The following is a 144,179-nucleotide window of genomic DNA, read 5'->3' on the forward strand; positions in this document are numbered from 1 at the left end:
GCCAGAGTCCCAGAGAGCACAACTGCTGTGTTTCTAAGGGTGGGTAGATGGCGCCCTCTCCCTTCAACACTTTATTTTATGTTTTACTATATTTATTTATTTTTTTATTTTATTTTATTAAGCCATGTTGGCCTGAAACGGTCGACTTTTGGGTGATGTGGTGGGGCAGGGGACGCGACGCTTTCCTCAGAGTGTATTGGCTGTCTAGTGATGCTCAAACTTTTAAAAGAGGAGGACCCATGTGTTAAGTCCTTACCCCCCTGGCGTGGGTTAATTTGCAGAAGTAAATTAGAAGAAAAAGGGAAAATTTGATCAATTAAAAAACAAAATTGCAATTTAGGCCGCCAGTTACCCAACCCATACATACTCTTCCCCCGATGGCTAGCAGCATGACCGGGATTCGAACCCCTGTTCCTCTGGTCATAGTGACCGCTATAGTTAGTGTCTGCTGGACCAAGCTTGCCATTTTTTTCCAGGTTTAAATAGAGGAGGAAAAAAACCCTGTATATTCAAAGTGGTTGCCGACTTCTCGACCCCTAAAGAACAATTCCCCTCAATTTCAAGAACACAGTTTTTTTCAGAATGTGTTCATACAAGGTGGGCCAGTGTAGTGTAGGGAGTCTTGTCCAAGCACTCTTATTGGTGTAGCCCAGCACAGTCACTCAGATTGGACGTCGACGTCTGATCTCACACATGGTGCAGCAGCTCACAGGCTAGTGGACAGTGGTCCGATCAGAAATCTGTTTGTGCCGCTCCAGCTAGTCAGTTGTGATGTAAGGGAATTAGCTATACAGTGAAACACGTGCTACTGTGAATAGCTAACAGAGTAAAAGACGGCTGAGTGTGTGTATATATGTATACGTGCACATATACAATATATGATTCATATAATATATATATTTACTTCTCTTATATATAATTTGTGTATATAATATATATTTATGTATATGTATGTATCATATATTGTGTGTGTGTGTGTGTGTATGTATATATATATATATATATATATATATATATATATATATATATATATATATATATATATATATATATATATATATATATATATATATATATAAGACGTGTGAGTGAGGTGGCCTGAGGTAGAGAAGCTTGTAGCACTGTCTGTTCATCACTAGGTGGTGCTGATGGCCAACGCATGATCAGCACAGTCTCAGCCGGCCTGTGGGCTCTGTCAGTGAACCAGACCACTGAAGCTGGTCATTAACAGCCCTCGCTTTTGGCTTAGGCTTAAAGAACTTCTACACCTTAACTCTCACTCGTGGGCAGTCTGAACTTTCTGCAAAGTTCTAGAGGCTAAAACAATAATGTCCATCAGTCAGACGAAATCTTTTCTTTCTGTTACTAAAGAAGAAATGAGACATTCTCAGGAAATACTTCTGAAAATAAAGTATTACAGAAAAAAGCAAAAAAGAGGACAAACACTGACCTACGAAGGACAGAAGGGCAGAGGGAATGAGATTGTTGGTGAGTATGAGATTCTTCATTAATAAATGATGCAGCACATTTCTGTTCCTGTTCGGGCTCGTGGTCTAGTGTAAACAGTTTAATTAGCTCATCTGTCAGGTTCCTAAAGCTGAGCTAAATCAGTTAAACTTAACCAGATAAACAAACCCAGATCTACAGTGAATTTCTTCTGAACTTCAGATCCTGTGCTGATGTCCGGTGCTGGATGCTCTAAGAAGTTCCACTGCAGTTCTGGACATTGCTGAGTACCTCAGTAGTTTTGGAGCTGAATATGATGTATTTTAAATAATCACTTCTTCCCCCAAACTGTGTCCCGGTGTAATGTCCTATTTTCTTCAAATCAGAATCTCAAAAGATTCATTTTAAAAAATTTTATTAATTAGTGTCTCAATCACTTGATTTTCATTTGCTATCAAAAACTGTTCATCATTAATTGAGATAGTATAACAATTACATTCTTCACAATTTGTGTCAAATATAAATATTATAATCAAATATTTTCTTGAATTTTTGAGTATCTTAAAAGACTGATTTTCTCAAACAATTTGTGACGTACTTTTCACTTGTATTTTCACGTACATTATTGTAATTAGTGTATCTTAAATGAGTGTATCTTTTCTTGTATAAGTGTATCTTTTTTCTATTTTGATTTAATATATCAAAACTTCATCATTAATTGTGATAATACAACAATAACATTCAAGTTTTACAGCGTCTTAAGTTTCACATTTTTTGACATTTTACTTAGTATCTAAAATAAATCAAAATATTGATTTATTAAAAATAATCAAATATTTATCTTAAAATATAAAAAATAAAATAAAAATCAAATCAAATAAAATTTTCTCAAAAAAAAGAATTACTTACTTTTGAAATTTGAGTATCTTAAATCTTCTCAATTTTGATTTGTTACCTGTTGAAACTTACTTCTCACTTATATTTTTACTTACAGTCTTGAAATTTGACTTAATATATCTAAAAATATTGTAGTTATTATTTTTGTGTATAAATTTTCTTAATTTGGATTTAGTATATTAAAGAAAAGGTCACTGAAGAGAATGTCAAAATCATTTCCATCATGGATTTTGTTTAGTTAATATCTCATTTTTAGAAATCATTGCTGTTTTGACACAGTAAGACATTATTTCTGACCCACAAAGTCGCCCCTTTGTCATACTGCTGCTAACCGAAGCAGAAGGTTTGTCCACCTCTACTCTGCTGCTGTTATTGGCGACCATAGCTTAGGCCACTCTGCACGGCTCTCCTGCTCTCGTACAGTGAAGGGTGTAATGCTAGCCGGGCTGTAAGGATGTGTGGCTGTGTGTTCACATGTGCAGATCTATTTATAAACCCTCGTCTTATTCCTGTGCTAAGCTACTCTTCACTATGAGGGCTTGGATTTGCTGGAGAGTCGCGCAGGAACGTATTGATGACCTCAATCCAGAGATGAGTTTGAGTTTGTGAAGAAGATCTGCAGTCCTTATTTCTCTACACTTAACACACAAACACACACACACACACACACACACACACACACACACACACACACACTCTCTCTCTTTCTATCTCCCTGCTTTGCTCTCCTCTCTGAAGCACAATTACTCCAGAGCTCCCCTGGTGAGCCCTGGGCCCAAATCCTTCCTCAAACTGTGGATTTAGGTGGCGAGAAGAGGAGAACTGAAGTATTTACTTCCTTGGCTCTGTTTGTTATGCATAGGAGGCTGTTAGCCACACAAGTAAAGTAAATGACCGCTGCATTTCTGAGAGCGAGGCTTTATGCCCACCAGCTGGAAGAATGCACGCAATTAACCTATTTAACCTGCTGTGCAGGAAGGTGAAGACACCTTCTCTGGACGTTCCCACCATCTAACTCTGCTCTCTCTGTTCTCTGTAATGGATGAGTATTGAGAGGGTCAGTTAACCATGTCCCCACCTGGTCCTAGCCCTGGTGTTGAGGTGGACAGATTGACATCAAGATGGGAGGACTGATGTTGACGTGACATGGCTGGTGCTGAGGTGCAGGAGAAGTGTTGAGGGAAGAGGAGGAGTGGTGTAAGGTATAAGGACTGGTATTGAGGTATTAGGACTGGTATTGATGTATAAGGACTGGTGTTTGATGTATAAGGACTGGTGTTTGAGGTATAAGGACTGGTGTTTGATGTATAAGGACTGGTGTTTGAGGTATAAGGACTGGTGTTTGAGGTATAAGGACTGGTGTTTGAGGTATAAGGACTGGTGTTGAGGTATAAGGACTGGTGTTTGAGGTATAAGGACTGGTGTTTGATGTATTAGGACTGGTGTTTGATGTATAAGGACTGGCGTTTGAGGTATAAGGACTGGTGTTGAGGTATAAGGACTGGCGGTTGAGGTATAAGGACTGGCGTTTGAGGTATAGGGACTGGGGTTGAGGTATAAGGACTGGTGTTTGAGGTATAAGGACTGGTGTTTGAGGTATAAGGACTAGTGTTGAGGTATAAGGACTGGCGTTTGAGGTATAGGGACTGGCGTTTGAGGTATAAGGACTGGTGTTGAGGTATAAGGACTGGCGGTTGAGGTATAAGGACTGGCGGTTGAGGTATAAGGACTGGCGTTTGAGGTATTAGGACTGGTGTTGAGGTATAAGGACTGGTGTTTGAGGTATTAGGACTGGTGTTATCAGTGCAAACACAACTGCCCAATCTAACAGCTTTCCAACACTGATATCTTCACCCTTCCTCCACAGGGCCCAGCAGGCCACCCAAACCAACCTCTGGGTCCAAGCAGGGCCGAGAAACAGTCTTCACTGGCCGACTTTAAGAGGGATTATCTGGATTAAAACAAGAGCCCGGGACAATTAAATATGAATGATCGCGAGCCGAAGGAGCTTGGGGGGCAAAGACTTTCTGTGAGAACCTGAGTGAGCGTGGCTGGACCAGACACCCAGACAGACAGAGAGGGGTGTTTCGGCCTCGCAACCATCTAACAGCAGTTCAGCGCTAATGTGAGGCCTACCCAGCTCCAGTGCGCCTGTGATCACAGCATCGGAGCAGCTTTGATTAACATATGGAGGCATTAATAATGTAGCAGCGCGTTTAACTTTATGCATGCCTTCCAAGAGTGGAATGGTGGGATCTGGGATCTTTAATAATTAGCGAAAGCTTTATTCGTCTGAAGGTTGCATGCCCTGCTGGGTCTGGAACCTATACGCGCTCACGGCATGTACGTAGTGGACATGCTGAAGGAAAAGGGGAAGAACAGAGGGGAAACACTGCCTCTCTCTCTGTAAGGCTGGAGCCTCATTCGTATTCATTATGGAAATTCTTTACTCTTTATTCTGAGCACTGCTTCCTATTTTACTTCTCATGTTTGCTTTCTGGCCATAAACCGCCTGCCATGAGCAGTCCGCACAGCAATGCTTTAGCTCTTCTCCGAGGTCTATCTTACAATGTATTAGGATGGCGTTTCCGCAATGCAGTTTACCCAGCAAATTGATCATTTTTTAAAAATCCACAACATGAAAGATATTTCTATCCTTCACAAAAACAGATTTTCCAACCTTAAGCCTAAAATCCTTTAATTAATAATGAATATTAGTCATTTTATTAAGACACAAGAGCCAGGGGCAGTGGTGGCTCAGCAGTTAGAGCGCCGGGCTATCGATAACAGGGTTGTGGGTTCGATTCCCGGGCTCAGCAAGCTGCCACTGTTGGGCCCTTGAGCAAGGCCCTTTACCCTCTCTGCTCCCTGGGCGCTGGAGTTGGCTGCCCACCACTCTGTGTGTGTGTGTGTGTGTGTGTGTGTGTGTGTGTGTGTGATGGGTTAAATGCGGAGGACACATTTCGCTGTGCAGTGACAAATACGTGCACCTTTACCATGCTCACAATAAAACGTGACGGGGTGGTAAATTCTAGCCTAAAATGACAGCAGTTCTTCTTAGCATACAAGTCAATTAATTTGAAAGATAATTGTCTCCAAAAAAAAAAAATAATAATAATAAAAAAAAAATATATATATATATATATATATATTATTTTTTGGAGACAATTATCATGTTCATCATAAAAAGGAAATGACCTCATCATGAGCCTTTGGAGCAGCCAGGGACAAAAAGAAATAAGGCTTTTATATTGCTTATTTGTTGCTTTTTCATGTTAGACAGTGTCCATCTCAAGCTCAAAAACGCCCCCCACCACCACCACCTCCATCATCATGCAAAAAAAAAAAAAATATATATATATATATATATAACAAATAAGCAATATAAAAGCCTTATTTTTAATTTATTATTATCCCTGGCTCCTCCAAAGGCTCATGACGATGTCACTTCCTTTTTAATGATTAATTTAATTTAAAGCAACAATACACTATTTATTGAACAAACATGGTGTGACGGGGTGGTAATCAAACACAAATTCATTTTGCTCTGCATGCCTCTCTTCTGAACATTGTGGACGGAAATGTCACCTGTTTCGTAGAATGACTCATGCACTGGAAATATAATATAATAAACCACCGCGGAAGGTTTCATGATGTTCATGGTGGTGAAATAGAGAGATTCTATTGGTGATCCAATAAGGGTTCGCGTCACAACGTCATTAGAATGTTTCTAACGTTACGGAAACATCTGAATGAACTTTCCTTAAACCTAAAAATACGGATAAATATTAATAAAATAATTGTGTCTTCAAATGTTTTACAGACTTAAGAATCGCAGCGTTTGTTTGAACATGATGGAATATTTTTTACACTGATGCTGAATGAAGAAAACTGTCACTTCAGTTTTTGAAATGTGCCAAAACTAAAAAACTTAAAGGGTGTGAAGATTCAGGCCTGATCTCCATCCAACCGAGGCTGAAGGTCTTCCCTGAAGCTTTTAGGCCTGACACATGCAGCACTGCCTTTAGGGTAGAGCATATCCACACTGTTTCCCTCTGTAGTGAATGTCCGGCCTCTGAGCTCCTCCACCATCTCAGCTTTATCTGCGGATCAGATTACGTGCACACCGTACACAGTGTGTATCTGACTGCCACTGACCCCAGAACGTGGGCAGATCCTGCAGGGCTGAGGAGCAGAAGACACAGTGCGCGCCACGTGCTGCGGCGCTAATCCTCTTGGCGTGTTTGCTGGTTTGGTTTTAAGGCCTTTGCTGAAATGGAAGTGTCCAGAGAAAATGTCACGTACACACACACACACACACACACACGCACACACACACGCCACAGATCTAGATCTCAGCTGAGTGTCCAAGCTTGAAGAGCTTCCCTCTTGTGTGTCTTTGTGTGCACTCAAATATATACACCTGCTAAACAGAGGATGCAGGAGCGATGCCATGGAGGAGCCTGTGAGTCTGTGAGCAGTCATGTGAGTTTATAAGTTTTAAGAGCCTCCATGTGCATTTATTTATTTATTTATTTATTTGCCCTCCTGAAGTGCTTGATTGAGCTTGTTGGGTCATTTTGCTGGAGCTAGTGACTGCCACAGTAAGACCCCAGCTAAAGGGTCAGTTTTCTGCATGAAATAAGAGCACCTGAGGATGCTGATTAGAAGCATTAGAGTCTGTTAAGCAGCTTTTCTTATGGCAGAAATCTGTAGGTGAACTTAAAATATCGCATAAAATATCGATTCTAACTCCCAAAGGCTTCATAACGGTCAGCACTTTGTTACCTTGTTATTAAGTACAGTCGTTAATTAATGACAGTTTCCCTAAAAAAACCAAAAATGTAAAAAAGTACTATGTGAACTTGCTTGCAAATTAATGAGGAACCTGACCTACCCATTATTCGTTAGTACTTCATTAGGCTGATGTTGCCTGCAGTTCAGCACCTAAAAGTCAGGGGGCGCCAATTCTCGGTTAAATGGATCCTTATAAACCGGAGGAATGATAATAATAAATAAAATTCGGTTTAAAAATTACGTTTTTTAGATTTAGATTTTTAATGTCTTTTAATTATGTAATTATGGTGTGTCCTGTGTTTTTTGTATGTTTTTTTTGTACATTTTTATGTTTATTTTTATTTTTAATTTTTCTTGTTATCTTTTATGTGGTTTTGCTCTTCAGGGCCACTACATTAGGTGTACTCAAACATAAAAAAAAATATTAATAGCAATGAATTTTTATTAATTGCCATTATTATTAGTAGTAGTCACATAATGTATAAAAATACTTGAAAAAAAAACAAAACTCAAATCTATAGATAAACAAATTGTCTTATTGCTTAAAATAAAAATGTCATTATTATTTTCATATATAATTCATATATATTATTGCTTATTATTTTAAGACATTTTGTTTATCTATAGATTTGAGATGATATCTCAATCAAAATATATCTTGGTGTCTGTTAAAATTTTGCCAACAGCTGACATCACTCAGCCAATGAGTTTTCAGAATCAGCATAATATTGTTTTTTTTTTCCAAGTATTTTTATGTGTTTCAGGTGTAATAATTAAGACATACTGTGTATTTCACTAAGCTGAATCAATGGTTAAGGTTCAACTGTCAACAAAGACAAAGGCGTTCCTTGAACTCGTGAATTCGTTGAGTTTGAGTTTACAAAGCTCTTCTGGAAACTCTTGCAGAACTGCTGTAGACCCAGTTGGCAATTCCTCCCTGTAAACATAATTAGGCCTAGAATCATTAAGCTGTTTAGCATGCGGAGCACCTCATGGCCCTGACTCTTACCTCACAAGCTCACATTTCTCAGGCTGAAGATTCTCCACAAGGGGGCACTCGAATGGCTTTTGGTGCTTCACATTAATGACACTGTGTATCTTTGTTTAAAAGCTGGTTTAATTAAGACTGAAAGCTGCTGCATTTAAGAAGTTGTCTACTAGATGTTGGGTTGCATCCAAAGAGGCCTTTTACACTCAAGAACCAGAATACTATTATAATTAGAATACTAGAACCATTCTAGATAAGGACAAACCGTGTCTCCAGGGTCTGTTTTTAGAGAGAATTGTGTGTTTATGTGTGGCTTCTCCAGAGCATCCAGTTGTAGTGGTGACCTGTGTCAGTAATGAGAACCTTTAAGTCGATAGATTAGATGTACAAGCAATTAGAAGGAGCATCTGGATTCTTTAGGACATACAGCTGGTTCACCAGCCCTGATCAGGGGTTGGTTACACACTGGTTGTTGCGACATTGGCTTGTACACTCCAGCTCTTTTCACTGGTCAGGAATGCTGGAGGACCAGATTCTTTCAGTGTTAGTTGTATGAATCCACTCAGGAGATACCAAGACGTGTCTCCTCCCTGTCCCACCCCCACAGGAAGCTTTAGACCTTTATTGATCTTCTCGAAGAGGAGTAAATGCTTAACTAAACAGTCTAGAGGTGACCAGAGGTGACCAGAAGATCCTACGCGACCTTGCAAGCCTGGAGCCGACCGACATGCAGCAGAGCATGTTCTCCAAGAAACGTCCGTCCTCTGTTTCCCTTTATGTTTTCCTGGAAATCTGCTCATTAATGGAAAAAGCAGATGGTGTTTAAGAAAAAAAAACATGCACTGAACGAAACACATCTCAGAAAACCACTTAGGACGGCCATTCATTTTCTCATAGGCCGCACCGGCCTACCAATCTACAGAACTACAGAACACCGCAGTGGTCTGTCCCAATGGAGTACCACATAGGCAAATGTACCAGTGTACTCAATCGTCAATAGGGAGCGCTTTGGGGTTCTAATAAGATAATATAATGTCCAATATGAAACCATTGGGATTTATTATTTAGCTTATATGTACATTAGCTATGACAGTAGTGGTCAGTTACTGACATTACTGGAGCCATTGCCATTCATCACTGGAAACGGTGGAGAGTGCAGTCCAGGGTGAGGGCAGTGAGTATCTGAGCTCTGACAGCTTTTACATCCTTACAGTAGAAATATATTAATATTAATTTAATTAATTGATTAATGAATTCGTCAACGTAATAAAAAAAATATCCTTAATGTAACAATCTGTGATCTAAATGTGTTAAAAATAAATACCCACAGTTTATATGAGCCACTTTAGGTAAACATTAGGCTACTTAAAAAATATTAGTATTGTATAAAAAATATATTAGTATTTATTTATTATATTAAATATATTAGTATTTATTTATTATATTAAATATATTAGTATTTATTTATTATATTAAATATATTAGTATTATTATTATTATTATTATTATTATATCGCCCTGCTCGATGCTGAGGGCTCCGTCTCCTCCAGCGCTAACGCGGGATAATGTATTCCGCCGAGGCCCCGCCCACACGCGGCGACACGTCACGACGCTCCGCGGTCTGTCTCATTTGCATACACGTCCCCGCCCTCCTCCGGCGAGCGTGATGATCCATCCAGGCTGGAGCGAGTCTCTCCACGGGCAGGAAACGAGGGAGGGAAGCGCGGCCAGCGAGTCAGCGAGTCAGCGAGTCAGCGAGTCAGCGAGTCCGCAAATAAATAAATAAATAATAAATAGAATAAAAAGTTTTCTCCCGACCGGACCGTCGAGTTAAACGCTTTCGAGACGTCGGAGGAGGAAGCCGGGGGTCTGTGGGCTCTGTCCCCCTCCTCATAACCGAACTATGGACGCTTTAAAATCGGCGGGCCGGGCGATAATTCGGAGTCCCAGCCTGGCGAAGCAGAGCTGGGCGTCCGGGAAACACAAAAGTGAGTATTTCTCCCTTCTAATGGCTTTATTTACTAACTGTGTATGAAAGCAAAGCGCGCACGCGAGAAAGAGAGAGAGAGAGCGCGCGAGGGAGAGAGAGAGAGAGAGCGCGAGAGGGAGACTAACGTTAGTAACCATGGTAACTGTGGAAGTTTGCTGTCAACGGCTTTTCTCCGTGTCGTCGGGGTGAGCTGAGCGTTTACGCTAGTTACGTCAGTGTCGCGTCAAGTTTACGGCTGTTACACCGCCGCGTGGACGAAACGCCTGTAAAGTGTAAAGTTCTGTATTTGTAACTTTACAGCTGAGGGACGGAGGGAGTATTAGCTAGCTGCAGCCACAGCAGCTCGTAAGTGTCTGTTGTAACTCTGTAAACACAGTGGGGCTCAGTGAGTCAGTCAGTCAGTCAGCTAGCTGTAGCTAGCATGCTTGCTAGCTGACCCGTTAAACTGTTGGCAGAAGCCGGTGTGGGGAGGTTTTATAAGACTTCTAAGTCTTTCCCCATGTTTTATTGCTTAAAACTGTAGATAAGTAAAATATGGCTGATAGTAGCTAGCGATATATAGCTAGTGCTAAAGACGAGCAGCTAAGGTTAAACATTTGCTGTTATGAATAGAAACCTTCACTGGTGATGATTTCATCACATTTCCCACTTTTTACAGTTTACTATACCTGTTTGTAGAGATACTGCTCAATTACATAAGGTGTCCTTATGTTTGTGGACACCCTTTCTAATCTAACGCTTCTTAAGTTGCGCCTATTGAGACTGACTCTGGCACACAGCTCGTCTGGACGGTGTATGTGGGTATTGCCAATATAACAGGGCTATCCATTGGTACCTAATGATAGGAATGGGGTGTAATAGAGGGGTATAGAGCCCCCCAGCAATGAGCTGTGGGGTGGTGGAGTGGTGGAGTGATGGGGTGGTGTTCCATCAGATACTTTTGGGATCAGTGGAGATGTGGTAGGGTGGTGATCATCCAACATCCTGTCCCCACTATGCAAATGAAGTCCTTGAAGCAATGCTCTGATTCTCCGATTCTAATTACAGGACATTGCGTGGTGTGTTGTCATGGGTTGTCATTTAAAAGCCTTTCAAAAAGACAGAAATCTGTTTGACTTTCAATGGAAAGTCGATGGAAAATATTGTACTCCAAGTCATTTGTATTGGTTCTCATGAAAGTCCTGTCTGGGTAGAGCCAGTCGTCTCCAGTGATCTCCAGCTAAGTTTTAGAGCCTCTCTGTTTTAGATCAGCTTGTAGCCTCTCTATTATTTTTGAGCTCGCCACGTCACCATCAAGGGCCTGAAGATCTCATACTCATGGGGCTTCCTGGAAAGATCACGCTAGGAGGTGCCTAGCATTCGGGACCCAAGCCTGTGCTTGACATTGCAGATCTTTGCAAGTCCATGACCGTTGCTCACAGCCTTTCTTGGCAACCCAGTGTTGCTAGGCAATGCTTTTTTGGCCTTCGTCGTAGGACACGATTACATGTCTAAGCCTGCTCCTGTTCACCTTCATCCAGACAAGCTTAGATGTTATTATGTACGCCTGGGATGTTTGAAGAACGGTCTCTGAGACCATAAGACATGCCTTGCAGTCAGAACGCAGCAGTAATGTGTTCACTACAGTTCAGCAGCGGTAGCCGGCTTCAAAAAACACTGCTTCTGCTGCCCCGCAGGATTCAGCTGAAGCTTTTGATCTCCAGCTCAGTGTGTGAGCCCTCCAGACAGCGATGCGTGGCCAGTCAGCTGGTCGGCTCGGTTTAGTCACACTCCAGCCGTGTGGTTTTCACAAAAAGAAGCTTAGCTGTTCGCTGACCCCTTTTGTTTGACTTGGTTAGTCCCACTTTTTTTTTTTCCTCACCCACCCTGCTCACAGATTGGACACTAGGGTTGCCTGGGCAGACGGCGGTGGCAGCACGTGCCACTTTTGGGTGCCATCAGCTGTTTTGTGTACTCTCGCTTGCTTTTGGCTCGGGGAGGACAGCAGTCTTTTCAGAGGACGGCTGCCTGGTCCAGAGCTCCTTTTACTTGAATAGGCGGAGGAATGTGTGGCGAGAGGCCAGTGCCTGAGGCTCGTGCCAGCCTCAGTATAAACTGTAGGACTAGATTGTGTAGATTGTGGGCGTAGTCTGAAAGGGGCACCACCAGATTTCAGCACGGTTTGGTACTTTTTCATTTTGCCTTTGTTGCTTCGTTGTGCAAAAATGGTGGTAACCCATATTGTGGTGGGAAGTCACACAGATGTCAGGCTTCACAACATCACTGAAGCTTGTACTCTACTGTCAAACTTGGGTTAGATGAACAATTATTGTTTGCAGAGTTATCACAATAAGTTATGATTATAGTGTGATAGTTATGGATTACCACATGTGAGTGTTAGAAAGCCTCACCCTACAGCCTGTATGTTCCTTGATGGTAATGTAATTACCATATAAGTACCAGCTGGGCTACTAGGTATGTTCTGCACCTAGAACTGTTAACATCTAATGGTTCTCTGCATTTGCTTGGCATGTTACTGGCATTTTGGCAAGCTCATCTAACTCTTTTAACTCTTTACCAGACACTTTTTTTGTTTTATATGAATGTATCCCGGCATTCTTTGTCAGACTCATTATCTACACTTAATGGACAAAAGTATTGGGACACCTACTCATTTGTTGTTTCTTCTAAAATCAAGGGTTAAAAAGCATTTATCCTGCTTTTCTTAGAGAAAAATCTCTGATTGCATATGATTGCATTAGTTGTCCTCCCCACTTTTAGAGAACTAATTACCCAACCCACTCATTAGTACTCTCCCTTCTGTCACATTTTATGCTCCCAGCACTGGGAGAGTGAGGACTGACACATGCCTCCTCCGACACATGCAGACAGTCACCGCCTTATTTTGAACTGCCGCCGGCGCAGTGCCGGGTACCCAGCTCTGATGCATCAACTAGAACTAGAAAGAGAGCAAGGCCAACTGTGCTCTCTCGGGCTCCGGCTGCTGATGGCCGGAATCTGAACCAGCGATCCTTGGGTCTTGTAAACCAGCTGTTCTCTTGTTAACCCTTGTTTGTAATAGAGATGTGAGATGTGTATGTGAGTGCTTATCAAAGTAAAGGTTCTACACATTCACACAACGCTATTACCAACAGTGGTCTTTATGGAGCGTTCAGTCCTGTCAGATAGCCTGTTCCAGCACGATGGCTTGACCAACCTAATTCTGAGAGGGTCGGCATTGCAGCGCTCGTGTTCTCTGACTGTAGTTTCAGCACACATCCAACAGTTCCTGTTTTCCTTGCTCTACACCACTCGTTTTAACTCATCCCAGCCTTCATTAGATGAGTCAGCCATATCAGAGCAGGCAGAACAGTGCAGTCTTGTCCAGTTGCAGACGGGAGTTGGTACAATGTGAAAACGCCCATCAGAGCATGTGTACCTTTTTTATTATGGTGGATGTGAAGGTTGTACATGATAATTTGGTTCAATTCACAATACCAAGTTCACAATTTAAACTTCTGAAGTTTTGAAGACAGTCTGAAATGTCGATGGGTTCAGAAAGCTGGCTGTAGGTCCAGTTGTGTTGTTGATTGCGGAGACAATGTTTGGCTTTTTGACCCGGCTCATTTTCAGCACTCTTTCCTCTTAACCCCTATTTGCTCTCATACTTATCTCATGAATTATTTCCGACGTGCCAGTGTTGCAAGAGCTTGCCTGTTTGTCGTGTGCCTTGTGTTGTTTCACTTGCCACTGTAAGCATGGAAACGGTGCAGCCGTCTGTAGCTTCTTTGCTTTTACATGTGTCAGCCTACCATAACAGGAAATGTCCCGCCACAGTAGTTTCACAGCTCGAAGAATGCTAGCTTTAAGCCTCTTCCTTGCAAAAAAGGTTGAAACAGGTCTGGCCACATGTCAGTGTTGTAGTCTATGGTTACAGACAGTTGTGTCTGAGAAGTCTGTGTTTGTGTCTAGGTAACTGTATTGATTGGATTGGGACTAAATGGCCACGATTCTTGAAGATATTCATATGAGAGCTTGCTCACTGAATGCACTGGTAAAGGTATCTTGAATCTTGGACTAGCACGCTGAACTACGGTGAAAAAACAAACGTGATTATGTCACCCCAGGGAGTTGGAGTGCCTAATCGTTTTAGCAAGCTCATTGTTGGGTTTTATAGTAGCAGGCCTAATCTGCAGGGTGTGAAAATAATGACAAAGCTAATTACATGCATCACCAGTCAAAGACAGACGACCTTTAGGCTTTCATGTGATTAAAGCAAGGTTATGTATGGACTTTAGGATACTTAAAGGATTATGTGACCGGTGCCGGATGATTCTGGCCTAAATCCTAATGTTAATAACATTTATAATAGCATATGCTAAAACAGCCATGGCATGTGCCGTAACCCAGAGATGTTCACAGGTTGCTTCATGCAAATCTGAGTCGAGCCTCAAGTCTCTTAGAGAGAGTGCAAGTTTCAAGTCTCTGTGTGAGAGTATTAGGCTAGACTTATGACAGCAGACCAATGACAGCAATTATTCTACTATTATTCTATTATTCTTGGCTTATGCAAATTGGGACGTGGACAACCAATCAGTAACCAATAGGTGAGATCTCTGCAGTACCAAACAGGAAGCAGCAAAGCACAACAAGTCTGTGGGCAGAGGGTTCGAACAAACTACCGCACACACAAGGGCAGCTGTATCCAAAAGCTGCTTCTGTTTCTGTCCCATTGTTCAGCAGTTTCTCTTTATGTAAATTTCCTCCAGGAGCATGAGCATGGTACAGCAGCAAGTGTGGAAGCTAACGTTTGCGGGTGTTTCTGCCTGGTGAAATGCCATGACTCTAGAAAGGGCTGCTCTTCACCACTTAAAACTTTGTATCTGAGGAAAATTAGGAAAAACCTAGGTCCTACCATTTCCACGGTTCGAATGACATTCTTCTGTGTGAAAGCAAACCACTGGTGTTGAGCACTTCCCCCAAACGAGCCCAGAATCGGTCCTGGGTACGGACTCGTGTATTCAGGACAAGTGTAAGATCGCCCCAAGGGTTGAGCCTAGTGTTGGACTATGCAACATTCTGAATGGAAATTCTCAACTAACAGTAGCACATTGTGTAGAACTAGGCCCTTGGTGCTGTGACGATGATGAGTGTTGTGATAAGCTATTTGAGCTACACATTAGATCATTACATTTACATTTACATTTATGGCATTTAGCAGACGCTCTTATCCAGAGCGACTTACAAAGTGCTTTGCTATTTACCCAAGAAAGAAACCTCAGCTAGTTAGAATAGACTAATAATTCAAAGATACCTCTAAGCTTAGACATTACTAAACACAATACAATAAGGCAACCATAGTAATCTATTCGCCCAAGTACTCTCTGAAGAGGTGGGTCTTCAGTCTGCGTTTGAAGACAGCGAGTGACTCGGCCGTTCGGACACCCAGGGGAAGCTCGTTCCACCACTTTGGTGCCAGGACAGAAAAAAGCCTGGACGCTTGTCTTCCGCGGATTTTGAGGGAGATCAGTTTTACTTTATGATTATCTTGGCAATACATGAATGTTTACAACCTCTAATTAAATATTTCAATAAACCTTGAGTGTTTATGGCTTGTTTGGTGCTAGCAGTTTGATCAAATGCTACTAAAATAAAATGCATTCATTCTAACTTGCAGGCCATTATAACATACCCAATCATCAGGTCTCTGTAAGAGAGTGGGCCTAGTCAGCTTGAAAGTTAACCAGCCAAAACAGTGGTGTGTCAATTGCAATGTCAAAACTGCAGGAAAATGTTAAAAACTATGTACAGAACGTCCCTTCAAATTGGAAACCTTCATTTTTTGGGGGTTGGTAAAGCTAAAAATTCAGTTGTCACCACGTTTCTCCTTTCACTGAATGTTCGGGTAAGTGACATGGACAGGATGGCTCCAGCTGCCAGGATTTTGGTTCCTGTGACTGTCAGATTGTGGGCTTCTCTGGAGTGATGGAGGAACAGGCCGTTAGCACTGATCTGAAACCCACTATGGCATCACGATTTTGACAGCTTGACACCTCCAGGCCTGAGAATGCTAGCCTAAATTGCCACGCTACGGTGCACTGTGCACTTCCTCTCATTCTAATTCTATGTTTCAACCACTGTTTCAGCTGCTCGAGTTGTTTAGGCCTTTCCTGAATGAATTTAAGGCTTAAAATGTTCTTTTTTTCTTTTCCGTGAGATACTACTGCATCTACCGTGTCTGATGTGTTTATCTATAATTGGTTTTAGCGCATTAATATGGTTGCCTATTTATACGGCAGTCGTACTACCCTTAAAAGTGGTTACTAGGCGCTTGACATGGTTGCCAGGACTACATCTCTGTTGAGCTGCCTGCATTAATTCTGTTTTCCTGAGGGCCTCCAATGCTTTACAGCTGCTATTAAAAATGTCTCAAGTCTTAATAGTAATTTGCCTAAACCGTTAGATACCCTGGATGTTAATGCAATTCATTAGCATTTGCTTTCCTACCCTTTTTTTTTCTTTCCTTCAGTCTGTGTTTAAATTCCAGCTTGGGCCAGCCTGCCTCTAACATTTACTGACCCTGCTGTTGACCGCTAGCGTGGTTTTAACAGATCCACTGCAGCAATGAAAAGCAATGTTTACATTTTGAGAGGGATATTTTAGACTTGCCCAGTTTCCATTACTGTAACCAGCAATTTACCACAGTGGGGTATCAGGAGTCACTCATTTGCTGACATCAGCATTTCCCCCTGCCAGCTGTGAAGCTATGCTATGCTAAGTTGTGATTTTCTATTTCTGCTTCAAGGCCTTTACACCAGAAGAGACAGAACAGTTTGCCTTGACCTTCTTACTGTCAGTGGTTTACTTGCATTTGTTGAATAGTAAGATATCAATACAGAAATATTGTTTATTTCACATTATTAAACAAGAAATATAAGAAAAAAGATTTCAGTGTTACCAAAGTCAGAATTAAGTCTTCTTGACTTCATAAGAACCTCTTTGGTGTCAGATACATACTAACGTAGAAAACCCTTGAACCAAGGAACAGCTGTGTTTGACATGGTTATTGTGCCATGTACATTTGCTTAATACCAGTATTGCAAAATATGCAGTCGAACAAAGCATCCCACTAATTTCTTACTATTTTCTAGTTTCAATAACCAACCAATCAATCAATCAATCGATTAATGGAGAAACTTATCAGCAGATTAATCCATAATGAAATGAATCATTAGCAGGAAATGAAATGGTTCAAAAGAGCCTCACCCCAGTACAGCTTTCTTATTTACTTTTCAAAAGGAAGATATTTTACATGCACTTCCATTAATAAATATAGTTAACTAGTAACCTTGCTGGGCAATATTTTTGAGCTGGGCAGTATTTAATCATATCATGATAAATTTTGCTATTGTAATACACCATATATTCCTTTCTGAGCATATCGTGGATTTAGTCAGTGCTTAAGAATGCTGAACCACTGCATATGTCAATACAGACGGTGTAATTGGTCCTGTTTAACTGGATTTCGTGCTGCAGACTATGAATATCACTGTACTCAGTACGGGAGAGTATTTGAATAGCTGTTTTTTTAGGAATTTATTGCTTCTGATGCATTTTGTCAGCATTAAAATTGTATAATACTATTGTGAATATTCTAAAAATGTCTTTAAATTTTATTTTAAATATTATTGTGATATAATATTTTTACCACATCACCCAGCCTTAATTAGTAAAGTAACTTTTGTTCACCTGAATGCATAATAATAATAATAATGATGATGATGATGATGATGACGTGATGTTGAGGATGATAATAATAACAAGATTACCCTTTTTTATTTTTAAAGCAGTGTTGCTTGTCACAGTATCAGTATTTCCACTCCGCTCTAGGTCTGAGTTCCCATACTGGTGCACCTCTAGTTATTTAGACCAGTAGAACATCTCATATAAAACAGTGGCTCTCAACAGCACTCCACTGTGAAGTCCTCTTGTGTTAGTCTCGTTGCGCTTTGGCTTGTACAGGATTTGGATTTGCTCCGTGGTGGAACCGTGAAACATGTACCCTGGCCAGCGTCAACCAGAGCATTCCACTGGAGCTGCCAGGACATAATGGAGGTGGTTTTCAGTAGAGCTCTCTTTTATAGGACAGAGACGAGAGTCTAAATTTACAATCTGCTGAAGATATCTCCAATATCTCCCAACTTGGACAGCCCAGCCGGAGAAGATAAGAGCGTACAATTGCACACTGTGTGCATCTCTGAGGGGTGGGGAAAGCGAGGGTGCAGATGAAGGTCACCGAGAGATTTAGACGCTTTTCAAGTAAAGAAAAAAAGCTGTCTGGCTGACTAGCCACTAGGGTTTCCTGAGTAAACTTCGCTCTCTGTTTTAGGGAAGGTTGTCCTGATACCAGGAGTTTGATGTTGACCCTCAGTGTAGAATCGTAATGCTCTATACCAGCCGATGAATATAAAAGAAACACCCCAAAAGTTAGTTTCCTGCACACTGATTAAGCCTGGTCTGGGATTAAAACCCTTGGTTAATGGTGAATCTGTTTCAAATATGTTTAGTTTAGGTTTATTTATCATCTGGGTCTGGAAAACTGTCTCCAAATACAGATACATTCCAAGTTCTATAGCTTCATTTATCATGTTTTTTTATTATTAATACTGCAAATTTCTGTCAGGCCTAGCATTTTTATTTTCACCTAGAAATAATTAAAATCTAGACTTATTTATTTTTAAATGTATGTAAATGTTTAAAAAAAACAAAAAAAGATTATAATAGTTTATTTTAAACATAAATACAAGCTGCAGTCTATCTCAATATTTCACAAATCCAAATGGCAGACTGACAATATATGTTGGCCATTAGTCAAGTAGTCAGCAATCTTTCATCATACGCAGCTAAATCCATTTCCTTTAATGATTTACTAAATAAAATATGATCCTGTGGGAACAAACTATATATAAACTCTTTCAGTATGTCATATCTCATATTCTGGAATGTAAACACCTATCTTATAATATGAATTTCTCTTATCTTGTAATACAAACATCTCCTATCCTGATATATTTTATTACAGGATAAAGAAAATTCATATTACAGCATAAGAGACATTTATATTGCATTAACAGATTTCTATTACAGGATATTTCAAAATATTCAAGATATAAATTATGAATGTACACAGGATATTGGTTTTAAAGTTTGAAATATAAAAAAACAGCACATTTATTTAATTGTTTACATCCCAAGTTCTTTCAAGTTCTTTTTTTTTTTATAAACATCTGCTCATAAACAGGAGGTTGGGAGTTCAAAACTCCTCATGCCACAGATATCCATTAAGTAAAAAATGTGACTAAACTAAGAACTCTTGTATTAAAGCTGCATAAAAAGTTGAGCTGACTGGAATCGTTGAAGATTATAGATCTGATTTTGGCTGAAATGTTCAAAATGCAGAGTCCGAGAGAAATGTTTTGTCCAACTAAATCTGCTGTAGGTACCAGCATGCGCTTTAAAAAGCGGGCCTTCAGTTGCATATTGTAAAAGGGTAATTCTGACCTTTAGCGTGTGTAAGGTTGGGTAGTCCTATCCAGTCAGTCCCCCCCCATTTATATGAGTGGTTCTGTTTCTTAGGCTCTGTGCATATGTGTGTATTTGTGTGTGTAAACTGTGTGTGCCCGAACATTGCCCACCTGGGGCTATTTACAGCAACTCCCCAGCCTTCAAATCCCATTAAAGCAGCAGGTTATTTATGGGAGCTCACGGCCACAGGTACTGTGAATTTATTGACTTTCTCCTCTCCATCATTCCTCATCTCAGTGGTCCCTTTCTGTCGACTGTCAGACTCCAGCGCTGTGGTCCCAAGACTGCAATTATATAAGGTCCACACCTGGAGTGCAGTCTGTAAAATCTAGCGTTGCTTGTCTGTTGTAAAGCTGGTCATTGATTTCTGATTATTGCAGATACGCAATTTTCTCCCCAATTTAGTCTTTTCCAATTCCCACCCACCAGCTAGGACTGCCGCTAACTGCTGCTAAATTGGAAAGCGGAGCATGCTTAGAGGAGGGCTGCTTATTCTGCTGCATCCGACTCTTGCATCCCGGCTAAGTGATTGGGTAGGATGGAGGACCATCTCAGCCAACGATGGCTGTGGCATCACTGTGAAGCGAACCTACAGTCTCCCGCTGATTGGGCCAGCACTTAGACAGCTGCACCACCACTTGAGAGCCACTTGAGAGGATGAGTTTTAATATCCAGGTAAATGGTTTTAGGTGCAGTGTAGGGATCTTGTTTTCTGTATGTTGGGGTAGTCTGTCTTAAAAGTATGAAGAACTTTTGATAACCATTATAGCTGATTTCAGCATTTTTTTTTTGTACTGGATTGGTTTGTGCATATTGTCTCACAGTTAATAAGCACACCTCTCAATACACGACAGGCAGCAGTACGGTCAGTGTTCCAGCATGAGGCTGGTCTTCTTCAGAATCTTTGGTCGGTCAGTACCATTGTACCATACCATACCATACCATAGCATAGAAGAACCACTTTTGTTGGAAATCACCCTAGATAAGAATGTGTGCTAAATACTGTTACATTTTTGCATAAAATATTGTCAATATTTTAATGTACTTACTGTAAGTAACTCTTAACTTTAGCTCTGCTTACCTAAGATTAACATAACAATGCCCTAAACGTGTCATGGCGAGGTCATGTGCGGTCATGAATGATTATATCCAGTAATATAATCTAAATGTAAAGTGTCATGTTACCATTTCCAGTAACCGTCCATTGACTTAGAATTAGCATGTCACATCACATCACATTACTGTCCTGAGTTACCAGTAATGCTAACTTGATACTGTTCTATTACTGGACATAATGTGTCCTGGCATGTTTGTGGCATGGTTATGTCAAAGTTCTGCAGAAGGAGTCAGTTTCTGACCAATCCTAGAATACAGTCACCACCCAAAGACCTACGAACCTCACTTATCATCAGCTGACCCAAGTTCTTTCTGGTTTACTTATGGGACTGTGCTGTTTTACACAGTAACACAGTAAGAGTTATGTCCACAGGATGAGGCTATCCTCAGGCCACTCTTTTAAGAGGTCGGTTAAATGCGTGAGCTATTCTCTCACTCCAGGAAGCTGTTTTTAGAAATGATCTCTGTAAACACTTACGACTAGCTACAACCTAAGAGCAGTGTGTGAGAGAGGGTGTAAGAATATATTGCAGTGATTTCTGTAGGCTGCATCATCCTCTGTGCTTATGTCTGGCCGCAGCCGACGACTGCCATGACTACTAGCGGTCAGTCATGATGTTGGAACGCTCCGGACCTTCATTTTGTATCTAAACGCATTCTTCCCTCATCCAGTGAAATGTTTCTCGTGCCACCAGCTGCAACACAAGCTTGATTGAGCTTCACAGTTGGAGAGGTGTTCTTTTCATGAGATTCTCTATCCTTTTTTTCCTCTAAATATTCCTTTGCTAGGTTATTTTGTTTAGATTTGAACTTCATCAGTCCACAAAACATGTTCCTAAAATCCATCAGGTTTGTTCAGATGTTCCTTTGAAAATGTCTGATGCTAAATTTTGGGGTGAGGACGCAGGAAAGCTTTTCTTTTGAAGACAGTCAGTTTTTTGACATTGAACTTTGTAGTGAGGTTGTAGGAAAGCTTTTCTTCTGATGACTCTTCTGTTTCCACACAAGTGACAAGTGATAAAGTCAAGCGATCGTGACCAAGCGCTTTTTGTATTGAAGCCATTTCCTGCAAAAGAGTTCAACCTCGGTATAAATGCTCTATTGCGTTCCAAACTATCCACTTCAACACTTTACGTACTATATTAACAAGTGCACTTTTAATAGAAGTGCACTATTTTTGTATACTGTGTGATGTGGGATTGGGACGTGATGCTAAAGGTATCATTTATTTATTTATTTTGGGGTCTCGACAAATCATTTATCCACTAAGGGACATTGTAAAATATTATATTTAATACATGACATATTAGACAATCTCCGTCTCCATTGTTTACATCCACAACGCTATGTGAAGCATCTAAAAAAAAAAAAAAATTCTTTGGATTGAAATTAAAACTGTAAAGGCTGAACGTGAGTTCCTTTTTTATAGCCTACTACAGCCATGCTGTGCCGGATGTGGTGCATTCAGTTCCACATTTACAGCGGAGCTGTGTTTTAATCCTGAAATGCCGAAGATTAGACGGGAGCAAATATGTTTTGGAGCACTGCACATTTGATCGGGATGTTTTTCAGAACACACAAAGTTTTCCCCAAGTGTTCAGCCCAGTACTTTTAACATTTGTACATTTTGTGAAGCAGTTACACATTTGGACATCAAAGACGGGTGGAATTATTCATCTAGGCTAATATATGCAAAACTGAGGCCTCCCTTAAGGCGCGCTGCAAAGCTGTGGTTTTTATTCAATTATTTATTTATTTATTTATTTATTTACTTGCTCCGTGTTAAAGCTGCGTCAGTTCATGTAAATAAGTAGATAAACATCCCTGCTTTAACAACCTAAGCAGCGCACTTCTTCATGTCAGCCCTGAAGGCGAGCGTCTGCTGAGGTTGGGGTGGCATGTGTGGAATCGAATGCAGAATCTTTTAATGGCATATTTGCAGTGGGCCACATGGCCGATTTGTAGTAGCATTTATTTTGTGAACTTTGTGAATTTCCACAACATTTTGTGAACTGCACAACTTAAGCTGCATTTAAATTATTTATTATTTTGGTGTTTTGGCTTGCTTACATACTGCGCCCTTGTGGATCTCCTTCACTCGTACAGTACTAGAACCTTCTTCTTTCTCTTACAGGGATACTTACAGGGTTTGTGGACCCAGACCTTATTCGAAAAGTTGTTTTACCCAGTCGTAATCATCACATCACGTCACTGATACACTATATAGATATAGAATTATTGAATATTTGTGGACACCTGCTCATTCAGCGTTTCCTCCAAAATCAAGGACTGATAGCGAGCAGAAATGTAAACAAAAGGATCCCCAAACCAATTATGGTATCCTTATGCTGACCAAGGACTTTTCCCAAAAAAGCCACTTTTGCTGTTCCAGTCCTGACTTGTGCGCCCCCCAGGTGGTTGAAATTTCATTTTTGCTGCCTCTGCAACTCGTAACTTGTTGGCGTTCCCATTGTTGGCAGTGGCAACATCATCTAATTGGCTTCTCTGATTGGCTCCTGTCTATTCTGCTCGCTCATCTGTAAGCCCCGTGTTTTTTTTGTTTTTTTTATGTTTTCAGAGGTGGGAGATCAGCTAATATTGAGGGTGAATCTTTAAGGTGCTAACCTACAGTCTGATCAGATGAGGTTGGCTACTGGGCTAATGGAAATCAGATATTGCTTTGATGAGCTTTTTACATTCCTCTGATTTGGGAGGCGTTGCAGACAAAGATAGATGAGTCAAATAGATGAGTCTTGTGTTGGCCTCTGGATTCCTTTGCTCACACTGTAGGCCTCACTGTACCTCACTGTGCTGGTGTGTGATAGTTGGGTAACACTTTGGACTGGAATCTGCTGGTAGAAAACAGAAAATACTGTAATTTAAATGGATAAACCAGTGTTTTTTCTTATTTTTTTAACCTAGTCTCAGCCTGATGTAAAGACATCTGGGCCTTTACTGTTTTTCTGTCCATTTCTCATCTGCTGGTCATTGTACCCCATATGTGTGTGTGTGTGTTTATGCTGTATCAAGTTGTCCAGTGCTCAAAGTCGCATTGTGTCTTGAACTGGTGGAGACGGGAGATATGCAGGTGGACTAATGGGTTTGCTGCCTTTAGACAATGCCCCATTCACTGTCCACTACTCTGGCCGAATACATTATAATTCCTGAATCGCAGCTTTTCTCACCCTCAAGCTCTCTGTCCCTTCTCTCACTGTCACCCTGTGTTCTTCTTCTACTTTGCCTTATTCTTTTCTGCAGCATCTGGGTGTAGAACAGTGGACTAGCTCAGCCTTTCTCTTTTCTCTTAGGTCACTAACCTCTGACTCTCCAGAAACTGGAATGGGTGGCGTCAGATTTCACTTCCCAAATCCGCTCTTTTGACAATCTATTTTCTGTACATTTTGTACATTTTTTTTTTTTCCGGTGAGGCTCTTAAGATATTATGCAACTGCGGATCCTTTATTCTGTCGTTGTTGGAGGTTCTTAAAGGAACCACGTCCTTAATAATCTGATGTAGAACATTAGGGCTCCAACGTTTCTGCTGATATCAAAGATCTACAATAGGGAGTCTGTCCACCTTTACTGCAGTAACACCCTCTACTCCTCTGGGAAGGCTTTCCACTAGATGTTGGAGCGTTGCTGGGAGCATTTGATTGCATTCAGGCATGAGGCCATTAGTATAGACAAATACTGATACACTACATCTCATCCCAAAGGTGTTGGATGGAGCTCCATCACTCCAAAGCTCCACAGCCCAGTGCTGGGGGGCTTTAGACCTCTCTATCTGTGGCTTGGCATTGGGCATGGTGAATTTTGTTTAGCGTGATGCACAAAATACGCTTTCATTAATCTGAATAAAATACATTTAAAAATGCTGTACTCAATATTGGAGATTATTTGGATGAGTTTATAGGAATCTGCAGCTAAAGTATGAATTTTGTATGCCTGAAAATATTATCAAATAACATTTTGACCAGGTCGCCCAGCCCTACTGTCGCACAAGGATGGCTATGGCATCACCAGGGATCAGGGTTACTTGCAGTCTCCAATTAAAAGGCTAATGCTAATGCAGTAGCAGCCACGTGATTCCATTATCGATTGTTTGTCAGTCCTTACCAGCTGCTCTAGATGTGCGTCGTACTCCGCTTTGTCCCAACAGACAGGTCTGCTGTTTATGCTGTCAAGTTGTAAACTTGACGTGCTGTAAAGCTGTTTAATTAGAAAGGCAAAAGAGAGAAAAAGAGCTGATCTTGCTGTCCTGATGTCTAAAGCAGGTACAAGACCGAGCTGAGTCAGAGGCAGAGTGGACCGAACACACAGTCGTTCGAAGCTCAGCAAACCTGCTGCGTCTTCATGGTATACTGGTATACTGCTACACTGGCATAACCCTCACATACTGGAAAACTGTGCTTTCTTTACAACATTTTCCAAATATCAACAGTTCTTGGTAAAGAGCTTTAATAAAGCTGAAATTTAATGTAATCTAATTTAATAAATTTAATGTAGGTTAGGCTGCAGTTTAACCCCTTAAACAGCATATATATTATATATTATAATTATAATATTGATTTCACTGATTTCTTTACATTCAAATTTTCATTTTGGGGGTTTTCTAAAACAACACTGGCTCCAAATTATACACAAGGTCGAAAATACACATAATTAATGTTTTCCTGGCACAGAATTTGGGATGACCACTCCAAAAGCTTAATATTAGCCTGTGTAATCCATTCCATACCCATCATTGTGTTTTTGGGGTCATTGTCCTGTTGGAACAGCTGATCATGTCCAAGTTTTTACCCTTTATTTGATGTTTTAAGGTCATCCCGGAGAATTTAGAGGTAGTCCTCCTTTTTCAGCACAGATCATGATGCTAGTTAGTGAGTATGTATGGTGCTGGGTTGGAGCTTCGTCGTATTCTTGTCCACAGTGGTTTGAACTTGATGCAGTCCGCCTGTTCAGTCTGCAGCAGTTTAGCCTCGTCTATTCACTCAGGCTGTTTTTCGAAGGGCAGCCAGTCATGACGGAGGTTATTAGCATATGTCCGTCTAACGAAACAACCTGTTTAACTCCAAGGGATAAGGAAACCGTTCAGGGAAAAATAAGTTATGATGGTTTTTAGCATGTAAAACCCAAACACACCCACATCATTACTGGACCTCAGGGACAGAATAAGGGCCCAGAATAGAAGTACAGTGGGGGGGTGAGGCGTTTTTGGGTGTAGGGACTTAAGAATGTTGACATTAAAGTTAACCTTCTAGGAATGAAACCTGCCTCCTCTCACAGACAGGGCGTATTTCGTATTTTTGCTCAGTCTAGAAAAACATGACCTCACAGTGAGAAACCCTCTAAGAGGCCGTCACTGTTTGGGCAGATCTCTGGCCTAGAAGCAGCTGTGACTTTATTCCACCAGCTGAAACCAGTGGCTGCTGTGTTGTGGGTCTGCACTGTTGGGTGGATTCCTCCCTGCGGCAGTACCCAGCCTGTAGCAATGTGTGGTCATGAGCCCAGCCCAGGCATGTTTTAATGAAAGGGTACCAGCCAAAATAAACCCCAGCCACTTCCTATCCTTTGTTTCTTTTTTTACGCTCTATTCACTCTTTATTTATGCCACCACGTTGACATGCTGCCAAGACCGCGGTGAAAATGCACTCCATGTTTTTGACTTGTCTCAACTGGTTTAGAAGGAAAGTGTCACTGAATCATGGTGCTTTAATGAGCTCATGATCCCACAAGCTGCAATCTTTAACACTGTAACTTTTAGCCTGGCACCTAGTGGACCTGTCCCCTGGCCCTTCTCACTTCCTGACTGACTAGCATTAATTTAAGCCTTTTAGCCTTATTTCCACATTCTTCTTTTCAAATAGGCATTGCATTAGCCTCAACAAGCTTTCACTCGTGGTAAGAGTTAAGAGGTAAGAGTTTTCCATTCCATGGCATCTTCGAAGTAACTGCTAGCCATACCATTAGGGTGCTCAAACTGGACCGTAATCGATATTATAGAGAACAAAAGTAGGCCGAAAACAAAACCTGAGAGCCTAAAATGTCGCATCATGCTCATAAACTGATTTCACAGTAGTATTGATTAGCAGACTATATTTTGCTTCTATGGCTGTATTATCTGTACATCAGCAAACACTGGATTGGATCAGTATTAATCAGCACTCTGCATCCCTAGTAGCCGCTTTGGGCCCACATGCAGCAAGTGTATAAATGTGCACACATGCAGAATGAATGGGGTCAGGTGTGAGATTGGTGATAATCTCAAATCCCTGCTTGACGTGCACACTCGGCCGTAAAACTGTAAGCATGCTTTAAACTGTAATGTGTACACTGGATCTTTGCCCTGACTGCTGAGAACTGGCACACACACACACACCAGCATACAGATGATGCGCATGCTTCGGCCTTTTGGGACCCAAATCAAGGGGTGGGTTTAGAGACAGATTAGACAGATTGTGGGCCCAGATGTAGGGGTGGGCAAAAATGCAGGAATTTGTGTTGGTGAAAGAAATAATTGTGTTGGTAGAATTGATGACTTTTTATTTTTTTATTTATTTGACGTTTATGGAAACTAAGGAAGCGGTGATTTGGGGAACCTTAAACACAGCCTCTGCAGTACACTATTAAAAAAAAAAAATCTGCTGACGTCTGCATGGTTTCTATGTGAAGTGTCAAGCAAATATTTGGGCACTCCCCAACATTTCTGTCACTGTAAGCAGTGTAAGCATTTACCCAACCCACTTGTTAGGACTCTCCCCTCTATCACATTTAATGCTCCTGAGACTGGGAGGGTGATTACTGACACATGCGTAACCAGGCTCCACCTCTTTTCCAGCTGTCATCGATGCAATGCCCCCAGGCCACCAACACGCCAAATCGCTGGGTACCCAGCATCTGATACATCAGCTAGCAGACACATGTGCAGGCCAACTGGAGTGAATGTGGGAAGGTAGTGAGCTGTCCAAGTGCAAGGCCAATTGTGCTCTCTGGGGCTCTAACTGCTGATGGCGTGCAGCATGACCCCTGTATGACCTACACCTACATACATCAGCCATGACATTAAAGCCACTGACATGTGAGTTGAATTACGTGTGTGGTTCCAGTGGCACCTGTCAAAAAGTGGCGTAATATTCAGCAGCGAGTGAACAGTCAGTTATCGTGATGTGGGCGAGCGTAAGAATCTGAGCCACTTTGACAAGAACCAAACTGTGATGTTCTAGACGACTGGGTCAGAACATCTCCAAAACATCAGGCAGGTCTTGCAGGGTGTTCCCGGTATTCAGTGGTTAGTAGCTACCAAATTTGATCTAAGAAGGACAACTGACTACAGGACGGGCACCCAAGGTGCGTTAATGTGATCCATGGAGGCCCCATGCCCTTTTACAACTTACAGGACTTAAAGGATCTGCTGCTAATGTCTTGGTGCCAGATACCACAGGACACTTTCATGCTTTGACTGGTCGGAATAGGACCCGCATGGTATTAGGCTGATGTGTGGATCACGAAGCCCTAGTGTTGATGGAAAGCATTCTTAGCTGTCAGGCCAGCTCTAAGAACTTGTATACTTAGGTGTGTGTGTGTGTGTGTGTGAGAGAGAGAGAGAAAGAGAGAGAGCACAGCTGAGGTGTGTATCTGCCCTGATAAGCACAGTAATTGAGTCTCACGGCCGATGACCCCTGCACATCCTGTTTACACCAAAACCAATTACACACATAACACACACCGCTCAGCACGCAGCAGTACGGTACACAGACGGCCCAGTAATGATTATTGCTTTATCATATTAGTGAACACTGTTAGTCTTACTGGATGTGTAGATGTGTGAGGCTGCTGCAGGTAGCGAGTTGTTTGTAAGTGTGTGTGTGTGTGTGTGTGTGTGTGTGTGTTGGTTATTGAATACATTTTCTATTTTCCTGCTTGGTGAACTCTTCCTGGGCTCTGTGCCTCACAGAGGTCATTTTCAGTGATGTGTTTCTCTAGGGGCTCAGGAAGAAACACCTTCTCCCCTCTACCTGGGATTTCACTTGCTTAACACTTCTGTTGGTTGATACTTGTCCCTTTAAAAATGAGTGTAATAAAAAATATTATGGACAGTGGTCAATATAGTCCGGGAAGTTCACCTAACCTAAAAACGTAAGAACCTGTTGCCTTAAGTTAAGTTAAGTTGAGCTTTGCTCAACAAATGAAAGTGTTTAAGCTTAAAGTACTTAAGATATTAACTATTTTTAATATCTTAAGTACTTTCAGCTTATTTAAATGAAATTTAATGTTGGAACAGCTCAGATACATCAGGTTAGAATAATTCCTTTTATTGGACCCAAGATCTCTAGCCAAAGTTGAATACCCATGCACTCATTAATTGACTTTCATTAATCTGCCAAAACAGGAACCAGCTTACAGTCACACCACACTCGGTACACTCTTATATATAAATACAGATGCTACAAATGGTTATTTGAGGGATGCCGTAGAAGAACCATAAAGAACCATGTTTGTCATAGAAAAGTCTAACTTTAAAAAAAACTCCCAAAACTTTCCCTTGATTTAAAGGTTTGTCACATCTTTATTAAAAGATCTTAGGGGGTAAAGACACACCCACTATGCAAATAGATGGTGTCAGGAGCCAATGGGAAAGGTGTAAGTTTGATTTCTGGTTAAGGTTGCACAGTTGCACTAAAACGACTGAATTAATTCACCTAAACTCAAAATCTGCCAAAAGTGGAACTAAAATTAAGCTTAGTGCGTATCTCTGCTCTTCATTTCTGAGCTAGTTTGGGTTAATCAGCTTAAGTGATCCCACATATCTGTAGTATTTAAGTTTTTACAGGGCAAGAGTATCTTGAGTATGGTTAGAACCACAGTACCAAAGAGCTGCATGGATCACAAAGCCACAGTCCTTTTTCAAGAACAGTCCTTTACTTATTACTGTGAAATTTCACCGATTTTCACATTCCTGTTAAATTAGATGGTGAAATGCTACATTCTAGAGAAACTTGCCGAGTCCGAGTGAATGAAACCAGACGCCTGAAAAGCTTAATATTCTGCCCAATGCCCAAAACATATTTTGCTTGGTTTCTGAAACACATACATGGCGTATGGGAGGTACATGCAGAGGATTGTGTACAGTGCTTTTTACAACTGATCTTGTCTCAAAAGCTTCATTACAGAAATCCTAGAATGCTCTCTAACCTCACCTTCTGGCTAAATGCAATCAAATCCTCATAGCAGTGCTTCAAAATCTAGCAGACTGCCTTAAAGACAGTCACTTCAGCAAAAATACTGTAATACTCTTGTTTAGGTGTCCCAATACTTTTGTCCATATAGTGTACATGCATACATGTGTTATACATTATATGATTTGTTTTTTTATATTTATTTTGGCCATATCTCACACCCCTATACTTTAATTTCCTTGCATCCCACATCTGGACTGAGGGGTAGATTTAGTCTTTTGATTTGCTGTGATTTCTCACCCTGGCTTGGAAGATCAGTGGCTCAGAAGAAGCTCACCTCCACCGACTGCAAAGCAGCCAAGCTCTCAATTGCACATGCCAACATCCCCCACCTCCTTCGGTCGCACATCCCCCACTGCCTTCATTAGCTCTGTCTGCTGTGGGGGAGTCTCTGCTCAGTCTGGGTGAGTCTCACATGAGAAGAAGACAAAGAGAGAGAAGTCGAGCGACGTGGCTGCGTTGGCCGTCTCGTTGCTATGAAGTTCATGCTTGACCAAAAATAAAAATCGGCCTGAAGAAGCTGGACAGCTAGAGTGCATACATAGTCGTATGCAGTACAACGAGCAGTAAAATGCATTGATATCTACATGCCTCTTTTGCAGTGAGTAATGTCCATGTCCACGGGTCCATCATCAGGTCAACACTATATGGCAGGATAGTAAGAAGGATGCCACTACTCTCCAAAAAGAACACTGCTACCCACCTCCATGTGTTTGAGCCAGAATCCTGTTAAAAGACAAGACATTATCTCAACCGTGACGCATAGAGGGTTGCAGTATTATGGTTTAAAGCTGCTTTGCTGTCTTGGGACCAGGATACAATAAGATTTGCCATTGTTAATGGGCCTGTGATTTCAGGATTGTACCAGCAAATTCTACAGCAGACTGTCAGGGTATGTCATTTAACTAACACGAAGTGGGCCATGCAGCAGGACGATGGGCCGCATCTAATATCTTCCTAAGAATTGTCTCAAGTTTGTTCTTGAGAAAAGCTCAAATAAGAAGGCTACGTCAGATTCGTGGTGTGTTTTTTAAATCGTAGAATTGCTTTCACAATGATGCTCTCATAAATTTAACAAATCCCAAATTAGAAAACCGCGATGACCACCAGGATCTTTGTGAAAAGTGAGGTTTGAGAAGAAATTCCTTCTTGAAGAGAATATCTGGTAAATAAGGCTCAGTGACCCTAAGCACATATAAGTAAACATAAGTATGCAAATTATATAAGTATTGCATAAGTATGCAAATTAGTGGTTAAAGCAAAAAAAAAAAACTGTTCAAGTTAGAGTCCAGACCTTTACTTAGTATAAATGTTGTTTATATAGAAAAAAAACTGTTCACGCAATGAAGACAACCAGCATCACTGAGTTGAAGCAGAACAGGGCCAAAATCCAGTCCAGTCCAGAGCAAAAGTTTACAGGATGTTTAATAATGAATAATTTTTAAGACTATGATGTTATGTGTTCTAATTGGGTGTGCCTTCTGTTAATTTATTTAAGGATTTAAATGAAGATCTGATCACATTTCAAATTAAATGTATGCCTACTTTATGTACAGGTCAGAAAATTGTGATTTCTGCACACAACAAAATCACACACAATGCACACATTGCTATATTTATATATTTATAAATGCTACCCCAAATGCACAGTCAGTCGGCCTGTCCTAAATCTTTTGGCTTTCCTATGTTCATATGGCGAGTGCTCACATTATGGATTTGGAACTGGAAATCAGATCAAATTGAGCTACAAAAGTCAAGTGTTGCTAAGCTCTTTATACCCCTCTGTATTAAGCTCCTATGAGCTAGGCTTAGGACATGTGAGTTGGTATGGGATTCAGCGTCCAGCACCAATAGCACAATGTAATGATTACAGAAACTGTTATACACCTTTTCCACTGTGGCATGCTTTTGTCAAAATACCGTAAGCATAACATGACCCTTGAACTCTTCTCCCATCCTGTCCTAACAGCCCTGTTCAACACGGCTGGTTTGTGTTACTGTTCCTTTGAAATAAAATGATTCACTACTCACCCTAACCCCCCCCCCCCCCCCCCCTTGTAGGCACTATCTATTGGCACTATCTAGCCAACATTTACTTCACCTTGAGTTCACATCTCTGACCTTGTTTACTCCTGGTCACTTCATGCATCTTGTATATCAGTATATCAGCACCCAAGATGCATTTAAACCACTGGACTTAACTCCGGTCACTCAAACCACTTCAGTAGGTGGTCTAAGATGGGATACAGTTCTGATAGGGGTAGTGGTGGCTCAGCAGTTGGAGCTCCAGGCTATTAATATCAGGACATCTAGGATCATTGGTTTCTGGTGACTTTGGCTGAAATCTGGTGAATTCTGGATTTACTTACTATTTTTATACTTCTGCAGAACCGGTTGTCATGTGATGAATCAGTAGCAATACAGCGAAAGCTTTGATGGCTGGGTATCATCACTAACACGGATGGTACTGTAACATGAGACCACTGCAGTTTCGGTTTTAGTCCACTGTGGTGGGAACTGGCCCATATCTGTTCCCTTAGAAAGAAAAGTGTGATCATTCTGGTGACACACGAACAGTTTCAGAATGTTACCAGTAATGAAACCAGTTCTCAGCAGTTCTCACACATCATCAGGACTGCTTTCGTTTTTCAGGGGTTTTTTCACAAACTTTGGTCGAGGGTGGTTCTTATGTCATTTTATCACAGGAAATGAGCAATATGTTTGTGATGCATTGAATTATTTTGCACCATCTGAAGATATTCTTCAATCTATGTGACCGAGCTGAAGAAAACATGGCCCGCATGAATATTAATTAAACCACATCGGCCTTATGCTCTTATGGCGAATGTTTATAGATACATTTGAGGAAGTGTTTGAAACCTTTATATTGCTGCGGGTTGACAGCTCATTGAATTTCTCATGCACTGATGCTTTCAAAAAAGGTTAAAGCAGCAGCTGATATTTCACCTTCAGATCTTATTTTCGTCGTCCTAAATCTGTCGCTGATTATACTAAAAGGGTTTTAAAAGACTTATTAGCTTACTTTCCGAGAAATAAAGCTTCTTCATCTCGGAAAAACATGCAGCAGGTCAAGAAAACAGACATTGAGTCGAGTTTCCCAGTTACTTTGTTGAATAGTTCCTTAAAAAGTTTTCAAAAACCTTCTAAAGCAAGATCCTTCGGACTGATGAAAATAGCATTAACTTGAGTACAGAGAAGAAAAGGAACAGTTCATGATCAGAAGCATACCTCATACATCATCTGTCAAACATGATGGAGGCACTGTTATTGCATAGGCATGTATGACTGTCAATGAAACTGTTGACACTGGTGTTTATGGATGATGCTTTGCTGATAGAAGTAGCAGGTTGGATTCTGAAGGGTATAGAGCTGTACGTACTTCTCAGATTCAATCAAATGATGGAAAACCAATAGGATGGTGCTTTACAGTACAGATGGACAATGACAGAAAACATAGAGTAAAAGCAACCCAGGAGCTTCTTAAGGCAAAAAAGTACAATTTTCTTTGACGGCAGAGAAAATGTAATATTCAACCCGATTAAGCAGCTGTTTTCTTACTGAAGACAGCAACTGAAGGCGACAGCAGGAAAGATCTGGCTAAGCATCTCAAGGGAGGAAACTCGACATTCTGTGACATTTCAACATATTGAAAATAATCTTAATATTTATTATTATAGTAATTTGTTCATTTATTATTTTTTAACTGTGAATAGTTACATAAGTAAAAGATGACCATATTTCCTAAATGCATGAAGTTAAATATGCCATATTTCTTTTATATTTTAAGCAACTATTACTATTTTTTCACTCTGGAGACCTCAACATCACCTCCACTGTTCTTTTAACTGTCATTTTAAAATGATGTTACTGAGGAAACTGCTGCTGAAAACGCTATTGTCCTTCATTAACTTGTTCGTCATTCCCTAGGGTTGAACAGTCATTAGACCTGACTTACTGAGGCATGTGCCCAGTAAAATGCTTCTGTGACCCAAATTGTGAAATTGTGGTGGTAAAAAGTCAATTTTATACTATTATTATTGCTGAGCAGAACTAAGGCACACTCCACGCAAATTCACTACAGGCACTACATTTCCCATAATTCCCCAGCTAACGCTTTCAGGGCCAGTATTGGACATTCATAAATATTTAGGAGAGAGTCAGCCACGTAACAGACAAGCTAATTATAGCTTATAGCTGTATGCTGTGGTTAAGGTCGCTTATAACAGTATAACCTACCAACAATACAAAGTACACCACTAAAGCAAAGCCGTTATTTACACTTGCAAAGGCATCAGTCACGGTAGCATAGGCTTTATTTATGCCAGCTGGTAAACAGAGGCATTGATAACACAACAGTAAACTACTCCACTATAAAGCCTGGGTTATCTCACTAACATGAACTGATGATACAAAGACAAAATCACAGTTTCACACAGTTTCACACGCAAATATTTGATGCATGTGTGACAGTAATATTTACAAATTATTACTATTATTACTATGTACTATAATAATAATTAGTTTGATTTTTACCAATGTATTTACATAGTTAACATATTAATGATATTAGCTTGTAATACTATTTGGCAAGCAAGGGGGTACAGGTGCACCCTTCTAAATTCTGTATGTGCCCTAAAACAAGCAGTAGTCTAGAAACGCCTGATCGATCATTTTCAACAAACTGCCTTCAGCCACTTGTGCATTCTGTAATTCATCAATGGATTCGGTGGGGTTCAGTGCAGAGTCCTTTTTGCACAACCCGTGTTAGGTGTACATCTTGCAACACCTCATGTTAACCTTTTCTTTCACAACGTTTGTTGTGAAATGTCCCGTACGCTCAATTCGGAGGTGACCTGGCTCTCTGAGAATAAACTGAGCTGTGTGTGAGCTTGTTGCTGTGCATTCAGTTGGCTTCGTGGCATCTGAAAATTCAGCGAATGAGTCTTTTATGAACCGACAGCTCCTGTATTTTTGGTTTGATGCTTTTGCAGTAAGGGTGACAGTTACTTCAGTCAGAGTCTGCGTAGTCCACAGAGGCTGTATGCAATCTGAACAGCTGCTGCTTCACTATTCATGACTTCCACTGCACAGTGGTGCGAACCGCATGTCTATTTATACTTCTCTGAATGTGCTGCCGGAGCTGTCTTGGACATCAGAAGTTAAACTTTTCCTATTTTAATACTGTGTACAGTGCCTTGCCAAGTATTCACCTGCCCCCCTTGAGTCATCAAATTTTGACACTGCCAGTCTGTAGTTTTTTTTTTTACTCAAAAAACATTGATGGTAATAGGGACGTCCCTATCAGGTTATTTTGTCCCGCAATCTGACCCGAGTCTCTCAATGCTGATCAGCCAGTATCCAATCCATTAAAATATGCCTGGATCTACCCTAATCCACTGGATCAGATTGGGATGTCGCCATTTAGTAGATTTATTTCATTATTTATCTATTTATTTTAAATAAAACTGAAAAAATTGTGCGTGCAGAAATATTTAACCTTTTGTATTGGGGTATGTTTCTACCTTTGCTCGCTGTTTGGCAGTCCTTCCTTTAGTTTATTTAAAAACTATTATCTTTATTATCCATAAGGCACCCCCACACCACCACACCCATCCACCTATACTCCAGTCTCAGCCACTGAACTCTGTGGCTCCTTTAAAGTGATTCTTGGCCTTTTTGAGCTTACCGTACATGTCTCCTTCTTGCTCTTGCACAGAATTTTGAGGGAATTTCCCCACAGTTGATGAAACGGTGATTGTGAGGATCCTCAAACATACTTAGTCTTCTCTTTTGTTGTGCATGTCCATAACTTTATCTCTAATTTCCTTAGTATGATCTTTTGGTCCATTTTCATCGCTCTTGTTCAGATTTTAAGGAGGCCAACTGTGGCCTAACTGTGTGGAGGAGCTAACTGTGTCTTCATTAGGATGATTTAATTTAGTAAGTATAAATGTATTATCTGTGCAAACCTGGAGCTCTCAAAACGCAGAGATTTTTAAACAAATTCAAAATACTTAAAGAAGCAGGATTTTCCAGCATTGTCTGAATGATCTACCTCCTGCTATATTGGCCAGGCCTTAATGTGGATTGGTTTACCCCTCATGGACCAGAGTGACCGCAGTGTCAGTGTAGCAGATCGTGCAGCCAGTGTTCAAGTGCTTTAAATCATTTTGGGTGGGTGCGAGAGAGAGAGAGAGAGAGAGAGAGAGAGAGAGAGAGAGAGAGAGAGAGAGAGAGAGAGAGAGAGAGAGAGAGAGCAGGCTGAAGGCATATCCTTGACCCTGAACCTGACCCTGTCATGGCTGAGCAGTGACTCTGCTCGTTAGAGCGAGCAGGAGACAGATCCTAGTCATTCTTAAAGAAAAGGGGAAAAAACATACACCTAGAGAATGGTGAATGTGGCTTAGTCCCTGTAGAAAGCAGAAGCAGTAGACTTTTTACAGCCACTTAGCAATACACCACACCTCGGTAGAAATGCACTGGCTAAAGTATCGGACACTCTAGAGCAGCCGCTTTTGAGCCTATTGCCCCCCATGCCCCATGCAATGGTGTAAAGCCCCCCAGCATCTATCATCTAACATCAGCACCTGACCTGACGAAAAAGTTCTCACAGCAATGTTTAAGGATCTAGTCTAAAGACTTCCCAGAAGAGCAACGGCTGTACGATCTCCGTATTATGCAGCAAACTCAATGTAATTACCCTTGATTTCTGAAGAAACGTTAGGTGAGCAGGTGCCAACTGTTAGGTCAATGGCCTTCTGTAATTGGCTGAACCTAGAGCTACCCTTCAACTATCCTTCTGATTGTCCCTTGCTGTCTCCTAACATTTTTTTGTTGAAGGGTGGGACTTTATCCGTCAAGAGACGCCATGTTGAGTGTTACATTTAACATGTAACATCTCTAATGATGCACTCTCTCACAACTCTCTTGACAGGACAGATCCATACATGGCCATATTTCCCCCAAATATTTTGGGCGGTGGTTTTGCCAGTCCAGTCAGAGATAGTGAGGGGAATTGCCCCATTATTATCTGAAAGGCATTCAGGGCTTTCAAGAAAACATCCAGGGCTCGAGTCCCATAAGCCAGACCACTCCCTCCTCCAGTCTGGTTTTGCCACTGAACTCAGTAGCTCCTTTAAAGTGATTATTGGCCTCTTTTGTGCTTATCTTATGTGTCTCCTCTTTGCTCTTGCACAGAGTTTTGAGAGAAGACCCTATGTCTTTGTTATAGAGCCTATGTCGATAACTTTTCTCTTTCTCTGTCCTTAGATTGATCTTTAGTCTTTCACAGCTTTCCTTCAGATCCACAGTCTGACCAATGGTACTTGAATTAAAGACCTTAAAAAGCCTTTTATCTAAAAAAAGGTGACCTTTTTTATAATTTGCAGGTAGAGACTTAATTGTAAGCTAGCTGGGTCTTCATTAGCACAATGTCTAATATATATTAACTGTGTGAACCTGGGCATATCAGAGTAGTCAGAATTGGTTGATTGTCTTTGTTATTGCTGATGATAACTGCAGCGTCTAAGCGTTAATGCTTATGCTTTTGCTTTTTCTATATTCTTTGCTTCTGAATGTCCCTTGCAGGCTCCTACCATTTTTTATAAGCAGCCTACATTTAGTTTTAACTCAGGAAGGAGTGTGCTTATCTTTTTTTTCCTCCTGCTGCTCGTTTGCTGGAGCTCCGGCGGCATGTGTAGTGTTGGAGCCCCTGCTGAGCCTACTGCATGTGGTATAGAGCGTTGCCACAGATGCAGTCTTCTTTTGTGTGCGACGAACGCAGGTGCAGTTGTTTAAAATCAAGGGGATTATGCCGGTACAGAGGTCCTGATTGAAGTGATGGGGTATTAGGTGTCTGAGTCGTTTCATATGTAGATGGTTAAGCTCGTCTTGCGTTGGGGTGCAGGTTGGGGGTTTAGTTGGCCTGCGATACATTGGAGGAATGGCTTCGGGGGCTTCGGTGTTCAGTTCTGTTTGATATAATGAGGCTTTAGAGGTGTTGAAAGTGCTAACCACAGCAGTGTCTGGAATTCTGCCACATCCCTACATTAAATGGATATTATACTGATACTGGTATATTATACAGCCATGATGTCAGTATACTGTATGTTTGTGTTATGTGTCATTGAATAATCCATCCCATCTCTATGTGTCTTTCCAGAGCTCCCAGAGAACTGGACGGACACGAGGGAGACCCTGCTGGAGGGGATGGCGTTCCAGCTGAAGTATCTGGGCGTGACGCTGGTGGAGCAGCCCAAAGGAGAGGAGCTGTCAGCTGCTGCAGTCAAGAGGATCGTTGCTACGGTGAGCTCACCATGGAAACGACCCTTGACAACACAAAACAACTAATGTGGCCCAACTCCTTTGTGAATTCGGAATTTTATCTCATTTATTATTTCTTTCCCCTTTGCCCCAGTGGCCCTTTGATAGGGTCGGGTCTGAATCTGGTTCAGGCGGAGTTTCAGTACAGGGACGTCTCTCACTTTTTGCCTTCAGTGATCAAGTGAAAAGCAAAAAGAGTGCAGGGCTGAATTTGAGTAGTTGAACTCAGTAGTTTTTTTCCTATTTGCTTGCTTTGACTTTGCCTGATCTGGTGGTTAACATGGATCCACATGGTAATCCGCTTTGCCAGTATTTAATGACAATGCCATGAGCTACAGATTAGGCAAAAACCAAGTGGAGCAGACCAAGTTTCGTGCACAGACAACAGAGGGTTTCTCCACCTCATCAGGATGTTATGAGTGTTTCCCACAGCTCGGATGTCCGTTAACCATCCATTTAAGATGTGTGTTTTTAGACCCCCACACACAAGGAAGACAAACTTCCTTTTGGCATTGAAAGGTTCTAGTTGCTAGGACACAGCCAACCAGTCGTTGTAGTTGTAGTTGTCCCACTGGCTGAGACAACCGTGATTGGTTATTTTTAGCGCCTGTTTTTGGAGTGTAAGATGGTCAGTCGTCAGTAATACGTGAATGTTCGTCTGAAGTCTGAATGCATTGTGCTCTGTGTGTGAAGGCCTAACTGTTAAAAATCGTTTTAGAGAAGTTAAGAAACTTGATCGGTTCAATTAGACTTGTTGGAGAATACAGATTGGGGTAAAGTGGTTGGAGCAGACTGGTTAAGGGGAGACTGGTGGAAACTGGTTGGTGGAAACTGGTTAAATAAGACTGGCTAAGGGAGACTGATTGGTTGGATTAGACTGGCTAATAGAGACTGATTGGTGGAAACTGGTTGAAGGAGACCTTTTTTTTTTTAAAGCTCACAGGTAATTCTAGTAGGCATAGTGTTTGTCACTGCAGGTATCTACATACCAAAAGAACTGCATCATCCATCCATAGGAAGCAGGGTGTTTGTTTTTGGTGGTTTTTGTGTGCATTCTTTTGTGAATCGCTTGTAACGTGGAAACTGGGTGATTAAAAAGAAGACTGATTAAAGAACACTGGTTGGAGGAGACTGGTTTGAGGAGACTGGTTGGATTAGACTGATTAAAGAACACTGGATGGAGGAGACTGGTTGGATTAGACTGATTAAAGAACACTGGATGGAGGAGACTGGTTGGATTAGACTGATTAAAGAACACTGGTTGGAGGAGACTGGTTGGATTAGACTGATTAAAGAACACTGGTTGGAGGAGACTGGTTGGATTAGACTGATTAAAGAACACTGGTTGGAGGAGACTGGTTGGATTAGACTGATTAAAGAACACTGGTTGGAGGAGACTGGTTGAATAAGACTGATTAAAGAACACTGGTTGGAGGAGACTGGTTGGATTAGACTGATTAAAGAACACTGGTTTGAGGAGACTGGTTGGATTAGACTGATTAAAGAACACTGGTTGGAGGAGACTGGTTGGATTAGACTGATTAAAGAACACTGGTTGGAGGAGACTGGTTGCATTAGACTGATTAAAGAACACTGGTTGGATGAGACTGGTTGGATTAGACTGATTAAAGAACACTGGTTGGAGGAGACTGGTTGCATTAGACTGATTAAAGAACACTGGTTGGAGGAGACTGGTTGGATTAGACTGATTAAAGAACACTGGTTGGAGGAGACTGGTTGGATTAGACTGATTAAAGAACACTGGTTGGAGGAGACTGGTTGCATTAGACTGATTAAAGAACACTGGTTGGAGGAGACTGGTTGGATTAGACTGATTAAAGAACACTGGTTGGAGGAGACTGGTTGGATTAGACTGATTAAAGAACACTGGTTGGAGGAGACTGGTTGGATTAGACTGATTAAAGAACACTGGTTGGAGGAGACTGGTTGGATTAGACTGATTAAAGAACACTGGTTGGAGGAGACTGGTTGCATTAGACTGATTAAAGAACACTGGTTGGAGGAGACTGGTTGGATTAGACTGATTAAAGAACACTGGTTGGAGGAGACTGGTTGGATTAGACTGATTAAAGAACACTGGTTGGAAGAGACTGGTTGGATTAGACTGATTAAAGAACACTGGTTGGAGGAGACTGGTTGGATTAGACTGATTAAAGAACACTGGTTGGAGGAGACTGGTTGCATTAGACTGATTAAAGAACACTGGTTGGAGGAGACTGGTTGGATTAGACTGATTAAAGAACACTGGTTGGAGGAGACTGGTTGGATTAGACTGATTAAAGAACACTGGTTGGAAGAGACTGGTTGCATTAGACTGATTATTGAACACTGGTTGGAAGAGACTGGTTGGATTAGACTGATTAAAGAACACTGGTTGGAGGAGACTGGTTGCATTAGACTGATTAAAGAACACTGGTTGGAGGAGACTGGTTGGATTAGACTGATTAAAGAACACTGGTTGGAGGAGACTGGTTGGATTAGACTGATTAAAGAACACTGGTTGGAGGAGACTGGTTGCATTAGACTGATTAAAGAACACTGGTTGGAGGAGACTGGTTGGATTAGACTGATTAAAGAACACTGGTTGGAGGAGACTGGTTGGATTAGACTGATTAAAGAACACTGGTTGGAGGAGACTGGTTGGATTAGACTGATTAAAGAACACTGGTTGGAGGAGACTGGTTGGATTAGACTGATTAAAGAACACTGGTTGGAGGAGACTGGTTGCATTAGACTGATTAAAGAACACTGGTTGGAGGAGACTGGTTGGATTAGACTGATTAAAGAACACTGGTTGGAGGAGACTGGTTGGATTAGACTGATTAAAGAACACTGGTTGGAAGAGACTGGTTGCATTAGACTGATTATTGAACACTGGTTGGAAGAGACTGGTTGCATTAGACTGATTAAATCATTGGATTAGATTTAGTACAGAAGACTGATTAGTGGTAACTGATTGCTGGAAACTGGTTGTATTTGAATGATTTAAGGAGACTGATTTAATGGAGACTGGTTGGAGGAGACTGGTTGGTTTAGACTGATTAAAGAACACTGGTTGGACATGACTGGTTTTATTAGACTGGTTGGTGGAAACTGGTTTGATTAGACTGGTTGGAGGAGACTTTGTTTTAAGCTCACAGGTAATAATAGTAAGCAGTCATAAGTAAGTAGTGTTTGTCACAGCTGTTAACTACATACCACAGGATTTGAGTCATTCTTCCACAGGGAGCAGAGTGTGTGTTTTTGGCGGTTTGAGTGTGTGTTTTTGTGCATATTCCTTTTAAAACATCTAGGGACACAGTGCTTCCATCTAATGGCATCAGGACCTTTTCTCTGACCTTTTCACTATAGTCATGCCAAAGTGCAGGCCGGAGTTTGAACAATATGAACATGAATTTGCAGTTACACTAAAACTGTCTCTCTCTCTCTCTCTCTCTCTCTCTCTCTCTCGCTCTCTCAGGCCAAAGCCAGTGGGAAGAAGCTGCAGAAAGTAACATTAAAGGTCTCTCCAAGAGGGATCATTTTATATGACAGTGCCTCAAATCAACTCATTGAGAACATCTCTATTTACAGGTCAGTCTCCTAACTCCTCTTCTCATATTGTGCAAGAGAAGCACTACATTCCCTTAGTTGCCTGCATTTATAGAGGCCATAGCAATGTCACCAACTGTAAGCGTAGACTCTGCTAATGTGTTCCCGGATCATTTTAACTTCTTCTCTAAAAGCTTCAAAGTCATGGATATTCTTGCCCCAAAAAGATTGAAGAGACCTGTAGGCAAACACAAAGTGCTGTGGAGAAACACCATGACAGTTAAAGCAATGAAAGCGTCAGATCCACCTCTCTGATCCACTTCCATTCTACGTTCTTCCATTCTTCATTTCTCAAAAACACAGTAATTAATATTTATACTCTGTCATGGGTGACCAGCTAACTAACCCTGCAGCCAAACAATGAAAGGCCAGGCCGTCTCTAGTACTGCCCTAGAACCACCTATAGCAGCAACCTGGTCACCATCTCTCAATTGACTACAATTAACCACGAAACTCTGGAGAAAACAGTTCAGCACTTTAAATCATTGACATGTTGTCTCGATAGACTGTCTTTGACTTTTAAAAAGTGTGCAGCAGCTGATCTCCTGCAAAAAGGTAAATAGACCAGGGATCTTCTCCCTCAAGCGCTAAAAATAGCTGCCAACTCCTTCAGCTACTCTTGGAAATCTATGTTTTGTTGCAAAGATCATAGAAAAATTGTCTTTCTTAAGTTTAAGGGGATAGGGGACTCACATAAGCACAAATAATGGAATGAGGCAAAAGTCCTTCAGTTAAATGAGCCATTGTCCCAATTCGACCCAGAGAAGCTCATCCATGCTTTCATCTCCAGCAGAATATTGCTGACTACTGCAGTGGCCTTCTACCTTTTACCCTCCCACAAAAAGAGCATTAAACAGCTTCAGCTCATTCAGAACACTGTTGTCAGAGTTTTAACCAAGATTATGACACACCGGTGGAACCAAAAGACTTGCACTTTACATTAACTATATATGCATTTAATTATTTTATCTTATTATTTGTGTAAAGCACTTTGAATGACCTTTGAAAAACTTTCCTTGCTTTGCCTCGTATTAAAAAATGCGGGGCTCGTTGAGCTATTCTAATCCCATTTTGTGACGATGGAGTCAGTGTTGTATAACACAATCCTTCTCTAAAAACGGCGAAACGTGTTTTTCCAGGGTTTGTTCATTTTTCACCAGGTACAGCGAGGCATCAAAATGACAATTGTCATCACAGAAAGCTTTGTTTTACTCCTGCTTGTGCTTGTGGAGGAGCTTGAAAACCTCCACTGCCTGGAATAGAAACGCTCTGTGTGGCATCAGCGTGGCCTTGTTTTCTCTCAGGCTGGGACAAAACAGGGGAGCGGAGATTGCTTCTTCTAAGCGTCGCCATCCATCACTTAAGGTGTCAAACCTGAAGAAACACAGTCCCATGGAATAATGGACCTGGTTCAGCTTATAAAGGGCTTGATGTATTACTCTGGTCCACCATGATGATGGGTGGGAAAAGCATCCTGGGGTGGGCAGTGTAGTGATTATTAGCGCTATCATGCTAGATTTAGATCAACTGTAAAGCAAAAGTGATCTGTTTGGAGTGGTGGCATAAATAAACTGGGGTAAGTAGCGGATTTGGCCAGGTGTTGGCGAAGAGAACATAACTAGCCTCAGTCTCTGTGGGCAGGTGGGATGGCTCCCCCACTCCCCCCCATTGTATGTAATTATATTAGCGGCAGTTTAAAAAAAAAGATGTGCTGGCACTTCACATGTCACATACTAGCAGTTAGTCATTCCCCCAGTGTTTTAGTAGCACTGTGATGGAGTGGGCCATGGTACCCTGTGGCCTCCTAGGACTGGAGCTTGCCAGCCTGGATTGAAGCGGTCACAGCCTGGAGGTTTTCAGAGAGTGCAGGGAGGCTGGCGAGTGTACAAGGACTTCCCATCAATCTCCTTCTGTGTGTTGTCTGTGTGAGACTCACCTGGGCCTAGAGCCATTAATAGCACCAGAGACAGACAAGCAAACCATAAACACACACACACACACACACACACACACACACACACACACACACACCTTACCAATGCACCTCTTAGGATGCTTAAAATGATCAGTCTTGCTGGGTATTTCTAAAACTCCTTGTTCGTGTGCATTACAAGTAGAGGTGAGTGACACTGCCAGCTTCTTCACATATTGGTGGATGCAAGGTAAATGTATAGCAGTAATTGGTGCTGCACAATTCTCTTGTAGCACTTATACACTCTTGGACTCCTAAGCAAGGATAGCTGTGGCTTCACCGGTGATCAGACATGCAGTCCTACCCAGCATATCTCCTCATCTCCTTAGCACAATGCTTGCCAGTAAAGTATGCTAGAAAGATCGGTTGCACTACAGCGCCTCCACTGAATACAAGCAGTGACTTGTTGAGATCAAGCCACGATACGCGAGTTGGCACACGAGTGTCAATGAGGGCCAAGATCGAATGTTCTGATCTCCTGGGCTCCAGCCAGTTCAGGTGAGGTAACAGATCTGGCAGTTGGTGTTCTCCTTAAAGAACATTGAGTTGCTTAATGATGTTACGTTAACAGCTGCTTGGGGAGATGCTTGTTGGCTGACTTCATGTGACTCAGAGAAAGAACACCCTGGCCTTCACTAGTTCACGAGTTGGAAGCGTTAGAGGGAGTCCTAGCTAGTGGGTGGGAATGGACACTAGGGGAATAGAGGTGGGTGCGTCCCAATTGCGAAGTATGTGGTATTTGTTTATAGTACTCAGTTGAGTCCAAATGAGGGGGAGATATGAATATATGACCAACAGTCAGTTGTGGTACATGGGCACCCTAAATTCCTTACCGTTCAGTACCTGCTCTGAATGAGTCTGACCGAGGCCTGCTTTGTGTAAGAGTCAGTGCTCTTGTGCGAGTTGGGCAATCCTTGGTAAATGGCTGCCATCCATCAATCAGCCCACCTTGCTGCTTTGTGCTCCTGCTATGATGGCTATCTGTCATTCATTTTGAAGGGCAAGCTGAGTACTGAAAACGCTTCTATTAATAAAGATGAAAAGAAGAATCAGGATAGAAGATGTGATGTGAAGACTAGATGTAACCAGTCAACCCGAGCCATGCAGATTTGCCATCAGCAGCCAGAGTCTCAGAGAGCACAACTGGCTGTGCTCTCTATTGGTGGGTGGTTGGATGGCGCTCTCCATTCCCCTTATGACTCCTAAGCGATGTTGGCTGGCACTGGCATATGCGGTGGAGCTGGGGACCTGGTGCTTTCCTCAGAGCGTGCCGGCCGCCAAGCAGTTCGAAAAGAGGCTGTGACTGGCAATGCATGTATGGACGGAGACACATGTCCAAGTGTCAGGAGCAATGCTAGTTCTTGGGAAGTTATGAATGGGGGGGAGCTCTTTTTTTTAGGGAAGCTCTTGCAAAACCGAGTAGAAATCAAACTGCTGAACTTGGGAGGGATGGAAACTGTCCTAGTCCACAGGATGGATTGGTTTAGGGTTAGGTAGTGTGAAGCAGCAGGAAGGTAATTTTAAGTACTGGTGGATGTACAATTATGTGTTTGGAGGTAAAGCACCTGGCAAGACATGTAGCAGCTCTAGCAGCTCTGGTGATGACGTATATATGTGCACAGAGGGGCCAAAACACAGCTGTGCACAATGAGGAGATGAGGTCATCACCGTCTGCTGTCAGCATCCCTTTATGTGCAGTTGTGTGTGCGTGTCCGTGTGGGCGTGCGAGTCATGTTCTCACTGGGTGTGGAATTGAGAGATTGAGGAGTTATAAAATGAGATTGGAGCTTTGGCTTAAAGGCTTAGTAGGCCTAGACTTCAGAAAGCTGTAGTGATCCCTTTTAGTGTTTGTATTCATTTCGCTCAGCATGTCCCTGTCTTTGGTGCTGTCCGATTGGCGTAGTGCTAGGGCTAGGATAGGGCTAGGATATCTGGTGGATAGGACCAGTCCAACAGTTGTTTCTCATAGTTGTGGTCTGAGTTGGTTGTAGGGGTAATGGGCAGGCTTAAAGACCAGGGTTACTTTGACGAGGGCTAAATTGCTATGGCCAGACGACAACATCGCCTAAGAGTGATGAGGGGAGGGAGCGGCCGCTGATGGCAAAGCGGCATGGCTCGGGATTGGAACTCTCAACCCCGGGCCATAGTGGTAGTGCAACACTGAGCCACTCCAAGCCCCACAACCTCCTTCTTTTGGTGCTTGCATACCCCTGCCCACTGTTGAAAGCACATGGACAGGAGCATGCAGGCTCAAGAATAGAAAGGTTGCCTGGTTAGCATGAGGCCATCAGTGAGCTTTGTGCTGGTATGTTGTTTGTCCCTTCTCAGACCACCCTTTAGAGAGCACCTCAGAAGCTTACCAATTTGGAAATCATGCCCTAAATCTCCCTAAATGAATTGTACGATATCTTGCGTTGTCTTATGTTGTGACTTTTTACTTTTTTAAACTTGCGCAGAAAGGAATGTGAGCACTTCTTTTTGACAGCTAGTGTAGTTGGAAAGTATTGTGTGATCTTGGTGAACTGTTGGTTCTTTTGCCCCCCTCTAAACCTCATACTTGTCTCTGCAGGATCTCCTACTGTACAGCTGATAAGATGCATGATAAAGTTTTCGCCTACATCGCTCAAAGCCAGCGCAATGAAACGCTGGAGTGTCATGCCTTCCTCTGCACCAAAAAGAAAGTGGTGAGTCTTTGTAGATGTGTGTGTGTGTGTGTGTGTGTTTTATTCCTTTTGGATGTCTCTACTGGGTGTGTAGTGGTGTGATCTCTGGAGAGATCTTCATGTGGCCACTCCCTGTCTTTCCTTCCCTTTGCTAAATTAGTTGTCTACACTTTCAGAGAAGAATGAGAGGAAGGGGAGTTGAGTGGGACTGAAGATACACTGGAAATACACACTTATTTACTGGCTTGTTTAGGGATACTTCATCCCCAGTCTCAAGGCAAAGGGATCGTCTTTTTTTCCATACAGAGGTTGCAAGACAAGAGGTTGCTATATCTGCTATACTGATCTAATCTGGTCTGATTTTCATTGTTTGAATGTGCTACACTGTAACTGAGAACAGAACCTGATCATGATATCACATACTCCTTGTGGAAGTGTGCTAAAACAAGTGATTTGTCAAGCTAATGGCACCTTTTCCTGGCCAGTGCGCCCCCAAGTGGTTGAAAATTCAGTTCTGCTGCATCACTCTCCGTTTTGATCGAATTATTCCAGGGTCTTATCCGATAGTTTTGCTGTCCTCTCAGTATATTTAGCTAGTTTCAGACATGGTAAAGCCGGTTGACTAGGATAAGCTGTTAGTTAAGCATGGATACCTGCTTTCGCTTCTTTGTGTGCTGCTTTTGAGCTCCCCTTCTGCAGACACGGGTTCACCTGGTTCACGTAGTCACCTGTATTCACATAACTAGCTGTGTCTGGTGCTGGTGGTCTGTCCACAGTTGTGGCAAAGACCAACATCAAATTCGTCTCAGCTGTACGTGACGAAAGGCTTTCGCTAGGGGGCTGTGCGTGTGTACAATTTGGGGGTCAAAGCTCAGAGTAAAGCACGCACCAGCTAACAGATGCCTGTGCCAACCAACATCACTTGATGAGGGGAGAGAGCGCCATCTACCCACCCGGAGTGACCAGGCAATCCATCAGTCATCAGACCAGGCAAACCATCCAGCTGCACCCGACCCCCAGGCTATAGTGGTAGAGCATTAGAACGCTGACACTCAGAGCTCTGGTAGTGATGATGATTAATGGTAAAATACAGAAGATTAACCGTTAGTCCATTTAAACTTCAGTGTAGTTGGTAATGGAAGGTGGGCGACTGCTCCGAGGCAGGTAGCAGTAGCTGGAGGATGGGCAACTAGTCTGAGGCAGGTTGTCAGTATACCAGTAGTCCGTGTCAGGCCAGACAGGTGGGCCATCACGGCCAGTTTCGTGTACTGAGCTTTCATTATTCAACTATACCAAGATAAACACAGTTTTCCAATCTAGAACAGCCTTAAATTGTGTTGTGTTTTTTTGTTGTTGTTTTTTGGGATCATAAAACATAAAGTTTGTGTTAGTTATGCTTCCACAATGCCTGTTGTTACACCCCTGTATCTCACACAAACATCCCTTAGCTCTGGCTGCTGCACATCCTCCATCCTTCTGCCTCCACAGGCTCTTACACTGCTATGGAACGAACCTAATAAAGTGTGGAGATGTACTAACAAACTCTCTCTCTCTCTCTTTTGCTCTCCCAGGCGCAGGCGGTGACTTTAACAGTAGCGCAGGCCTTCAGGGTGGCGTTTGAGTTCTGGCAGGCTGCCAAAGAAGGTACGCTCCAACTGGCTGGCTTTAACGGCAGCCGGTGATTGACATCTCATGCCCTCCCGGTGCACCCATCTCTGTCTTCTCCTCTCTGTCTTCTTCTGTTTTAGCCTCGCTACCTAAACATATGACTGACATCTTCCAGTCCCCGTCTTTTCTGACAGCTTTACAGATGTGCGTGTGCGCGGGTGCGTGTGTTAAGTGGGTGCGTGTGTTTAGTGGGTGGGGGTGTTTGTCACACCTAGATTTCCTGTGTTTACTGATGCTATTGAACTGAATTAAAGAGACTGGGACTGCATCTTCTGCACCGGGGGGGTGGGGAACAGCAGCTTGACGACAGACCCCGGGATTCCCACAGCTCAGCAGAACGTATAATTAACTGCATGTGTGCACACACTGCGCTCACACCTAGCCTGAAAGTGTGTGTGGCATACGTATGAAGGAGTTTACACTCTTCAGTGCTTTTCCTCCCCTCGCGCCCTCACTGTACAGCTCACTTTGCTGATGAAGCAGAAGCATGACCAGGAGCCTAAAGACGTTCCACCAGGATTTCAAACACTCATCTGACCGCTTCTTTTTTGGTCTGGAATCGGCCTAGAAATGGACTAAAACTAGAGGCTTGATTTTAATTTATATGATGAGCCGTTCTTACTCTAACCAAGAAAATTCTTTAACAAAGTGAAAATCGCTTCATAAAAAAATCTGCAACAGTAAAAAAAAAAAATAAGTATGAGGCCATGGTATAATGTGCTCAGCACTGGGAACGGCCAGCTGCAGCGGTGCAGCCTTAGTTCTTAATCCCAAATCCTCCACAGGACCTAAACCCCAGATCTACCTAACTCTGTAAACGTGAATGGCAGAATTAGAAACTGAATCAAGACTGAATCTGTGTAAAGGACAAATGAAGGGGACAAATAGTGTCTTGCTGATGTTTTGACAGCACAGTTGACATCCAGGTAGACCTCTGTACCTTGACAGATACAGAGACAGGAAGCGAAAATAAAGAGAGGGAGAAGTTGACAATGTCGTTATCTTACAAAGCAGAGAGAGAGAGACAGTTAGAGAGGGGAAAGAAACAGTGGATGGATAAAAAAGGTTGGAGGTAAGAGGAAAAATATGTCAGACCTCAGTGACAGCTCACATTGATCCCTTTCTCAGTGAGATGGTGATGGAGAGATTGTTTACTCGTCCTTTAATACATCAGGCAGTTCTGCAGCCCCCCCCCCCTTTCTCCTTTTTTTCCAAAGACTCGGACAAGAAGCTTTGATGCTGTTTAAAATGAGGTACCTTTTCCTTTAATAATTCAATTCCCAGGGAAATCAAGGCTTTAACAGAGTTTTTTTAAGTCACTGCATAGGCGTCGCTTTTAAATATTCAAATTAATGGCATTTTGAATTATGGCTCGGTTTTGCCCACATCCTCCCTTTCTCTTAGCTCGACTTTCCTTGTTGTGATAATTTCCATTTTCCCTTCTCAGTCTTCCCATTCTTCCTCCTGAGGCTTGGAGCTGGGTGTCTCATCCTATGCATGCGTGAGATCTGTGCGTGTGTGTACACGCGTCTGTGTAACTGATGGGGATATCAAAGGCACTGATATTGCTTTTCAGGGCCAGCGAAAGTCTTAAAAGCTCAGAGTCTGCCTGGGTGATACAAAGTCTCTGTGGGTAGCAGTAGGATGATAAAAGAGCTGATGGAGCTTGGATCACTTCTCTTTATATATATATATATATATATATATATATATATACAGTGAGTCCAAGAAGTATTTGATCCCTTGCTGATTTTCTTCGTTGGCCCACTAATAAAGACATGATCATTCTATACTTTTAATGGTAGATGTATTCTTACATGGAGAGACAGAATATTAAAAAGAAAATCCAGAAAATAAATCTAAGGAATATATATTAATTGATTTGTATTTCATGGAGTGAAATAAGTATTTGATCCCTTAGTATTCATTAGCAGTTCTGGCTTTTACAGACCAGTTAGACACTCCCAATCAACTTGTTACCTGACCTGAAGCCACCTGTTCTCACTAATCACTTGTGTGAAAAACACCTGTCCACAGAATCAGACAGATCACACAGATTTCAAGTCTCCAACATGGGTAAAACCAAAGAGCTGTCACAGGACCTCAGAGTCAGAATTGTTGACCTTCACAAAGCTGGAATGGGCTACAAAAAGATTAGTAAGGTGTTGGATGTGAAAGTAACAACTATTGGTGCAATTATCAGAAAGTTTAAAGAGTATAACATGACAATCAACAGACCTCGGCCCGGTGCTCCAAAGAAGATTTCGCCTCGTGGGGTGGCAATGATGCTGAGAACAGTCAGAAATCGTCCTGCAACCACTCGGCAGGAGTTAGCAAATGACCTGAAGGCAGCTGGGACCACAGTTTGCAAGGAAACAATTGGCAACACTTTGCGCAACAATGGATTCACATCCTGCAGTGCCCGAAAGGTACCCCTGCTGAAGAGAGCACATGTGGAGGCGCGCCTCAAGTATGCCAATGATCATTTGAAAGATGAACCAAGTTATTGGGAGAAGGTTTTGTGGTCAGACGAGACCAAAATTGAACTTTTTGGCCTCAACTCCACCCGCCATGTGTGGAGGAAGAAAAATGCTGCCTATGACCCCAAGAACACTGTGCCCACCGTCAAGCATGGAGGTGGAAGCATAATGTTTTGGGGGTGTTTCTCTGCCAAGGGTACAGGGCTACTTCACCGCATCACTGGGAAGATGGATGGAGCCATGTACCGCACAATCCTGAGGGACAACCTCCTCCCCTCTGCCAGGGATCTGAAAATGGGCCGTGGTTGGGTCTTCCAACATGATAACGACCCTAAACATACAGCAAAGGCAACAAAGGATTGGCTCAAGAAAAATCACATTAAGGTCATGGAGTGGCCCAGCCAGTCGCCAGACCTCAATCCGATCGAAAATCTATGGAGGGAGCTGAAGGTCAGAGTTGCCAAGCGACAGCCCACCAACCTTCATGATTTAGAGAGGATCTGCAAAGAAGAGTGGGCCAAAATTCCCCCTGGTGTGTGTGCTAAACTTGTGGTTAACTACAACAAACGTCTCACCGCTGTGCTTGCAAACAAAGGCTTTGCCACTAAGTATTGAGTGTGTTTGGCAAGAGGGATCAAATACTTATTTTCCTCATTGAAATACAAATTAATTAAAATATATTCTTTAAAATTATATTCTGGATTTTTGTCTTGATATTCTGTCTCTCCATGTTAGAATATATCTACCATTAAAAGTGCAGAAGGATAGTGTCTTTATTAGTGGGCAAACAAAGAAAATCAGCAAGGGATCAAATACTTCTTGGACTCACTGTACACACACACACATACACACACACCTCTTCACCAGCACCGCCATCATCAGTGTATCCCATAGGGCGTTTGCCTGAAATTTTACACTAGTCTTACACTAGGCTTCAGTACTTGAAGATGAGAGAAGTGGTATTAAAGCTTTGTGGCGATTTTCTCCCCCAAATGAGCCCACCCAGCCACTAGGACCCCCCCCCCCCCAAACACTGCAGTGCTCATGGCACTCGGAGGGTGAGGACGGGCAGCGATACATGTAGTCAGATACCGCCTCTTTTCAAATGGCCACTAGGGAGAAAAGTGCCAGATCTCCAGCTCTGACACATCAGCCAACAGACGCCTGTGCCGACCAGCATCACAATGGCAGTGATGAGAGATGGGGAGAACGCACCATCTACCAACCCAGAGAGAGAGGACATGGCCAATTGTGCTTTTTCAGGCTCTGACTGCTGATGGCAAAGCAGCATGACCCAGGATTTAAACTTGCGATCCCCAGGCCATAGTGTCATCGTCATAGTCTCACCGGAGCCACTTGAAGTCCCCCAATTTCAGTTGATTGTTATTTATACAGTTGTTTTTATTTTAGATAAGTGAAGTCTTTGAGAGGCATTGCACGTCTGTGGGGTTGAGTTTGTGTACTTGTTGAACTCCATGAACCAAATAATTCAACAGCAGTTATCCCAGGATTTTAGTCTCAGGATGCAGCATCAATTTTCATGCTAAAAGTACTAAAGATTTTTCCTGGGAAGGATGGTTTTGTGAGCTTGTCGCCTTTTCCACCACTCATAAGTTTTCATAATACACCCACTGAGAGCAAAAGGACACAAGTGTTGGTGTGACTAACAGAAGATGAAAGGGTATGAGTGTAAAGATCTTACAGTCCTTCCATAATCAGTCCTGATTGGCTTGTTTTGGACATTGTATGGCAGAAAGTCGTATCCTAAGCAATAGCCTATCTAGGAGCCTCACAAACACCCACTTGTGTGATGTTTTTCCATTGTATGGGCTCCACATTGATTTTTGCTGACATTTATCACGTGTACTTTACCATTTTTTGGCTAACCTATTCCCTTTAGCGTTTCAGAACTGACAGGGTCTGCATTCACTCTCTATAAATGATAATTATACGGCTTATAAATGTGTATCCCTCTTCCTCTCTGCCCTTGAGCCATGGCTAGATAGCTTGTTTGATGTGCCACCTCAGTCAGTAATAGTTCCAGTAAACCTGTGTGTGTGTGTGTGTGTGTGTGTGTGTGTGTGTGTGTGTTGGGATAATTATACACCCTCATCTACCTTTGCCTTTGAACCCATCCTCACACTGATACACACCCAGAGAACCACAGGTTCCTGTTTCTGTGCTTGAGGACTCAGAAACTGTATCAGGTTAGGTAGGGCAGGGCGAGACACAACCGAATGCTTTGTTATGTGTGAAATCATTTTGAGCAAATGTTTTTGATATTATGCTGTATGGACAAAAGTGTTGGGACATCTGCCATTCTTTGTTTCTTTCGAAATGAAGGGTATTAAACAAAGGACTGGGCTCCGAGAGGTCCAGTGGAGTAAGGCGTTGTCCATTTGATCCAATGATCGCTGGTTGGAACCCTGGGTGATGCTGCTTGCCATCAGCAGCCGATGTCAGCACAATTGCTCTCTCCCCACATCACTCCCAGTCTAATGTTGGTTAGCACAGGCGTCTGTTAGCTGTTGTATCGGAGCTGGGAGCGTGCTGGTTACTAGCGAAGCTGCGTCTGGCTAAACATATGTCAGAGAAGATGCTAGTGCTAGTCTTCACCCTTCTAGTGTTGGGGGGCTTTGCTAGTGATGGGGGATTTCTAGGCAATTGCGTAATTAGCCTTCCAAACTGGTTCGAAAAATGCCCAGAGAAGAAGGTGATGTGAGGATTTGATTGCATTAAGCCATTAGAGTGTTAGTGAGGTCAGAATGCTGGATGATCACCAACTCATCCCCAACTCCCCAACTCATCCCAAAAGTACTGGATGGAGCACCATCATACCATCATTCCAGAGAACACAGTTCTTCCACTGCTCCACAGCTCAATGCTGGAGGGCTTTATACCCCTCTAGCCCACGCCTGGCATTAGGCAGCATGATGCCAATAGGTTCATGTTTATCATGTTACCAGTCTTTTGGTAAACACTCATGGCTTTACCTCCCCTTTGCTCTTCCCTCAGAGAAAGACAAGCGAGTGAAGTCAGGATCAGAAGGTGAAGTAGCCAGCATCCCTCATGCAGAGAATCCAGACAGTCTGAAAGAAGGCGGTGAGTCTGTCTGTCTGTCTGTCTGTCTGTCTGTCTGTCTGTCTGTCTGTCTGTCTGTCTGTCTGTGTCTCTCTCCTGCATTTTCCCTTCATTTCCACTGTCTATATCTCTCTCTATCAAAAACTGACTCTACCTTTAGCTCTCCCTTGGCCTTCATCTAGGAGTTCTTTGTGGATCTGCCAGGTTGTGTTTGTTCTACACCTTTATGTTTTTAGACACTGATTGTGTAACAGAGACTTTGGTAACCTTTACTTACTGCACCGTGCACATGTGATAGAGCCAGCTTGCTGATTCTGCAGATCACCCCTGGATTTTCACAAACGCAGTTTAGATCAGCATGAGATTTGGATGAGCTTTCGTACAAAAAACAAGCCGCTTCCATCTACTGCTCAGTAAAGCACACCCATCCTGCCTCATGCACATATTTCATCTTGCCAAGTCGGTCAGTGTGGAGTCAGTAGCCAGTTCAAGATCTATTTTTGTCAAATGAACAAGTGATGATTTAAAAGAGTAATAGAGGAGATGAAGCTCCAAAACAGCGTATGTTGAACAGAAAATGTCCCAGAAGCCACAACAACTGAAACTATAATCAGATGTTTCAGTGTTTAGAGCTCCACCCTCGACCTTTATTACAGCTTCCTTTCTTCTCAGGAGACTCATTTCAGTGTTTCTACAGAAATCGGCAGGGAGTTGTTCTCACACCTGCAAAGTTCAGACTTAAGGTCAGTCTATTATTCAGTGGTATATATTATATATATATATATATATATATATATATATATATATATATATATATATATATATATATATATATATTAGGAATGCGAGCCCCTTCCGTCATCATTCGTGCGACACTCAGTGTGGGAAATATACCAGAACCAGGGTTAAGGAACACTGCCCTGACGTACACCTCCCCAGAAATGTAAAGGCTGGATTAAGACTGGATACTTTTTTTAACATCAAGCTTTCAGGGAAGCGGTTACGGTTACAATCCAAATACTTGGATCAAGAGTTTGAGGTCTGGGCTCTGGTAAGGTTAGACCATTGTTCTGAGAACAGCAGTAGCTTCACAAGCTTCTTGGCCAGCTCCACATCTACAGTGGAAGGACAGACCCAAACACCTGTGGATGTTTTCAGATCTGGAGCAGGAGTAGAGCTTGATTGTAATTTTGACAGAAACTGAAATGACTATGTTCTCTGACTTTTAGACAGCATTGTAGGTTTACAATTACAGTCTGTAGCCCATTTTTGCTGCGTCAGCCCTCTTTACCTTGTCCATCGATGGAAAGGGACCATCCACTCAATACAGGACACCCAGAGACTGCCTTCCTCAGTGTCATTCGAGAGGGATGACTTTGCAGTACCCCATGAATGAGGCATAGCCACCAGAAAGGTCATGAACATGAGCCATCCCTCTCACTGTTAGTCACTGTTCCAGGGAGCTGCTGGTAATTGCTCTGCTTGTGAAAGAGGAGCTGCTGAATCTAATTCGGAGATTGACGGACGGTAATGGAGAGGCAACAGAGAGTGCAAGGTGTGCCACCAGAGCAGATAAATGGGGAATTGTTGTTCAGTTTAACTGTGGTTCTGAACTGCAGACAGACAGTTTAGCTTAATACATCTTTTAGATCCTAGCCAATGCAAACTAGCTAAGGGTATTTTCTGAGTAAACAGTGAAGCTCTTTTGTAAGTCGCTCTGGAGAAGAGTGTCTGCTAAATACTTTAATGTAAATGTAAATGTTAAGTTATGGGTGTATTTAAGAAAGGACAGTAACCTCAGCCACTGATTACAACATAACCAGGAGCCATTTAAGGCCACTTACCAGAAATGTGGTAATGGTCTATTGTAGTGTTGCACCTATATTGTATCGGTACAGTATTAGTACAGTGTTTTATTGGTACAGTATCGGTACAGTATTGTATCGGCAATAGAGAGCACCAATACCATAAAGCTTACTGATGCCGTACATTTTGATTTCCATACTTTATACAACCAGTCAGTCATAAATAGTTATTACCATTAAACAGACATTTAATGGAACTTTTAGCACCTTTTCTTTTCATGTGGTGTTTTTTAGTTCTAAAACAGCTTGTTTTAAGGCCACACACTGAAGTTTAGTATCTTTGTATGTAGAGACATGTACTTGTAATGAAATGTGAATTTTAAACACCAAATAAGAAGCTGTTTGGTGGAGCCTAGCAAGATTATGCTTCTATGCTATGTTCTTTTTAAGAATTATCAGGATTTCTAGCCATCTATTGAGTATTTAAGTCAGAGTTGGTGTTGGTATCGGTATCTGTACTCTGTATCGGCAGATACTTGAATATCTGGTATCGGTATTGGAAAGGAAAAAGTGGTATCTATGCATCCCTAGTCTATTGTGATGATTTGTTCCCCCTGCCTTTGCAGAACTGTGAGGTTTTTAATCTGTATATGTTTGTGTGTGTTTGTGTGTAGAAGTGGCTACAGGAAATCTGTTGAACTTGGAGGAAGGAGCGATCATGGCGATGGTACACTCAGGACGGGAAGCCACTCGCACACACACAGCACAGAGCATCAGCACAGAAAACAACAACACCGTATGGGTAAGAACATGCAAGAGCTCAGCAGATGAATAACGACTGCAGGATTCTATTATTCTTTGTTATTTTGTTAACATATGATTGGATATAGACTGATGAGCCAAAACATTATGTTACTGATTATATTGTAACAACAGCGCGTGTCACAGCCTGGGATATGGCATTAGACATTAGTAAGCAGTCAGTGTGTTCTCATAGTTGGATGCTGTAAAAATGGCTGGGCGTTGACAAAATCACGAACCTGTTGCAGGGTTATAGGGTGCACACAAGGTCCATCGATTTTTGCAAGAGCGGTCCGGTCAGAGTGCCCACGCTAACCCTAGTCCATGGTTAAATGTGCCTACAATGGATATGTGAACGTCAGGACTTCACCTTGGAGCAATGGAAGAAGATCGTCTGGTCAAACAGTGTTTTCTTTCTTATGGACAGACGTGTAGACAACGACAAGTCGATCCAGACTTCAAGGGTCTGCTTGAATGTTGGTGTTGGATGTTGGATACTACCAGCATCCAAGAATCCACCGTTCTACTGTGTTGTAGAAGAACCTTCACCTGTTCACTATAAACTGTTCACAGTCTCCCAGAGCAGGGCATTTTTGTTAAGAAACCATTGTTTACAGGAAGTCAAATGGAAATGGTGTAAATGTTGGTGAGCGTTTTAACAAAAAACACAGGAAAGTAAAGTCAGATCTCAATTGGTCACCCTGGAGTGTAAACAGACATCTGATCAAAGTAGGCCCAGACTATCCAGATGCTAAACGCATGCTAATGCCAGGTATAAACGGGCCCGTAGAGTGAGCCGTGAGCTGATTTGGTGGCATAATGTTCTGGCCCGTTGGCATATACTGTTTACAATCCTGTCTACTGCAGTTGGTTAATAAAACAAAGGAGATGCATTGCGTTATTCAAAGGAATGAATAATAATTAAAAACATCAAAGGCGAATGCGTTGGAGACCAGATGGCAATGTAAACCTTTTGAAATGTTGAAGACTTTGCCTTCTGAATTTGACGTTGGCATCTTCAGTTTACTCTAAGTCTGTTCTGTTAGAGGTGGGAAAAAAAACAACCAAATGAATGTAAATAATAGAGCATGCTTTCAGAGGTTTTTGAATGTGGACTGTCTAATATTAGCTTGTTGATTACCGTAAAAATAAAACTGCACAGCAGGCTTCGCGCTTATACAGCCATGTTTGCTAAACGCACACACACAAAACCACAGGACTGATTAACTGATTTTTGCTGGTGTTTTAACACTTGAACAGCTATAGAAGGTGGAAAACTGGAAAGGTGTATTGTGGGTGAGAGATCTGCTGGTCTTTAATGACCGGCACATGGAAATTGCTCAGATATTAATATGTAATTTAGGGGGTTCCTGTGGGGGTGCCAAAACAGTGGGTGGGGACCGATTAATCATGCAAACAGCTTAATTTGCATACCAGCTGTAATTTATTGAGGTTGGGAGCATAATTGTAATTACTTCTGCGTTCTTGGAGGTCTGGGACGTGAATACAGTCTGAATACAGGAAAATGTGCAAATGGGAGTGTATACAGGGGTAATTCACATGATGTTGTGAATAGAAGTGTTTGCTAATTCAGTAATCCAACATTTGTCAACATGATAAGACAATCCTAATGGTTTATAATCGTTTTTATGATCTTAAAACACATTTACAATTGAAGCCAATGGGAAAATCTGCTTCATCACAAGCTTATTGTCCCAAGTGTGTTTTGAGCCAACTGGTACAGGAGTCATCGTCCTTGGTAATCGGATGCGTGCTGTGGAGGGTGCAGTTATTGCACCTGCCTAAACTGTCAGCTTTATCTGTTGTTAAGAGATAATGGCTCTCCATTGATCAGTAAAGTAAACTGCTTTGGAAGCGTAATATGAGCTCATGCGGTTGGTTCTTGTTTTCAGGTTAATTAATGATCCAGTCTGCTTCAGCACCCCTCATTTATAACCATGTCTCAATCAATGATTTGTGCAGTTTCAGACTTACAGGAATGTAGCTGATAAAAGCCAGGGTGCTTTGGGCTGTTCTCATATTTTTTTCAATTATGTGTTTTACCCATCCATTAGGGCTCAGCGGTCTAATGCGCTTCCACTTTGGCACAGTGGGCCGTAAGTCCGAATCTCGAGTCATGCCGCTTTGCCATCAAAGAAATCCGAGAGAGCACCATTGGCCGTTATGGTATCTATGCTCTGGTCTGCTCTCATAGTTTTCTCAATTATGTGTTTGACCAATGCATTGCAAAAACTAAAGCTCTGGGGCCTCCAAGTGGCTCTCTTGGTCTAATGCGCTACCACTATGGTCAGGGGGTCAGGAGTTTGAATCTCAAATCACGCTGCTTTGCCATCAAAGTCCAGAATTCGAAGGAGCACATTTGGCCGTGCTCTCTCCAGGTGGGTACCTGGTACTCTCTCCCCTCACTCACTCTTAAAGTGATGTTGGCTGGCACAGGCTTCTGTCAGAGTGTGTCGGCTGCCCAGCAATCAGTTGGAAAGATGTGATGGCTGGCTTCATATGTATCGGAGGAATCCTTACCCTCCTAGTGTCCGGAGCATTGATAGTGACAGGGGGAGTTATGACAGGGTGGGTTAATTGGCAGTACCAAATTGGGAGAAAAAGGGGGAACAAATGGCAAAAAAAAAACACACCAAAAACTAAAACCTCTCTAAGGATGCAGTGATGGAAGGGCTCATGAATCATATCCATTACTGTACATTCAGAGTTTTTCTGTTCGGATCCATCATTAGCTGACTCCAGACCACCAGTAATGGCAGAGTGCAAGCTCACTCATTACACTCATTACTTCAACGCTCCTTCAAACCGTCTGGCTTAGCAGCGTCTTTAACTCAGAAAGCAGTGCAATATGCTCCGCCGTGTCCACTCCCCTCCCCACCCTGCAAAAGTCTGCTATTTGAGTAGCTTGGCTGGACAAATAATGCAGATTAAAGGCGCTGGCTCCAGCGGTCATCAAAATGTTATCATTAGACGCTCAGGAGTATTCCTCCAGGCGAAACGGAGACATTTCGGTTGTTGCTGGGGAAATGGCAGCAGGTTAAAGGGCCAAAGCAATCAAGAGTAAGCCTGTTATGAGAACACCAGCTGGGGTGGATGTGTGTCCGTGTCTGTGTGTGTGTGTGTGTGTGTGCAGGCATTTGCTAATGTGTTACTTAAGAGATGTTTTTAAGCTGTCCTTCTTTAAGGATTAAAAAGTTTCGCTTTAGCAGTGTAGTGACGCACAAAGTTTACAATACAATATTTAGAATAGAAATTGAGCCCCCCTGAATCTGTTGATTTGAGAAATTTTTGGAGTTTGGGTGGCTTCTGCTTTGTGGTATTTATTTGTGGTATTTATTTGGACAATAGTTTTACAGCTTTGATCTTAATATAGTACAAATAGGTCAAAAATGTTACTTTTAGGGGCTTAGGTGGTCCAGTGGACTAAGGCGCTGTCACTATGATCAGGGGATTGCTGGTTCAAATCCTGGTCATGCTGCTAGTCATCGGCAGCTGAGAGAGAGCACAATTGGCCTTGCTCTTTCCAGGGTGGGTAGATGGCGCTCTCTCCCACCATCACTTAGTTGCGGTGCTGGCTGTCACTGGCTGGTGCATTGGAGTCAGGTATGCGACGCTTCCCTCCAGGCGTGTGCTAGTCCGCCCTCACTTGTGTCGGAGGGGGATTATGTGCGAGTTGGATAATTGGTGGTTCAAAATGAGTGAAAATCAGATAAAATACAATAAAAAAAAATGCAATGAAATGATCTTTTCCCTTTAGTTCACCAGAAAATCCCATTGAGATCAAATAATCTCTTTTACAAGAGAGAGACCTGACCACGACAGCAGCAACACACTCAAATCTTGGCTTCTGAACATGTCCTCAAGTGTTTATATCTACTGTTAATATTAATTTAGTGTATTAAAATTTTGTGACATCCCGAGTTAATCGTAGTAAATGTATATATAATGTGTATATAATTCTACAAGAATATATATCATGTGTATATAATCCATACAGTTGTATTAATCAGTGTGTCATTTTGTGTGTTTCTTGCAGGAGCTTGAGGATGGACTGGATGAAGCTTTTTCAAGGTCAGTGGTCTCTAGATTTTAGACTGTTTTTCTGTATAAATTTATTTCCACTGTTCTGTTTATAATTACACACCCCACTGCAGAACAAAGAGTGGTAATCAGTGCCAATAACATGCTGTGCTACTTAAGTTGTGTCTTTTGCATTTGACATAGTAGATGGAAAATGAAGCTTTTGGCTTTTGACTACAGTTATGGCCGTTTACCCCAATTTCAGCCTTTGAGAGCAGTGGTTATTAATATACACAGTCCCTGTACTTATTATGCTGCTCTGAGAACAGACTCCTCAGTTAGGGTTGTGGATTTTTGCAATGACACCACACCCATCTCGCACTTTGTACATAACATTCTAAGCTGAATTTACTCATGCTCCTCAGAGTGAACGGTCAGCCTAATAAGTAACCTGCTTAACTTTTGAGCAACTACCCCTCTCCTTTATCTCACACGAAGGTCTGCTTCAGGTGGGGGTACCACTTCTAAAAGCCAAAGCTCCACATGTAGACATTGTGACGTGCAGGCAGTCTTCTGCTGTGTGTGAGTGCTCTTCTGAAGGTTGAAGATACCACAGTGAACTAGTAAATAAGTTGAACTGAAAAATGTGATTGGAAAAGGAAAGCTTGGAGGTCTGAAGGATACTTATACCGACTTTTAAAATGGCTTTTTTTTATTAATTTATTATTCTTAACATTCTCTGATCAGTTTATTTTCATTGGATGGATGGATGGATGGATGGAAGGATGGAAGGAATTTGTTCTCATTTTTTCCAGTTTGGACCAACATCATTAGGCACGATCATCTATGCAGTGCCTTAAATACACGAGGGCCATTCAAAGTACTTTGGTGTGAATAAAAGCATAAGATATATTAAGTGCTTAGACTCAATCCAGCAACATTACCACCTTTAAGGTATTAATCAGATCATGGGATAGCGGTCTTAGCATTTAACCTCCCTTAGAGTCAGATGCCATTTGGATTTGGGTTGCCAGTTACCCAGCCCATACATATTCTCCCCCTATCGCATGCAGTGCTCCTGACACTGGGAGGGTGAAGACCGACACACGCCCCTATTTCCTCACTGCCACCAGAGGAAAGCACAATGTACAGCCAGCATTGTACTGGAGCAAAAGAGCCATCTACTCGCTATTGGCCTTACTCTCTCCAGACCCTGACTGAACATGGCTAGCGGCATGACCAGGATTCGACTAGCAATCCTCTGGTTATAGCGGCAGCGCCTTATTCCACTGAACCACTCGATGCATCGGGTATAGCATTTTAGACCAGAAACGCAAATGTAAGGCCTTGACACTAAGCGAACATCTTGGAAATCTAATGTTCAATCATGTACAAAATCTTAGATGTGATCTGTCTGTTGAGGTCCGGTTGGATTTTTGAACAATGCTCTGTAGAGCATGTCTAACCTAGCCACCGTGGCTTTAAAAAACAAAAGGGGCTGTTTAAGGTTTAAGCAAGGAAAAAAAGAAAAGTACTGTATTTATGAATATGATTAAGAATAATTCTGAAAATCTGAGCATGTCTGAAGGTTTTTTGGAGAATTGCTTTTAAGGACATTCTTCTGAACTTCTTGGGGTGCCATCTTACACCCTGCACAAGGCGTGTTGCGGCGCTCGTTGCTATCTTACACCCCGCCAAAAGTATATTTCACACCTTCTGCCTGCATCGTTTAAACAGCAGCGCTGCTTGTGAATATATCTATGCTAGGCAGACGGCAACAGTCAGACGTTCATTGCAATCTCGGCAGTGAGTTGTCAACACAGGCGTGTGCAGCCCAACAGTGAACTTACACCCCCCCCCCCCCCCCACACACACACACACACACTTTACACCACTAAAATAGCAACCCGTCAAAGTCAGACCACACCTGGCTCTTAAAGGGAACGGCGAGCGACACACTGATTGGTTTATTACTGCACGTTACGCCCAAACAAACAGACCCATGACTGATTAAGAGACTTAGTACACTAAGTTTTATACTGGCTAAATCAAGCTGTGCGGTACGCGGTTGACAGCTCATCTAAAGATCTCTAAAACAGGGCCTTTACAGTGTTCCTCTGTCCCTGTTCAAGGTCTGTTAGCCTCTGGGTAGCAAAGCAGGTTTCCTGAGCCTGAAGTGTGTGAGAGTGGGTCTTTTGGGACGGGGTCAGAAGGAATCTCCATTAAGCTTCGCCCCGGCCACGGCTGAACCCTGCAGTTCACACGTTCTTCCTATCAGCCACTGCCATTGCGAAGGGCAAATAGGAAACGTGCTAAGCCCTGTTGCCATGGTGCTGTGGAGCGCGTGCGAGGGACTGTTGTGGCGAAACTAGTGACCAATAATGCACTCCTTAAATACAGCTCAGTCCTCGGGTGCACAGTAATTAACGCTCGAAATGATTAGTTTTCTGACAAGATTGTAAGCAAGTGTGGACAGCAGCTAAAAGGACTGAAATGAGTGTAATCCCACAAGCATGCAAACACACACACACACACACACACACACACACACACACATTCCCCCCCGAGGGTGTCAGACCGCACCCTTGAGGATCTGTCGTAAAGCAGCGGGGATTCGTCTCTGCTCATCTGTGCATTGATTGTTCATATGTGTGCAGTAATTAAAGGCAGTGGCTTCGTAATTAAACACTGTGGGTTTGTTTAATCTCTGAAATGATTAAAGAACACCCCCCCTTCCCTAAATGAAGATGAGCTGGTCAGAGCTGGGCTCAGCAAAGCTTTGTGACACCGGAGAAAATGTTTGTGGACGCCCCTCCTAATGAATGCATTCAGCTACTTTCAGTTGCATCCATTGCTGATACAGTTGTGCAAATCCCACACACACGCATACACAGCTTGTCTAGTCCCTGTAGAGAAGTACTGCCAGTAGAATAGGACTCTCTGGAGCAGGTAAACATGAATCTATTGGCACCATGCTGCCTAATGCCAGGCGTGGGCTAGAAGAGTATATAGTCCCCCAGCATTGAGCAGCTGTGGAGCAGTGGAAGGACTGTGTTCTCTGGAATGATAGTTGGTGCTCCATCCAATGGGGTGGTGATCATCCAACATCCTGACCTCACTATCCTCACAGCAATGCTCCTCCAAAATCAAGTAAAAAGCCTTCTTCTCTGGATCAAGTCTTTTTTTAAACCCTTGATTTCTATACAGACCCGGTTTCAGTACTTTGCCTCTTCAAAGAACCATCTGTAGTACCTATTTTTAGCAGTGTTTACAAAATCAGAGACATCAGGCCTCTAAAGTGTACTTTGACCATGCTGAACACTTCAGAACTTCCAAAACTCTGTAAGCTCTTTCTTCTTTCCTTTGCCTGATGCTGTTTGGTCATAGCTGAAACCTCACAGCACTTGCACATCACCTTTTTCCTCTGCTAGCCCACCTACTGACCCATCATTTAACTATCTGGTCTGCAGTTGAGACAAAAAGAATGCCTGTGCCATCTGGTGGTCGGAATAGTACAGGTCATTCACAGAGGCTCTCCAGAGATTTGTAGTACTACCACTGGTGTTTTATAAATGGTACCATCTCTTTGACTTTCCCCCTTGATGTTTCTCTCCTCAGCCGCAGTTTGGATAGTTTTGAGTCGTGTTCAGGTAAAGAAGCGCCATTAAGTGTGTAGTGATCTGTAGAGCACCCCATTGTTCATTCACGTCCACCTGGTGTCCCCATCATTTAGTGCTTGGGATTTTTTTCCATGTTCTCCCATTGTGTCCATATAGTGGCTTAGAACCCTGTCCAGTGACCAAACGCTCTTAAGAATTGTAATATTCTGTTTAGGTCTTCGAAGATTAAGGTGGAACTGTCTGGGTTCTTTAGCCTCTTTTTAGATGTAGTGCTCATTCTTGTATGTTCACACATTGTTCCATTTGTCTTATGTTACTTATGTGCTTTTTTTCCAGTCATGCCTTCAGCCTTATATCCCCCACTGTCTCTCCGTCAGTGAGTGCAGTACCTCGATGGTGAGCCATCGGGACAGGGATAGTGCAGTAGTGATGTTTTTCAGAATTTGTGTATCAACTGATCTGTACGATGTCTCTGTGCCGCTGACACACTGAACGAACTGGGCCTTGGCCTACACATGGGCAGTCGTTGAGTGTTTCGGGTGTCGTATCATAGAAACATCCCATCATTAGTCCTGAGATTTAGATCCAACACGCTCACAAATTCATATAACAGGAGCAAATCTACCCCTAATTTAGCAATCTTATCGTATCTCACAACCTCTTATATCTCACGTTATGACCTCATTTTCCTTAACTACTCAATCGAGGTTGATAATCAGTTAATATGCCTGTTACCAAGCAACCAGTCGTACACAGAATACAAGCAAGCTACATGTAACGTCTAAACCAAACTCTTTTTTAATATGAACAAGTGCACCGATCAGCCATAACATTGACACCACCAAATAACATTGATTATCTGGTTACAGTGACAGCTGTGTAGAGACTGGAGTAAACAGTCAGTTCTTGAAGGTGCTGAAGAAGAAAAAATGGGCAACCTTGAAAATCTGAGACACTTTAACAAGAACCGAACTGGGATGCCTATGACACTGGGTCAGAACATCTACAGTGCCGTGCACTTGCAGTGGTCAGCACCTACCAAATGTTGTCCTTCTTTGGAGCACAATGGGTCATTAATGTGTTCAATAGGGGCCCCACTTCAAAACCTACAGGATCTGCTGCTACTGTCTTAGTACCAGGCACCACAGGACACCTTTAGAGGTCTTGTGGAGTCCATGCCTCAGTTTGTGAGTAACTGTTTTGGTGGAATTAGGGGGGCCTACACAATATTGGGCAGGTGGTTTTAATGTCATGACTGATTTGTGAATAACAGCATGCGATAACTTGGCTGCTGATGCTAGTGACCTGCTACCTTTCATTTCTGCCAAAAACCAGGGCAGTCATTTCTGCAGTAGAAACAGAGAAGCTATGACTCTGTATCCCCATGTTAGGCCAGTGTTTATGGAATTTTCTTGGGTCAGGACACTTCAGTAGTGGTCTTATCTTATCTGGAGCTAGAAGATGTTATTCTTTAATATCTGCAGTCCTAAAATCAACCCTAACTGAAGTCGTCATGGTGATTTAAACAGATAAGATAGGATATCTGAGTTATGATGTTTCTGTGATACAGTCCCGTGTGTTTTGTTAGCTTGAGCTCGACTAAACTGGAGTTCTGCTTCTCTTTCAGTTTGTCCAGGGTACAGAGACATTGATTTGGCCTTGGGGATCGCCAGAAAGAAGTTAATTATCTGCACCATTCATCATGTTCACCGTAGTGTAGTTCACACTAGAGAATCAGGACCAGATTTACTCAACACCTCGTGAAATTATGCAGGTTATACCAGAATTGGAGAAAAATGTTATGATAATGAGTTCATCTCGTCCACAGTGAGGTTTTGAGTAAATCTGGAGTAATAAGGTGTAGATCTGTGTGTGTGTACATTGCTTGTCTTTTCATCAGGGGAGGTGTGACCATCACCATCATCATCAAGTGTCTTGTGTCCTACAAAGACTAAGAGCAGCATTCTAATGAAGCCACAAGTCTGCTCATGAAAGTCCAACGCTTTTCAGTCTACTCTATAAAGCACTGGTGATTTAATCACATTTCCCTGTACTTAGAAAAAAAACCAAATCACCTTTTGACATGTATTTATATTCTTTATGACTTCTATATGTGAATTCTGGATTGACATGACCACATTGCAGATGTTTTAGTGCAGTAAGCAAATCTGCAAAACATCTGCAAAGACTAATCACTATGGGTTAACTCTGCAGTTAACAGCTGATAGCCAATTGCCCTACCCACTCATTAGTACCTCTATCACATGTAATGCTTCTGACACTCAGAGGATGAGGACTGATACATGCCTCCACCAACACAAGCGCAACCAGCCAGCTTTTTAAAAAATCTGCCGTCTATGTTGGTTCTGAAGCATCTGCTAGCAGACGCCCAGCATCACATTTATGCGATGAAGCAGGGAGACAGATAGCCATTTACCCACCTGGAGAGAGTAAGGCCAGTTGTGCTCTCTCTGGCTCCGGCTGCTGATGGCAAAGTGGCATGACCTGAGATTTGAGCCCCAGTTCTAGTTCCTTTTGTAGGTTTTCTGTGATGGATCAGTGATCAGAGCTGAATCTAGACTTCCTCACTCTAGAAAACCAGACCAGATAGATCTGAAACCACATTTTAAAGAATGCATTATTTAGATTTACAGACAAATATCTTGAACATTTCAGGAAGATCAGGCTTCCACTGTTAGTGTGTTTTGACATGGAGGTTTCTAAATCCAGGGAGACTTCCCTGTAATCGGCCAAACACTACATTTAGATGCAAATACAGTTGAAAAGCATTGGAGTATTTCATTGGACTAAGTGCTGAAACTCTAACCCAAGCTAGTAGAACAATCTGTACATTAATTTGTGAGACAATCCCAATAGTGGAGCTTCAGTTTGCTAAGTGTGTAAGGGTGTATTTAAAAATATGTCTAGAAACAATTTACTAAACTCTACGTATGCAGCTGCTCTTACTCTTTTGTAGACCAATGGAAAGCTCTGAGGTAGCCAGGTTCATTTATCTGATCGTTCTTTGTGTGTTTGGGACCCCACAGACTCGCTGAGTGTCGCGCTAACCCCCAGGTCCTGGACATTGGGGTAAACCCTCAGGACTACAACGCTGAAGAGTGCCTGTCGCCTATCAACTGGGACAAAGCGGAGGCCGAGGCTGCTGACGTAGAGAACGCATTTGGCTTCTGAGTACAAGGCCGGTTAGGGACCAAACAAAAGAGGGTGGACAGATGAAAAGAAGAAAAGGGAAAGAAGAGGACGGCCCTGTCGCCGGTGCCTGGAGATGCGACTGGGCGAAGAAGCTGAGGAGAAGCCGCACAACCAGTCTGACCCCAAAAGCTGCACCCAGTACAGACCAAAGCAATACGGAATAACTGATAAATGTGTTTTGGTTTTTTTGCCTCTCTTTTGGAGTGGTGCACTATATGTCCAAAAGTATCCGGACACCCTCTCTAATTTCTCAAACTCAGCCACACACCCATTGCTGACACGGCCGATCACTTGTGCTCAGCTGTCCACAAATGAGCCTAAGGTCAAAAAGTGTCGGCTGGGATGAGCTGGAGTAGCAGAGCAGAGCCCAACCTCAGTACCCAACCTCACTTATGCTCTTGTGGCTAAACACAAGTCTTTCCCAGCTGCGTAGAGACCATTACTGCAGCCAGGGTTGGCATAAACTGCCTATTAATACCCTTCATATCTGAAGAAACATTGGAAGAGCAGGTGTCTGCACACTTTTGGACATATATGGTCGCTTTCCCATACAAGTACTAAGCCTAGTCTTGGGCTACATTGTCATGCCAGTGTTGTTTAAGGACTGAAACTCCTTTTTCATCCAAGCTCAGGAGTAATACAGATCTGGGAAACCGGCCCACAGTGTACTTTGATTAGTTTTCATGTTGTTGTGTCATTTTCTGTTACAGACTTCTTGTTTTTTTCCCCCCATAGTTGTTACGTCTTCATTAATGTATATGAAAAACATGTATAGTATCTGCATTATTATTTTTGTAGTTTTTGGAGTGGTCCAGGTTGGCTTTGCAATTTTGTCTATGCAGTATAACACTGTGGAATAGCCTCTCTCAGAGAGGCTAGCACAATCCTGGTCATCACATTTAAGGGATTTTAAGATATCTGCGTGTCGATGGTGTAGATGTCTTGACCAGGCCACTGAACTGCTTTGACCTGGCCTGCTTCTGACATGCCAAAAGGAGGGGCTGCAATAAAACGTTAAAAGAGTGAAAGATATGAATGAACAGGGTCCTGCTTACATCGGTGGTTCTCGCTGGTCCTTGGTGACCCCTAGACTGTCCAGATTTTTGCTCTTTTCCAACTCGCAACGCATGCAACGGATAGAGCAAAAATGTGGAGGGGGTGTGAGGGAAGGTCTCTGAGAGACTCTGGCTTGCGTGACGGGGTGGTTTTTTTTTAGTGCTTTTCAGCTTGCCGGGTTTTTCACAATACAGATGAACTCACTGACTCTTCCAGCTAAGCTTCAGCATGGCGTCCCGCCATGACCAAAAAAAAAAAAAAAAAAAAAAAGAGGTGCGGAGGTGTGGTGAGAGTTTATATCAAAGACAATCTTATTTTTTCTATTAAAAAAATGTATTTTTGCACTCCCCTCCAAAACTCCTTTCAAAGCACATGATTTAATTTCAGGGAAATAATTCTTTTAATTAATTGTTGTTACTGTAATCACTACTGCTTTGCTTCATGACAGGTCTCACACACTCAAAAAATTGATTAGGTCATTTTTAGTTCATTACATAACAAATGTACATCCTCTGATGGTATTTAACTTATTGACATGGTCACCTAAAAGCCTTGTATCTCCATTTTCCATTTACTTTTTGACATCATTTAAATCTGGCAGTTCTTTGCATTGGGTCAATGGACCAATAGAAATGCTCCAATAGAAAATGACTTGGAACCAGCCTTTATATATATATATACATTGACTTTCACTGAAGGTTTAAGAAGGCTTTATCTTCTCTTGTAAAGTTTTCACGTTTTGGAGATACGAGATTTTTGAGTGACTGCGATGATATCTGTAATACGGGAGGTACCTTTATGACTGTTCAACTCTCCCATGGCTTTGTATTGTTTTGAGATGTTTACTGGCGTTAATGTGTCCTTGGATGCAGATAAGCGGTTACTAATAATCGACCTGCTCTGTTATGCAGGTGGTTTCACCCAAGCTCACCTCTTAGTGTTACCCTTTTTTTGGGGTAGGATTGTTTTGTTACATCATTACTTTGCCTCCATTTCACTTTTTGTTTTAATGACTGCATTGTGTAATTCCCTTTTGAATTAAAGAACATAACCTATCACTGAAGTGTGTGTGGGAAGTGTGTGGAAGCTGTTACCATTTACGGCATTTAGCAGACGCTCTTATCCAGAGCGACTTACAAGGTTACCTGTATTACAGAGGAGGGCCAATGCAGTGTTAGGAGTCTGGCCCAAGGACTCTTATTGATGTAGCGCAGCACAGTCACCCAGACCGGGATTCGAACCCCAGCCTCCCACATAGTGTGGTAGCTCAGTGCCACACCAACCGAGGCTCAGAGACTACAGGATTACCAACCGGTGCACCCAGGGCTAGTTCCTAAAAAGGAATTCCAGTGATTTTTCAATTCTTACTCACTTCTCATGAAACCATGTGTAATTTCCATGCGAAGTTTTTTTTAATCAAAGGAAGTGATTAGTTTTATTGGGAAAACTATTTATTAAATCAAGAAAATTATTTCTTAAATGGGCAAATTGTTATTGAGGGAATTATTTGTTAAATTAAGGAACGTATCGTGAATTATGAATGATTTATTCATCAAAGACAAGTTAATTAAATCGAGGGCATGTTTCATTACACTGAGTGGACAATTTAATGAATCGGACCCGGAGTCGACTCCCCCAAATCCCCAACGAACGGCCTCGAGTTTCAGTTATCAACGGAAAAATATCCCTCAGCCAATCACAGGCGCCGCTGCGGACCGAAGGTTATAAATAGGAGCGCCTGCGACGCCGCGCAGTTTGAAAAATGCCCGGAAAACGGCGGCTGATGTGGAGGCAGTAGCTAACTGAGCTAGCTGGCCTGTTTTACTCCCCCCAAACCCAGCCTGCAGCACTGAGGTACATCACAAATCTTACTGCACACCTTCTGTTAAGAGTGTAGTTCGTACTGAACTGCTTTAGTGAGAAAACGGGAGACGTTAGATAGGTGACGTTTATACAAAAACAAGACGGCTAGTCAAGCTGTGCTAGTGAGCTAGCTAGCTAACCTAGCCAGGCTTTGAGCTGGTAGTATTTAAGTTATGTAGGAAGCTTATACTTTTAAGCTGTATTTATTCATCAAAGCTTGTGCTTTTCAGTATCTCAGCGTTGATGAAGTGATTAATCGATTAAATGTAATGTTTTCCACTTAGATGAAGAAATAATTGATTTTTTAAAATCAGGAAACGCCTATGATGATGATGATGATAAAGGCGTGTCTTCAAACATCTGGACATAATACAGCTAGCTAGAGATAGCTAGATTGCGATGTGATCTAGAGAAGAGCTCATCTGTCCACTAAAGGATCCTCCCAAGATCCCCCCCAAGTTTAGATAAAAAAGGTGTCCTCCGCATTTAACCCATCTGGTAGTGAACACACACTCTCACACACACACGTGTTAGGGGCAGTGAGTACACACACACACACCCAGAGCGGTGGGCAGCCAACTCCAGCGCCCGGGGAGCAGAGAGGGTAAAGGGCCTTGCTCAAGGGCCCAACAGTGGCAGCTTGCCGAGCCCAGGAATCGAACCCACAACCCTGTTATCGACAGCCCGGAGCTCTAACTGCTGAGCCACCACTGCCCCACTAATTTGGAGCACTAATGAAATGTGGTCTGATCATTATCTGAGTCATGTTTGGAGCCTCGATTAAAAACAACCTTAATAGGCCTTAGAAGACATTTTATAGAGACAAGTTAATCTAGAAAAGGCTACAAAAGCTTGTCTTGAGGCCTAGGTGTGTTCAGGATTGTCTCCCAAGGAGTGGGTGCCCTGTTTAGATCACTCCTACACACTGAAAAAGGGTCAAGGGCCCAACAGTGGCAGCTTGCCGAGCCCGGGAATCGAACCCACAACCCTGTTAGCGATATCCTGGCGCTCTAACTGCTGAGCCACCACTGCCCCTACCAAAGTTAGATACAGAAGATGCACAGGCCTCAACAGCTAGCTAGATACAGTACCTACACTACACTGTGCCTGAATATCAGAGAAATGTAGACCATTAGGACATTTAGGGGCAATGCTGAGCCTTTAATGATTACAGAATTGGCCTTCATGCCAAAAGTTAAGCAATTTTATTCTTCAGGTGTGCTGTCAGTCAGTCTAAAATGCTTTCTCTAGTATTCTGCAGTCTCTAGGGTTATTTAGGACACCTGAATTGCTCACCTTACCCCCATCTGACCTGTGTATTGACTCAAATATTTAGAGTTTATTGTAACCAGATTACAAGTAAATAATATTTGAGGCTTTTAACAAATATTCAGTGACCAATATAACCAGTCTTTCCAATGCTGTCCTTCCAGCCTGTCAGTTTCTCTCTCAAATGCTCTTCGAGAGGCATGCTGTTTATCTTACAGTTGAGAAGGGCTCACAAGCTCTCAGGATTTAGGTCTGATGAGGAAGAGGGAAGGCCATTATTCAGTCATCTTTAAGTATTTTACTTGTTCGACAAGTTGTGGAGTATTTGGCATGTGGGGATCATGCATGCCACTGGCATGAAGAAAGCATTTCCAGTTTTCCAGTAATTTTGTTAAGGTTTTCAGTTCATATTCAGCTGGAAACAGTCCAACTAACTCAATGTTCATGACAGCAGCCCATGCCAGTACCCCTGCTCCATTAGTCATCTAGCCGTGGACCATCCACTGGTTTCATCAAGAGATCCAGGTGTTTCCTAAAGAGATCTTGAGGATTCAGCTTGTCAATCTTAGTCCGTGGCGGCTGTGTTTCAGCCTTCCTTGCTTTGGCACTTGTCTCATAGTATTTGGCACTTCATTTAAGGACATTGCAGGTAGGTTGCATCATGTTTAATTCAACCTTTTTTTTAGCCCATTTTACCAGAGATAATGAAGCTGTCTAATAATTATGCACACCTTAACATAATATAAAAGGTAAATCAGTTTAGGCTGCATCCTCAAATACATATTACCTAAAAAAATGAAAGTGCAGCAAACATTCAAGTTGATGTTGTCTTCCAAAAGCAATATCCACCAATAATGCGCATCAGAACCTTCCTTTCTAAAAGTATTGGAAAGATTGACCACCCAGAGGCAAGGTTGTCAACTTGACAGGCCACTTTGTTCAAAAATCACTGCTGAGGTTTTAGGTCGGTGGTTTGGAAGGAGGAAAGTAAAATATACATACCATGGCAAATTCTGTTTCATGTTGTTTCACTGATGTTTGACTCCAGCTTTACTCCTTATGGCTAACATAAAACTCCTGTTTTCCTTCCAGGGCTCATCTCGTGGGCTGACGTTTCTGCTTCAGATGATTGCGACATAGTTTCAGAATTGAACAATGGCAGATAAAAAACAACCAATTAACTCCATTTTTCATAGACTCGGCTCAGATAAGTCGGGAGAGTTTCCCCACTTACGGCCCCTTTCTGTGTACTCTAGAATGATCACCTGCGATACCCCCAATGACGTGCTGGGGGAGCCGTCTTGGATCCCCAAAAGTCCGTTTTGCAACATTAAAATTGAAATAGTTAACAGCAGTGTGTCTGTGAGCCGTAAAAGGCAGTTGGATGACTCCTGTCTTGATGAGACATATGAGACTCCTCAGAAAAAACGCTGCCTTCCTACGTGCCATTCTCCAGATCTTGCCTGTGTTTTGGATTCCTCTTTACCAGGGGAAAAGGCTGTGTTTCCAGAGTGCTGTGTGCTAGCGGAGAAGGTGCATAAATTAGAGGATGGTAGCAATAATAAAGAGAATACGTCCAAGCCACAAGTACCACCTCTTCACAAGTCCACCTGCCTGGTGTTGACGGATAGCAGTGATGAGAGCGACGGTCAGAGCAGCCCATCGCTTTCTTTTAGTGATATCCAATCAAGCAGCCCTCTGATTCTCCACAGTGAGGACTTAGGGGACCAGTGTCCTGCTTTTGACTTTGATGTGGACGAGATAATGTGTCTGAGCCCCATTGACTGTAAGGAAGAGCAGCCTGACAGTGATGGACAGGAGGGCTTCTTTCAGAGCTGTCAGACTTTCTATGAAGAACAACAGGCATGTCCACTTAATGAGGCATGCAGAGGGCACAGCTCATGCCACAAGAATCAGAGTTCAGAGCAGGTCTCAGGGAAAGTAAAAGGTGAGGAAGATGGGAAGAATACAGGAACAGAAAACGACGAGGGCTATTTTACAAAATCTTTTAAAACATCTGAGCTGAAGGAGGCAAAGAACCTAACCCCATCTCAGAATGCTACTCCTGTCATGTCCACCCCTTTGGACAAATTCAGACAGCTTGTTAAGCGGTCCCCTGTATTAAAGAGGTTGGGAAAATTAGGGCAGTGTCTGCCTGCACTGAACCAGGACCCTGTTAAAGCCTCCTCTCCTATTTCCCTACATGGCTCCATGAATTTGGATGACATGAATACCGAAGTTGGTCCAGAAATCCCCTTGCTGGACGGTAACGAGAATAGAGAGAATAAATTTAGCAGTGTTGGCACCGCAATCCAAAAGTCGATAGTGTGCTACAGTGCAGAGCAGGCACCGGTTGTCGCAGACACAGTCAAGCAGGTAAAGGAGTCCAAGGATGTGCCATCAGTCAGTCAGCAGGTCAACCCCAAGTTTAAAGTGACGTTCCGGGAGGAGAAGCGCCATTCAAAAAACTTGGAGAGCGCAGCGCCTCTTGAGGTAGTGATTTGATGCCACAGTGCATTTTTCATTTATATAATCAAAATTAACTGTAATTAATTGAAAATATTAGATACAGTGACATAAATTTGAATGATTATCTCTGTTTTTCGCACATTACATTCATTACTTTGACTAAATCTCAGTTTGGCCTTGAGATTTATTTTAAGATAAATATCTTGAGATTTACATTGAGAGAAATACATTGAGACTATGTACCCAATTCTATTTCTATATCTATTTTTCAAGGATGGTTAAAGTTGTGTAGCTCTTTACTGGCCACTGTCTGTGTGTGAGTGAGCGTATATCTGTTTCATTGATTTTCTAGGTTAAAATAAGTGGACAAATCCTCAGTAATGGTGTAGAACTGGCACCCAGAATATTACATATGAATCTTTTTACGAAAAGCTATTACCCCCTTGAGGTTTCACAAAAGCAGCTGTTCTCTTCTGATCGCTTGCTTACATTGGGAAGGGAAGCTTGTTCATTCACTATAGAACTGTGTTGCCTAGGAAAAGTCAAAGGTGGTTTTATTCAGCATTCAGAGACCAGGCGTAAAGGCTAAATCTACAGTCAGAGCAGCAACAGCAGCATCTGCATCCACGAGTGTATCAGCAACTCAGCAGCCGGAGACAAAACCCCACACTGGGAACCAAACGAAAGTCCCCAGAGAAGTCCAGAGGTAATGTACTCGGGTTAACTCTTCTGCGTTTCAGAATTTTCTGTGAGCAGGGGCCTAAAGGCCAGTCAATAAAGGAGATAAAGGACATCTAGCTGCTGGGAAGAGCTAGAACTTTTTCTCTGCTTGAGATTTGATTAGTACAAATGCAAATAATTGTGCATTTTAATCTTGTCTGTTATTTTGGAATCATCTATAGATCTGTTAATGATTCTGAAAACGTCACTACTACAGGTAGTACTGGGTTATATTATCTCAATATTATGATTAATTAAATAATACAACAGTTATATAAGCTGCTCAGTTGGCTCTGTGTTTTAGTTTTCCATGTTGCTTCCATGTTTCAGACTGGACAGGGGGCACAGGGAGACTACACATGTGGTAGTATGTTTTTAAGGGGACAGAACTAACAGAATAAAAATAAATTAAATAATCAATATGGCAAGATTATGTGACTTAGCTATTTTTAGAGTTTAAAAACCAATCTGTTGATTAATGTAGTAAATAATTAGCTAATTAATCCATAATAAAAAAAAAGCATTAGCTGGAAACATTTGTAACATTTGTAAACATGACATTTGTAACCAGTAGAGGGAGTATTATTTCAGATTATAAGAATAACTCAATGATTACCTCTGTTCTTCAGACATAATTTGGCTTTGAGATAAATATTTAGAAATTTATTTCTGAGAGAAATACTTTGAGAATATATAAGGGTTGTTCCACACCCTATTCTATTTATATATCTATTTTTCAAGGTTGGTCAAAGTTGTATAGCACTTTACTAACCACTGTCTGTGTGTGAGTGAGCGTATATCCGGTAGAGGGAGTATTGTCTCAGATTATAAGGATAACTTGACGTCCTGACGTCTAGAGTGAGAGAGACTTGGCCGTGCATTGAGCCTGCAATTGAACCGCACTTTGGTGGATAGCTCACTCATTTCAATGTGGCCATGTTTCATGCTGCTATTAACCGATGATTGTCCACATCTGAAAGTTACAATTTCTGTTGCTTTATAATATTTCCCTCTTACACTGTCACAATGTAAAGGAGTATCATTAAAATGAAATGTAGTGGGGTGTTTGTGGGTGCGGACATTATTAACATTTTGCTGTTACTTGTAATATTTATTTTTTGCATTGACTTTTATTTTGTGCGATAGTGACAGTACGCAAGAAATCTTATTATTATTCTTTAGAACTGACTCTAGATGAAAAGTTTCAGGATAGATAGTATTATTTCTTTAGATTTAATATGTAAGTATTTCTTAGGAATTGTTTACATGGGTTCACTGAGACGTTCACTGTGTGCTTTTGAATGATATAAGAATATGTTGACCTCTTCTGTGCGGGTCGTATGGATTTGAATGCCTTCTACAGGCCGGTAGTGTTTCACAGAGAAAAGGACTGGGAGACGGAGAAGACGATGTACGTGGATTCAGTCATCAGACATATGAAGGACAACACAGGAGCAGGGGATGGTAATCTCCAAATGTTTTTCACTGCTCAGATACAGAGATTTTTCAGTTTGCATTTATTCTTGTTCAGGCACTGTAATGCTCCAGACTGACACCAAAACAGGTTTAATAACCAAACGCCAGTAATAACAATACAGAATTATGTGCAATTGAGGTGTGTGGTTTAGAGGGAAGTATCTGTTTTATGAATACAGGATTAACAGTACCAAAATAACAATACAGCCATTGACAAACTGAACATCTACGAAATAAAAAAAACACTAAGTGAACTTTGTATTATGCTTATAGTTTTTTGCAATGCAAATAAAATGTGTATATCAGTAGATCCACTTTTCACATTGAGACTAACCAAAAACGAGCGAATCTTAATATAACAACACCCTTGTATGTTATATTTAGCAATGAGGTGCTCATTCACATGCCTCAGGACTTTACACCTATCCAAATCCTTTTCTCCCCATTTCTGGGTATTATTAGAAAAGTCTTTCAGACATTTTGTGGGAAGATGAATGCTTTTGTAATTTGCCGTCCAAACACATTTGGATGTTTATTTTTTTATGTAGGCTTTTTTTTTCTGGCTCCAGCATTTCTAAAAAGCTCTCCATTCAAATGAAAACACGAAATCGACTCTATAACCTCTTGCATGAGACCTGCAGGGGGTACTAACACCTAATAAAGTCTAATAGTCCTAATACAGCGCAAAGCTCAAACACATTTTTAACCATAAAGATTTTCTCACTATGTTGCACAAACAGCAGGCCTCCTTAATTAGATCTCTTTCACACTTGATCTAAAAAATATTCCCAATCCAAGCTCGCAGCGAAGATAAAGGTAAATCTTTCTTCAGCAATGAAAAGACCAAAGCCATTACGTGGAAAAGCAAAACACAATTGTTTAATCTCAGGTCGTGGCTCTCACACACAGCCTATTACAACCGGGCCCAAGCAATTACAGATACTGTACTGGATTTTTAGTTGGTTTGTATAAAGAACAAGTTTGTCAGATTTGAGGGTTTTCTATTAAATAAAAGTTTGTTATATTTTATATGGTAATTTTAGTATTTCTGTATGCTGGCAATTAAAATGAATTGGCCAAAATCTGAATCGGTAGGTCACATTATTAAAAAAAAAAAAAAATTAAATCAACCAAGAAAATTGCAATGGCTACATCTCTAATGAGAATGCTGAAATACTGTAAGTCAGCTTGATGATTTGGTGATTAGATGGTATTTGGTTTTAGTTAAAGTTTGTTTGTGTGAGATTTAGATTTAATTGGATCCTGTTGCTCAGTAGGTGTGATGACAGAGCTTTTGCACCTCATGGACACTGTGGCCAATCGTGGGAGCAGAAGCGATGGTAAACAGTGGCAGCATCCCTCAGACCTTACCAGCAGGTACCCTAAATATTTATTTATTTACTTTTTCCAAGTAAAAGGACAAGCACAAGTCGCCACTACTGATAGATGGCAACTCCAAGTTGACATGCTGGGTGCACAAAGCAAACAAACACTGGAGCTCAGTAAGGGATGGGTCAGAAATTAATATATATGATAGTCAACTGCTCAAGTTTCTGATTACTCGAGAGACTCATTCATTCATTCATTAACTAACTCGCGTTCCATACGTTGGGTATGTGCATTCGATGTGTCTTTAATGCATTTTCATTTTCTGTTTGCAAGAAATTACCAGCCGCGCAACAGAGGCCATTTGTTGTCCCTGGATGAATGGCGGAACCTGAGCTACCCTAACCATCGTCGCTTTGCTAAAGTGCCTCATCCATTCAGGCGGAGTTTAGTGCCTTGACAGTCAACAGTCAGCCTTACCCCCTCTGTATTGCAGCAACTGAATTAAAGCCTGTTAGTACTTCTTCATATCCCAAACACCTCTGCTTGGTACAGTGAGCACCTAGTGGAGTTTTGTCCTGTTGCACTTAATGCCAAATCTGTGTGTTTCTTTGTACTTTTGCACTTCTTTTGTTTGTGTACTTTCAGAGCAAATTGGTGTGGTCTTTTTAAGAGTGTGTCTGATCAAGATCTTAAATATTGTTCATGCGATGCTGCTCTAACAGAGGTGGACAGATTAAATTTGCACCACTCCTGCCTCAAGAAACCGGCTGACTGCTGACCTGATTGGACGTTTCGTACCGGAATCATTGCTTTGTCTGCTTTTCGGCAGGCACCTCACATGTCATTTTTGTTTGTACTTACTTTTTATATAAGTGTGTATCTCTGTGTTTGTGTGTGTGCATTATTACTTTTCATTGTGCCAATTATGTCCTTTGACTATTTGTCATGGTTTCCCTAAAACCCTGAGAGGGTGCCAACACTGGAAGTGTTTGTGTTCACGCGACAGCCTTTTGCTGTAATTATTATTATTCTCTTCTTGTTTTCTTACTTGCAAGTCATTGTGTGGTGTGCTGTGAATAGTAGGATAGATGCTGTGTAGGGACTGGTTGGTTGTACCATCTGTTTGATTTAAAGGTTTACTATTAAATTATAGAAAATATGTCTGAGCTGCATGTCTGAAATTAGGTCGACTTGCTACTTAAAATATTGATCTTTTTTGTTTTTAAATGCCTTTTCACAGAAAGCATATGGAGTTCCACAGCTTATCTAGCTGTTGTGCTGCTGCTATCGCTGCAATTTACACGCATGCCTCAGACTGAGGGTGAAAGTGCAACTGATTCTCAGTCATCGCCCAGGAGGCTGTTTTTTTGGCTCATTTTTGATGTGGAGAGAATGACACAGCTTAACCCCAGCAAAGCAGTTATTTGAGCAAGGTTGATCATTTTGTTTACAAGCAAGTGGCACATCTCTGCTGTAAATAAGAAGTGATGAACAGTTCAGCTGCGAGCGAAGTGGGGAAAGTTATAGTTTGCCTCATATTGGGGTAACCGTATCAGGCTCAGGGGCTGTCAGACCCTGGTACATATCAGTGGATATGAAATTGTCCCATTGCTTTCTTGGGCAGATTTATTTGTAACAGTGTATAAAACTAACCCCTCAGTGTGGAGGCTGTATTTTACTGGACTGGTTTATCAAAATGCAAAATCTGTGTTGGGGGCTCCTGAATGGTGGCACTGTCTAAGCGCTGGTCTTGTCAGGAGATCACGATTTTGCTCCCTGGTGATGCCACAGCCACCTGTGACGAGTAGTCCGAGATAGCATCAGTGGCCTCACTCTTTTTCTAGGGGAGTGAGAGGTCCCAATGCTAAGCCCTGTCTGGCCTCTTTTAGCTAACATGACAGGATTAGCAGTCATGTGTACAGAAGTCCAGAAGCAGCATTTGTTATGCCACCAACATCTTGAGATCACAAGATAACTGTACAGAACAATATAATGAAGTCTTGGCCTTTCTGGACTTGCAGGGGTATGTGGACTTGCCAGCATGTCTGATTTAACTCTGAGGGTTTGGTTATTGCCTCTTTTGAAGTCGTCGAGAGTACAGTGCTAGTGTTGGTTCTTAGAATCGAAGTTATGTTACATTGTTTTGCTTATTTTTATCTTTGGAAGGAGATCTTTGTACATACACCTAGGAGAAAGTAAACATTTACTGTGGGCCCCGAGGACAAACCCCCAACACAACTTCTGTCCCAGTCACTTTGACTTTGGTAGAACAGATCAAAAACAGAGCCTCAGTTTCGGGGCGTGTGCAGGTCATTGAGTTTCCTTGTTTAAAAGCATTTAGACTCGTAGGTTGAACTACAGACTCTTCAATATCCAGGACACCATTGTCACAAAGTCCTTTCCAAAGAAACCAGGAAGCAGGTCATGCTTATATTTCTGTAAGTACAATAATACTTGTGTTTTATTACTTGACCTGTTAAAGTATACACTGTGCTTGCATTAGTCCAAGTGATAATGCAATCTGTTGTTTCCAGGCACCGTCTACTCACCAGTAATCTGTCAGTGTTTTGATTGTAAGAGAACATGGATGAGGTTTGACCTTCTGGACTGGCATCTGCTTGATCATGTTGGAAGAGTGCATCAGGTAACGCTGTCTTCAGAGAGCACCAAACCGATTGAAAATTCACAGTGCATATACAGTTTACATACAAAACACATATAGCATAGCGTCAGCATATAGAACATGATTTTCTTGATTTTGCCATATACATATATACATACACATATTTGTCACACACACATATCCTCAGAGTGAGACAAACTTATCAAAAAGACTAGTAGCTGAAGATGTCACGCATCCTGCTTCACAAAGCATTCTTCGTCCCCTCCATGCCCCATGTTTTTTTTATTAAGTTTGGGACCTCGAGCAATAGCCTCTGCGAACTTTTAGCCAAATAAATGTAATTGTTATTAAATTGCACATAATTCTGAGTCAGGCAAAAACAAATTGAGAGAGGCTACTGTTAACAATGCATTAAAACATCAACATAACAGTACTAAAACTACAATGTATACACAATACTGCTTTTTCAGTCAAGAGAAGCTTCAATATCTGTGTAATTGTGGGTCCCCTTTATATTTCATCCCCTGAGAGAAAGTCTAACCAAAATATGAGAAGTAAAAAAAATAAAGAAATTTATAATAAGCCAGGACTAGAAAAATGTCTGTTAATCATCTCAATTTTAAATGAACATATACCACATGAAGCAACATTATGTGAGGACTCACATTTCTTGTTCCTGAGCTTGCCCTATACTCATGAAGTGCAATTTGAACCACCACTGAAGGACACGCTTTTCCTGCCCATTTTATTAGCTAAATCCCTTTATATATTTATGTACAGTGGGGGAAAAAAGTATTTAGTCAGTCACCAATTGGGCAAGTTCTCCCACTTAAAAAAATGAGAGAGGCTGTAATTAATATCATAGGTAGACCTCAACTATGGGAGACAAAATGAGAAAAATATTCTGAAAATCACATTGTCTGATTTTTAAAGAATTTATTTGCAAATAATGGTGGAAAATAAGTATTTGCTCAATAACAAAAGTTCATCTCAATACTTTGTCATATATCCTTTGTTGGCAATGACAGAGGTCAAATGTTTTCTGTAAGTCTTCACAAGGTTGGCACACACCGTTGCTGGTATGTTGGCCCATTCCTCCATGCAGATCTCCTCTAGAGCAGTGATGTTTTGGGGCTGTCGGCAGGCAACATGGACTTTCAACTCCCTCCAAAGGTTTTCTATGGGGTTGAGATCTGGAGACTGCCTAGGCCACTCCAGTACCTTGAAATGCTTCTTACGAAGCCACTCTTTTGTTGCCCTGGCAGTGTGCTTGGGATCATTGTCATGCTGAAAGACCCAGCCATGTTTCATCTTTAATGCCCTTGCTGATGGAAGGAGTTACATAGTGCAGTCAGCAGTGTGCCGAGCCCAGAGTAGCAACATCAGTGGTATTTATCTCCCTTCTATAGTCAGAGAAGCTGTTGTCTTTAGTGTGTTTTTTTTTCAGTTCAGAAATGTGATTTAGAATGAACCATTTAGATTTTTTTAATTATTATATTACATTAAGACTACTTGAATTTATGGCATTTGACTCATTTGACTTATGAACCAGGTTTTAGTATAAAGAAGGAGAATCTAAAGATAGGAGTCTTGCACAATAATTGTGCAATGTAGCATTAAGTGCTAGCCCGGCCGGGGATTGAACCCCAGTACACTACACCAACCACCAACTGGATTTGTAAATTGGGTTCATATTTACACCTAGACATTTTTTTATGGGCACATACTGTTTTGTGAATAACGGTAGTACTTGACTGAATGACTGAATTGATGAAAAACAACCACACTGCTCAACATTTCTTTGTTTTTTATTAACACACCCAACTTTTACAACATTCTTGAGAAAGACTGTACTATTAACAATACATTACAAACTCCAACATAACTGTACTAAAACTACAACACTAAGTGTATACATACAAATATGCTACATACATAGAAAAAATACTGCTTTTTCAGTCAAGAGAGGCTTCAAAAGTGTCTGTAATTGTGGGTCCCCTTTATGTTTCATCTCCTGTTATTTGAGAGAAAGTCTAACAATATGAGAAATTCATAAGAAGCCAGGATTAGCAAAACTGCTTGAAGCATCGAGTCCAAAAGCATACGTTATAAACCACAGCCGAACACCACGTGCATGTGGCGCTCAAGCTAATCTTGGAATAACATCTTCCCAGCCCCAGTTTAAACCTGGTCCTGAACTACAGAACGAATAGAAGCTTCCACAGAGTATGTTTCCACCTCTGTGACAAATTAGTTAAAACTTTGTGACCGCAGCACACGTCATCTTTGACAGCTGTGCCTTCTGTTCTTTGAGCATACTCTCATCATATTTGTTTGCAGGGAGTTCTCCTGAGTAAAGAGGCAGGTTTGCTTTACAGACTGAGAGTGCTGGGACATCAGCATGGCAGCAGGAGTTTTTGAGACAGGCCCGAGACAGGCAGGGGGTGCTGCAGCGGCAGTCGTGCAAGACCCCTTCTCCTAACTCCAACTGAATGGTCACACTGTGGATCCGGACCTTGTGGAAGACCTCTCTGATCTGTCTGTGGAGGGCTATGACTCCAGATTGGGAGCTGTGGAGTTCGGGTGTCACTCTGACGTGCAAGGTGGCCACGAAACGACCCTTCGTGAGCTGGAACATGTGGGCCTCATGAATACTGAGGACACAAGGGAGCCTGCACACATCCTCCACTACAAGAGACAAGAAGGAAAAGAGGATGTTTGTAAGCATCAGTACAAATTTATTAGAGTTTGGTGAAGTGAACTAGACCTGCACTAAGGTTTAACGAATTGACATTTACTCCAAATAATAACATGTAGAAGTCAAAGTCCTAAAATATTGCTGTTACCAACAGGTTTGATTTAAACCAAATTAATTTAGCTAGTTACTCAATATTGACTATAGTTCTCACATTGCACTCTAAATAATGAAGGTGCTTCAAATGGTTCATAGAACATCCACTTAGAACAACCACTGATTCTATAACAAATCATGTTTATAAAGAGATGTAAGTGTGAGGACCCTAATTTGGTAAAGTGACGGCAAGTGAAGGTCCCTTCAAAAACTCCTCTAAGTGTATTTCTTCCTTAATGTCACTGGATCTTCTGAATAATGAGATATTTAATGATATTTAATATTTAAAATAAGAATTGGCTGTAAGAATTTGTCATTTTAGAATTTAATGATAAATTTAGCAACGTCATCTTTATACCCTGCACAAATCAGCAAGGTTCGTCATATGTGGTGGTTAAATTTGTGTAATTAGTGTAATTGTGGGCTGATATCTGATGTCTACATATCTGGCAACGCCAGTTTAAGGTTAAGTATAAAATTCATAAATGTGAAGCTACCTGGATCAGGTCTATTAAGAAATGTAAAGTTTGTTGATGTGAATCTCACTTAGTAATGCTGACCTTTGTTAAAGATTGAGAGACTTACATAATGGATTTGACGTTTTCATTTAGAGAACCCAGTGACAGTTGGCGGAAATGTAAACCGAACAAACCAAAGTGCTTGGAACATTTTTTTCACTGGGTGATTGTTATTATTATTATCATTATTATTTTGTTCGGTTTTTTTTATAACCTTTTCGTTTGTCACATGTATCCTCATTCCATACTTACAGACTTTGGTGAAGTTTACGTCGCGAGGGATCATGTGCAGCAATATACACGTGGCCTCTTTGACCAAAGGAGCCCCAGAGAACATGACGATTGCCACCATCACCAGCGTCAGGCTGGGGTCCACATAGCACTGCCAGGTACAGGGTGCATTCTCCTTCACAGGCCACACATGAAACAGAGTCGAGGTCACCACAACCACTAATGATCCCATGGCATCGTTCAGCACATGTAGTAACACTCCTGGCCGGGGGGGAAGAATATTGTAATGAGTAAAGGATAAGAAGTTCTGTGCTAATTTAGCTTGGTTTAGATATTGTTTGTAAAGCAAGTATTTTACCAACAGCTATGGGGGTGGGCGTACCTCTAATATTGAGTGGTTGACCTTCTTCCTCACTTGACTCAGCTTCTTCTAAATCTATCTGTGATTGATAACCTGTAGATAGACACAAGCGTCAAGTTAATCACACATTAACTCTTAATGACAACGCGTTTAAGATGAATGCATTTCAAGTGAAAGTGTTATCTGGGTGACAATATGTGCCACATATGTGGATATTGCATTTACAACCAGCCTCACTGATGTGGACCTCTGTTCTACTGGTGGTAAATGTTGTGTTGGATCATTTCAAGTGTGATAAAACTAACTTAAATTGTACAGCAGGCAGTTAATGTGTATAAACCAAGATAAGTTGACGACATTTCGTATAGCGTTTTACATCCAATAAAACAATCTGAATTGGTTACCAAAGTTAGTATTGTGAAAAAGATAATGCCAATAAATAAAGATAAATAAATTAGGTCATTTATGTAATACATGGTAGAATTATAGACTAAACATGCTTCTATTTAGAAAACTATATGTTGGGTAAAATGCAGTACAGTTACGGTTTACATCTAATGTGAAGTTAACAAGTATTATTATTGTTATAATGTAATAAAAATAGTAAATGTTCTGAAGATCTCTGATAAATAACCTTCTTACGCCTCTTACAGTCCTAACAGTATTTCTGGAAACACATTTGCCCCATATTGAGCTCAGTGTTACTTTCCTTTGAACCTATGGCCAAAAACAGTGGTCCATTTGCTACATATGAAGATGGATTAGACTAGGAATGGATGCCATGTGGCAGACACCCCTACAACACCAATGGCTGACATATATATAGTAATCACTCTGCGTCCTACCTAAATATGTATTGGCTTTTAAATGCCACTACTTTGTATTCAAGGCTGGAATATTAAACCAGCCAAACTGCGAGAGAGTGGTGGCTTATCCCATTAAAAACACCATAAGCACGCTTGGAGAACCTCAATTGCAAATTGATTTCCTGACAATCAACAATCAGCAGGCATGGGCTCTTCTAAGCAGCAGCCCAAAAACAACACAGATCGCTGACATTATATTAAGACCGTCTCTACCAAGATTACTAAGCTGATTTCATGATATTCTGAAAGTTTCCAACATTTTCCCCTAATTGAAATACTTGAAGTGAAGACATATAGTTCTAACATTCTATTTAATCTTGCCTGTGTCAATATTTTATAGCTCTATTTTTATTTTCAACAGCCTTGTATCTTTGAGAGTGGTGAAATACACAGCAAATATGCTAGTGTAAATCAAGTAAATAACCACTGAGTCTTAGGCTTAACACTGAATGCAGATTTATGTCATGCAAATTTACAGTGTATGTGTTTTAAACTTTAAATTAGCAGCACCTGTTTCTCCATCTGTGTTTGGTTCCTGCGGAGATTGCTGTCTATTTCTCCTGCACAGCCACCGGCAATCTTGGAAGATAAGAAGTCCCACGATGTTAATGCCCAGACCTACTGAGCCGACGATCAGCACCAGCACTGGGTTGTCAATGCGCTCTGGCTGAACGAGTCGCTTCAGTGCCTGCACAGAGATGGAGAAGCAAAGTGCGGCCAGGAACACTGCGTTGGCAAGCGCACCTACGACTTCAACCCGGGCCAAGCCATAAGTGAAGCGCCTTGACCCGTTACGTCGCCTGACACGGGTGGCTAACAAGCCCACAGAGAGGGATATGATGTCTGACAGCATGTTGAAGGAGTCCGAGATGAGTGCAATGGAGTTCCCGATGTATCCTGCAACTATTTCTGCTGAAAAGAACAGCGACATGATCCCCAGCATGGAAATCAAGCGACAGCTCTTCCCGGTGTAGCGACCCATTTCTGCCTGTTCTGCTGTTCAACTGCTCGAGAAGATGAAAACTGTCCAGTGGCTCAAGGAACTTGTGGTATGACTTGTGAGCTCACCTACCGATTAGTTTTATCTGTCATTTCTTGGATTGTAAACCCCCGAATAAAAAACAGAGGCCACGGGTATTGACAAGAGTCCAGCCAATCGTGTGTCAAGGTTAACCGATACAGACCACTCGCTTTTGAAAGTGGCATTATGTAACCTAGTTTAGCCAAAGTTTAAGTGATACACACAGACAAGAGGTGAATGATTGACATTTACTGTATCTACTGTATCAGCTACCGTTATCTTTTCTTATCTGTAATAGTTGATATGCAGTGTTGTGGTGCAGATGAACAGGAACCTAAGCTACTTGTTCACAGGACATTGCTGTAGCTTGTGATAACTAGTGTTTTCACAGAGTATAAAAACTGCTACTTTTTCCATGTATTCATGAGGGCGGCTTCCTTTCAAGTTAGTAGCTTCTATCAGACGAAGTGTCATGGCCTGTTGCCACTGTCAGTAAACCACAGGACTTTGTGCTTGGATAAGTCATTGTGATATTTGTGCAAATTGTGTAATTATAAATGTATAAATAATGATGAGGCATAGGTTTGCATCTAAAGGCTTGTACATATTTTTGATTAGCGCTGCAGATGTAAAATCGAATGCTAAGGTTATTGGGGACATTGGAACTGACATCAATGCGGTTCCAGCAGAGCACATTCCTTGCAATAATGACCAATAATTCAGATTTCTGGACCAATTCCAAAGGCTATATAACATTAATAAGGCTCATTCAAAGAGAGGAGTGTCTTATTAAGTTATATGGCTTGATGCGTATGCTACAAAGTACATTTCGACTCAATTCACTTACAGTACCTGGCCTTGTATGCCCTTAGCTTGCTGCAGCATAGTACACTAAAATATGTAGTAATCGCTCAGCGTCCTACGTAACTACGTATCGGCTTTTGAATGTCACTACTTTGTATTCAAGGCTGATATATCAAACCAGCCAAACTGTGAGAAGGTAGTGGCTTATCCCATAAAACACCATAAGCACCTCAATTGCAAATTGATTTCCAAACAATCCCAGCAATCAGCAACCATGGGCTCCTCTAAGCAGCAGCCCAGCATTCTGAGCATTAATATATTTTATGTCCACAAAGCAGGAAAAGAACAAGGCTTACGTAGATAAAGTGCTTTCAGGTAGCTGTTTCCTAGTTCGTAATATATAACAAAGAAATGGTCGTTAACAAGAACAGTGGAGGACAAGTTGCGGTCGCAAAGACCAAGAGACCTAAAAAAAAAAAACTGGGCATGAACTTCAAAACACCTATTTGACTGCAAAAGACCTTGAGGACAATTTAGCAGGCTCTGGAGTGGTGGTTCACAATTCTACTGTTCTACTTAGGACTTGTGAAAAGATATTACACCGGGCTCCGCAATTCAAACAATTCTGCCAAACAATACTCCTCAGAAGAAAACTAGAAGAAACCCCTTTATCAAAAATTGTAAAAGAGCAGTGTTGCAAGACAGTCCAAAAACATCATAGAACTAGAAGAGTTTTGCAAGGAAGTAACAAAACTGAAGTTTTAGTAGCAGCTAAGTGATGCAAAGAGGGTGCTTTGAGACCTTTTTTGATATGAAAGAACTGAAAAGGATAAATAAAAATATCTAATTCCTAAAATATAAAGAATATAAAGAATAATTTGGTTTAGAGCTGGGCAATATGCCAATATTTTATCATATTGTGATATATTTTGTTATGGTGATAATATGCTGTTGTAAGCATATTAAAGAAACTGTTAGTGCTTAATAAACACTGATCAGCTGCAGGTATCATTACTAACCGTGCAGTTAGACTGGTTTAATTTGATGAAGAGCAGCATATGTTGAATATAAATCACTGTATTCAGTAGAGGGAGGCGTATCTAAATAGTAGTTTATAAGGATCTGTCGTTACTGATGTTTTTAGTAAGTGATTGCATGTATTGTGATAAATTTAGTGTATTGTGAAAAAAGCCTTTAAATATCATTATATAGTATTTTTACCTTATTGCCCAGCCCTAATTTGGTTTTACATTTACATTTTTAAGATGTAAAACCAATTTGCTTAACTATTTACAGTTACACACATTTTGACCGGGGGTGCCCAAACCTTAGCATGCTGCTGTGAATATCGATGCAGAAGTTTTAGACGTATAAAATGTTAAAGAACAATATTTAGTTCAACATTCTGTTGCAGCAGTGAAAGCAGCTTTTATGAATGGCACCACCAGTTCACCACAAGGCACTATGCTATTAATATGGTGTTGATATGGAAGTCACAGACCTACCACGTGACAGAAATATACAAAATAAAACAGTCCGTTAAACGTGATAGAGGGGTGATGGGCTAATAATCCCTTGTGGTAATGACGTGAAAGAAGACGCGCATAAGTATGAAGAAAAGATTGTTAACCCTTCCGCATTAATAGATTTTAGATAAGTAGATAATCTCTGTCCTGTGACGCTATTGGCATTGTTTGATTGTGGCCTGATGTTTCGGAAGCATTCCAGCTTCCAACAACAAACCCGCCAACAAAACCTGTTGTGTGCCAAGGTAATAGTGAAGTGACTCACCGTTTAGACTGCTGGTTACCACAACAATGACCAATCAAATGAGAGCTGAAGTGAAAGCTATAATAAGAGAGAGCTCCCAGATATGGTTAACACCGAATTAATATAATTTATCATCTATAATGTAGACAATGCAAACCATATTTTCAGAGATAGAGCCTGTTAGAATGTCCATAACATTAACATGCATTACTTTACCATATAAGGTAAGATTTGTAAGTGGTAGCCATGGTCATCAGTTAGGACATCAACCCCCCAGTGCAACCCCCCAGTGCCCCCTTGTGTGATAAGGTGGGGCCTTGAGAATGCAAATTGGAAATTAGAAATCTATATGTATTTTTCTATTATGTTTGCTTTCTTAACTTTTTAGAATTGAGCTTATATATATATATATATATATATATATTTATATATATATTATAGCTTTTAAATTTCATATAGTCTTGAGGGAAAGTCATCAAGAATGTCTAAATCTCCCAACACCCAACAATATGACCTCTACACACTAATATTGCATGTACGTCTGTAGCAGATCTACATAACAAGCTACATAGGAAGACTCTAGCAGCAACAAACGAGTGCTTTCAGACATTTTTTATTTATTTGTAATGTGAAAGGTTGTTTAGACGTCTGAGAATTCTGTGATTCTTGCTCCTGAATTCAGCTCAAACTGAATGAGAAGGGTCTTTATGTAACGTGGGACTTGGCACAATGGCATGGCTGTTAATATACAGATAAACCTCTAAATTAATTAAAAATTCAGCTGAGCTTTTATCTTTTCAAACATCACATCTAGATTAGAAATACAGGAGAGATGCTGTACATTACTTCAGATAATGACCAGTTCATCATCACAAGTTTTAGAATATTTACGTCAAGCCGTCGTAAAAGTGCTCCTTTTAAGCTCACACAGGGATTTAAACTCTGAAAGAAAGTTTGGAAAATTTAATTGATCAAATATCAACACTGAAACCTTGAATGTTATACATATAGAAACAGTTGTCAATAGCAGATGGTATTTATGACTCTTGAAGGCATGACTGCAAGGTTAAATAAATCCCAGCACCAAACAACTCGGGCTTGGGCTGAGAATTTTTGTAACCTTGCAGTCATGCCTTCAAGAGTCACAATTCTACCGAGACTGAGGAACCAGAATCTCTGTATATCAAAATTGGGGGTAAACCAAACCTGAGTAATTGACTTTTTAGCTGCAGTGAACCCAGAGAATAGAGTTTTATGGTGAACTGTAAAGGCTTCACCATCATTTAATAAACAAAGGGTTTGGCTCAGAATTGAAATTGAACAAATTCGTCATAGTAGCGTCTACAAACCTCTTTTTGTAAAGTCTGCAGCAACCTCACATTCCCAAAACCCCATGTAAAAAAGTGCCTGATATATACCTTGAACAGAAATGACAACCATAACTGGCAGTCAGGCCCATTTCATAGCGGGTATAGGGGGTATAGTACACTGCATATATTGATGAGCCAAATTTTGTAGTCCGTCAGACTCTAAGCAGAAACTATTTTCTTCAAACTATTTTTCCAGCAGAACTGTAAGAGGGTAGGTTATGGCTAATGGCTTATCCCATTGAACACCATTAGCATGCATAGAAAACCTCAATTGCAAATTCACAAAACCCATTGATTTTATCATTGAAAGAGTCTAGAAGACACGAACAAAGGCGTGAACATTAAAGCGAAACATTAAATAATTATAGAAAAATATAAATATTCTCCTGTTACAAATAAAGATTTTTTAAACCACAACTACATGAAAATGAAACAACTATGTAGCTATGCATTTAGTACTGTGCAGGGGTATTTAGGGATAAGGCCAATGATTTAAAAGTGTTAGAGTTGTGGGGCCCCATGTAATATCTTTTCACAGGGCCCAACATCTTTGGCACCGCTCATGTGGTGCAGGTGTTTCTGCACAGTAGAACCGTGTATCACTACTCCAGAGTCTTTTAAATCTTCTCTAATGGTCTGTCGCAGTCAAATGGGGTGGGGAGGGGTGGGGGAAAAAAAAAAATTATATATATATATATATATATATATATATATATATATATATATATATATATAGGTTTTTTTTTTAAAGGGTGTGCAAAAGTTCCTGTTGTACATGGTGGTCATGTGGCAGATCTTAGAAGAGCACTCCTTCAGGAACCATTGACTAAAACCACACCAGCATATACCAAACATAGCTTTGTGTTGGACATTAATAGATGTTAGCTCTGTTTGATTGTATCTGGAGGGGGTGTGGAGGACTGCTGTCCTCCAGATGACTGCACACTTTTCTTAAAGTATTCTAAAAGTATTTATAAAGAGGAAGGTTGCTCATGCTTTCCTGAAGCTTCAGCCTAATCCCTCAAAAATAAACCATGACAATATATAGCCTATTGTGAGGACAAAAACCTGAATATCAGTGGGTCTAATCTGTCTTTACTAATAAACACATACAAAACCTTTACTGTTACTTTCTAAACTTTGACTTTTTCTATTAATGTATTTGACATTTTCTATTCATTATTGTAGATGTTTGATCCAATCTCATTGGCACAGGTATATAAAAACAAGCACCTAGCCATGCAGTCTGTATTTACAGACATTTGTGAATTCCAGCATGGTACTGTAACAGGAGTTACAGTTTCTTCCCTCCGATCAACTGTGGGTGGTATTTTTACACTTTGGACCATTTTCTCTTCTTCCAATCAGTAAAGAGAGTTGGAAGGTTTTGGAGGTTCATAGGGTGAAAAGGTGAAATGGGTGTGGCAGATGCTGTATTCTTTGATTTAAAGAAAGCATGATACAGCAAATCATAAAAATTCACATTCGCAATTACTATTTAATATTTGACCAGGGGCTATCTGACAGATTGTGTCTTATTTAGATAACAGCACTCAATGTGAATGGAACTCAGCAGTCTGTTTGACATTTAGACTATGTTTGGTATTCTGTAAGGGCAAATTCCTTCTGGATAATGCTTCAAGTGATGTGTATTAACCATTATATATATATATATATTAACTCTAATATACTCAGTTAGTTTGGGTTACATGAAGGCAAGTTCACAGACATTCTAACTAAAACACACCCAGCTGTCCTAGATATTAACTGGGCAAATGTGAAGTCTCCAAAATCTGTGTAATTATCTTAGGTAACATGAAGGCTTCAGAACAGTTTAAAATAAACTGAGATGCCCAGTAGGTTCTAGGTATTAAAGTGAAAAAAAAACATGGTAAAATACTACACAACACAAGCAATTTTATCAGGTTCTGAACCTTTATTTAATAAGAAAAATATTAATTGATATACACTGTTAAAAGTATAAGGTCCTTGAGGAATTGTACTCTTAAGGTGCTTTTAGCAACCTTCAAGAAATGTTTTTTAGGAAACAAAAAAATGCCTTGAAGGTTTCTCAAAGCACCCTACAAGGTTCTTCCACAGTTTCAAACTGAACAACCTTCGAAAGTTCCTTAATGATCTTATACTTGTAACAGTGTAATATGATGTTTACACCGAAATCATTTCCTTTTCTGAAGTATACTGTAGTACTTTAATGAAACCACAGATATTTTTAGATGAGTTTGGGATGTTGTAAAACATACAATAATTGTGTACTTGCTAATTAAATTTGTTTAATTAAACTAATTCAGAGATATCACACAGTAATAGGTTTACTTCCCTGGTTAAGCTCATTCATTACAATTAGTTTTATTAAAATGTTTAATAAAACCTTTCTTATTTTTGAACTTTGAAATTCTTAGAAACACAGACAGACAGTCACTGTAGTATTTCAGACACGTATTTCAGTAATATTTCAACATGATTTGTCTTTTAATTTGGGAAAATCTGATGCATTTTGTTTACACTGTAGAATTAGAATAAAGGTTTCTGAATTGCCCCTTCGGTGCTTTCTAAGACTGTCCTGAATAGTGAATACTCATTCATTAGTTAGTTTTATTATTATTAAAAATATTTAGTTCTTATTTTTAAAAAAATTTTGTAATGACATTCATTTAAGCAGGGAAGTAAACCTATAACTTGCTGCTATTCTGGAATTAATTTCATTAAAATTACTCCAAATATAAAGTTCATGTATGAGTTATGTTACTACATGTATCAACTATGAGCTGTTGTTCATTTCACTGTAGTTTAGCTTAGTTAGGTTCTATCGGTGTGTACCATGTTCCCCCAAATATTCCCCCAGTCCTACGGTGACTGTACTACATATTGCACAGTTAACACCCAGAACTTGCTACACAATTCAATTATTATATTAATCATTAAATTAATTATTTAATAAATTAGTTGGTGGATGTTAAAAGTCATGTCCTCATGTTACTGTAAATAATTACACCGTGCTTTGAACTTCATATCACAAACGCTGTTAAAACATAAAACTAAAGGTGCTATAAAAACATTACGCTTTTTTAATGTTAATGACATATATGTATAGGTAATAAAACAGCAATTTAATTTGAAAAACAATTAGGATTTAATAGAGAATATCTGTGGATGGAAACATAGATGAGACTACTTTTAAACCTGCTGAATGTAGAAACTTTGAAATTCTTAGAAACACAAACACGATCACTGTAGTATTTCAACATGATTTGTTTTTTAGGAAAATCTGATGCATTTTTATACACTGTAGAATTAGAATAAAGGTTTCTGAATGGTTTTGCCCCTTCAGTGCTTTCTAAGGCTGTCCTGGATAGTGGATCGGGATCTGGGTCTATTTAGACATATTTTAATGAATTGTGTATCAGCTATTTTTTAACCATATCTAGTCTTTGTTTTAACCACGGTGCTCAGAGCTTTATCTGGTGTCCTCACTTCACCATTAATGGACATTATTCCCAGCCAGCTGCAGTGCGGGCATTCTTAGAAGGTATATAAAGGAGCGTCTGCAGTGTGGAGCTGTTTTACAGTGTAACATGAAAACAGACAATAACATCTGAACCTTTATAAAACTATTACTGAAACGCTGTTTTACCAGCGAGAGAACCGCTCCCCTTTCTCTGGTTTTTAACCAGCACTGAAGAGCACATTTAGAACCGAGCGGAGGCTAATGCTAATACACACACACACAAATCAAACACAGCACATTCACCCACTATAAACTGGTGTCATATTATACAAGTAGGTTGACCAGAGCCAAGCCATGCAAGATACAATATAGTAATCAGAATGCTCTTATTGCTGATTTAAAAATATTGCTGGTTTATCATTAAAAAGTTAAGTAAAATATAGTTTTGGTAATTTAATGATCAAAAGTGCCTGCATGACATTTAATCACATGTTTTGTATGCTCTCGAATTAGTGCAAAATGTGATAGGTCTGACAAAAACAACATAAAGACCCACAGTGAGCCGCCAGAGGTGACAGTGGCCAGGAAAAACTCCCTCAGAGCTTGAGGAAGAAACCTTGGGAGTAACAAACTATATACCTTCTTGAACTGTTTAGAAATTATTGATAAAAGTCACTGAACCACCATATAAGACTGTTCTACTGCTCAGGTATGCTGATATAATCATAATATAACTATACCTATTTCTGTTCTGCACTGGAGACTTGCAGACAGTGTTTTGTTGTACTGCACAACCCTGTATTAGTATAATGACAGTTAAATTAATATAATCATAGATAAGAGCATTTTGCACAATGTGAACAAGATACATTTTTTGTCAAACATTTTGCATATCAGCAAGTGTATATATATATATATATATATATATATATATATATAATGTATACATATATGGTCTTGAAAACACAATGTGTACACCTATGAATATATTTAATTTTTATTTAGTTTACTTCATTCATTAATGAATGGTTTTAATGTTTTTACTGCTTGTTATATGTTATTGTTAAGAAATGCAATTACAACAATTAAAAAAAGATTCTTTTTATCACAATGAAATTACTTAAGAGCTAAAAGAAACTTGCTACGAGGCATCCATCAATGTCACTACCCTTGCCATGTAGTAAATCAACTAAAATAGGCTAAATTTCAAGTACAGTGACAACAACATTAGGTCTGATTTCAGTAAGAATAGTTACTGAGTATTCCTTTGTGTGAAATAAGGCTTTCTGGTTTCTCAGTAGATACAAAATGCTAAAAAATAAAAAAAATCACTGGAGGAAGTGAAAGTGTTCCAGAGTTATGGTGGCAAAAAGCTGTTTCACCAATCATTTTGTAATTCATATTTGAGACGTTGAAGATGCCATGATTTGATGACCTTAAAACACTCTGAAACAGCTGAAAAGTGAACAACACTGGAGAAGAGCTCTTGCTCCCATCAAATTTGCCTAAAATTTTGACTGTTGGATTGTATTCATTAACTAGATCAGTTGGGGTTTCACACTGGAAGGGGTCCCTGGCTGCAGAAAGTTTAAGAAACCCAACCAATTTATTTATTTTTATTTTTTGCCTCAAAGTAAAATACAACAAAAGGTATCTCACTGTGTAGACCATTAAATCTGGTGTAACTATGTTTATTCAGGTGTATATACACTTGACGTTTGAGCTGACGTTTTTTGAAAGTATTATCTGATAAATCTTGGTTATCAGAGATGCAATCAAAATAAATGTTCGGTCAGGAGCAGGGTATCAGCTGCAATCGGTAACTTATTATGTAGGACACTGATTGACATCCGCAACTATAGCTCTGGATTTTCATATCAAATCATAAAAAAATATATAAATGGAAAAATGTTTGCTGCTTCTGCAAACGTCTCAGATAAAGCTGAATATAAGATGACTATTTGAGCTATTTAAGCTATTCCAAAATTTTCTTTTATGACTTTTTTGAGATATAAACTTTGAGATGTGCCAAATCTGAGCCACATGCTGCACCGAATGAAGCTGGACGGATTCGGGTGATGGAATTTGGTAGTATTCCAGTGGCTACACTCATACTTAAGTGTATGAGTGGAGCCAGTCTTAACAAAAGTTAAGAGTTCTTTACAAAATGCAGTTGTTAAATATATAATACTGATAACAACAATGATAATATATATATATATATATATATATATATATATATATATATATATATATATATATAAAAATTATATATATATATATATATAAAACTAAAAGAGAAAAGAGCATGAACTAATGTAAAACTTCATCAAAGAATCAAAGTAAGAAACTGATAATAGTATTATTTATTATTAATTAAAAATATTAATTAAATATGAAATTAAAATACAGATGAAACTGAACAATATACAAAAAGAGATGATACACATATAAAAAAGATAAATACAGAATATAAATAAAACTAAATATTTATAAAATAAACCAATCATGTCTGTGAAAACGGCGATCTAATTCTAAATTGATTTGTTTTTAGTTGCGTTTTAACACTTTTAGTAGTTGTCTGATGAGTAACTTTTGCTAAAGGTGGCAAAAAGCGGTTCCCACAATTTGTTTATACTTCATTTTTGGAACATTTAGGAACCCAGAATTTTATGATCTTAGAAAATGATTTAGAGCATATACTGTCAGGCATTCAGAGAGGTACAAAGGAGCCAAAAGATTAAGAGCTTAAAACAGCAAAATAATCTTAAAATCCATGACTTAAACCCAGAGAACCACTAGAATGCTTTAGCGGTACGTTGTCTTATAAAATGGTTCTTCTCTATAATGGACAGCATCTTGTATAGGACTCTTTAAAATGGATCTGTTTAGGGTATAGGGTTACCTTAGATAGTAGCAGTAGTGTGTTTCACGTGTCTTCAACAGAAATGGATCAGTAAAACAACAAATATGCATTGGTCAGGGTTGGAAAGTAACTGACATATATTGATATATATATATATATATATATATATATATATATATATATATATATATATATATATATATGTGTGTGTGTGTGTGTGTGTGTGTGTGTATCTTTGAAAGAGTAGTACTTCAGCATTTGTGTAATAATAATAATATTTGAGTACTAATAGCATTAAATCACAATTACTTTTTTTTTTTTTTTTTACTTTCTCACATAATTTCCAGCAGCATGCACCTGTATAGCTGGTCACCAGCAAACCAGACAAGCATAAACCAGCTTAGACCATTTTAGGCTGGTCATTCTGGTCTAAGCTGGTTCATCCAGATAAATGTTTGAATATTCAATACTTTAATATAGTAATCCTTTAAATTGTGTTACAATTACAGTTACAATGGGTAATCTGGTAATCTATAATCAAACGCATTTTAAAGTAACCCCCATAAGCCAGGGTATGGTCAACAGCATCTGACCCATGTCTCTTGGTATAGTTTAAAGTGAATAGATGCAGAATGTGGGCCAGGTTTGGTGTTCTGGCTTCAGCCTCAGTACTTTCAATCATAGTCTGAACTTTCTGAGAGTTTTCTTCTTGATTAAATTGTTGTTTTGTGAGGGCACAATATAGAAAACAAACAGACTACACACAGTACACAAATCGTTTGCAGAAGAGTGCAATATCCTGTTGATTTTGTAATTGACAAAAATGTTAAACATCTAATTCAGAAAACACACTTTTACATAACCGAAAGCACTGTCACTGTGTATTTGCGGATTCGAACAGACTTGGAGGAACAAACAGGCGGCATGTATAAAAGTTATAATATACAATAAATTTATGTTTAATTAAATGCATAGAAATTACACAGAAAAGTGGCGTACTTAGGTTGTTTTGTTTAAGTCTGCTGAATCAGACAATCAAGAAAACATGTAGTTTGAGGTGAAAGCTTTGCTTACAAAAAAACCTTTATTATTATTCCGTTTCTTGAGCTGAAACCTGGAAACCCACCACACTCAAAGCCTTAAAGAGTCTGTTGTCTGTTATAAACCCTCTAACATCAGAAATACTGCCTGATAAACATACAGACTAATAACTAATAGCTCAGACTAATAGACCACATTCTGTGATCCTGTGTTGCAAGTCCTCCACTCAAAAGTCATGTAGCGCCATCTGCCGTCCATGAGCTGACCTTTCATTTGCAGGTCATGCTTCAAATATATTAGATATATTGAACAATGGACAATCTTGGAAGCAATGACAGTGATGGAGCTCCAACCTGATACCTCTGGGATGAGTTGGAGTGACAGAACTAACCATCCAACATCAGTAATGACCTTATTACAGCTTTTTTTTTTTTTTTTGGAGCTGAATGCAATCAAATCCTAACAGCAATGTCCCAACATCCAATGTAAGGCCTTTCCAAAAGAGTAGAAGAGTTCTTGTTCCATAGAGTCTCCTTCATACTGCTGTGGGTCCTCCATTCTCTTATCCTCCAGTGTTCTTTCTTGCTAAGTAGGCTGTGGCCTGCCTGCGGTCCGTTCCACTCTCGGTAATTGTTAGCGGGCGCTAACCAGACATTTGCCTGTCCAGATAAACCCACTCGCTGATAAACCGTGTGGGCTGCACACAGGCAGATAAGGCTGGTGGTCTTCTTCAGTTGGAGATCAACTTCATAACTGTGTGTCATGACCCTGCCCACACTGAGGAGTTTTTGCACACACTGTGCCCTGAAGTGTGTGTGTGTGTGTGTGAACTACCTCTTTGTGTTTTTATTGTTTTGACTCTTTTTACACCTCTGTTGCACATATTATGAGAACAGTGTTAAGATTTTTTTCAATAAAAATAGATCTGATTATTAAAATAGTGTGTGGGGGTTGTTTTTGGTGTATGCTGCCTTGAGGCAACAACTCTACAGTGCAATATGTATAAACACAATGGGCCTCATTTTCCAATTTCCAAGAATTTTCTTTAAATAAAAGAAGTCTACCTTAGATTCAAGATGTGTTTTTAAAGAGCAGAACTGTTCACAGCTCTGCTCTTACAATGATGGACCCCACTGTCCTCATAAACTGAACAAATCCCCAGTAAACACTGGTGAATTTCACAATCTCTGTGAGAACTGTATCGGTACATTTATACAATTTGTTGATCTGTAAATACTAAACAATTCTATATATAGAATATATATATATATGTGTGTGTGTGTGTGTGTGTATGTGTAAGGAGTTGGTCCCTGCTTTGTGTGTTACACGATTGATGATGAAAGGCATGCATGCAGCTGTTCTGCCATGGAAGCTCATGCCTTGAGCTGATGTTAATGCCAGAGGAGGTCTGGAGCTCTGCAGTTATTGAGTCAGCAGAGCGTTGGAGACTATACTGCCCTACTCTCTGAGCTCAGCACTCGGCCCTGACCCCACTCTGTAACTTTAGATGGTCCGACACTTGGTGGCTGAGTTCCTGTGGTTCCTAAATGCTTCCGCTTCTCAATAATACCACTCACAGTAGATGGTGGAGTATCTTAGAGGGGAGAAATTTCACCCATTGATTTGTTGCTGCAGCGGTGGCTTTTATTACAGTATATATATATATATATATATATAAACAAATTTTAGACCCAAAGTAATACCTTACATCACACACAAAAAAAGAATCAGTCATTTTCAGGTAATTTTGAAATTATTTTCTGCACCAAAAATGAAGCTAATGAAACAGACGGCCTAACTGTAGCATGACACAGCTGACTGAAATGGGTCAGGCCTCTCTAGTAGAAGCTCATCTTTGGGCACTGTGACCTTAAGGCCCTGTGCAGCCTCTCCAGAGCCTCCCTTTCGATTGTCAGTGTCATTCTATTGCAGATTATGAACGTTGAACCAAACGTCCTGTATTGGCAGTTTTTGCACCTTAAATAAGTGACTTACTCACTAAGAAGGGAAGCTACTGTTGGAGTGGGGCTGGGCAATATGACGATATTTGATCATATTGTGATGGATTTTGTTATATCGAGGATATTGTCAGTGCTTAAAGAAGACTGACCAACAGCACCTTTCATTACAGACAGTGTAATTAGACAGGTTTAATGAGATGAAGTGCAGCAGATGTCCTGAACAGTATCTAAATGGTAGTTTTTACCTTACATGATTAGCTACATGTATCGTGATGAATATCGCGCATCGTGAAAATGTGTGAATATTTTTACTGTGTATTTTATTGTCTACGCACACTAGTGTTGTATACAACACATTTACTACAACTCCTGCCACTATAATAACACTGAAACGATTTGGAATCGTGAGTCGACTCTTTTTTCTTTACGGAATCGACTCCCAGGCGTTCCGAGTACATACGGGTCCTCGCGTCGTCACTGACAGAGACCCCCTCACGTGCGTGCTCCGTTCTCTCTCAAGCTGTAGCGGCGAAAGGCTTCTGCGTCGGCGCGGATGGACCGGCAGGATCTGCGAAATATATAAAACAAACCTCGACAGTCCTTTCCAATTTCGTCCCGCTAGCGAGCCGCAACCATGCCGGCGTACTTTCAAAGACCGGAGAATGCTCTGAAAAGAGCTAACGGTGAGCGCGCCCTTCGAAACTCTCCTACTCCGTAGCTACATCGTGGTTGGGGCCGGGAGTGCTCCAATCCGCGTGCTCGCGCCCTAGCTAGGACGCGTGGTGTAGCGCGTAGAAGCGTGGCTGCGTCCGTAGTCAGGCGCCCTAGCTAGAACGCAAGGGCGCGAATTGGAGCGCAGCCCACGTTTCCCCACTAAAGCAAGGCCATATGTCAGCAATTTTAGCGTTGTAGCGCGCATTTTCAGATTTCTCATCCCCGATTTCAGCTACTTTATTTGCCCTTTCGATGATATTCCTACATAAATACAGTGCTGAGGCGTTGGCCAGTTTACTGACGGACTTTGTAAAGCTGGCAATCACTAGACTATCTCTCTGAAGCTTAGCTAGCGCTAGCTTAGCTTAGCCACAATGCGTCTGCGTGGGCCGCTTTTTTGTTAGCTAAGCTAGTTAGCGAGCGGCGTGCGTCGTCAGTTTTAACAGTGCCAGCTTATCCGGTGGGAAATAAGACACATTTTATGTATAAATAACAAAATAATTAATAATAAATGAGCTAAACACGAGTTTAGCCGGTTTAAGCCACCACTAGTTAGATGGATAGCTAAGCTAAGCTACGTGTGCTTCTAATAATGGTGGTGGCAAGCCTTGTGTGACTGAATGGCAGGCTTTAATCTCTTATAAATAATTAATTTATTAGTATTTTGCCATTTTACAACACAAATGTTTGATGTATGGTCTGAAGTGTCTGTACTTTATGTAGCTAGCTAACACTGCTATAGTAATCTCCTTCACTACCACCCATAACACGCCTGTTATAATACAGTAACCACAGCATGTGCAGGGTGTGTCTGTGTAACTACAGTAATGGTCTGTTTTCTAAACCCTGTATACATTTCTGTATATTACTGTAGAGTTATTTGATGCTGCAATTATTAAATTGAGGCTGACCTGGGGGTGGGGGACAAAAGATCCTGTTAATCATCACTGATCAATTAATGACCACACATTATTCTGTTCAGAGTTTCTTGAGGTTGGCAAGAAGCAGCCAGCCTTGGACGTGCTGTACGATGTCATCAAGAGCAAGAAACACCGAACATGGCAGAAGATTCACGAGCCCATTATGCTCAAGTACCTGGAGCTCTGCGTGGACCTGCGCAAGAGCCACCTGGCCAAGGAGGGCCTGTACCAGTACAAGAACATCTGTCAGCAGGTCTGCAGATATGCTCTGTTGTCTGTCTGTCTGTCTGGTCCCTGAAACTGTAAAATGCACAGTAGCGTGGTATATCTGTGAGAATGCACTGCTGTAGAGTAAAGGCACTGTATTGATTTATAATTAAGTAAAGACTCTTGTCCTTGAGGACGGTTTAATAGAAAATAACCGTGGTGAGGTCTGTTACTTCTACTCTACACCAGTATGTATTGGGTTCATATTGCTCCAGACAGAAATACTTATCCTGTATGTGCAATAATTGTGAACAGAGAGCACTCCCATTATACACACATCATTTGTGGTCAATAAATAATCAGAGCTTAGATTATTTTATATCACAAATGTTAAATATCAACATGTTAAATCTATGATGAGGACTAATATATACAGTATGAGTGTATATACGGTCTAATATACAGTGAAAGTCATTGCATTGTGCCTTCCACGTTCCCAATAGCAGTGAAATCAACTTGCATAGTTTTGAAACTTCAGATTGGAGTGACTGTATAATTATACTGTAATGTTTCGAATGTCTCACTGCTGGCATTGCAAGAATATGGCTCATTCTAGCAGCGCAAAGCTTTCTTTTATGATATTCTGGTGATTGTTGTTGAATATAGAGCTGGATGGTATGAAAGGAGAGTTGTTGCTGCAAAAGCCCAACTTTGGGGTTTGGTTCCCTCTGCTGGAGCAAACGAACATTACACTTTTGCTCCTAAACCTTAGGATAAAATGGAGTTTCCTTATGTGTGTGTGTCTCAATCATGCACCGTCTCGCCATTATCTGTTTTCTAATCAATAATATCTTTTCAATTCAGGTGAACATCAAGTCTCTGGAGGATGTGGTTCGTGCCTACCTGAAACTGGCGGAGGAGAAAACTGAGACCGCGAAGGAGGAGTCTCAGCAGATGGTGTTGGACATCGAGGACTTGGATAACATTCAGACCCCAGAGAGGTACAGCAGAACATAATGTTGTGTGTGACGAGTTGCATTAAATTTCATGAAGTATTCAGAGATGGTGTTCTCGGTACCGGTTTAGTGTATTTTGGATGGTCTGGACGAGATCTTCTGCACATCACGAAATAATACTGATGACCGGTCAAGTGATACGGCCACTAAAGAGCTTCTTTAATGTGTTTAATCAGTGTGTTGCTGAGTGCGGTGAGCGGGGAGGACACTCAGGACCGTACTGACCGCCTGCTGCTCACTCCTTGGGTCAAGTTCCTGTGGGAGTCGTACCGACAGTGTCTGGATCTGCTGAGGAACAACTCCAAAGTGGAGCGGCTGTACCATGACATTGCTCAGCAAGGTCAGAACATGGTTTGCGTGACTGAAGGATGAATAAAAGATTTGGTGTCTCCTGTAATAAGGTATAATAATATATAAGTAGTCTTGACTATAACATGGGCGTTATTTACTCCCCCAATGCAGCTTTCAAGTTCTGCCTGCAGTACACCCGTAAGGCAGAGTTCCGCAAGCTGTGTGATAATCTGCGCATGCACCTGGGCCAAATCCAGAGGCATCACAACCAGAGCACCGCCATTAACCTGAACAACCCTGAGAGCCAGTCCATGCACCTGGAGACTCGCCTAGTACAGCTGGACAGTGCTATTAGCATGGAATTGTGGCAGGTGGGTCTTTGCAGTGGTTTACTGTAGAGAAGCTTGTGTAGCTTAGCAGCGTCAGTGAAAAGGGACTACCATAGGAGCACCACTGAATTTGATCTTATTGGGGGGGCCATTGTCAACACAGCACGGCACAAACACACTACAGATACACTAAATTGGGCATTTTCAATTATTAAAGGTCATTGATGACCCAATTTTATTTATAAAACTAAAGAAAATGCTTTGTTCCCTTGCTAACACACAACCTACAATATTTCAGGAAGCCTTCAAGGCAGTAGAGGACATCCATGGGTTGTTCGCCCTCTCGAAGAAGCCCCCCAAGCCCCAGCTGATGGCCAACTACTATAACAAGGTGTCCACTGTCTTCTGGAAGTCTGGAAACGCTCTGTTCCATGCCTCCACCCTGCACCGGCTCTACCATCTCTCCAGAGAGATGAGAAAGAATCTCACACAGGACGAGATGCAAAGGTGAGCTTTGAAGACACAAGTTTTGAACCATTCTGTAGTTTTAAATTTGAGTGAGAATGAAATATTGTAACAATTGAGCTGCAGGAGGAGGAGATTAATGTAGCTTCTTTATTAGGCTGTCGGGAGATTAGTTTGGCTACTTGTCATTTATAGGAAATTAACAATCTCTTATTCTCAGGATGTCTACTCGTGTCCTTTTGGCCACCCTGTCCATTCCCATAACCCCTGAGCGCACTGATATTGCCCGCTTGTTGGATATGGACGGCATCATCGTAGAGAAGCACCGCAGACTAGCCACTTTGCTCGGCCTTCAGTCCCCACCTACTCGCCAGAGCCTCATGAATGACATGGTAGCGTATACATCAGCTTTTGTTAACGCCTAATCCCAGGCAGAGAAATTAACCTTCTAAACCTAATGTAATGTTCTAAAGCGTATTGTTTATAGTCACTGCTTTCCATGTCTTCAGTCTTATACCCAGCAAAAGCTTGATTTACTTGATTAATATTCACATTCATATTTTCCCATACAAATTCATTGAATTCGCAATTTAAAACAAATTCCCTGTCAGTTTCTTACACCTCTAACTTGGTCTTGTTTCCAAAGGTGAGGTTCAACCTTCTCCAGTACATTGTACCTGAAGTTAAGGAGCTGTACAGCTGGCTGGAAGTGGACTTCCATCCACTCAAACTGTGTGGAAGAGTCACCAAGGTAATTACCTGAAGTCCTTTTAAAATATCTGAAATTTAATGTGTGAGCCACTCAACGCTGCTAGAGAAATACATCGCCATGTCTGACCCCTTTTCATTTTTATTTATTTATTAAAAGGTGCTAAACTGGGTGAGGGACCAGGCTGAGAAGGAGACTGACCTGCAGCAATACGTTCCTCACCTACAGAACAACACTATTCTCCGACTGCTTCAGCAGGTTGGTGTGCTGCTACGTTACCTACATAAACTGATCACTTTTCGCTAGATTCTTACTCTGAATCTAATTGGATGGTTTGATCCTGTCAGGTGGCTCAAATCTACCAGAGCATTGAATTTAGCCGACTGGCTTCTCTTGTGCCATTTGTGGATGCCTTCCAACTGGAGCGTTCCATCGTAGACGCTGCTCGCCACTGCGACCTGCAGGTAAAGTACGGTTTGGGTTTTAAGGACAGTGTCGAAATGCTGTAAAATGAAGTTAAGGAAAGCGACTATCATTTTTGAGTCGTATGTAGGGGATAATAGTAGTGTAAATGTATCCCTAATCAAAATTTGTGTGTTTTTTTTTTTTGTTTGTTTTTTTTTTTCCTTTTTTAGGTGCGCATTGATCATTCCTCCCGTACTCTAAGTTTTGGCTCTGACCTGAACTACTCCACTAAAGAAGATGCACCTGTGGGACCGTTCCTGCAGAACATGCCTTCTGAACAGATCCGTAACCAACTCACTGCCATGTCTTCCTCACTGGCTAAGGCCATCCAGGTCATCAAACCTGCTTCGATTCTGGTAAACGAAAAACCTTTCCAACTTTCTCATCCTAGATTTTGACTGTCTTTCCCAGCCCAGTCTTATTGTCTTTCACACAGTTGCTGCAGTATTTCTTTTATGCTTGTAGGATTGTCAATATACATATATCTGAAAACTATACACACTGTAGTGTTTGTGTGTTTAATCGTTCATTTACTTTACATTTATTACACACATTCAGCGCTATTTCAAAAAAGTCATGTAACCATCAATCCACCCCCTGTAGCAAGAGCGGGAGGAGCAGAGCCAGCTGGCCATCGCCGCCTACTTGAAAAACGCCCGCAAGGAGCACCAGCGCATCCTGGCCCGCCGTCAGACCATCGAGGAGCGAAAGGAGCGCCTGGAGAGCCTGAACATCCAGCGAGAGAAGGAGGAGCTGGAGCAGCGCGAGGCTGAGCTCCAGAAGGTGCGGAAGGCAGAGGAGGAGCGCCTGCGACAGGAGGCCAAGGAAAGGGAGAAGGAGCGCATCATGCAGGAGCACGAACAGATCAAGAAGAAGACCGTGCGCGAGCGGCTGGAGCAGATCAAGAAGACCGAGTTGGGAGCCAAGGCCTTTAAAGACATCGACATTGAGGTGCGGGGAGGGATTGGATTGGGGAGATTTGTGACTCACCTTGCTGAAAAAAATTCTGACCATGCACAAAGAAATGTGGTTAATTAAAGGAGGCTGTATTTTGCTGTCTTCTGTGATGGTCTATCCAACACTACATCCTTATTGTTTTCTTACTTCTTACAGCTTTTTCATATGTAATTTTATTAGACCACAATTTCTTAATTACACGATACTGTGAAAACCTTTATTGTCTTTATGTATTGACACTCAATTTCTCTGTGTAGGATCTGGAGGAACTGGACCCTGACTTCATCATGGCCAAACAAGTGGAGCAGTTGGAGAAAGAGAAGAAGGAGTTGCAGGAGCGTTTAAAGAACCAGGAGAAGAAGGTATATTTGATCAGATCATGCAGATTAACCGCATATAACCGGTTAATAATAATATTAGGAGTAGCAGCAAGCTTGTTGGATTTTGCTTCACTGAAATCAAAGTGGTTTTCTCAGTACAGTGTATAGTACGGTCAACTCATGTCACTGTATTATTTAAGTTAAAGTATTGAATTTTTGTTTCTTGCCTTTTAGATTGATTACTTTGAAAGAGCCAAGCGCCTTGAGGAAATCCCCCTCATTAAGAAGGCTTATGAAGAACAGCGCATCAAAGACATGGAGCTGTGGGAACTCCAAGAAGAGGAGAGGGTAAGGCTTTTTAAAATTTGTACCACCACAGGAATAAAGGTGGCACACCATGTCAAGAATGTACTGCTCTCTGCTTTGCTAGAAAAGATTACTCCAAAGCTGCTGTTCTAGAGAATAGTCCATTTCCAAGGTCCAAAGATTCTTTTAAAAAACACTGTCTAACTGTTTAGATGTTAGAAGTCGTAGGCAAACAAGTATTTCTCCAGTTGCTTGCATCAATCCGCAGTGCTTCTAGTGCTCAGACACCTTGAGGGCTCTAAAGTGTGAGGGGTAGCTGCAAAAGGTGCAGTGGCTGATGTGCTACGAAAGGTGCTGGCTTGGTATCTCTCCTGCTACTGTGAGAAGATCTAACTGTCTGTCCTGATACAGGGGGGGGATAAAAATTAAGAAAATCTAGCTTGAAGTGTGACTGTAATGCTCTGTATTACAGATCAGCAACATGCAAGTGGAGCGTGAGAAGGCTCTGGAACACAAGACGAGAATGTCTAGGATGATGGAGGATAAGGAGAACTTTGTGTCTAAAATAACTGCTGCCCGAAGCTTCATCTATGAGGTAAAGACAAAACCTAAACCTTGATGCAAGTCACCAGTTCTTAAATGTTGCACTGTATTTAAGCCGAATATTGATTTTTACATATTTTTAATCATTACTAAGGAAAAACTGAAGCAGTTCCAGGAGCGTTTGGTGGAGGAGAGGAAAAAGCGCCTTGAGGAGAGGAAAAAGCAGCGCAAAGAAGAGCGAAGAAACGCCTTTTACCGCCAGAAAGAGGAGGAGGAACAGAGGATCCATGAAGAACAGCTAAAGAAAGGTACTGCCTATTGTGACCTCCTTTTAAACGAATATGTGTTCTTTGTATGAATCCTGATAAACTGGGAAGGTGCTTTTCGCCCTTGAGGCTTTTCAAGCACCACCTTTTCTGGTGATTCTTGGTCATATTGTACAACAGAATCTATCAAACCATGCTTGCTTAAAAACCAGGATACTACAGCAAGTATTTCTTTATTTTATGGCAATAAATCTCTCCTGACTGTGTCGTCTTGTCATTTCGTTTGAGTTCTCATGATGTTCCCAACTATTGTGTGTTGTAGAGCGTGAGGAGCGTGAGCGCCTGGAGCAGGAGCAGAGGGAGGAGGAGGAGCGCGAGTACCAGGAGCGCCTGCGCAAACTGGAGGAGCAGGAGAGGAAGCAGCGAGCCAGGCAGCAGGAAATCGAGGAGCGCGAACGCCGCAAAGAGGAGGAGAGGAAGGTGCCAGAGGAGAAGGGCAGCAAAGTAAGGGCAAACTCTTGTTGTCAGGTTTAACAGGAAGTTTTTTAAGATCTGCCATGGATTACAAGCCACTTGACCATTTTAAGGACTTTACCATTTTTGCCTAAATGCCATCTTCTGTCTTCTGAAAGGATCCTAAACAACACTGTGTGATTATTAAATGAATTAAATAAATAATGTTGAATGCACCCAAAACCAAAATTTAATGCGCTTCATTAAGAAGACTGACAATCCCATATAAAGCGGGTGTATTTTTGGTGCAGCTTTTAAATGAGAATCTTGTTCATTCTAGGACTGGGGTGAGAAAGAAGAAGGAGGCTGGAGGAAGCGCACAGAAGCCGAATCAGAATGGCGACGCCCTGCTGGTGAAGGGTGAGCCAGCGCTATGCCTTTACAACCTGTTGTCCTGAGTTCTGAATCCCCCACCTTGTCCCCTTTGAAATATCCCAGTGGGTCATCTTTTGACATGTGAAGAGAGTTATTGTAGAGAACAAATCGCTTTTGTTGGCTAAAATTAAAAATATCAGATGTGTAGATTAACAATACATTCATGTTGTTGGGGTTATTTGTGTGAGACTTCAGGCTTGCACTACTTTAAAACACTCAATCATTGGTTCTTCTGTTTAAGCTTTTTCCTAACACATTTCCCCATGTCTCCAGTATGCTCTAAGCTAACGGCTAACTCCAGCTGTTAATGTGATCATTTAATGTGGCTAATTTTAATGTGGTCATGAGCAACCCCTTACGGAGTATATCTGGGTGTTTTAAAGCAGGAAACACACTAAAATGTGCAAAGCAGTGACTTCATGGTTTGTTTTGGGTAGTGTCTTTCTGTTAAGTGACCCTCCTGTGATTACTCCATGATGGCCAGGGGTTGTTCCTCCAAAGCCCCAAAAGAGTGGGGGGAAGAATGTGGGACTAAAAGGCCACTGGTGTTGCTCTTTAAAACAAAAGGATAAAACATGTATATTATAATATCTTAAATTTGAACAACAAAAACTATAATACAACCTGAACCCTAGATCCCCTGGAATGGGTAAATAACTTAAGCTTTTAAATAAGCAAATTTGTCTGTTTGAGAGATTCGCTTTCTGTCCTGATTTGATGGTCAATTTCCATTTATAGACCGTATATAGTCTTTTTATTATAGGTTTTCTGCAAGTTTAATCTTTGCAGATTTTCAGTTGAGCAATATTATGGGTTTGTTTGTAAATCTTTTTTTTCTTTTTTTTGTGTTTAAACAGAAAGGACTGGCGTAGCGAAGGCCGTGAAGATCAGGACAATGAGACGCCCTTCAGGAGAGGAGGTGATGGTCCCCGCCGTGGAGGTTCTGACGACAGAGGCCTTCGTCGCGGCTTTGATGACGAACGAGCTCCACGCCGTGGTGGCGATGATGACCGTGGGCCGCGCAGAGGCTTTGATGATGACCGTGGGCCGCGCAGAGGCTTTGATGATGACCGTGGGCCGCGCAGAGGCTTTGATGACGACCGCGGACCCAGACGGGGTATGGATGACGACCGCGGTCCAAGGCGTGGTATGGACGATGACCGTGGACCTAGGCGTGGCTTTGATGATGATCGTGGCCCCCGCCGTGGCATGGACGAGCCCAGGGCCCCAAGACGTGGTGCAGATGATGACTGGGGCCCCAGAAGAGGAGGTGACGATGAGAGAGGGGGTCGTAGAGGCATGGATGATTCTGGCCCACGCCGCGGAGATGACGCCAAACCATGGAAACCCGCAGGTAGACCAGGTATGCATCACAATGGCGTAATTAGAGCCATATAAATAAACTCTGGCCTACGAAGCCCAGAAAGGACCAGCCCGTCTGTACTTGATGGCAGTGGTCAAAAACCGATCCGCACCAAGAGCCCTTTGAGCTTCAAGTACGGCTCGGCTCGACCCCCCCATTCCTTAAAATCCACGGAAGACAAGTGTCCAGTTTTTTTTTTTTTTTTTTTTTTTATGTCCTGGCACCAAAGTGGTGGAACGAGCTTCCCCTGGGTGTCCGAACGGCAGAGTCCAGCGCTCGCTGTCTTCAAACCCAGACAGAAGACCCACCTCTTCCGAGAATACTTGAGCGAATAGCAGAGTGATCTCCTTACTGACTTGTGTTTAGTAGAGTCTAAACTTAGAGGGTCTTTAAATTTTTAGCCTTTTCAAACTAGCTGAGGTTTTTCTTGGGTAAATAGCAAAGCACTTTTGTAAGTCGCTTTGGATAAAAGCGTCTGCTAAATGCCTTAAATGTAAATAATAATGGATATTTTGGAAACTTGCCAGGTTTGGAGGAACACAAGGCAGATTATTTTGTCGTTGCACCTAAAATAATTAGGCTAAAATTGTGGAGATGCCGTGCTTCACTGCTTTGGAACTCCCTACTTTTGCCTGTTAAATATTAAGACCTTTTGTCAGCAAACATTACTGATTAAACGGCCATTTAAACACACTTCTTGTACCACATATGGATCCTTGTTTCAAGGTCACTGACGTCTCTTCTCGTTGATACTGAAAGCTCCTTCTCCTTTTTTCACCCACTGTAGGTGGATGGAGAGAGCGGGAGAAGGCTCGTGAAGAGAGCTGGGGTCCACCCCGTGAAGCTGACGGCAATGATGATGGAGATAATGACGAAGACGAGCGCAATGAAGGAGATCGTTTCAGAGACCGTCGTCCACCCAGGTATGCAGAGACCTCCTGTTCGTTCATATGGGCGGTTTGCAATGTTGATTTGGAAGATGCTGTTGCTGATTGTTATACAGGAATGTGGTTTATTACACGTTCACTGGTTTGCCAATATTCACTTGGTTTTGTTGTATGTGCGCACAGGGAGGAAGGAGGCTGGAGAAGGGGTGGGTCTGATGAGCCCAACAGCTGGCGTGACTCTCGGCGTGAGGACTTTGATCGAGATGATCGCCGCGACCGTCGTGACATAAGAGAACGCAGAGACGACCGTGAACGTGATCACAGGCCCCCGCCCAGAGAACATGAAGAAGGTATTTCTGTTGGTTTACAACCTCAAATAATATCACTGAATCTTGCTTGAGTGACTTAAATGAGTGTGTAAATGCGAGCGTTGTTTTCAGATTGCAGCTGCCAGAGAATGCAGACCAGAGTTTGAAACTAATCACACTTAACATTGTTAAACATTTATTTGACGGCTGTGTGTGTGTGCAGATTTGCGGAGGTATAATTCTGCTCTTATGCACTCTTGTTTCAGGAGGGTCTTGGCGCCGCGCAGGAGAAGAACGCAGAGATGAGCGAAAGGACGACAGAGAGGATCCCCCAAGACCTCGTGAGCGTGACGGGGAAAGGAGTTCCTGGCGCACCGACAAGGACAAAGACAACCCGCGCCGCACCAAGAACGAGACCGACGATGACGGCTGGACCACAGTCCGTCGCTAAAGGCTCCGTTCACCCCCCTGCTGGCCTCCGCAGCCTTGATCTGTTCTGTAATCTCTTTGGTATTGTGACCGAGATCTTCTCTGGCGTACATTTGAAAACAAAGCTATCGCATAGTTACGAAATCTCTGAATTGTCATGCCAAACATGGTGAGGGCCTCTTTTTTTTTTTTTTTTTTTTTTTCTTTTCATTTTTTGACAAACAGTTCAACCTCCTTCTCAAAGTAGATCATTCCCCTTTTGTTGTGCATGCTTAGAGTATTCAATTGGGCTCACTCAAAAACAGTTAGCGTGTTCTTGAACCGGTGGGTGTGCTGAATGTGGACGAGTTCTATACAGATAAAACAAATTAAATAATAAATAAAATAAAGTCTGATGTGTTGTGGTGACTTTCGGATGTGGAAGTCTGCAGATTCTTTTATCATGGTCCAGTCTTCACTCTGGTTGCTGCTTCTCCCATGGTTGTGTGCTTTTTAGAAATATGAAAACTTTATTAATAAAGTCATTTGCTCAACAAATGGCCGTTTCTCTCATTTGTTACTCTTAATTATACATATAACAGCCCTGCAATTTAGGGAAGATGTGCTGGTGATGAACACTGACAAAACTGTTGACTGTTTTACTGATGGGAGCTTTTTAAACAACTGTTTTTACCTCTACAGTGTTTAATATCTTAGAATCATTAGTCTGACTGATGGCTCATTTACAGCTGCTGTTGCTGTGTGTTGATGACGTGTGTGTGTGTGTGTGAGACTGGATGAGCTACAATTGGCTTTTCTAATGAATTAGAGTGGTCAAAATCATCCTTTCTGAAAAACTATTGAGCTGCTGTTGGGTGTGCTGTCTGTTATCCTTCCTTTACATTTACAACCAGGCTCTAAGCTGAGCTAAGCGGAATTCTTGCCTGCATCCGAAGTCCCCAACCTCTCCATATCAGTGAAAATAGCTGATTTTACTGCAGAAAAGTGTGTATCGTGTGTTATCTGCACTTGATGGCAGCACGTTATACTGTCTGTCTTGACCTTCCTTAACAAAGTGAGGTCATCCACCTCTCCAAGTGACCTTTTTAGGCTTAATACAGATTTTTATTTATTATTTTTATTTATTTTAGTGCCAAACCCAGAGCAGTCATTAGGAAATAAGAGCAAAGAGGCAGGAGGGTCCAGTTTCAGATTTGCTTGTTTTATTTAGTCAGGTTTTGTTATTCTAGCTTTCACATGACGTGAAGTTGCTGTAGAATAAAGGAATAACGTCGAGGGAGAGAAAAGGTGAGTAAAAACACTCTAAATATGTTAGAACTACAAATGAATTGCCTTTAAAATAGGCTGTAATTTCTTAAAAAAATAAATCATGACTTTAATGCTTTGTCTTGACCCACATTACATAAGTCATTTGTGCCCTGTGTTGTTAAACGTTTGCATATCAAATTATATCAAAATACTGTTATGTGGGGTGGAACTGCTCCTCCTCCCCTCCTCTTCCCCTCCTCCTCCTCCCCTCCTCTTCCCCTCCTCTTCCCCTCCTCCTCCTCCCCTCCTCTTCCCCTCCTCTTCCCCTCCTCCTCCTCCTCTCCCCCTCCCCCTCCTCCCCCTCCCCTCCTCCCCTCCTCTTCCCCTCCTCCTCCTCCTCCTCCCCTCCCCTCCCCTCCTCCCCTCCCCTCCCCTCCTCCTCCTCCTCTATCCGGGCTTGGGACCTTATTCTCGTGTCCCTTCACCTCCCGCTCTGTAAACAGGGGGCGGGGCCAGCGGCGGCTCTGGGCATGCGCAGTTCATTTGCAGTGTGGCCGTGGAGCGGTGTGGGCCTGCTCGGACTGTGCGACTGCACGGTGAGTGTTGCGGGACGGGGCTCACGGCAGCCCCCGCTGCTGCGGACAGTAACTGAAGAACACGTGTGTTCACCTCAGACTCTCCAGAAGTCTCCGATAACACCAGAAAATGTCGCTAGTCGCCTTTTTTTTGTAAAGTCGTAAGTAAGGTGGGCTTGCCGAGGCCAGCTTCCTGTTTACTTCCCGCCTACTCGGCCGCGCGTCATCATAACTCGGCGCCTGATTGGCCTACAGACTTGATTGACGTGACGGTGGCGGAGATCCAAGGAGATCATATTTAAATTATTTTTTTAATTCGTCGTATTTTAATTTAAAGTGTTATTATTTTCTCTTCAGATACAGAAAAAATGAGGAGTACTGAGGAATTGACTGAAGGCCCCGTTTGGTGTGGTTTTAAGGGAGGCGGCGGTGGCTCGCTAGGTTTGTGTGTGAGGCGTGTCTGTGACTGGCAGAGGCCATTACGCATGCGCGTAATCTCTTCTCTTTTGATTGTAATTCAGAATAATATATTGAGTTTAATGTATAATTATCTATGTATTGTATGTATAATTTAATTGAGTAACTATGGCTATGATAATGCATACTGCAAATTTTTTATTTTTTTTAGAAACGTTTATAGGGCAAAAAAGGTATGTATATATATATATATATAATTTTTTTATTTATTTATATATATGTAATTAAAGATAAAATGTCAAAATCTATGAAAATCCGAGATTCTAAGATTTAATATAAAATTGGCTGCTTACATTGGACCTGTAATGCTTCAGATAAGCTGCTATATATTCACAGTGATTGACTGAAGGGCTTTCTAAGAGGATATATTCACAATTTTTTTTTACATGGAATTATATGGAAACAGTTTTTTAGTGGACAACAGTTGTTGTCCAGGTCCTTGCTGCCACAGGTGGCTGCTGAGAACCTTGTCTGTTAATGGCGTCCAGGGGACACCAGAGGGCGCACTGCAACAACAAAACCCAGCCAGATACCAGATCCATTAAAAAATGACTGGATCCTGAGTAGTGGCATCTTCTTAAATGAAACTGCACTTGATAGGGGTTTGATAGTCAAACGAAGTGTTTAAAGAGCCTGACTCTGTTGGCCTTGCTCTGCATGTTCTAGTAGTGCTCTTCTGTTACAGTGGAGCATTTCACGCCCCCTTCAGGAACTCAGAATCAGAATCAGAATCTCTTTATTTCACCAAGTATGTTACACATACAAGGAATTTGTCTTGGTGAGAGCAACACGTATGACAAGTAACAAAAAACACAGAACAGATTATTTACAGTCTTAAACTAAAGGAAAAAGACACTAAACAATAAATAGGGTAGGGGATAAATTAAAAAAGTAAAAAGTACTAAAGGTAATAAAGAGCTGAAAATATATTTACAGAAAAGAACATCTGTACAGGTGTGCAAATAGTCATAGTGCAAATAGGCAGAGTGCAAATAGCTGTTCAGTCCGGTTTGGTACAGTTCAGTTGTATGTTTTGAGGTTTACAGTGGGAGGTGACCACTGTGGTTGAGGAGCGCTACAGCTCTGGGGAAGAAGCTGTTAGCATGGCGTGTTGTGCTGGTTTTGATGGACCGCAGTCTTCTACCAGAGGGGAGTGTCTGGAAGAGGTGGTGTCCAGGATGTGAGGGGTCAGATGTAATCTTGCCAGCCCGCTTCCTCATCCTGCTGGTGTAGATCTGCTGAAGTGATGGCGGGTTACATCCAATGATCCTCTCTGCTGTCCTGATGATGCGCTGGAGTTTGGTTCTTTCTTGTGAGGTGGAGGAACCAAACCAGATAGTTATGGAGGCTGTGAGAATGGACTCGATGATCGCTGTGTAGAACTGGATCATCAGGGTCTGTGGCAGGTTGAATTTCTTGAGCTGTCTCAAGAAGAACATTCTTTGTTGAGCTTTCTTGATGATGGAGATGGTGTTTTTCTCCCATTTCAAGTCTCTGGAGATGGTGGTGCCCAGGAACTTGAGTGACTCCACCATTAATACTGCAGTGTTGTTGATGTGGAGGGGGGGGAAGGGTGGGTGGAACTGACTGTTCATGTGCTGTCTAATATGTACATCCCACCCCTCAACAGGTGCCACTTGTATAATTATCTATGTATTGTATGTATAATTTAATTGAGTAACTATGGCTATGATAATGCATACTGCAACTTTTTTTTTTTTTTTAGAAACGTTTATAGGGCAAAAAAGGTATGTGTGTGTATATATATATATATATATATAATTAAAGATAAAATGTCAAAATCTATGACATTCCAAGATTCTAAGATTTAATATAAAATTGGCTGCTTACATTGGACCTGTAATGCTTCAGATAAGCTGCTATATATTCACAGTGATTGACTGAAGGGCTTTCTAAGAGGATATATTCACAATTTTTTTTTTACATGGAATTATATGGAAACAGTTTTTTAGTGGACAACAGTTGTTGTCCAGGTCCTTGCTGCCACAGGTGGCTGCTGAGAACCTTGTCTGTTAATGGCGTCCAGGGGACACCAGAGGGCGCAGTGCAACAACAAAACCCAGCCAGATACCAGATCCATTAAAAAATGCCTGGATCCTGAGTAGTGGCATCTTCTTAAATGAAACTGCACTTGATAGGGGTTTGATAGTCAAACGAAGTGTTTAAAGAGCCTGACTCTGTTGACCTTGCTCTGCATGTTCTAGTAGTGCTCTTCTGTTACAGTGGAGCATTTCACGCCCCCTTCAGGAACTGACTGTTCATGTGCTGTCTAATATGTACATCCCACCCCTCAACAGGTGCCACTGGAAGCAGAAAAGTAATGTCACTTCACCTGTCAGTGACTTTTTAATGTCAGAACTGATGGGTTTTGGTGAATTTCGGCTTTACTCGTGCTGTGTTTCTGGTTCTGACGAACCAGAAACGGTCCTCCAGTCAGGAACATCTCCACAGCTGAACTTCAGCTCTAATGCTCAGTGTGCTGCTCCTCCTGCTGAAGAGTCTTTCACACACTGCTTCATCCATTTAGAGAGGATGAGCTTCAGCTGGGAGACTGGAGCTCCACCCTCAACTGAAAGCTGGTGTTTGAAGCTCAGGTTGGAGCTGCTGTGCTGTTTCTCATGAAGAAACTGCTGTAGTTTTACTACAGTAACGCTGTGCTCACCCTCACACCCTCCTGAAGTTCACCTCAGAGTCCTTCAACAGTCTGATCTTCACTGAACTTCTCCTACATGAGCTCCTGCTGCTGGATTCCTGGTGGTTGATGCTGGTGGTGCAGATGGAGGTGGAGGTCAGTGTTGAGATGCTGGGTTTCCTCTTAGACTGGGGCTGTGTGTAGCTGTTGGCGTTTCTCCTGCAGACGCTCTGTCAGAATGTCCGGCTGGTTCTGGACTGAGGAGCTTGTTCTGTTCAGGAGGAACATACGGTTCTAAAGGTTCTTGCTGGGCTGCAGGTGAAGTGCTGCTGAGAGTCTGGTGGTGTTTAACTCTACAGCATCAGTAGATGCTTGCATTTTTCCTCTCTGTAAAGCCACAGTGCTACCAGGGGTGCATTAACCCAGTGGGCTTTAGGAGCTGCAGCTGAGTGCACCGACCACCAGGGGGCTCCACAGGGTTCACTGTGAGTTCAGCAGTAAAATCAGCTGGAAGACTACAAGTGTTAAACAGGGGCGGCGCTGGGACAGTTTTAGGGGGCTTTTAGTAGCTGTGTGTTTCATCAGTTTTACGGCTGTTTCGACTCTAAACAGACATTTTAGGAGCTTTTTATTGATCCTGAGGGAAGAAACTGTGTTCAGCAGTTCAGCACATTGTGGAAAGCAGTCAGAGAGAACATTGAGCTAAATGGTAGAGAGTAGCCGTTCCCTCCAGACCATCATTTAATACAGTAGGATATGATCCACCTTTTAAATGAGAGGGGGGCTGAAAACGGGCCTTTCATTAATGTGTCAGTAATTGTAATAATTTGAGCTTATTGGAGTTTCTGACATTATAAAAGTTCAATATCTGAAAGAAAAACTGGGCTTCATAATGTCCAGATCTAAAAGCTGTCCTGCTTCTGTAAAGAGCTACTGTAGCTTTAGCTAACATGCTAATACACTTCAGTACGGTGGAACTCAAAGTCCAGACAGTGTGATATAATGTCCCAAATATTTCCATAAATATAAATATGATCAGATCTCAGTTGTTTGTTCATCGTTTCTCTAAAGTCTGTTTTAAAAGTCAGTGATTTTTCCCCCCAGTCTTTTTCAGGCCCTGACCCTGAGCTGACCCTGAGCTGACCCTGAGCTGATGTGAAGAAATCCGTGTTACCGTTCCTTCAAACCACTGAAAAACCTGCAGTGGAACCAGTGTTAAAAACAACGGACCACCTTTTCCAGATTGTTCAGACTGGACTTCTGGCTGCTGGACTGCATCCCTTCCTGAAACGTGTCCATCAGTGATGAAGAGACAGAGACTGAAAGACTGTAGAGAAAGTGTGTGTGTGATTAAACTGCTGTTCTAACAGCTCAGAGTGGACGAGTCCTCCTTTTAGTGTGGAGAGCAGCTGGAAGTGGGTCCTCCAGTCAGGAACATCTCCACTGCAGTTCCTGTGATGATCAGCTGTGATGCTCAGCTCAGCTCCACTGCTTTAACAGGGAGAGAGAGGACGAGAGACCTTATGTTTGTATGGAGAGGGAGGACCCTATAAGGTGGAGCTCCATGAGGAGATTCACACAATAGTGAGTGCTCCCAGAATTCCAGAGTGCTCATTTGCATATTAAATGAGCACCTGACCAATCAGAAGCAAGCAAAGTGAATGACTGCTTAAATACCCTGAGATGTGAGCGGTGTTCTCGATGATGGTGAATTGTAAAAATAAGCAAATTTGAAGTTTTTCTTCACCGTGGATGAGAACACTAGCGCAGCAGAATAAGTCAAACTCAGTGGTGAGATTTTCCTCAAATTTTGAAAAGCAAAAAATTTCTTTTTTCACTTCTGCAGTTTTGCAGCACTTTCTTGTGATAGTTCCTCACTCTCAGACCTTCCAGCGTCGGGGCCTCCGCCGGGGGAGCCGAGAAGCCTCCGGCCTGCCAGCGCCGGGGCCTCCGCCGGGGGAGCCGAGATGCCTCCGGCCTGCCGGCGCCGGGGCCTCCGCTGGGGGAGCCGAGATGCCTCCGGCCTGCCGGGGCCGGGGCCTCCGCTGGGGGAGCCGAGATGCCTCCGGCCTGCCAGGGCCCCCGCGCGTGGAAACCAGCTGCCTCTGGTCTACACCCACAAGGGGTGGAGAGCAAGAAAGGGTAAATTTGGGCCAATGAATCCAGTAACACTAGACCCAAACTTATACCCTTCCTCTGTTATGAAGCTGTAAGTATGTTAGAACTAGTTTTATCAGTTATGGTAACTTCATTATGCAAACTCCTCCCACTCTACCATGAGTTTGAAGTCTGGTTCATCATTTCAGGTGATTAGTAGAAGTTGGTTCTTCTGTTTATTAATTTATACTGAAGCTCATTTCACTGTGAAGACCCAAACATCTCAAACTTAAGCTCTGTGTCTGGGGTTGGGTCAGAAACACCAGAATCAGAACGTAAACTGCTGTGAACTTCTCTCCATAAAGAAGAACAGCATCCTTACACACACAGACCCACCCTGAGAGAACCAGCCAGCACTTTAACACTAGGCTTCACATTTATGGTAACAGCTCTGATCTACCAGTGATCAGTGTGTGACCTGGTGGGCCCTCCCAGGTCTGTCCAGTGGGTCACATGCTTTGGGTCATTGCTTTTTGGTATAGCTTTATAGGCCAGTTATATAATAGCACAGCTCTGTGATGCAGGTGTGGAGTTAATCAGCTGAACTTCACTACACTTCTACACTCCTACACTTCCTCCCTCGTTAGGGCAATGCTAATGAGGGAGGAGTTTACTAGTAGACTCAATAGGCTCCCTATATAGTGCAACGCTAATGAGGGAGGAGTAAACTAGTAGACTCAATAGGCTCCCTATATAGGGCAATACTAATGAGAGAGTAGTAAACTAGTAGACCTAATAGGCTCCCCTTTATATAGCACAATGCTAATGACCTGGTGGGTCCTCCCAGGTCTGTCCAGTGGGTCACATGCTTTGGGTCAGTGCTTTTTGGTATAGCTTTATAGGCCAGTTATATAATAACAGCTCTGTGATGCAGGAGTGGAGTTAATCAGCTGAACCTCACTACACTTCTACACTTGTTACCAAGAACTACGATGTCTGGTGAACATCATGCAAGTCTAAGAGCTCAATAGAGTGTCAATCATCATAGTATAACAACCAGTACATCACACTAAATGCTGAATTAGCTCCAAGCAACTACACACATCTTTAAACCAGTCATTTCACTGATGGTAATCACAGAATCACCCCTTTACCTCCTTGTGCTGAGCTTCATTTTAATAAAAAGGGGTTTGAGAGGACAATCGCTCCTGGGGTAAATGTTTCATGCCTCATGGTAGAATCTGTAGGCTGATTTGACCCCTTCCAACATACATAAACCAACCCTTAAACACTCTGAATTTCACTCCTCTGGACTCTAGACTATATGTTCAGTACACAACGTCTTGATGCAGTTCTGCAGGCCGAGCTAAGTCTGAAGCTAAAAGCTAGTTCAAATCAGCCAGGTAGCTAAACTGCTGGTGAGGTAACTCACATTAGCGTAGGTGACCGTTTGTTATCGCCTCTGCTAAACCAGCTGGTTAAGTTAGCCGGCTAACCAGCATTGGGTATGTTCTCATTGGAGGTTGAAGGTTTAGCTGATTTACCAGCATATGATTCTTGTAGACCTGCTAAACCTGCATGTGATGACCAGCAGGTGATGTTTCCTCCACCCATTATTAATACACTGAGCTTAGATGCTAGCCCAGCTTGGTCATGCTGGTTATGTTGGTCGACCAGCTGATCCATGAGACTCAAAAGTAAACACGGCCTAAACTGCTGAAGAGTAAAGCTGTTCACCAGCTCAGCCAGACTGAACAGCTTCATACGACCAGACCAAACCAACTGAGAACAAACCGAGGAACATGAGGAACACTCTACTGTCTATTTACTCCCCTAATTTTACTCCAAACACATCCAGCTTATTGAACCCTCACAACCAGGATGTGAAACAGTGGTCAGGAGCACAGCTCTCAGCAGCTTCTCCAGTCAAGCAGACCAGAGTAATACACACCTCCACCTGATGGAGGAAAAAGAGCAGCAGAAGGTCATGCAGCACCATCTTTGAGCAGCAGAGAGCAGAACAACGTCTCCAGAGGAAGAGAAGAAGAAGGAGCAGCAGTGAAAGCAGGTGAGTTAGTAACTAAACTCTGCTCTAATTTCAGTAGAATTGTTCTCTAGTGAAGAAAACACCTCACTGAGCTGAACTTCAGCTCTAATGCTCAGTGTGCTGCTCCTCCTGCTGAAGAGTCTTTCACACACTGCTTCATCCATTTAGAGAGGATGAGCTTCAGCTGGGAGACTGGAGCTCCACCCTCAACTGAAAGCTGGTGTTTGAAGCTCAGGTTGGAGCTGCTGTGCTGTTTCTCATGAAGAAACTGCTGTAGTTTTACTAAAGTAACGCTGTGCTCACCCTCACACCCTCCTGAAGTTCACCTCAGAGTCCTTCAACAGTCTGATCTTCACTGAACTTCTCCTACATGAGCTCCTGCTGCTGGACTCCTAGTGGTGGATGCTGGTGGTGCAGATGGAGGTGGAGGTCAGTGTTGAGATGCTGGGTTTCCTCTTAGACTGGGGCTGTGTGTAGCTGTTGGTGTTTCTCCTGCAGACGCTCTGTCAGAATGTCCGGCTGGTTCTGGACTGAGGAGCTTGTTCTGTTCAGGAGGAACATACGGTTCTAAAGGTTCTTGCTGGGCTGCAGGTGAAGCGCTGCTGAGAGTCTGGTGGTGTTTAACTCTACAGCATCAGTAGATGCTTGTGTTTTTCCTCTCTGTAAAGCCACAGTGCTACCAGGGGTGCATTAACCCAGTGGGCTTTAGGAGCTGCAGCTGAGTGCTCCGACCACCAGGGGGCTCCACAGGGTTCACTGTGAGTTCAGCAGTAAAATCAGCTGGAAGACTACAAGTGTTAAACAGGGGCGGCGCTGGGCCAGTTTTAGGGGGCTTTTAGTAGCTGTGTGTTTCATCAGTTTTGCGGCTGTTTCGACTCTAAACAGACATTTTAGGAGCTTTTTATTGATCCTGAGGGAAGAAACTGTGTTCAGCAGTTCAGCACATTGTGGAAAGCAGTCAGAGAGAACATTGAGCTAAATGGTAGAGAGTAGCCGTTCCCTCCAGACCATCATTTAATACAGTAGGATATGATCCACCTTTTAAATGAGAGGGGGGCTGAAAACGGGCCTTTCATTAATGTGTCAGTAATTGTAATAATTTGAGCTTATTGGAGTTTCTGACATTATAAAAGTTCAATATCTGAAAGAAAAACTGGGCTTCATAATGTCCAGATCTAAAAGCTGTCCTGCTTCTGTAAAGAGCTACTGTAGCTTTAGCTAACATGCTAATACACTTCAGTACGGTGGAACTCAAAGTCCAGACAGTGTGATATAATGTCCCAAATATTTCCATAAATATAAATATGATCAGATCTCAGTTGTTTGTTCATAGTTTCTCTAAAGTCTGTTTTAAAAGTCAGTGTTTTTCCCCCCAGTCTTTTTCAGGCCCTGACCCTGAGCTGACCCTGAGCTGACCCTGAGCTGACCCTGAGCTGATGTGAAGAAATCCGTGTTACCGTTCCTTCAAACCACTGAAAAACCTGCAGTGGAACCAGTGTTAAAAACAACGGACCACCTTTTCCAGATTGTTCAGACTGGACTTCTGGCTGCTGGACTGCGTCCCTTCCTGAAACGTGTCCATCAGTGATGAAGAGACAGAGACTGAAAGACTGTAGAGAAAGTGTGTGTGTGATTAAACTGCTGTTCTAACAGCTCAGAGTGGACGAGTCCTCCTTTTAGTGTGGAGAGCAGCTGGAAGTGGGTCCTCCAGTCAGGAACATCTCCACTGCAGTTCCTGTGATGATCTGCTGAGTCTCAGCTCAGCTTCACTGCTTTAACAGGGAGAGAGAGGGCGAGAGACCTTATGTTTGTATGGAGAGGGAGGACCCTATAAGGTGGAGCTCCATGAAGAGATTCACACAATAGTGAGTGCTCCCAGAATTCCAGAGTGCTCATTTGCATATTAAATGAGCAACTGACCAATCAGAAGCAAGCAAAGTGAATGACTGCTTAAATACCCTGAGATGTGAGCGGTGTTCTCGATGATGGTGAATTGTAAAAATAAGCAAATTTGAAGTTTTTCTTCACCGTGGATGAGAACACTAGCGCAGCAGAATAAGTCAAACTCAGTGGCCAGATTTTCCTCAAGTTTTGAAAAGCAAAAAATTTCTTTTTTCACTTCTGCAGTTTTGCAGCACTTTCTTGTGATAGTTCCTCACTCTCAGACCTTCCAGCGTCGGGGCCTCCGCTCGGGGAAGCCGAGACGCCTCCGGCCTTCCAGCGTCGGGGCCTTCCAGCGTCGGGGCCTTCCAGCGTCGGGGCCTCCGCTCGGGGGAGCCGAGACGCCTCCGGCCTTCCAGCGTCGGGGCCTCCGCTGGGGGAGCCGAGACGCCTCCGGCCTTCCAGCGTCGGGGCCTCCGCTGGGGGAGCCGAGACGCCTCCGGCCTTCCAGCGTCGGGGCCTCCGCTGGGGAAGCCGAGACGCCTCCGGCCTTCCAGCGTCGGGGCCTCCGCGCGTGGAAACCAGCTGCCTCTGGTCTACACCCACAAGGGGTGGAGAGCAAGAAAGGGTAAATTTGGGCCAATGAATCCAGTAACACTAGACCCAAATTTATACCCTTCCTCTGTTATGAAGCTGTAAGTATGTTAGAACTAGTTTTATCAGTTATGGTAACTTCATTATGCAAACTCCTCCCACTCTACCATGAGTTTGAAGTCTGGTTCATCATTTCAGGTAATTAGTAGAAGTTGGTTCTTCTGTTTATCAGTTTATACTGAAGCTCGTTTCACTCTGAAGACCCAAACATCTCAACCTCTTTGTCTGGGGTTGGGTCAGAAACACCAGAATCAGAACATAAACTGCTGTGAATTTCTCTCCATAAAGAAGAACAGCATCCTTACACACCCAGACCCACCCTGAGAGAACCAGCCAGCACTTTAACACTAGGCTTCACATTTATGGTAACAGCTCTGATCTACCAGTGATCAGTGTGTGACCTGGTGGGTCCTCCCAGGTCTGTCCAGTGGGTCACATGCTTTGGGTCAGTGCTTTTTGGTATAGCTTTATAGGCCAGTTATATAATAACACAGCTCTGTGATGCAGGTGTGGAGTTAATCAGCTGAACTTCACTACACTTCTACACTTCCTCCCTCGTTAGGGCAATGCTAATGAGGGAGGAGTTTACTAGTAGACTCAATAGGCTCCCTATATAGCTCAATGCTAATGAGGGAGAAGTAAACTAGTAGACTAAATAGGCTCCCTATATAGCTCAATGCTAATGAGGGAGAAGTAAACTAGTAGACTAAATAGGCTCCCTATATAGCTCAATGCTAATGAGTGAGGGGTAAACTAGTAGACTTAATAGACTCCCCTATATAGCGCAATGCTAATGAGGGAGGAGTAAACTAGTAGACCTAATAGGCTCCCCTTTATATAGCACAATGCTAATGAGGATGAGGAAGAGGTAAACTAGTAGACTTAATAGACTCCGCTATATAGCGCAATGCTAATTCAAGGATCCAAGGATTCAAGGAGACTTTATTGTCATTCGCATCACATGTGGTACATGTGGTGGAACGAAATTGTGGTACCCAAGGACCCAGTTTTACCCAGACAGCAGTACTTAAATAAATAAAATATACATAAATATATAAAAATATATGTAAAAATGAAAATAAAATGAAAATAAAATACAGAGAGAACATCAGTAAATGGAGAAGGTAGCAGCAGAGTGTATTTAAAGTGACTAGTGTCGTCAAAGTGTCGTTGCAATGAGGGAGGATTAAACTAGTAGACTAAATAGACACCCTATATAGCAAAATGCTAATGAGGGGGAAGTAAACCAGAGTACTAAATTGGCTCCTCTATATTGCGTAATGCTTATAAGGGAGGAATACACTAGTAGACTAAATAGGCTCCCTTTATAGTGCAATGCTAATGAGGGAGGAGTAAACCAGTAGACTTAATAGGCTTCCCTATATAGCACAATGCTAATGAGGGAGGATTAAACTAGTAGACTCAATAGACTGCCCCAAATAGCACAATGCTAATGAGGGAGGAGTAAACTAGTTGACTAAATAGGCTCCCTATATAGTGCAGTGCTAATGAGGGAGGAGTAAACTAGTAGACTAGATAGGCTCCCTATATAGCGCAATGCTAATGCGAGAGGAGGGACCTGTTCTGGTGGCAGTCATGGTAATGACTCTAAGGGCACCGTGTGTAATATTGATAGAGCGCTGAAAACAGCAGCATGGCTTTATTGGGTTTACATTGGAAATAAAGCTGTTTTTTCTTTATAATCTGAGCTGAACTACAAACATTTGTGCAGGATGTTGGACTAAAGCATGTGATCTACTGGAGAAACACACTGTAGGCTGACCTACAGGCCAAACACTGATTGGTGGATAAGAGTAATCACCAGAAACGTGAAGCCTAGTGATAAAATGTTGGTTAAAAGTTGTTGGTGGGCTGGATATGTTTGCTGTTTTGTTTCATTCTTGAGTTTTTAAATAACTCAGAGTTAAAACAGCGTGAAGTTAATCAGCTCATTCTGTTTCAGAAATGATTAAATATGTTTATAAGTGAAATGTATTTAAAGATCAAACAGAAGAGCATTTCCGAGTTTAGGAAGGTGTTCTAGATATCATATGTAAATGAGGGTAGGAGGAGTTTGTACAAAGATCCAGGTGTTTGGTAATGAAGTAACCATAACTGATAAAACTAGTTCTAACATACTTACAGCTTCATAACAGAGGAGGAGTATAAATTTGGGTCTAGTGTTACTGGTTTCATTGGCCCAAATTTACCCTTTTTTGCTCTCAACTTTTTGTGGGCGTAGGCCGGAGGTGTCTGGGTTTCGCGCGTGGAAGCCCTGACACTGGAGGGCCCGAGGCGTCTCGGCTTCCCGAGCGGGGGCCCTTGACGCTGGAGGGCCCGAGGCGTCTCGGCTTCCCGAGCGGGGGCCCTTGACGCTGGAGGGCCCGAGGCGTCTCGGCTTCCCGAGCGGAGGCCCTGACGCTGGAAGGTCTGAGAGTGAGAAACTATCACAAGAAAGTGCTGCAAAACTGCAGAAGTGAAAAAAGAAATTTTTTGCTTTTCAAAATTTGAGGAAAATCTGGCCACTGAGTTTGACTTATTCTGCTGCGCTAGTGTTCTCATCCACGGTGAAGAAAAACTTCAAATTTGCTTATTTTTACAATTCACCATCATCGAGAACACCGCTCACATCTCAGGGTATTTAAGCAGTCATTCACTTTGCTTGCTTCTGATTGGTCAGTTGCTCATTTAATATGCAAATGAGCACTCTGGAACTCTGGGAGCACATAATCTTGAATCTTTTCATGGAGCTCCACCTTATAGGGTCCTCCCTCTCCATACAAACATAAGGTCTCTCGCCCTCTCTCTCCCTGTTAAAGCAGTGGAGCTGAGCTGAGACTCAGCAGCTCATCACAGGAACTGCAGTGGAGATGTTCCTGACTGGAGGACCCACTTCCAGCTGCTCTCCACACTAAAAGGAGGACTCGTCCACTCTGAGCTGTTAGAACAGCAGTTTAATCACACACACACTTTCTCTACAGTCTTTCAGTCTCTGTCTCCATCACTGATGGACACGTTTCAGGAAGGGATGCAGTCCAGCAGCCAGAAGTCCAGTCTGAACAGTCCTGAGAAAGGGGCCTGTGCTTCCACTGCAGGTGTTGTAGCTGGTGGAGGGATGGTAACACGGTTCTCTTGACAGCAGCTCAGGATCAGCTCAGAGTGGCGGTCTGAAAAAGACGGGGAGAAAAGCCTTTAGACCACGGGTGGAGAAGTGCAGTGCTGCAGGACAGGGTTCCTGCACAGCTGTGTGGTTTACCTGCTTAAGCACAGCTGCTTCCTCTCACATCTTTCCAGGGTTAGTTGGTGTGTCAGAGAAGGAAAATCAGCAAACTGTGCTGGACTCCGGCCCACGCTTCGCTTCCCCACCCCTGCTAATAGAGAGATGGACACGGACAGTTGAGAACTCAGCCTTTATGTGAACAGTAAAAACACAGTGTCATTCAGTAGGAATGTAAAATTAGATCTGTATGGAATTATTGATTATTATTGACTGGTAGAATTATAGCAGGATTAGCATGTTAGCTAAATGGATCAGGACATTATGAGGCTCAGCTTGTGGTTCAGATGGTGAACTTTTAGGGCCCTATTTTATCGATCTTTAGGCGAGTCGTCAACCATACAGCTTGATTTAGGGCGTGTCGGTGTTCTTTGGTATTGTAAGGACGGGATTAATTAATCATGGGTGTGCAGTATTAAACCAATCAGCGTGTCCCTCGCCGTTCCCTTTAAGAGCCAGGTGAGGTCTGACTTTGGCGGATTGCTATTTCGGGGGGGGTACGAGCGCCGGGCTGCACGCACCTGTGTTGACAACTCACTGCCGAGATCAACGAGCGTCTGACTGTTGACGTCTGCCTAGATTGCTTTCAGTCAGTGGAGCTTCTGTGTTTTCCGTCACTAAGATAGAAATACGCCAGAAACTGATCTGAACACCCCTCATTTCGAGACCCCCGCTCCCATCAGTGTAGATATATTCACCAGCAGTGCTGCTGTTTAAACGCCGCAGGTGGAAGCAGTGGAAATAGACTGTTGGTGGGGTGTAAGACAGCGATGAGCATCGTGACGCACCTTACGCAGGGTGTAAGACAGGACCCTTAATGTTGGAAGATCTAAAAAATAAAAAAGCTGAAATTATAACTAATAACAATCACTAAAAGACACATGTTCAGTCACCGCTTCATTTAAAAAGGTCCTGAATTGAGACCCAGCAGCATCCAACTGTATCAAATTAATGATCTGATTCATTTAGTGAATCCAGTCTTCTCTGGCTGATTTCCATGTGCAGAAATACTGAATATTAGAAAAACAATCAGCTGCAAACTTTACTTTAAACATGTTTATCTGCTTAATAATAGTTTACAGCTTCACCCCAGACTAAAGCCCCCCAAAACTGTCATATCTACCCCCCTGTTTAATGACTGGAACTTACTATTACTGCATTTGCACTTAGTCCTCTACAGACCACCAGCACCACCACCACAACACCACACCACCATCTACAGATGCTCAGTCCAGAACAAGCCTATTGTTGTGACAGAACTTCCCCAGAGAAATACGACTGACGATGACGATGGAGGACAAACCCAGCTCCACTAGGTGTCTATCTACACAACCAGCATCCACCACTAGAAGTCCAGCAGCAGGAGCTCATGTAGGAGAAGTTCAGTGAAGATCAGACTGTTGAAGGACTCTGAGGCGAACTTCAGGAGGGTGTGAGGGTGAGCACAGCGTTACTGTAGTAAAACTACAGCAGTTTCTTCATGAGAAACAGCACAGCAGCTCCAACCTGAGCTTCAAACACCAGCTTTCAGTTGAGGGTGGAGCTCCAGTCTCCCAGCTGAAGCTCATCCTCTCTAAATGGATGAAGCAGTGTGTGAAAGACTCTTCAGCAGGAGGAGCAGCACATTCACATTTAAAACTAACCATCTCAGTTAGTAGGTTCACCTACACTGTTTCCTATTGATCTTAAAGTAGAGAACAGTTCTATGAAAATAAGCCAGATTGACACCATTAGAGCAGAGTTCTGTTAGTAGCTCACCTGATTTCACTGCCTCCCTTTGTCCGGACCTGTTGTGCGGCCATCTTGTGGTCCAAAAATGTTCCTAGAGATGAACTCCCTACTGAGAAAGCAGGCTGGCCAGTTGATGGTTAGCTCTGGAGTAGAACAGGGTATGTTTTCATTTCAGCTTGATGGTTTAGCTGGTCCAACAGTATGATCACACTAATCAAACTGGTTGACCAGCTTGATGACCAGCCTGATCAAATGAAAACTTACCCTAAGCTGATCCACCAGCTTGATCATAAGGCACATATTCGCCTGGACTACCATCTTCTTAAGCCTCACCATCAAAGACCAGTTATGAACATGTGAAACTAGCCACCAGCAAAAGCTGGCCTTAAGCCATATTGTCAATTAGAAGATGGGAATGGGAGAGTTGGTCAGTCTGAAAACAAATTACACTACACTCTCTTACACTGGTTTAGAATGAACTGGACTATTATATCAGCTCTACTGGCCTCCTTTCACCCTGTTCTTCAGTTGTCAGGACCCCACAGGACTGACCACCACAAGCAGCATCAGTTTTGGAACAGCAATTCCAAAACATCAGCTGCTAAGGGAGCTGAAAGCCCAGGTCTAAAGTTGAGGCTCTGGGACTAGAGGTTTGCAGCTTGACCCGTTTGACTAAACCCCTTCACTGACTAATAGGAAGAAGGCAAGGAATTTTCCTCCTTAAACACAGATCAAGAGGAAGTTTTAGTCAGTATATCATTTCTAAAATAAACAACTGAGCAGCACCAGAAACCCCTAAAATATGAATGGGATGATGTAAAGTGGTTTTGGAGGCAGGCAGGGTAAACAGCAGTCACAGTCACGCTCACATTGCAGATGAATAACACAACATGCAGGCAAACATCCATCCTTATAAGGTACTCGAACAGCAGACCTTTTCTGAAAAGCTAACTATCCATATGTGGATGCTTTGTAGTCTGGCTAGACAATAATCACGCAATGCTGATTAGGGCTGTGTGTATTGGTAAGAACCAATAGGAACTTGCCGATACAGAGGTTTCCAGTTCAAAATGCTGTGATGATAAATACTGCAATACCGTAATATTTTAAAATCTATTTTTTGGGAATACTCAGTATAAAAGTAAAAAAACACCATAGCATACCATACAGGACACAGAGTGGTCCAGCAGAACAAGGCACTGTCACTATAACCAGAAGATTGCTAGGTTGAATCCTGGTCATGCTTCCAGTCATCAGCATCCGAGGCCCAGAGCCCAATTAGTCTTGCTCTCTCTCCAGGCTTTACAGATAGCACTTTCCTACCATATCACTATAGGCTGATATAGCAGAGCCAGGTACACAGTGCTTTTCTCCAAGCATGGTGGTTGATGGTGACATTGCATTAGCTGCAGTTCTGGGGAAAAAAAGGTACGGCCTGGCTGCCATGGCTGCGCACATGTCAGAGAGGAGATTATGTATGGATTGGGTATCTGGCTAAATTGGGGAGAAAATCCCTGTCAAATACATACAGTCTGAGTAAAAGGAAAGTTTACTGTTTATCCAATCAGAACAGTGGGATCTAAAGACAGAGAATAAAACACTGCCATCTAGTGGTCAGAGTTTAAACACAACACTAAATGATGGCCTGCAACCAAGCTTTACATCTAAACTATTCATTAAAAATGAGACTTTTGTGTTTTTGAGTATTGATATTCTCTTACACCTCTAATACTGGTACAAGTAAAGGCTGACGAAGTATGCGGTTGCTGCTTACTGCTTACTTAACTAAAGTAGTGTGAATGTGGCCGCTGGGACCAAATTTCAGTCATTTTTAATACCCACCCAATATCTTGGACTCTCTGACCCAATGCCACCAGTGCTGCCACTATTCTGCCACTATTAATATCACCACTATTAACTATCATTACTCTGACCATCTCTGCCATGACTATATTAACCTCTACTATACTATGGTTATTATATTATGATTATGATCAGAGCAGTTCAACAGTCTTGGTGGTTTGGTAACTTTTATCAATAATTTATAAATAGTTCTGATCAGAGGAGGACGGGTCGGGTCCCCCTTGGTTCCTCCCAAGGTTACTTCCTCCAGCTCTGAGGGAGTTTTTCTTGCCACTGTCGCCGTTGGGGCTCACTGGAGGTCTTGGATCCTTCATGTCTTCTTATGTTATTTCTTTTTTGTCTTTTACTAATTACTAATTATGTAAAGCTCCTTTGTGACGACAACAGTTGTTAAAAGCTATACAAATAAATTTGGACTAAGGACTAAGTAACCAGTTTAAAAAGTCACACACAAAATCACTCATCATGTTACCCCTGTATCAGTACTGTCCAGGGCGTTTTTACACTTGTGGTTAAATCAGACCCTTGTCTGTTCTCACTCTGGGTGTGATTTATTTGGGCGGGTTTGAATATAGTCATCTCAGATCTCAGGGCCAATAAACATACTGACAGTAAGTAGTGGTTTCAGTCTGTTCCCAAACAAACTCTGGAGAGAGGTGTACTCCACATGTCTGAGCTAAACAGCCTTCATAGTCATACTGCCCAGATAATTACTACAGATATAAGCAGATACCATCTGCTAGTGCAAATCTGCACTAGTCCAGAACACAGAAGTGTTCCTGTATTTACTTTTACGTGGTTTATTGTGGCACAATTTGTGCTTGGATTCAGTCCCTGTGTAAAAACAAGATTCTGTGGAAGAACAATGAATTCAGAGACTGTTTATAGTCTGTTATTAAGTCTGTAAGACTTCCCCCTAAAATATTAAACAACCACCCTCAACAAAATGACAGCACTCTACAACAAAACACCCTATTCTGTCTGTCAAAAACTATCAGAACAATAACACAGTAGCATGAGCTTGACCTCTGAGCCACACAACCGGTACAGACTCACCCTCTACACCACCGAAATTTCACCCAAGAGAAGGTAGCCCTGTGGAAACACAATGCTGGTGAGTCTTAGTGACTGGAGGACACGCCCTGTATCCAAATAGAGGGTACCAGGAGCCAATGGGAAAAATGTATATGTTTGCTGCAGAACTTTCAGACCCCATTCACACCTATCATTGAACATACATTTACATTTATGGCATTTAGCACACGACTTGCATTACAGTAGTCATATTACAGATGTGGACCAATGTAGTGTTAGGAGTATTGCCCAAGGACTCTTGTTGGTGTAGCACAGCACAGTCACCCAGACTGGGAATCGAACCCCAGTCTCCCACATGGTGTGGTAGCTCATTTGCCAGTAGTGTTCTATCTGTTGTGCCACACCAACCACATACAGCCTGGGTGATCCAATCAGAAGAGGCCAGCACAAAGTATGAACGGGGTACAGCGCGTCCACACATTCTTCACATTATTCTTGTTGTGTGAGCGACAAAGTGCATCAGCGCTTCCCTGACAGCAAAGCACCGCCAACATCAACCACATCCCTGCCCTAGCTGGAGAATACATCATAAACGTGAGACCAGACCGTCCACCATCCACACGAGTTAGCCATGCCCCTGTGAGAAATCTGATCACAAGTGGTCACAGAAACCAAGGTATGAATGGGGCCTTAGGGTTGTCATTTTTCTGAAGGTGTTTAATTGTAATAATAATGCAGGTTAACAGTGTTTTACTGCAGAAACTTTAATAAAAATGTCAGTAAATTCACATTTTTTACTGCATTTTAATTATACATTTGACTTTGCAGGTTTTGTTTGGCAACCATTGCTGCCAATTGAAAAAATGTAAATTGTTAGTATAGACTTTTATATAGAACAGACTTTTATAATGACAAAGTATAATTATTTATGTATATATATATATACATATATATATATATATATATATATATATATATATATATATATATATATATATATATAACATAAATAAGTATACTTTGTCATTATAAAAGTCTGTTCTATATAAAAGTCTATACTAACAATTATATATATATATATATTTTTTTTTATTATTATATTATACATCATAATGGTAATTTGACATACTTTTGATTGTAATTTAGAAAAATCACAAAAATACCATAGAAATAATAATAATAATAACAACAATATAAACATGTATAAAAATAATATCAATATTTTTTAGTATTGTAGTAGGTGTGAAAATGCCCTCACTCTTTAAAACCATAGTAGAACTACAGAAAGCTTCTTGTTAACTTTTCTTTTGAAACCCCCAAATCTTTGTAACCAAACCCATACTTAGGATTCCCTCTAGCGGTTAAAAACAATGAGCCACAAGCTTTCTAAAGCCAAATGGTTGACCGTTTCCTAAGAGTTTGGCTTTGTTGCCTCTGTTTTTGACAAACTCAACACTAAGCTTTGTTTCTGGCTCTGGAGCTACACGTCTAAACCAGCACATTACTCTTTTCTTTATGTCCACACTGCTTCCTTTGGAAGATGTAAAGGTGAAGACCTCAGCGTTAATACTGTTCTTTTGAGTCTGTTGTTTAATTCTGGGATTTTTCATCTCCTGCTCGGGACATTTCTTGAGTTTATATCTGGAATCTCACAACAGGAAAAGTTCAGCGATTTTTTTACCCTCATTCTGTTTATTTTGATTAAACATCCATTGTACCCATGGAAATCATACTTTTCTATGTCCAAAAATAATAAGAATGAGTCACAGCTTTTAGATAAGAGTTTGACAAGTTTCCATGTTAATGACTAGTGTTTATGTCTCCTAGGTAAAGTACTGCACTTGTTATTATATAACGAAAGCTTTTCAACTAGCAGTGAATTTCTTTTCACTCAGTGTAGCTCTGGAACAAGCTCTTTTAATGAGAGGTATCACACTGTCTCCTATCACATGATGTCTTCAGACTGGGAGGCTTTTGATAATGGAGCGCTGAGCCCTTACTGGGACTTGAATTTATGATCGCCGAGCCTGTGTATCAAACACACAACCCTGTCATCAACAGCCCTGAGCTCTAACCGCTGAGCCACCACTTCCCCTACTACCTTTCCTTACTTTCAGTACACAGAAATGTACCTAGCTGTAGAACATGGTGAGGATTGAAAGGGGAAGATGAGCTTTCCTCAGTCTCTGCAGGAAGTAGAGGCGCTGGTGGGCTTATTTGGCTATGGAGCTGGTGTTGAGGGACCAAGTGAGAGAAACTCCACAACAGAGCCATTGATGTTCAGGGGGGTGTATTCGCCTGGCACTTAACTGACGTCAACAACCATCTTTTGTATTGTTGCCAGGCTAGCTCTTATTGTGAATTATTTACATGTGTCAAGAGCTTGAAATAACACAGGACCTTAATTCAGTGACTTAAACACAACCCAATAATCAAACACACTTACAATAAAATAAACATTGATGGTTAAATCATTTGTGGTCTTCAAGGAGAATCCAGAGAAATGACATGGCTATGGGAATATGAGACGATGACTTAAAGCTTGTTCTACTTAAACCCATTTAACTACATAAAGGAACATTTTACAGTTTGTAATTAGCTGTGTCCTGGTGAACATTGGTTCTGGCCCTGGGGATGGCCTCTTGGCTTGTGTTTTTATGCTTTAGATGGTCTGCTGAAGGCGGTTGGACAGGAATGAAACTGAGGAAGTGGGCTCAGGGGCAGGTGTATAAACTTTTGAACAACAAGCTGAGTTATGTGCTCGTAACTTCTACTTATCATGGCCAACATACGCCTGTTCTACCCGGCGGACATTTTTCCTTCCACTCATTTCTTCTCCTTAACCTTTTCAGACAATAAGACTTTTTTGGCGACCGATTTTTCTGGAGAAGGACACAGTGACCTAAGCTTTTCAAGCTGTTAGAGCTACCAGATTGCAGCCCAGTCTTCTGAGCTGAACAAGATGTTCATTAGACACTGAGGATGTAGCCATATTGACAGATTTCATTCAATAGATTTATGTTCTGATAAGGAAGGATATTTTCTATTATAAGGAATGCATATTCAAGGATTTGATCATTTTGTTTTATATATATATATATATATATATATATGTATACACCTTTTCTTGTTTAATTACATATTTGATTTATTGTTGTTGCTGCTTTAATACCTTACAAGTTTTAATTTCTCATCCTACACAGCTTGTGTTCAAAGTTAATACAACTATTAAGAATGACACCTTTTCACCAGCACTGATATTTGCAAAAGTTAAATGTAAAAATGTAAATTAAGTGTATACACTGCTATTTTAATTAGTTTACATATTTGTTATTATCTCTGTATATATTTTAAACATAATTTGGGTTGTTTTATTTGACAGATGTATTTGACTTATTTTATACATTCTACCCTATATTCTATTCTATTGATTCATGTGAGCAGGCATTTCACTGCTAATTGTAATGGGTATACCCATGTATGCAACAAATAAATAAAACTTTATTTATTTATTTATTTATTTGTTTGTTTGTTTGTTTTAAATAAAACTCAAAGCAGAGCTCCAAACTGACTCTGGAGGCAATGCCAGTACAGGAGCCCTTTTTAAGATTGTTTGTAAAAAATTTTTTTTTTATTACAACGAAACGTGCATCAACTGAGGTGAGCGCCAGACTGACTCGAGCCAAGATCTGCAGCCAGGGCCTTCTAAGGTCTTCAAGTAAAGTCAGTGAGTTTGTTTAGTCTACATCTGTCTCGATTAGTACAGCTATACCTTTAAGTGGATATAGTTCAGTTATGTACTTTCAAGTATTTGCTTCTTATTAAAGTATTTCCAGTATTTAAAAAGTATTTTAAAGTGTTTATTTTGAGACTTTGTACAACACAACTGCTAATACCAACACTACATACTCTGGGGACCTAAATCTGAGTTTTCTTTCATCAGGGCCCCAATATAAATGTACAAAGCTATGTCTTATGAACATCTTCCCAATGTCTTATAAATGTCTGCTGACATCGCTCCACCCTATGTTAGAGTCTGGGAAACATGGGGAGCTTAAGCTTGTGCTGCGACTCGGAAAGCCCCTTCATCCGGTGCCAGTCGCCTCTCTGCTTCACTGCGTGATTTAATGCGGTTGGGGGCCTGGATGTCCCAACGCAGCACTGCCGCCGAGGAGATACCGCTGCCTGCCATTTACCTGTACCTTGCCCTATAATAATAATAATAATAATCATAATAATAATCATAACAACAACGTATAGTCTAACATGATATTTTTTTAAACAGAGAAATCAATTGTGTATATGTCAAATATATGTAATATGTCAAAAATATGCAGTATAAATATATAATATTTAAAATAACTTTTAGTACTTTTTAAATGGAAGAACTGAGGCCAGTCATACAGTATATACATTATATACACAACAGAAAAAAGGCACTGTTTCTCATTCCTTTTTTTTCCTGCCAAAAAATCCTCACAGACCCACCCCCCTAGGAAGTACATACATATTTATAAACACACCTTTTTACATTTATGTAAAAACATGCATTTACATGTATTTTTAAACATTAACTCAAGTACAAATATTTCTAGAGGACTATTTTTACTTATATGCTAATTTAAAAGAGTAGCCATATTTTCAGGATTTGTGTACCTTGTCCACCGCTGGTTTATTTTACAGTAGTGCAGGAAAACAACTAACAGATTTCATCACTGTCATGCAAAACCCTCATTTGTCATCTCCAAACAGCAACTTTACACAAGAATTGATAGAAGTCAATGTAAACATAAATGCTCCCAGGTCATTTTGGAGCATTCCTGTTGGTCCATCATAAAATTCTGATACAAAATAACAACAACAAAAACAGAGATACAATCTCCACTCATACATGTCCCAATGACTGATGCCCATGTCTGGTAGGATAGTTTGGAGACATGGTCAATCACAATGACCTTTTTAACAAAGATAGCTAGGCTCATGCTCCTTTCTCTGAGCCTTTCTCTCGGCCTTTCTCTCGGCCTTTCTCTCAGCCTTTCTCTGAGCCTTTCTCTGAGCCTTTCTCTCGGCCTTTCTCTCGGCCTTTCTCTCGGCCTTTCTCTCGGCCTTTCTCTCGGCCTTTCTCTCAGCCTTTCTCTCAGCCTTTCTCTCAGCCTTTCTCTCAGCCTTTCTCTCAGCACTGTTGCTTTAATAGTCACTTATCCCGCTTTAAAAAGGTCCTGTTAACTGTGTTGTGGAAACAGGAGAACAGGCACTGCAGTGATAAACAGCGGGAGTCTGAATGTTATTTTCTTGTACATTTTTAAAACCAATATCAAACAGAAGTGTTACTGATATTAACGTAGCACAGAGAAATATTTTTACTACTAATAATAATTATTAATAATTATTAATAAATGGTTGCTATTGTTTTGTCATGTTGTTGCTAAGTGGTTGATATGGTATCCCACGTAGTTGCTATGGAGTTTCTAAGTGGTTGCTATGATATCCTAGGTGTTTGCTATGGTATCCCAGGTTGTTGCTATGCTGTTGCTAAGTGATTGCTGGGTAGATGCCATGGCGTTGTTAAGTGGTTGCTATATTTTAAGTGGTTGCTAGGTGGTTACTATGATGTTGCTAAATGATTGCTATGATTTTGCTCAGTGATTGCTACACTGTTACCAAGTGGTTGTGATGGTGTTCCAGGTGGTTGCAATGGCGTTGCAAGGTGCTTAATAAGTGCTTACTGCGGTGTCCCAGGAGGTTACTGTGGTGTTGCTAAGTGAACACTTGATGGGCAAGGTGATTGTTATAGTATTTCAGGCAGCTGCCATGATTAGTGGTTGCTAGGTTGTTGCTAGGCAGTTGCTCCTGTATCACAGGTGGTTTCTGTGGTGTCTGAGGTGATTGCTCAGGTGGTGCCAAGTAGTGGTAGGCCATATGGTTGGTTGGGTGTTACTTGTGAGTTTGCACACACACACACACACACACACACACACACACACACACACACACACACACACACACACAAACAGTCCAACAATGCTGAAAAATGCTAACATAGTGATACTCATAAATCTACTACAATTCCCACACTAGCAAATCCAACCTTTACTAACAGTTTACAGCTTGCACTTGGGAAATTTGGTCGCACCGCACTAGAGGCATCAGTCTTCGCCCCTGCATAGACGGTCTGTCTATTTCTCTACTGTGTGCTATTGATCCTCAGACGAAGGCGTGAACAGATCAATCATGGTGTTGTTCAATTTGTTTTGACATGCACCCCTAAAAAGGCTCTGTGGCTTAGGCTACGCCCATTGCTAACAGATGCAAAAACTCAGTGATACAGCCCTGTAGTCTCTATAGACAAACACTGGCAGTAGAGTAGGCCATAGACTGAAGAACTCAGTAACTTCCAGCGTGGGAGGCTAGACGATCGCTTTCATCCCTGACTGGCATGGTGAGACCATCCCAATCTGTTCTGCATGTGTGCACTTGTACACTGACACTGGTTTCCCTCACGCTGTTATCAGGCTGGAAGAACAAAGTTTTCTAGATAGTTGTTGTGACAGTAATGTCGCTCTTCCTGGAACTAATCAAGCCCTCATGTTGAAAACCAGCCCATCAGTCTGACTGAGAGGCGGTGATGTGTGGCTCATTACAGCTATGAATCTACAAATGTTCTTCCAATTATTAACACAGTGGTTTAAACGAAAAGTTGATTCTGTATAATGTTAGGGTTGGTTTTAGGACTGGGGTGAAAGTTAGATTAGTCTTTGGGTTGAGGTCAGGGTGATGTTTAGGGTTAGGAAATATTAAGGTGAATTTAATAGATCTTTAGTTCAAGCCTAACTTATATGCCCATGGGGGTGTCTGTATGCTTATCCCAAATGGGAATTACAAATTTGGCCCCACACATGGATGCCCACCAGAGTCCCACCGGGGTCAATGATATGACCAGGACAGATTAAACATGGGCCCCATCTGGGTTGTACATTGCATATGGGGCTTAGCTGGGAAGTAAGGGAGACAAGAATGGGCTGTAATGATGGGGCCCAATTAGGAAGGCCAAATGGGTTCCAGTAACCACACACAAACCTCAGAGCCCATGCCTATCTGGAATTTGAGTCCCACATAAGCATGTTGGCTGGGAGGTATATTGTTGATAGGTCAATGTGGCTACCGGGTTTCATTCCAGTGAAGCAGAAGCACATCTGGTTCCACTTATTTAATCAGTTGAGCAGCTTTATGAGGTTGCTTTTGTTGAATGGAATGAAAACGAGGGCAGCCACACCATCCCTCTGTTTAGTGTCAGCTGAAAGTGTTAACGTTGTTGCTATCTAAAACAAACAACAAACAAACAAACAAACTAAAATGTGTGTGAACATCCAGTAATTTGAAGAATTAAAAAAAAAAAACATTAGAAGAAAAAAACCCCAAACTGAATTAAAATCATTAAAAGAACACCTTGCCAACTGTGAAGCATAGAAGTGAATGCTTTGGGGTTGTGTTGCAGCCAGTGGCATGTATGGAGGGAGGACAGATTCCACAAAATACCAGCACATCCTGGAGGCTAGGACACTAAAAAGAGGAGCACTTCTCCAACAGCAAAATGAAAACATCTTCAAAACATCTAAACATCAAAACATGCCTCAAATTCCACTATGAACTAAAGTCTATACTAAAGCCTTTATAGTGAACCCCACAGTCCCCTCGCCACCACCATGTCGATGTCACTGCAGTGCTGAGAATGACCCAACACCCAGAAAATACCTGCTCTGTGGTGGTCAGTCTGTCCTGTGGGGTCCTGAGCATTGAAGAACAGGGTGAAAGGAGGCTAACAGAGGCTGCAGAGAAGCAGATGGATACAGTCTGGACTTATAGACGCACACAGTGCTACTGTAGGGCAGGTGGAGCTGACATAAAAAGAGGGACAAAGAGGGGGTTGTATTAATGTTGTGGATAATTGGTGTGTTTTTATATATTATTTAACAGCTTAATACACACAAGATACAAGACTTATCATTACACTATGACTCTATGATGGGAAAGAAGCTGCTGTCCACCAGTAAGCACCTCCTCCTAAGAACCGCCCCCACACTCCACTCAGATGATAACACTTCTACAAGCTGCGTAAAAGTGCGTAAAAGTGCGTAAAAGTGCGTAAAAGTGCGTAAAAACCTTCACCAAGAAGTGAAAGCGAGGACTTACCACGCGTTGCTAACGAGGTGATGACCATCATGACCACCGGTCGATACAGAACCAGCTGGTGCTGGGACGTTTTGCTGTATACCAGCCTCCTTAACAGCCTCTTCCCATGTGCAGGTACGTGTCAGCCTGTCTGTGGTTGTATTTGTGCAGTTTGGGTTAGTGGTGCTCCTATTAGAAAAGCAGTGCAGGCTGTACGGACACGATGAGGTTACACTCGTTATGTAAGCTACTGGAGCGTGGCAGTGGTTTCCAATAAGGAAATACTGGCATACTGGTTCACACGTGCAATCCTCGAGGGACGGTGGTGTTTCCCTTTAGCAAGAACAGCTCCAGATAGATGTGTTTGAAACAGTGTGTCCAGAAACAGATGCACAACGTTGTGTCGTTTAGCACAGGCTTTCTGTAGTTTAAAGGGCTGGGTCCCTCCAAAACCACGTGTATAAAATAAAAAATAATCCAAACTTAGGTGCCATGGCATGTTTTGTTTATTTACTTTTATGCAGGAGGTTAAAAGCAATATAATATAAGCCAGTGGCGTGTGTGGAGGGAGAATGGATTCACATCCTGGAGGCTAAGATGGCAAACCATCTGTTTGAAGCCTTAAGCTCAAATGGGGAGCACTTCTACAACTGGAAAACGATTCAAAACATCATATAAACATGCCTCAAATTCCACTATGAACCAAAGTCTAAACCAAAGCCTTTATAGTGAACCCCACAGTCCTCTGGCTTTAACATCTACAGCTTCAGAAAGCTAAAAGACTAAATGTCATTGGGTTTAGAGTGCCCAAAAGTTTCTGCTATTGTATATCTGATTAATATCAGCTTCACAAAATCAACTTAACTGACACTTGTTTATATTTGTTGTATTTACTGAACTCCAGAAATGCCGAATGTTTGATTTTAAAAGGAGGCTCATGGATAAATATGTAACTTTTATGCTAAAGGATAAAAGCTATAACATATAATACATTATATTATAATATAATATGTTTAGTTCACAGCTAAAATCCACATTTTAGATTTTTTTCCAAAGTTTTGCTCACCAAGACCACACAAATGGCTGTGGGCCTTTTTAGCATTAGCATTACATTTACAAGCTAATGGTGTGGAGAAGGCTAACACAGCAACCTGTTGCCTACGTGTCCTCAGCTTTCCACTGAGCTCATGTCCTTTTTTCTAGCGTGGTGTAGAGAATCTGATGTTTCTTGAGGAGCCATGACCAGTGGCATTTCTAGAGTCTGTTGGGTCCCTCCAACCAGCGTTGATCACCATTATGTTATAAATAATCGGACACCAAAACATTTGCAGAATGTAAACTTTTAATTAAACAATCAATCAGTCAAAATTATTTACACAGTGTGCAGAGCTGCTACAAGGTTTAGAGAAAACTAAAAATGGACAATAACGAAACTTCTACCTGTTGTGCTTTAGGTTTGTGGAGGTGTGGTGAGCAGTGGCTCATGATCATTTAAAGGAACTGGCCGTTCTGAACAGGACGGTTTAGACAGGGCCAGAAGGGAGCTGTAGTGTTTGATTCTTGGGGTATTTTGACCAAATGACCTGTCACATACATGTCAGTAAGAAGGGCACTATTTGCATATGGCCTACGCTGTATACCGGAGGCTCTCTCGATATCTGTTCGGAAATTGTAGCAAAGTGAGTTATGTTGTGCTTTTTCATTAAGCCTCGAAAGTTTTTGTTAAAAAATTCCTTTCCTTGATCGGTTTGTAGTTTTCTCGGAACTCGCCCTTCCTTTAGAATGGAATCAAAAGCTTTGTTTACCTCAGCTCCGGTCTTGTTTCGTAATACACGTACCCAAGCATATTTAGATAAAATATCGATACACGTCAACATAAATTTCATACCATCGTTACTATCCGACACATTCGTCATATCCACTAAATCGGCTTGCCATTGTTCATCAACATTTTTCACAAAAACTCTGTTTCTTTTCAATTTCACAGAAATGGGTTTGTGAAGAGTATACGCATCCTGAGCCGCTAACCATTTTTTAACATCGTTGTCGTTTGCCCTTTTACCTAGTTTCTCAACGACGGCTCTTTGTAAACTCTTAACCCCTCCATAAGACCCTGGATTTGAGGGATTATAATATATATTCTTCAACAACCTCTCGGACATATCGCCGTGTCTCTGCAATAATGGTCAAAAACGATTGTGTAAGCAACATTTATTCTTACAAAAGTCTCGCAATATGAAAGATATTTACATTATGTTCTATTAAAAAAGATAACAAAGAGTCAATTGTTTTTTCAACATCCACAGTTTCCTTGTTTAACATTTTCAAAACACACACGTCGGTTACATAGGTAAAGATACATAGTAAGTGACCGGAGTTATATTCGGTCGATATTTCAAACATATGAGACAAAACGTGATGCATATATTCGTGTAAGGGGTATGAACTATTTGCCGCAACAGAAATTAAAATGTTCCAATTCGAGGATGAAGATCGCACAACTTCCATTTTTCGGTGTAATTTTGATAAAGCGTCATCCACGGATATTTGTCTCAGACACGTTTCATCATCGACTCTCAGTTCAATCATTTTGCGGAGCAGAGATTTACCCCGGGTCCTCAGGCATTTCTTGGAGAAGGAGTTGGCGGAAGAGACGATGATACCCATGTCAGAGACGGTTCAAGGGGGTCCAGAGAGCAATGAAAGTTCCAATAGTCGATAATATCTTCTTTCACTCCATCGTTGTAAACAGTTACAGTTTTGTCCTTGATCTCTTGCAGAGATGTCTTGAAGTCACGTTCATCTCGTAATTCGCACACGACCGTTTCAGCAAAGGTTTGGAGTTTTTCCAAAGTCGGCACGTTCGAGATTCCGCACAACTTTAGAGCCCTGGCTAAGGTGTATTTCAACCAAGGCCTAAAAAGTTTTGTCAACAGCCTTTTAGCGTTAAAGTGTAGGTACAGATCTTCAGGCTCAAACAAGCAGGTGTGCTGTAATTGGCTGGGGTGGTCGATGGCGCATCTGTTTCAGTTTTCATGCATATCACTTTCAATGATTTTGTCCATCAGATCACCCGTCACAGCACGGATGATGGAAAGCACAGCCGAACTTACACACCCGTCGATTTCCACCATCGCTTCAGTCTGAGGTAAATCAGAGGAAATGTTTTCAGTGTTAGGAACGTAGGAATACAAGTTTAAGAGTTCTTGAGCCATTGCCGATGAGATCCCCATCGTCACTGCGTGTAGGAAAAAAATAAAATCTTTGTGACTCCTTGATGACCGGTACAAGGATCTGACTTTATACTCTGCGTTCTGGGGTGTGGGTCACAACTTTGACTCCGCCCCCAACCTCTTTCACAAACACACGATGCATTTCCAGATCGTGAACCTTTACAAACGGATAGCTGATGTCGGAATCAAAATGATCATTCAGTCTCATTTTTAATCTCTCCATACCTTTGATTCGTTCCAGCTCATCAAACAATGGTTCGACGTTTTTGACAAAATCTTCATATATCTCTTTCCAGTCGTCCCACTGTACCGTCACGTGGTAATCTTTTTTTTTCAAGCAAAACGCCGCTCGCTGAGCGCTTGCGGTTGTGCAAGGTAGACAGACATATGGAGTTGGATCCGTCCTCATCGCCGAAGGCTTGTAAGCCAAAAGTGTATGACGATGCTTGGCCTGATGGTTTCCAGGGTGTTATGAGTATTGTAAATACAGGACTAGTACCCTTAGGTCTGTTTTTCATAAAATTGTTCAATTCAGCGGTGCGCTTCTTGAAATTACCCCAGTCATAGCGATGCAAGGTAAAATGGGTAGCTGTGTCTTCCACTCTCGACGTCGCCCTGCTGTACAACACAACTCTGTCATTTTCTTGATCAAAATAGAACCCGAAATAACCGCCTTTAGACAAACGCCACGCATGAATCGTGTCTGTGTCTTTCAAGCGCATTTTTGTTCTTGCTAGGGTCGGCCGTATTTTTTTGCGTGCATCTGTGACAGAAGCCATGATTATTGCGGCTATCTTCTAACCCTAACTGCCGCACAAACACTGACCCTTTAAATCCTTCGGCCTACAGGGCCTGTTGAATGAATAGGTGGAGACTTATGACGTTGCATACTCTGATTTGCTCGATTGTATGTATCTCGGCCACCTGATTGGGCGCCTTTTTTAAATGATGTTACCGAATCATTGCGTGTAATACGTGATTGAATCGTAAATAAAAGTCTAAAGATCTCTGATCAACTCTTTCTCTATCTCTCTATCTCTCTCTCACGTGGCACAGTTTTGGGGGGTGGAAATGAGTAACAGTTGTCGGAAGGGACCTGTCAGATACGTTTGATGAAAAGTGCCCCAGCTATCCGATTGGACGGCAATACACTAGGCGGGACTTCCGGAAGGAGAGATATCCAGAAGGCGGGACTTCCGGTGAAAATGCACGCTTTTGATTGATCGAGGGAGGGACATACAGGGGGCGTGGCTTGATGACGTGGCACGATCTGATTGGTCGAGACGACCTGTCAAAACTAGTTTGATGAAAAGTGCCCCCTATATCTCTCTCTCCCGATCCAGCTAATTTTTCTTAATAATGGGACCGATATCCAACCCTAATATCGGATTGATATGGTAAAAATACTATATCATACTTAAAGACTTCTACAGTTTCGCATATATTAATCATGATACATGTAATCACAGACTAAAAACCATCAGCAGGGACAGATTCTTATAAACTACTATTCAGATCCTCTTCTGTACTGAATACAGTGATTTCTATTCAACATCTGCTGCTCTTCATCTAATTAAACCAGTCTAATTACACTGTCTGTAATGAAACCTGCAGCTAAACAGTTTTTATTAAGCACTAACGGTCTCCTCCGTATGCTAAGAAAAGCATATTGTTATTACCATAACAAAATTTATCACAATCTGATACAATATCATCTTATTGCCCAGCTCTAGTCTCAAAGCTTTGGGCCAACACTAAAGAAGCAACCTTCTACACTCCTATAAAAATATAAGAACCATGTTTCTAATGGAGGAACCTTTGAATTGGTAAAGAACCTCAAGTGAAGGTTCTTCACTCATTCTTCTACATTAGAAACATGTTTTTGTTTTGGAAGTGTTTTTTCTGCGGCATCACTCAAAGAACCACCTGAAGCACCTTCACTGTACACCAGACATACCTTAGTCAATGAGTAAATCTGCAGTATAGAACTGCAGACCTGCAACTATTCCTCTAAGCACGGTCTGGTGAATGTGTGACCGTGCACTAAGCCTCTGACTTGTTTTGTTCTGTGGCCAGTGGGAAGCCTATTCGAGTACAGACAAAAGCCCTAGTGTATTAGAACCTGGCCTAAATCCAGTCATGTCCAGAACCAAGCTGCTGATTCGGTTTCCAGTGTTAATTAGAAGGTAACAGCTGAATCAGAACTCCAAGCCCTTCTCTTTTTCTGAGTAGCCCCCTTCTTCTACTCTGACTTATCCTGAAAGAAAAAGCATCTGCTTCTACTGTCTGTTTGTCACTCCATCCACTAGTGCACCCAGTGAGCACTACTTAAGGCCCTTCGTCAGATGTTCCAGTCGTGTTCCTGCCAACTTTTACGGTTATCTTCAGAGAGATTCAGCACAGCATGGTTGAGGGATGCAGAGGGCCTGTGGTGATGCTGACTGGGATTGGCTTGTGTAGTCATTGTTTTGTTTAAAAAACAATGGTAAGTGTGGCAGGAGTGTGAACTGAGCTAATTAAGCCAATGCAGCCATTAAATGGGATCCGGCTAAGCCATGTTCAAGTGTTGTAAAATACACACGTTTGACTGGG

The 144,179-nt window shown here is 41.7% G+C and overlaps 4 protein-coding genes across 7 annotated transcripts in view; 3 read left to right on the forward strand and 1 right to left on the reverse strand.

Annotated features, from left to right (window-relative positions):
• Positions 1–9,815: 9,815 nt before the first annotated feature.
• On the forward strand, positions 9,816–69,447 carry ldlrap1b (low density lipoprotein receptor adaptor protein 1b). 2 transcript variants are annotated; one of them, XM_072677391.1, is made up of 9 exons: positions 9,816–10,116; positions 38,217–38,359; positions 41,859–41,971; positions 46,531–46,645; positions 48,196–48,268; positions 53,788–53,874; positions 56,333–56,460; positions 60,517–60,551; positions 67,168–69,447. In XM_072677391.1, exons 1-9 carry the CDS (start codon positions 10,032–10,034, stop codon positions 67,310–67,312), a joined length of 924 nt encoding a protein of 307 aa, XP_072533492.1. In that variant the 5' UTR covers positions 9,816–10,031; the 3' UTR covers positions 67,313–69,447. The 2 variants fall into 2 exon arrangements, with proteins under 2 accessions (XP_072533492.1, XP_072533493.1); XM_072677392.1 differs by lacking the exon at positions 9,816–10,116 and adding an exon at positions 10,425–10,463.
• Positions 69,448–82,392: 12,945 nt separating this feature from the next.
• LOC140553983 (calcium/manganese antiporter SLC30A10-like) lies at positions 82,393–85,947 on the reverse strand. The gene is made up of 4 exons (XM_072676780.1): positions 85,476–85,947; positions 84,121–84,192; positions 83,760–83,999; positions 82,393–82,826 (listed from the first exon to the last, which is right to left on the reverse strand). Exons 1-4 carry the CDS (start codon positions 85,945–85,947, stop codon positions 82,393–82,395), a joined length of 1,218 nt encoding a protein of 405 aa, XP_072532881.1.
• Positions 85,948–99,756: 13,809 nt separating this feature from the next.
• eif3s10 (eukaryotic translation initiation factor 3, subunit 10 (theta)) lies at positions 99,757–111,184 on the forward strand. Of its 3 annotated transcripts, none has more exons than XM_072677384.1 (22): positions 99,757–99,947; positions 100,961–101,151; positions 101,970–102,106; positions 102,298–102,461; positions 102,584–102,783; positions 103,040–103,248; positions 103,427–103,598; positions 103,853–103,957; positions 104,075–104,173; positions 104,263–104,379; positions 104,551–104,736; positions 104,984–105,331; positions 105,595–105,699; positions 105,892–106,005; positions 106,436–106,558; positions 106,661–106,814; positions 107,095–107,276; positions 107,566–107,645; positions 108,518–109,023; positions 109,811–109,946; positions 110,094–110,260; positions 110,485–111,184. In XM_072677384.1, exons 1-22 carry the CDS (start codon positions 99,899–99,901, stop codon positions 110,667–110,669), a joined length of 3,729 nt encoding a protein of 1,242 aa, XP_072533485.1. In that variant the 5' UTR covers positions 99,757–99,898; the 3' UTR covers positions 110,670–111,184. The 3 variants fall into 3 exon arrangements, with proteins under 3 accessions (XP_072533485.1, XP_072533484.1, XP_072533488.1); XM_072677383.1 differs by having other exon boundaries at positions 108,518–109,022; positions 109,807–109,946; XM_072677387.1 differs by having other exon boundaries at positions 108,518–109,014.
• A 27,106-nt stretch (positions 111,185–138,290) lies between these two features.
• Positions 138,291–144,179, forward strand: part of LOC140554417 (V-set domain-containing T-cell activation inhibitor 1) — a 14,734-nt gene continuing 8,845 nt past the window's right edge. The window contains exon 1 of the mRNA XM_072677388.1: positions 138,291–138,489. Coding sequence (XP_072533489.1) covers positions 138,396–138,489 — 94 coding nt within the window. The 5' untranslated portion in view covers positions 138,291–138,395. The remainder of the gene's footprint in view (positions 138,490–144,179) is intronic.

Source organism: Salminus brasiliensis, chromosome 4 (assembly GCF_030463535.1).
Source record: "Salminus brasiliensis chromosome 4, fSalBra1.hap2, whole genome shotgun sequence".
Classification (NCBI taxonomy): Eukaryota; Metazoa; Chordata; class Actinopteri; order Characiformes; family Bryconidae; genus Salminus; species Salminus brasiliensis.

Bases quoted from the DNA above. Each gene is read 5' to 3' on its own strand.
- ldlrap1b (XM_072677391.1), top strand. From the start codon at position 10,032: ATGGACGCTTTAAAATCGGCGGGCCGGGCGATAATTCGGAGTCCCAGC. The intron at 46,646-48,195 runs GTGAGTCTTTGT...TTGCTCTCCCAG, and splicing joins TCTGCACCAAAAAGAAAGTG to GCGCAGGCGGTGACTTTAAC. The intron at 48,269-53,787 runs GTACGCTCCAAC...CTCTTCCCTCAG, and splicing joins CTGGCAGGCTGCCAAAGAAG to AGAAAGACAAGCGAGTGAAG.
- LOC140553983 (XM_072676780.1), bottom strand. From the start codon at position 85,947: ATGGGTCGCTACACCGGGAAGAGCTGTCGCTTGATTTCCATGCTGGGG. The intron at 84,193-85,475 runs GTGCTGCTAATT...GTCTATCTACAG, and splicing joins AAACACAGATGGAGAAACAG to GTTATCAATCACAGATAGAT. The intron at 82,827-83,759 runs GTAAGTATGGAA...TGTCTCTTGTAG, and splicing joins CGTAAACTTCACCAAAGTCT to TGGAGGATGTGTGCAGGCTC.
- eif3s10 (XM_072677383.1), top strand. From the start codon at position 99,899: ATGCCGGCGTACTTTCAAAGACCGGAGAATGCTCTGAAAAGAGCTAAC. The intron at 101,152-101,969 runs GTCTGCAGATAT...TTTTCAATTCAG, and splicing joins ACAAGAACATCTGTCAGCAG to GTGAACATCAAGTCTCTGGA. The intron at 103,958-104,074 runs GTAATTACCTGA...ATTTATTAAAAG, and splicing joins TGTGTGGAAGAGTCACCAAG to GTGCTAAACTGGGTGAGGGA.